This window comes from Sceloporus occidentalis, unplaced genomic scaffold (genome assembly GCF_023333645.1).
Source record: "Sceloporus occidentalis isolate IW3139 unplaced genomic scaffold, rSceOcc1.0.p SCAF_7, whole genome shotgun sequence".
Taxonomy (NCBI): Eukaryota; Metazoa; Chordata; class Lepidosauria; order Squamata; family Phrynosomatidae; genus Sceloporus; species Sceloporus occidentalis.
In genome coordinates this window covers 4687382-4831560 of record NW_028316987.1, presented here as the reverse complement: position 1 = coordinate 4831560, position 144179 = coordinate 4687382, and the positions used below count along the sequence as shown (strand labels likewise).

Here is a 144179-nt window from a genome sequence, read left to right as displayed (position 1 = left end):
ACATAGTATGTATGCAAATGTAACTAATAAATAAATAATTTAAAAGGACAGAAAGGGAGAGAGGAAGCTATTCAAATTGGTTCTGATAAGCGAACGAAGAAACGGTGATGCTGATGGCAAGTGATGTCAGATGCTCATCCAGTAAGCACCTTGTTCCAATGCACACAGACAAACTCCAACCATACGGAAAAACCCATGTGATGGTCATATTTGCTGGGGAATAATTACTGCTTCCCAGAAACCGCTGTTAGTAGTTAGAGTGCTGGGAAACAGTTATCTACCGAGAAGGGTTGGCTGATCAAGTGACATCATTTAGGCAGATTATTGGTGGCTGTACAGGCCACCAGGGAGATGACATAAAGAAGGTTTCCCATTCACAATTATTGCCCACCCCCAGCCAGACTTTATCAATTGTTGGTTTAAAATTATATTCCAATATATTCCAAATATATTCCCAAAATCAGTGTTGATTTTGCACCTATAGACAGAGGCAGGAGCTGTTTACACCCTTAATTCCAGCTGATATGAAATATGTTAGACCCTTAAAAAGAGGTAAGTTTTTGAAATCTGCATATTAGGCTAACAGATCTGCTGTGTTGTGTTGTGTTGTCAGATGTCACATACAAAACAAGCTATTCTTCCCCAAAAGTCAAAACTAAATGCTTCTTCTGAAGGTGCAAATAGGAAATCTCCAGTAAGACCTTTCTCATTTTGAGAACTGAGCAGACAATTTCAATGATGAAAATTAAAACAAAACAAAACAATGTACCGATCCTCCCCCTTTCATGAATCAAATGCAAGTCAAGAAGGTTTGAGGCCTTCAGAAGTTATTAAAGTACCTTAATTAATTTTAATATGTAAAATTCATACACAAAGAAGCTGTACATGTATAGGTACAGTCAGCCATCCATATCCACAGATTCTTTATCCATGGATTCAAGCATCCACAGCTTGAAAATATTTTTAAAATATGTAAGTTACACAAAACAAACCTTGATTTTCCCATTTTATATAAGGGACATGATTTTACTATCCGCTGTATTTAGTGATATTTGAACATTCATGGATTTTGGTATCCACGGGAAGTCCTGTAACCAAACCCCAGTGGATACCAAGGGCCCTCTATATATGTACATGTATAATGTGTGTGTTTTTCTGCTTTTATTCATATAAATAAAGACTGAAAAAACCACATTCTACATACAACTGTGAAAAGCAATCTATACACAAACTTAAATTTTCAAAAAGGATATCCATATAGAGATGATGTCTAGAGGACACCCACTCAAATCTTAAAAGGCAGTAAAGTCCTTAGTTCACAGAATAATGGGAGGTGGGCATTTGTCTTTCCAGTGTTGTGATACAAGTCTTCTTAGCCACAATAAGGGCAACATCCACATCTGCTGACCAGTAGTTAATTTCCAAGAAACAGGTAGATCATGTAAACCTACAATCTGCAAAACTCAAAGACTGAGCCAAAGAAAAGTAACATGAGTAATAACATCCCCCCAAACCCCCCCCCAAAAAAAAACCTATGGCTGCATATAACCATATCATATGTTTACAAGATGCACCAGGTGAATTATAATACTTGGAACTAGCCACCTTATATAAACCGAAACTGGACATCACAATACCTTTGCTGAAAAGGCACTGCACCTCCAGTATGCCTGCAACATAATTTTTGACTGAATGAGTTTCAGCTGAAGATCTGTAGCTAAACTGGGTAGAGAAGCCAAAGGTGTACTCCACTGATTTGGCAATACAAGGCAATCCAATTCTCCATTCCATTAATTACTGAAAATCTGTACCTCATATTTATGTACTGGCAGCAAATATTAAGAAACTAATATTTCTGGATTTTAAAAAATGATTCAGTAACAATTTCCAAAAGCAGAAGAGATACTGAAGGGCTAAAAGCTGCAGGTTTATGTTTTGATCCCCCCAAAAGTTGCAACTGTAGATATCACCATTGAACAGAATCTGGCAAATAAGATCTAAGTGTCAGCCTAAAAGTTTAAAACATGAAGACAGTTAAAACATTGATTAAAAGAGAATTAAATATCGGTATTATTAAAAACATGGTTAAAACAGTTAAAACATTTTTACAACTTAGTTTCAGTGTATATATACATTACCCAGAATCTCCTGTGGAATCAATGATCAAGGATCAACCAAAATATTCAAAGTGAAAATCACTCTATTAGTCCATATCTCCCACTCAAAAAAGACTCATCCCAGTTTTTCAGATTGGGTTAATTTAACGTAAGAAAATGAATGAAATTGGCATGATAGTATATTGCAAAATTCTTCCACTACAAAAACTGTAAACAACATAAAACCTATTCTGCATTTGCAGACTCAAACACTGTCTGCGTAGAAAGGAGTATCAGACACAAAGATTCCAAAACAGCATAAGATGGAGAACTTGACAAGAAACATTCTTAGTACCTATCAACAAATAACCCCAGTGATATAAGTTTAGATCAGAAAACCCAAATATAGCTTCACTGGATTAAATCAAATCCATCGTGGTATTAAATGTCTGAAAATATTTGCAAAATATATAGAACAAGAAATCCCACAAAGAATATAACATATTCTTATATAACATAATATTCATTCTACAGTATGTGTATTGAAAATACTTACAAAATATACAGAGAATTTAAAATATCTAAATTATAATATTCACTTTGAGTAGATTGACTTTATCCTAAACAGCAAAATTTAAAGATGCTCTTCTCTCCAAATCTAAAGACATTTCAGCAATCAATGGTTGGAAAAATGGAGGATCATTACTGAAGCAAATGTGATAAAAAGATATCACATCATTTCACAGTTATTCTCTACAATCTCTTCTTCTGTTATGCAGGTAATAAAAGTAACTTTTTTTGTCAGGGCCAATGTCCAAATTCTATCTAACCATCTGAAAAATGAAAGGCCATGAGGATTCCTCTAGGCTTTTGCAATTTCAATTCTTGCTGTACTGAGAAGGCATTAACTTTTCATTTCTCCCTTCAGAAATTGAGAGTATCAGTAAACATTTATTAGATCATGTTGTTTGCTTTGTCATTTTGTTAATCGTTAAATCATTTCTTTCCAAAATACAGTAACTTTAGGACAAAATAACCACAAGTAATCATGCGTTCCTACGATCTCAATCCAGCATTTTGGGGATTTCTTAAATTGATCTTTTGCAACTTATATAAGATTCTCCAATTCCTTCATTAATGCTAGAAGAAACGCCTGAGGTTTCTGAAATCAACAATAGATGATCATCTGTATTTTTAAAAAACCATTGAAACTTCTCCACTCGTGCAACTTGCTATTCTGTCCAATGGGGCAAAGTTTCAAGCATAAGTGAAATATGAACGGCGAGAGTAATATGTTTTTTGTGCCTGAGATAAATAGCCACTACTTGCACACTCTGTTCCAGCTGACATTAAATATTCAAAACCCTTAAGGAGAGGCCATCTTTCTGAATCTGAACTTTCTGAACAGTTTTGTTTTGTTCCATTGTGCTTTGCTCTCAGACATCACACACCGAACAAGAGCTTCCTCGGATAAGAAGAGCGTAAGGCTCTCCCTTCCAAAAGGTCAAGAGCAAACATTAATAGTTCACACACTTCTGAAGGTACTAACAGGAAATGTCAGGCCAGACTTTTTACAGAGCCCTGAATGCAAGTAGAGAGGATTTGATGGCTTCAGAGCTAGTAATTAAAGTACCTTATAAATGTGGTGGTTTTTCTTCTGAACGTTCTTTCCACTCTGCGGGTTCAGGTTTGCTGTGGAATAAACAGCGCCTGAAGGGTTGCATTCATGGATTCATCCATTTCAACTACAGCGTCGAGGGGATTGATATCTTTTTTTGTCTTTTAAAAGGTCTTCTATAGAATTTTTGTAGGGTTGTTTCCAAATGGCAAGCTGAGCAACAATATATAACCCAGCCCCCAAGCACCCTTATCATAAAGCCCACTGTCTGTTATGAATGGACTTCTGCATAAAAGGAGTGTATTATTTGAAAGGGAGAAAAAGGTGAAATTACTGTATTGATGTAACTGTGAGTTAGGCCTTTGCCATGAGGCAGATGAGTTTAGCAGATCTTTTGTTAGCATCATGGCCAAACAGTAAAAACTGTCCATTGGTACAGAATGAGGTCATTTCTATTTGGGGCTTTTCTGTTATGCACTGAATAGTTTCAGTAAAAAAAAAATCAAATTAACTTGACATTGGACGTTATCAGACAAGGGAAATTGGAGGTATACTCCAATGGCAATCCGAGCGCAATCATGGGGTTTCACGTTATTGCGTGATAGACTACCACACGCAAATTCAGGCAATGGCATGCTATTTTCAGGCAATGGGAAGCCAGTTTGAACGCAATTCGCATTCACGTAAATTTGCTGAACTAGCCAATTCACGTAAATGTGTTCTGGCCCCACTTTCTTTTCATTCAAAATTAAGAGAAATTCCTCACATGTGATAAAGTCCCTTCTGAGGCTGGGAAAAGATATGAAGGCTGAGAACATGGGGAGGCAGTGTGTTTCCCTTTGTTACACACTTGTCTGTGTAGTTCTCATAGAAAAGGGAGGTGGGTCACACTTACGCACTTTTATTTTCTTTGTTTGCTTCTGCACCTTGGGATGCAAAGGGATCTTGGGGCACCTTTGAGATTAACTGATAGAAAGAAAGAATTTGGTAGCATAAACTTTTGTAGACTTAAGTCTACTTGCTCAGATACAAGTCTACGAAAGCTTATGCTACCAATGTCTTTCTTTCTGCCACACTTGCAGAATTAATGCAGTTTGGCACCAGAGATTTGTAGTTTGTTGTGGCACCAGACCTCTTGTGACAGAGAAGGCTAAATATCTCACAAAACTACAAATTCTAGAATTCCATACCATTGAGCCATGGCAGTTAAAGTAGTATCACACTGCATTCATTTTGCATTGCAGATGCAGCCTCAGTTAGTCTCAAAGGTGCTACAAGATTCTTACAAGTTCCAGACTAAAACAGCTATGTCTTTGAATTTTATAGCCCTTGGCAGCTCATCATCTATTGCCCTCATCCTGAAGGGGGTGCAACCCTGTCCAGGAGCCCCATTTAGCCAGAAATGAAGAATTTGCACACCAGCCATGGATAATCTGGCTAGAACTAATTGTTTAAGGCCAGTTCTACCGTTGGCCATGAAGGGATGTGGGACCCCATCAATGAAAGGGTTGGAATTCTTCTCTGCTGTAGATGGTCTGCTACTACATCTACCCCTAATGAAGCTATGCTATAGCTGTTGTGTGTGCCAGAGTTCAGCATCAAATAATCTCTTGTAGAGACCTGGGATTATAACCAATTCCAGAAGAGAAGGATGACAGAAGAAATTGAGATTTCATGGGGCATTGCTTGCAGGGAACATCAAGGTGGATGCAGTGCCTTTCACTCCCCCTGAAACACATTTTTAATCCCCTACCCCACGGTCCCCACCCAATATTGATTGACATAGCAGCAACATCATAAAAGATCTGAAGGAAGCTGGCATCATAGTCTAGTAGCTTTGTAGGGCCTATAAAAGTCACCAACGACACTCCAGCCCACTCAGATGAATCTGGTCGGGATATGTATGGGCCCTCCTAAAAGAACAAACCAAACAAACCCAGAATCCTCAGCCAGCATAATCAGTGGCCATGCTGGCTGGAGGATTCTGGGAGATGTAGCCTAAGCAATGTTTCCAGCCTGTGCTTTTCTTATTATTATTTAAAAAGTACCCATGGGGCCCAAACAGACAGGCCAAATTAAAGCTACTTTGGGTCACTTTGAGGGTATGCTGTTCAAATGACACATGCATCTTAAGAGGCCAGAAGCTGCACCAAAGCTGTGCTCCAGTCTTTAGGACTGGAGCATGGCTTTGGCACGGCTTCTGGCCTCTTAGGATGCATGCATCATTAGGATGCATACTTCCAAAGTGACCCAAATCAGCTTTATTTTGGCCTGTCTGTTTGGGCCCATGGTTTCCTATCAAGCTAACCAGTCCTCTCTATTTCCCTCCCTGTGTGCAACTTTCAGAGTAGGCTAGCAAGTTTTGAGTAACAGTTGACCAGTGAATTCATAGTTTTTCATGATATTTTTCTTCCTTTCCAGGCAGTGGAGCATACTTTGCCCACCCTGTATACACCAACAGCAAATTCATTATATGAGGTGTGGCTTCCCTACACGGCTTCCACCATTTCTATATTATTTCCAAAAGTCTTGAAATGTTACTTTTAGGGACTACAGTTCCCACAATCCCTCTTGATACTAGCCCTGAATTTGCCTCCACACCCTCCCAGACAGACAGGCACATATACACACGAACAGGAGACACATGCGCACAAACTCCTGTGTATACACACATCCTGTTCTTTCCGATTACCTGCGTTCTCGACCTGAGGCCTGGCAACAGAGGAACAATCATACACATGTAGGAAAAATAAATATTTTCACATGCAATGTCTTCGTTGAGGATATTACCCAAAACATTTATCTCCTCTATTACCAAGACATCAAACTCTGAGCACCGATATTGGTTTGTAACATGGAAACACATTCCAATTCTCTCTTCTGTTGACGTTGATGCATGGCACAAGTGGCACAAGGAGGGACTCAACAGAGACACTTTTTGTCAACACATGCAGCAGAAACAAAAGGCACATGGCACACGACTTCACAGCTTGGATGGAGAGTGGGTTGCAACCTCAAATAGGTCGCATATGAAAAACACTTCAGTTATAAAGTGAGAACATTCAAGAGAACTCTTCCTATTGTTAATGCTACCTTTCCATGGACAGGGATCTTTTGGTACAATGAAAAATTAAATTGTGAGGTTTTCCCAACTCCATTGTGATATGGATCAATCCCAGAAGGTCTGTATCATATGCTTCTCATTCTGCAGAGGCGGGATATAAATAAATTAGTAGTAGTAGTAGTAGTAGTAGTAGCAGCAGCAGTATTCTCAATACAGAGGTCCATCCTCAGGCTGAAAGCCTCAATTAGAATAGACCCATTTAGCCACAAATTACATAGTGAGGCAACACATAGGTACAGTTCATTCAATGGCCCTATTCCAGTCAGGACTGTCAATAGGATTTAGGCCATCATGTCTACTCGGAAGAATATCCCAATGAGCTCAGCAGGATTCATTCCCTGGTTAAGTGTGAACAATTCATCATCTTCCAGATGCAACTCCCATCTTTCATAGTGTATATAGTCAATGGAGAAGCATGGTGGGCATTATGTAGCCTTAGATAAGTTGTATTCTTTGTTGTCCTTTCCAAAAATTCAATATGGTTGGGAATAATAATCCTGATCTAGTAGGCAGGTTCTTCCTAAATAATACTGAAATAAAAACACTCTAAACACTGGACCGCACTGGGTAAATGTTAACAGTTATCATTATTAATGATTAAAAATAGAAATAGTGCTGTAGCCCATGTGTAAAATAAAAAAGCAGCATTAGGTTATATTTTTATGAGAACTGATTAAAATGTCATTAAAAAGTTCTCCAGAACTTTCCATGATGTTAGAAAGTATCTACAGTATCTATCTGGAGGGGTGGAGAAGTCATGAAAAAGTCAAACCTCTGGCCAGATGTTAGGGCTATGGTGTCTTCAACGAGACTAACTCTCAGGACACAGAGCGCAGACTGTAGGAAGGTCTCTGTTTACTGCTAACATTGTTTACTGGGATGTACAGTCAATAGCTGCTCCCCATCCTTTCAGACAGAAGGGCTAACTAAAACTCAGAGATTTGTCCATTGACTTGGTGGTCAAGGCACACCAGCTCCTGAACTGGTTTCGAACAGAGGCACAGAGTAACATGGCAGCCTTTACACCTACAACAACACACAACCACACTCCCACCCATATTTAGGATATGAAATCTGTTTCCAGTGATGACTGGCTGCATCTGCACTGCAGAAATAATCCAGTTTGACGCCACTTTAACTGCTATGGCCCAATGCTATGGAATTCGGAGAACTGTAGTTTGTGGTAGTGCCACAAGTGGAGTTTTCAGAATTCCATAGCAATGAGTCACGGCAGTTAAAGTGGCGTCAAGGTGGATTATTTCTGCAGTGCAGATGCACCCAATTCACGAGGCATCAATGTCCAGGTTGAAGCGCCTTGACACCATTAAGGGCAGCAGAATAGGAGAAATACAAACAGAGCCCATGGGACACAGGCGCAAGGGGAGCTGCCCTGTGTGAGTATCGCTGAAATGAAAGAAAGCTACATATTTCAGTTCATAGGAGAACAGATCACAAAAATATGTTGCATGTTTATTAGCAGGGTTAAGGAGTGAATGCCATTTGGATTTTCCATCTCAGACATCAAAATGTCTTGAGACTCTCATCTAGCCAGAATTTCCCTGCCAAGTTCAGAACTTGGAAAGTGATGCTGGCAACTTGGAAAGTTTTGAAAGAGAGCTTAATTCCAAACACACTTCTTGCCCTTTTGAGATTCACTCTCTATATACAGTCTTAGCTTTGGGGATGTTCTTGCTGTCAATTAAGATATGAACAAACAAATATGAAAACATATGAAAAAGCGAGAACCTAAATACCGAATTGTACAATTATACAGATCCCATTTGTATAATTTTTGAACTGCCTTTTAAAAGAAATTCTTGATTTACTCTTTAAATAATAGTACTTGGAAATCTCCTCTCTAAAGCTGCCTTTGATGTATTTTGTTTTCAGAGGACATCCAAAACGATAGAATTTTAAAGCGAGCTCAAAGGTATAAAATTAACAACATGAGTTTTTTCTGCTTTTTGAAGCCAAGGGGAAAAGAAGAAAAAGAAACCTCAGATACAAGGCCAACAGAAGGAAGCCACATGAGTGTTTTGAGGGTCCACAAACTTTTTAAAAATCCCAAAAAGTCTGGTCCTATAATACCCAGAAGCAAGACCCACTGATTTCAACGACATTCAAGTTTGAAAATATGCAACCCCTGCAAAACTACAACTGAAAATCTGAAGTGTTAAACAATGTGCAACAATGGGAGAATGAATACTCCAAAGACACCAGATCCTGTCTGATCTTGGAAGCTAAGCAGGGTCAATACTGCCAGTGAATACCAGGGAATATTTGCAAGGAAAGAACTGGCTCTGAGGAGCCTAAGAAAACCGTATGAGATTCATAGGGTTGCCATAAGTCAACAGGTGACTTGAAGCTACAGACACAAAGCAGTCATTGACCCACACTTCCAGCATCACTTATTGCAGCCTCTTGTCAAAGGGGGAGAGGGTTATTTAATATTTGGTTTTCATATGTACTATGTATTGTACTGACATTTGTCTGTTTTGTAACTCACCTCGATCCTGTAGGAAGAGGCAGGATATAAATAAACATTATTATTATTATTATTATTATTATTATTATTATTATTATTATTGCTCAGTGAGACTTACTTCTGAGTAGATGTGTCTTGTATTTTTTTCTGCACTTTTAAAGAGTTATTTAAAAACAAAGGATAAGAACCAGGATAAATATGTCTACTCAGAAGCAAAACTTGGGCCTCTAATATTTAATTCCAAGTTAAGTGGCTATAGGGCTGCCAGCCTTATTTCCTCCTTGCCTCTCCAGTATCCAGTCTGTCTTTCTTATAATGAAAGTAACACTAGGCAGAGGGGCTCCTTAAATAAAGGAAGTGCGGTGTAGTGGTTTGAGTGTTCGACTATGACTCTGGAGGCCAGGGTTCAAATCAGGCTCAAAGCCATGTAAACAGACCTTGGCCAAGTCACACTCTCTCAGCCTCAGAGGGTGTGAAAGGCATCCGAATTCTTCCTCTAATGCATCTAAGGAAGTAGAGTGAAGTCTACAAAAGCTCATGCTACCAATTGCTTTCTTTCATTGAGTCTCAAAGGTGCTGCAAAGTCTCTTCTACAGACTAACACTACTATATCTTTGGATTCTACCCTTCTGTATTGTTTTTGTAAATGTTGTAAATGAGTCCCAGTCTTGGATGAAGGACATAAAATAATAATAATAATAATAATAATAATAATAATAATAGGGATGATATAATGGTAAAATGGTTAAGTTTATCAATTAGATGCCAAGGCACAGCGACAATGGTAATAAATGTACTGGTTAAGTGTGCAAAAATCTGTAGAGAGACATATTTACAGAATGGATGAGAATATCTATATCTATATCTATATCTATCTATCTATCTATCTATGGGAAGATATATATACAATATGTAACAGAAATAATAAAGTCAGCTATTTTATTTTATTGTTTCTTTGGTTATAAAAGCTAACAGAGAGGAGAGGTAGATATATATATATATATATATATATATATATATATATGTTTTTCTTGGTTTATGCTTATGTTTATGTTTGTTTAGGTAGACAATTAAGTGTTACGCATTTAAGTGTTTGATGCGTTTTTTTAATTGTTAAAAAAGGAATTTAGAGTATAAGGTATATGTTTATAAAATATTAATTAATTAATTAATTAATTAATTAATAATTCTGAAGAAACATGCCAAGAAAACCCCATGATGGATCGCCATAAATTGGAAACAACCTGAAGGCCCACAACAACAAACTCCTTATGGAAACCTCAGCATTAGGAATTAACACAAAGCACACAACTGGAAACGAACACTGCAATCCTATGTAGGTTTACCTGGAAGTAAACCCAAGCTATATGTATTTTGAGGCTTCCTTTCATAAACTGAGTTTAGCAGCTACAAGTTATTATTACAGCCAGCAGTTACTACCTCCCCTCCTTGCTAGGTGTACGTTGCTTTGCTGCTGCTTTAGAAAGAGTATGATATAGAAGAATATGAGTATTTAGAAAGTAAGGAAGCTCAGTCAAAAAGTTCTCCAAATGAGACAGGTTTGGAAGAGGGAAAAGAGGAGAGTTTGAAGGGATCAAGACATAATCTGGATTGTATCCTGATTCCCGAATTAATCTGAGTCGATAGGCTTTGACCAAGGTAAACTACTCCAACGAAAATATCAATACTTAAACTAATTAATTACTGTAATTAGTGGGTGAAGAACAAAGTCGCATCAGGGAAGTCGCTTCCTCGGGTTCAGAGAGAAGGATCCGAAATGTGTTCAAGTCACCCACATTTTAAAATCAATTGATTCAGTTGATTTCTGGCTTTTGATGCACAGGACTCTGGGATCTGTACACCTGGAGTACAAAGATGCAAGGGGGAAAAGATGCTCAAGCCATGCAGCTAACATACCTCGAAATACGGAAGGTACGTCGGAAGATGTGAGCCTTTTTGCGGTGTTTTTCCTCACCGATCGGAGAGGAATCTGCCTCCCCACTTTCCTTACAGAATCCGTTCAGAATCAAACAAAGGTCCAAAACACATTGCAGAAATAATCCACTTTGAGACCGCTTTAACTGCCCTGGATCAGTGCTAGGGAATTCTGGGAAGTGTCATTTATTGTGGCACCGGAGATCTTTCTGACAGAGAAGGCTAAAAAAGGGTTTCACAAAAGTAGTTTCCAAAATCCTCCAGCATTGAGCCAAAGGCTGTTAAAGCGGTCTCAAACTGAATTGTTTCTGCACCAGAAGTTGGGTATCAGTTGTTCTAAGATCGTTCGTTTCAAAGTTAGCTCCGATACCAAGGAACCACCTGTTCCTCAGTGGCTTCAAGGAGTTGAACGTGGGCTAGTTTTAAACGGCAAATGCCAGAGACTACGAAGCAATAAAGGGGAAAGGGGAGAGATGTCAAATCGATGACAAGAAAGGTTTTATATATATATATATATATATATATATATATGGAAAGAGGAAAGAGGAAAGAACGGGACACAATCTAGAGAGAAGAGGTCTCCTTTCCAAGTCTTCCCAGACTGCTGGATCCACACAAATGTTGGAATGTGTTGCCTTTTTAATTATTAATTTTTTCAATTAAAAAAAGGGGAGGGGTGGAGAGGTCGGTCTGTAATTTGCGGGAAGGGTATTAAAATAAAAAATATTATTTTCATTTGGATTAAAATCTTTCTGTACTGGACTCGTTCCTCTCGCGTCGTAAGTCGCCTTCAGAGACTTGGGAAAGGATGGGAAGAGAGATCAGATAGAACAGACAGACAGACAGACAGACACGATAGAGAGGATAGAGAGAGAAAGAGATTAGATAGAATAGGTGAATAGATAGATAGATGATAGACAGAGAGTTTAGATAATATAGATGAATAGATAGATACATGATAGAGAGAGATTAGATAGACTAAATGAATAAATAAATAGGTAGGTAGGTAGGTAGATGATAGAGAGAGAGAGCTGAGAGACGGAGAGACAAAGAGTAGATAGAATAGATGAACTGATAGATAGATGATAAACAAAAAGCTTAGATGAGATAGATAGATAGATAGATAGATAGATAGATAGATAGATAGATAGCGAGATTAGATAGAATAGATGAACAGATAGATGATAGAGAGAGAGAGAGAGATTAGATGGAATAGATGAATAGATAGATAGACAGACAGACAGATGATAGACAGAGAGAGAGAGATTAGGTAGAATAGATGAATAGATAGATAATAGCAGTAGCAGCCGCAACAGCAGCAGAAACTGTGGTTACAGTTGTGCATTGGAAACAATGCACAACACTTATATAAAATCCGCATAGAATTCTGACAGGCGATGATGACACGATTGCAAACTGATTGCTAACTGTGAACTATGACACTACTTAGGAGAAGCCCCATTCTCCTCTGATACCTCTTGATCTTTGGACCCAATCCTAACCCCTGCCTCCAAAATTCCCGAGACCCTAGCATCTGGTAGACCCCCATGAAGCTGATGATGCCGACATCCAAATCTTAGGAGTCTGCGATGAATATCCTGGGGGCAAATGCATGCCTTTAGTTGGGACAGGCGATTCAGTGCCCAGTGGGTTCTTTCTTCTGCCATTGGATGTGCTTTCGAAATGTTCAGAAATCAAAGGGTCTCCATAAATTGGAAAAGACTTGAAGGCACACAACAACAACAACAACAACAACAACAACAACAGCAAGAAACAACAAAACAGAAAGCTCATGCTGCCAACTTCTTTCTTTCAGTAAGCAAAGAGATCTTGCAGTACCTTTGAGATTCACTGAAAGAAAGAAGTTGGCAGCCTGAGCTTTCCTAGGCTTAAGTCTACTTCTTCAGATGCATTTAGTGGAGTGGAAAGGTCTGTCTCTGAAGGTCTGTCCCTGGCTTTCCACTCCACCAAATGTACCTGAGGAGGTAGAGTTAAGTCTAGGAAAGCTCATGGAAGGGTTTTTTGGGGGCAGAATTTGTTCAGGAGAGGTTTGCCATTGCCTTCCCCTGAGGCTGAGAGAGTGTGACTTGCCCAAGGTTTTCATGGCTGAGCCGTGGCAGTCAAAGCGGTGTCAAAGTGCTTTATTTCTGCAGTGTGGACGCAACCCAGGTGGCTTTGGGTCAGTCCCTTTGTTTGGGCCTGAAGTCACAAAGTGGTGGTTGTTGCTCTTGTGTGCAGCAGCCCTTCTGCCTTATTCCATTGGATGAAATGGGCAGATTTCAACAGGACTGTAGGTTACTTTTAACATTGTATGTTTTAAATTTTGGATGATGCATTTTCCCCCTAAGAAAACAACTTTTTATTGTTTTAATTGGATTATTTTAATTGTTTTTAAAGTGTTGTTTTAATGCCTGTGTGTATTTATTTTAATTTATTTTATTTTTATCCCACCTTTCTCCCAAGTTTGGACCTAAAGTGGATCACTCTCTCTCTCTCTCTCTCTCTCTCTCTCTCTCTATATATATATATATATATATATATAATAAAATATAAATTTTATGATTTTTATAATTGTTTTTAAAGTGTTGTTTTAATGTGTATGTGTGGGTATATATATATATATACACACACACACACATCAACACAAAACTTTAAAAAAACAGTGATTATATATATATATATATATAGAGAGAGAGAGAGAGAGAGAGAGAGATGCTGTTATGGGAATTACTGGGCTTGATATGTTTCCAAAGGCTGGTTAACACTGTCCAGGAGGGTCAGGGAAAACTATGATCATGGCATTGAAAATTTAATAGGAGTAAACCTAGTGTCTGATAAGTGCAGCAAAGTGAGTCTCCTTACTCCCAGATCTTTGCATACAGAAGACTGCAGCCCCCTCTCTAGTATATTAAGATTTATATTAATAATTTATATCAATATTTAATTTTAATTGTATTTAATTTTCATTTATTTGATAACATTTAATTAATATTAATGAAATATAAATTAATATCAATATAAATTAATAACAGTGAAATTCATAGCAAGTTACTATCTTATTCTTACCTAGCTGAGAGCAAGCCCTTTTGAACCACATAAGGCTTACTTAGTAATTTAGGAATAACTTAGGAGTAAACGCACAGCCCTTAGTGGCTGGTGCCTTTTCTAGATAGAAACGGAGTAAGAAGGAAGATACGCACAAAAATCCAGGCAGACCAGAGTTTGTAAAAGTGGTAGTAGCCCCCCCAAGTAACTTTTCCAAGCTCTGAGACAAATACAGGTGTATCTATGTCTACTTCTTGGGAACAACCATAGGGAAGGCCTGGGAAGTAAAACAAATTACATACAGTTTGAAATATTGGAGAACCAATCATCCAAAGAAAATTGACATTTCTTTCCTAAGAGATGCAATTCTTCACTCACTTCCATAGCAGTGAGAGGCCCATTTAATTTAATGGGAGTGAATAATGTCTGACAAAACACCTCTGAGTATTCCTTGCCTAAGAAAACCCTATGAAATTCATGGGGTAAGTCATAAGTCACAGGTGACTTTGAGGCACATAGAGAGAGAGAGAGAGAGAGAGGACTGATTCATCAATTGTATCAGGATATTCATTTGGTACAGTCATTCCAAATGTATTAACTATTCAGAATATAGTTCATGGCAATACATATAGTACTGGTATGAGTAAATTCATTTTCTTTTTTTCTTCTTTTTTCTTTTTTTAAATTTAATTTCTTTATCAACAAAGACAAATAAACACAAATAGACAAAACAAAACAACCAAACAAATACAAAAACAGCTTAGACACAAAAATTAAAATTTGACTTCCTGCTTCCCTCTATCTACTTTCTAAATTAATATACTCTCTCTAATCTGCATGTACATTTCATTTTTAACTTCTAATTATAATAACAAGAACTATTAACTCTTCTTTGATAATCACATTCATTTTCTAAAAGAGACGGAAATATTCAGAATATAGTTCATGGCAATACATATAGTACTAGTATGAGTAAATTCATTTTCTAAAAGGGAAGGGGCCTAGAATTTAAAACGCATTCCAGCTGATGTGATTTGTTAAATCTTATCCATTTGAACGAGAAAATTAAGTAAGAGTTTCAATCCATTAACAGATATAGTGTTTAACATGCACTTAGTCTTGTTCATTCTCCTAGGCATCTGGCAATTTCTTGGCCTACTATATTTGTGCTGCAAGTAAATGGGAGCAAATTTATCCTTGAAGTTATATAACCAGGCCAGGCGTGCTCATAGTTCAGTATATATACTGTAATTTATTTTTAATACTACTGTCATAAGTAAAATTATTTTGCAGTATATCTATGTGCAAGTAGCATGTGAGTTTACCTCATGGTGACAATACAGCATACAACAGTGATATTTTCCACTAAACCCAGAAACCTTTAATATTAGGGAGTTGTTTTTGAATGGGTTTCAAGATCGTATCTAGCATCATGTAAAATATCATTTATGGATTAACGATCCTCAAAGCGTTACTGGACTTGGCAAAACAGAACAACATCTAGAGACACTGAGTGAAAACATATTTCTGTATTAAGAAACATATAGATCATTTCTTGCATTTTGATCCCATGAAACTCACCTTGGCTGTTATACACCTGGAAGCCAGGCCATAAATGAGAAAGTGGCAAATTGCTTTCTCCAAATGCAGCAAACTTTTCAAACAGCGGGACGTGGAGGAATAAAGTCCTCCAAGGACACTTTGATAAGATGTGAGAAATATTAACTATGGGTAAAATCTCACACCAATAAAGCGCATAGCTAATCTTTAAATTTAATGATCCTTTTATAGGAAAAAAATGGTGCTTGCTTCTAAATATAATTGACTGGGTTAACTGGCAATATAAAAGGCCTCTAGGATTTTTTCTTTAAATAGTGGCTTAATGGTTGAAGAAGACAAAAGTGATATATTAGTTATTAGATTATTTTGTGCATATATCTACTGTATGCAAAGCTTTTTTCCTGTTACACATTGGTCTGATTTCTTGCCTTGATCTTTGTTAATTACTTCATATACTCTTGGTTTGGATTTAGACCACTTAGCTCCAAATCCCTCTTATTCTAAATTGTGTTTCAGTCATTTATTAACTTTTATTTATTGATCTGATTTCTATCCCGCCTTTCTCCCTGAAAGTAAAGGCGGAGGTTGTTCATCGGTTTTTCGAATGTACTGAAATTTTTCTAGAGGGTTTTTCTTTTTAAGAATGCAGAAGATATTCAAAGATAATTTGAAGGCCCAAAATAACAATAAGCCAGGGAAATGCCCAAAGCAACTCTCTATGGTACTATTAATGGATTGAAAACTCTTTTAATCGTAATATATTTAATTCTATTTTAAGGGGGGGGGGTGTAATTTTATGTACACTATTGCATATGGATGTTTTAGTTGGTAGCCACTTTGGTTGTCTTGCCACAGAAAAGCAGGATAGAAATAAAAGTTTTATTATTTATTACTTACTATGCCAAACCTTAACTGAGTATCTCAATTTCTTGGTTCATTTGGGTTCCTCATAAATAGACAGTGTCCCATACATTATCTGAGAGACAGCAGTACCATTAGAACAGGATACAGCGACAAAAGTCCAGGGCCCCATTGAACAGAATGATCAAGAATACGCAGCTGTCTTCCCACATTTTGAAGTACGCAAGTAATACACAACACCATCTCAAGAGAGATACACAGTGCAGGCTAATGTTATCTAACTCAGCTGCCCAAGGAAATCAGTGAGGCTTTTCCTCCTTCTTTACAGGACCTTCAAGTAACCAGGGCTGGATTAAGATACGCCGAGGTCCTAAATTATGTCAAATTTAAGATGCTCCATAACATTACCACTAAAAATGTTACTCAAACAATAATATCAAATTTGAAGATTCACCATCAGTTTGCATTTAGAGGCCCTTCGAAACCGGAGGCCCTAAACTGCAACTTACTTTGATTATATGAAAATCTGGCACTGCAAGAGGTTCAAAGTTAGGCTCAAAGCACAAAGCATAGTTTAGTGGCTTTTAAATAATAATAATAATAATAATAATAATAATAATAATAATGTTTATTTCTATCCTGCCTCTTCAATAAGACTGAGGCAGCTTACATCAATAAAAACCATAACACGCTAAAATAAACCCCAATATCCCCTCCCTCCTTAAAACAAGTCCACAATATAACAAGGATTATTTTGTTACATCGTATGTAAAATAGGCTCCCAATTGGTTGGTGAAAACTGATATGTGTATAATATGACCTTGAATTTGTATCTGAAATTGTTTTAAACAATTATTGATAATTGTATTTTGCAATTATTATTTTATCACATTATTTTGTATAATGGTCAACAACCAAATAAATCTTGCTACTACTACTACTACTACAAGGACTATAATAAGATATGGTTAAAATCATTAAAACAGAAGAGATAGATCCACAACAGGCAGCATTGCAAATGATCTGCTGGACTCAAAGGTCCCGCATGATCCCCTTTTTCGGTTTGTTTTTCTGCTGCAACAAATGCCCCTAGCCTTGTTTTTTTTAACAAGGCAAAGCTGAAAAATAATAATGTTTTAGAAGCACTTTCTCTTAACTTTAAAAAAAACAACACCTGACACAAATGCCCAGATCTGAGTAAATGTCTCAGAAACAACTCAAAGGGATTTTGGTTTATTTGCAGGGCTCTTTAAAAGGGTGGCGGAGGATATGTCAACAGAGCAGGTGTATGTATAGCACCGGCAGCCAGCCAAGCAAAGACTTTTAAAAGGTCAAAGGTAGAAGGTTTCAGTCCCTTGAAGGCACACACCCATCACAGAGCGCCTTGTTTGCTTGGAAATAGGGGGGATTCAGAGGCGTATGTGTGAGAGAGAGGCAGACAGACATTGTGTGAAAAAGAGGGAGAAGGGGGGCAGGCAATGATTCAGAGAGACAAAGGCAGAAGTTACCACTTTTTCCCATGGACACCTCTTGGAGTAAAAAAAATAGCCTGGGCTCAGATTCTGGATCTGTTTCAAAAGCACAGATGAGTCCTCACATATGTGTCATGCCTTTGAGGGTGTGTATTTCGCCCTTACCACGGAGTAATCCTAGCCTGATCTAAGAAACATATTCAGGGGTAGCCATGCTGGCTGTGCAGCGAAATACGACAAAACCCACAAAAGAGCAATCCTGTTATTAGCCCAACTAAAATGCAGTGCATTTCAATTTATGATGCATTCTGTATTTTGCATGATGTATTGTGTGCATTTTAGTTGGCCCAATAAAAGGATTGCTGGATTTGGGATTTTGTTGTAGCCTGAGCTAAGGAATTCTAAAAGGAGAGAACATGATCTCAGGGCATGCATCTCAGAGCCATAGGTCTAAAGCTAAGCAGCTTAAGTCTAGTGAGAGTTCTGGGTGGAAGACTATCCAAGGGCCTGAACAGACAGGCCAAAATAAAGCTGCTTCGGGTCACTTTGGAGGTATGCTGTTTAAATGATGCATGCGTCCTAAGAGGCTGGAAGCCACACCAAAGTCCTAAGGACTAGAGTGTGGCTTTGGCGCAGCTTCTGGCCTCTTAAAATTTGTGTGTCATTTTATTTATTATTATTATTATTATTATTATGCTTTCCTCCGAAGGAATCAAAGTGGATTCCAACATTATAAATAAAACATCAAACAATTAAAAATTACAATTTAAAAAACCCAAGGCCCCAACCCTCCTCCCAATCATAAAAACAGTGATCAACTCATAAAAAAAGATTAAACATCAAAGAATTAAAAACTATCCAATAAGAATACATTAAAATTTCGGGCAGATTAGTGGAAGAAACTAATCTTCCTCTAGAGGAGGGGGGGATGAGGGTGATACTATGAAACAATTTTGGTATCAGTAGCAATAGAGGTGTCAATAGAGAGGGAGGCAAGTCTGATGGAGCTAATGGATCTAAGCTAGTCTGGGAAGGCCTGCCGGAAGAGATCCATCTGAATAGCCTTTTTAAAGGCTTCCAAGGTGGTAATATGGCGGATCTCATCCGGAGGTCATTCCAGAGCCTGGAAGCGGCTGATGAGAAGGTCCTCTGGGTCACCGCAGAGAGTCTGGTCTTCTTAGGTTGTAGCAGATTCTTCCCAGAGGACCGAAGTGTGCGGGGAGGATTGTATGGAAGTAGGCGCTCCTGCAAGTAGTCAGGACTCAAGCCATGTAGGGCTTTAAAGGTTAGAACCAACACTTTGTACCTTACCCAGCATACCTCTAAAGTAACCCAAAGCAGCTTTATTTGGGCCTGTCTGTTCGGGCCCTAAGAGTCCTCTCTGTGTGTGTTTGTATATGTGTGCTCACCATCTCAATATCCTAGGAGAAAAGGTAAATGGAATAAATTGGGAAAGTGCTTTTTAAAAAATAACACCCTGGCCCACAGATGGGAAATGTTTAGTCTTTCAACTTTGAACTACATCTCTCACCATCCAGCAGTCTGACTAGGACTTATTGGAACTGGAATATAACAACCTCTGGAGGACCACAAGTGGTCTATTTCTATTCTAGAAAAACAAACGATTGAAGAATCCCATGGTTTAAGGCAGGTGTGGGAAACCTCAGGCTGTAGGGTTTAACAGATCCTGATGCTGCTAGATTTGACTGCTCCTGCTCCTGCTCCTTCTTACCACAGGGATGAGGAGGGAGAGAGAAGGTGATTCAGACCATGAGGATCCAGCTGCTCTGGGCTCTCACAGGAAGGAAAAGAGGGATACACTCCATTGAAGAATGTTCCCTCATTTCTCTCCCATGAGTGAGCTGAGACCAGCTGCATCTCCATGATCTGAATTGTCTCCCAAATCCCTCCCTTCCCCACCAGTAAACAACAACAGAAGGGGCCTTTCTTAGGGCTTGACAGCTGCCAGGTGTTGGGGGAAGACACATAACAGTGTGTGCAGAGCTACATGTATACAAGTAGCATCTCAGTCATGGACAACCTGAAAAGTATCATAATAACATGTTCGCATAGTCATCATGATGACCCTATTATCAAACAAGGTCTTTCTCTTTCAATATATGCCTGTATTGTTGTGAGATGAAGAAATGAACTGTTGAAGGCAAAGCAAAACATGGACAGGCCTTTTACTGTTCCATTTTATATGGATTTGTAACAGGTCTAGATTAAATCAGAAGCCAGCTCAAGGTTAATGGGAAAGAGGAGGGTCCACTGTAACTTAGAGGGATTTATGTTCCTATGCATGTAAACTGACTTGATTGATGGAGTGGCTGAAAGATAAAAATCATTTTCTCGTACATGCTCTCCAAATGGAGCAGCATTTCTATAATATCTTACTAAGGGCTTGTGCCAAAACAGTGACACACTTTCACCTCTCATCTTGGAAACTCTGTTCAGTTTATGGCACCATGGAGGGTAAATATTGGTACTGCAAAGCAGTGAAAGTCAGGTTGGAAATGCGACCAAGGTCCGAAAAACACTGGGAAACAGTCACTGAAATACTGCCATAAAAATATGAGGATTTTATGTATTGTGCAACCCCTGTGATATATTTACTAAATCAAGGATGAGGGATGTCTGGCCTTTCAGATACTGCTAGACTTCATCCCCCATGATTCCTCACCATTAGTTATGTTGGCTAAAAGTGGGGAGAACAGTAATCCAAACACATCTGGAAAGTCGCACTTTCCCCAGCCTGTACTAAATAATATAAAGATGTAATAGTTGTAATGTGGGGCTAAAATAGATCCCACCAAACCCAGTCTATTGACTGACAGCTTCGAACCAACCCAGTAGAACTGGCTAGAGATTATGGGAGCTGTAGTCCAAAACTTCTGACCTGACATTACTGTAATTGTTGTAAAGCACCATGTAGCCAGAGGTCTCTAAATACACACATGCAAGTGAGGAAAAACCATTTTGTGTACATCTTCAGGTAAAATAAGTTTCTAAATGGGGGGCGTTAGTGCTAGTTTTCTGATTGCAAGGAGGGCTTGGGTGAGTCAGACCAATATGGTATAGCTTATTCCACTATCTCAGGACTCTATGTCCTCCTTTTACAACATGTCCAGCTCTAGCATGAGTTCCATTTTACATGTTTTGTGGAACAAAGGAATTAACTGGAGAAGAAAAATTATGAACTGCACTTCTTCAGACTGGAAGTATATACACCTGGCCACTGAAATACTTCATTGCGGGGAATGAAACACCATCCCCGCAAGTAGACAATTAACACATCAAGAAGAACCTATGTCCTTTTTGGACTTCAAATTTCTTTTTTGGAAAACCGTTACCAGAAACCAGCATGGCCAATCCTGACTGGAGGATCTAGGAACTACAGTCCACAATGAAAACCTTTCAAGCGCCAAATCTATCCCTGAACTGCTACTTTATATTCATGAAGGGGAGGTGAATATTGTACCGTATGTGTTTTTAGCAGAACAGGGGCAGCCTGAGGTCATGCTGTCCACACAGTTCTCCTACCTCATCTCACCTTCTCCTCCTGCTATATGATTTTATCTCTCTTTATAGGAGAATAAAATGGCAGATAAGTGCTATCGTACCGCTTCATACTTCAGCAGACATCATAGTTTGCAATGCTTTCCTGTTAGAGAAATAAAGTTTACTGGGAGGGAAACCCCTACCGGCCTGGTTTATTTCTTCAAGAAAAAAGACCAGTCAACTTCCTGTTGTATTAGTTTGCTTCTTGCAGTAATTGTGACTTTTCTTTGTTATCTCAGCGGTGGGAACCATGCAGCCCTCCAGATTAAGATTGCCAGGTGTCTCATATTATGAGGGGTGCCCCTTATTTGAGATCTGGAAAGCTTGCCTTTTATAGGACTAGCAGATGTCCTTTATGATAGAGAATGTCCCTTATTTGAGGTTTGGAAAGATTTTTCCTTTTATACAGCCTGAACAAGATGCCAAAAATTCCTGTATTTTTACTGAGGCCCTTCAAGAAGATGCATCATGTAATTTATGAATGTGGACGATTTCTGTTAGCTTTATAGAGAAATGCATGGCTAAGTGAACTGAACACAGTACTTTTATTTGGTATTTAGGTAGATACAAACATGTTAATAGCTAGTTCCTGACTGTAGGCCCCACATATCAAGAATCTGGACTGTCCCTTATTGCTGTTTTGAAAACCTAGCAACACTATTCCAGATGTTGTTAAATTCCAACTACAAGCATCCCTCACCATTGGCTGTACTGGCAAGGGCTGCTGAAACTTGCACTGCAAAAACACATTTGGAGGGCTACACAATCCCTACTCCAGTTTATATGTTTATTTGAGTGGTGTGTGCCAGTGTGCCCTACATCCACTAGTGTTGTCTGACACAGGACCCAAACAGACAGGCCAAAATAAAGCTGCTTCAGTTCACTTTAGAGGTATGCTATTTAAATGATGCATGTGTCCTAAGAGGCCGGAAGCTGCGCCAAAGCCATGCTCCAATTCTAAGATGTGTGTGTCATTTAAACAGCATACCTCCAAAGTGACCCAAAGCAGCTTTATTTTGGCCTGTCTGTTCGGGCCCACAGTCTATCCTGTCCTCTCAGGTGCCGCATGGAGAAATCAGGCCGCTATATTTTTCACTTACATTCCCCTCCCTGGTGAATTCATCATTGGTCTCCATTCAATATAGTTAGTTCACAGCTATTTAGACCAAACTGTCCCAGATGCTCAGGGTGATATTATTATTATAACTTTGCCTGGCTGCATGAGTAGTCTTTATGGCATGTACAAATCATGCTATTATATCCAGGGCTTATAAATGTCTTCTGAACAGAGGAGACGAAATTACCTAACTGAAATGTTGTCAGATGAGTGTTGTTGTTTTTAATTAAATGCCTTGCAAGCAAATAATCTTAACTATGGCTGCAGATTGACTTACAACCCACTGCTCCCTGAAGAGTCTTTTTTAACAGCTTTAACTAGAGTTTCACACACATTGTGCTTCATTTCCTAGGTGTGTGTGTGGAATCTCTAAACTTTGTGTAATAGAGGTTATGTCTCTATTGATTCAGGAAACATAGAGAGGGAGATGAGATTTGCATGATCATTTCATACAGGTCAGTGGGGAAAACCCAAACATATCCTGAGGACAAAACTGAATCAAGGTGTTTTGCTGTCCAAAATGAAAGATAAGGTGGCACACTATATTCCACATAGAGAACTTATTGACAGATGGATTTTACATGGGTAAAAGGGCAGCTTCCTCCATTGCAACTGGGGCAATTCGGTAGTTAAAGAAGTGCAAGATGTTCTCTGTCCTCCAATACCTCTCCAATACTCAGTAGCCCTGGTATCGGCCATTTTAGGTGGCTGCCATATTAAGCCTCACAGTAGGGCCAGCTCTTGCTAGGTTTTTTTTTAACTTAATAACAAGTAGAAATTTAGCCAGTACATAAATATATAGCATAGAGATACGGTGAAAGGAATAAATTTTCTAGCTGAATTATTCCCCGTTACACATGATGATGATGATGATGATGTACCACCTGCATTTATGTCAATCTGTTAGATCATAATATAATTCTAGGAAAAGCTGGACGGCACTGTAGAAATACTGTTGCCACTTCCCCAGTTCTCCAGCATGACTTTTTTTACCCCTTCACAACAAACAAAATTTATCTGCTGATTTGACATTGAGTCAGGGTTGCCATTTGGGAACAGGAAGGTTTCGCTCTTTTTGTCAGCAAACAAGAGGTATCTAAGCAGCATTTTGGATTCCCAGACAGACAATTGCTTGGCTGGGCACAACGGAGCCCAATTTTTTAGGTGGTAGTAAAACTTCTGCATGAATTGTACCCACTGGGACTGTATGTGAAGTATCACATGGCTGAATACTCCTCAAAATGTTGTGTGTTTTCAAGTTGTTTTTTACTTATGGAGACCCTAAGGTGAACCGATCACAGGGTTTCCTGGGACTGAGAGTGTGTGACTCACCAAAGGTCACTCGAACCCTGGTCCCCAGAGTTGTAGTCCAACACCCAAACCACTACACCACCCCTCCAAATACTAAATTAATAAAAAATACATTCTTGAATATGGAGAATGAATATATCTTGGAGAAACATGACAGAATCCTTCTTCTTAACCTGGTAAATTTTTAAATGGAAGGAATGTCAGCCACCTATTTAGGAGCAATATTAATTTTATTAAACCTATTATGACTGATTCAACTCAGATATCGTCTTATGGATTCAGCTAAAACTTGGCCTAAATATCAGCCCTAGATATGTATACAAAAGATGTTGATCCCTTCATGTAAACGTGAAGGGTTTATCTCATGCTGATCATTTTACTGTAGTTATGAAGAAACAGGAAACAAATAACAGTGTAGAGAAGTTACATCTAGGATTATAACTCCCAGTCTTGCTGGTTGAGGCTTTCTGGAAGCTGTAGTGCAAAAAAGTAACTTTTTCATGGCCTGCTATGAATGCTGTTTAAATACACTGGCACTGGGGTTGAGATTTTCTTTTCCAGTCTTGAAAGTTCCCCAAAATGGGTGTTTGAACTGCTCTATGGATCCAATCTGGAGTATTCCAATTGGTGGGTTCTATGAGTACTTCAGGCACATCAAATTATATTTCAACATACAGTATAATAATTCCAATGTAGAACTGTAAACATATACCACGTAACATCATATACATATCTAATTATGTAACAATTATTAATACAGGCACAATTTTATTTCAACAAACAAATGCTTGTCAAGCTGTCTATGGAATGACTAAACCATAGTCATTTAACACATCAAATAACACATCAAGAAGAACCTTTGAGCTTTTTGGACTAAACAAAATATTCCCTGCTACATTTTGAAATAGCTGAGGCTAGCATAGGACCTTTCCAATCTTCAAACATCTTTGATTTCTTGAGAAAACCTTATCAAAACATGCTTTATATAATACAGTCAATCAAAAACACGCACTGATCCGAATTCTCTTGCTATTCATAATAGAGTAGACATACTGAATCAACTGGATATTCCTATAGGGTTGGTTGAGTGGTTGTACTCTCCTTGGGACTCACCAACAGGATTCCAGCTATTGAGAGAGAGAGAGAGAGAGAGAGAGAGAGAGAGAGAGAGAGAGAGATTCTTACCATGCCAGCAGTCAAAAACAAGTCTATCTAGCTCCAGTTTCTCCTCTAGAGTTTCTGCAATCCAAGATCAGAGTGTGTGAGGCTGCAAAAACGAGTGAATTTATATCAGCTGAAGTTACATGTCACAAGATGCAGAACTAATGGTCTTATAGACAATTACAGACAAACAACTTTTTTAAAATGCATAGATTGGACTATTCATTAAATCTGCCTGGAGCAACTGCATTGTAAGATAAAAGTCCAAAAGGCTTCTCATTGACCTAATGTCAAAAGAGGATTCTGACTAGAAGGATCGTGTGTGCTAACTTCATCCAAGGCTAGAAAGCAGACAATATTTTCAATACCTTGGGGTTAGTCATTAATTGCAATGGAGGCTGAAGTTAAGAAATCAGAAGACTAGGACTTTGGGAGGACAGCCATGAAGGGACTAGACAAGTTCCTGAAGTGTGAAGATACATCATGGAAGACGTTTCTATGAATGGTTGTGAAAGCGGGAAAGTGAAGAAAGCGGATAGGAAGAAAATCCACACATTTGAAATGTGGTGCTGGAAAAGAGTTCTAGGAATACCTTGGACTGCTAAAAAGACAAATGAATGGGCCTTAGAGCAAGAGCAGAGTCTGTGGGGAAGTTCTCTTCTGCAAGTCCTGCTGCCCACTGACAGCGTTGTTGTTGTTGTTGTTGTTGTTGTTGTTGACCTTCAAGTCATTTCCAACTTTTATGGTGACCCTATCACAGGGTTTTCTTGGCAGGTTTCTTCAGAGGGGTTTGCTATTGCCATCCTCTGCGGCTGAGAGAGTGTGAATTGCCCAAGGTCACCCAGTGGGTTTTTATGCTGCCTTATAGGGGAGCAGGGGAGCCTGGTGGGCAGCAGCATTTTAGGTTGCATCAATAGAAGTCTAGTATCTAGATCAAGGGAAGTAATAGTGCCACTCTATTCTGCTTTGGTTAGGCCAAATACTGTGTCCAGTTCTGGGAACCACAATTCAAAAAAGATGTTGACAAATTGAGGCATGCCCAAAGGAGGACCACCAAAATGGTGAAAGGTCTGGAAACCATGCCCTATAAGGAAAGACTTGGGGAGCTGGTGATGTTTAGCCTGGAGAAGAAAAGGTTAAGAGGTGACATGATATCCCTGTTTAAATAAGCTTGTTTTCTGACGCTCCAGAGACTAGGACATGGAGCAATGGATACAAGATCCAGGAAAAGAGATTCCACCTCAACATTAGGAGGACCTTCCTGGCAGTAAGGGCTGTTTGACAGTGGAACATACTCCTTCCTCGGAGAGTGGTGGAGCCTCCTTTAAAGAGAGGCTGGATGGCCATCTTTGACTGAGAGTTCCTGCATGGCAGAGGGTTGGACTGGATGGCCCTTGCGGTCTCTTCCAACGCTAGGATTCTATGAAAAGGACAAGGCTGTCTCGAGATCTGGTTACACCGAGATGCGACTTTATTTCTTCATGATTCTTAGCGTTCCTGTGCAATTCGCATTAAATGTCATGAAATGGGAGCAGAATACTTTCTCTCCAGGTTTCCCCCACAGCTCTTTATATTGAGGGAGAAAAGAGGTAGGGAAGGGATTCTTAGCTTGGGGCGGGGAGGGGAGGGGAGGGAGACTAGAAGAACACAACTTGCTAAAATCTGTGTTTAATTCCAAGTAGCTGCAGTAAGAGGTTTGAGGCGTTGAGTCTGCAGAGCTGGCTGGGCCATGGAAACACAAAGGGGGACCAAGTCTCAAGTCCCAATCAGATTTTTATTAAAAAGTAATACCTTTCAAAGTTTGTTTGCACTCAGGCTTGTCCTTGTTTGCTTTATTAATGTTGCAAAAAGATAGTAAGAAGGCTTTTTTTTTGGGGGGGGGGGGGAGGGAGAAGTATGCTACTACTTACTGGGACAAGCGGTGCCAAAATAATGCTGAATAAAGAAAGGAAACAAGAAAGGAAAGTTATCTTTAAAATGCATTTAGGATACACCATATCTCTCTGAAGAACTGGTCGATGTTATTTGTCTTTGCAGCATGAAGGTGGGATGTAACGTATTTTAAAGCTAAAGCCGCATTTTCAGAAATGGGGCAAGTTCCTCGGTCTTGTCTTCTTGTAAACCGTGTGGATCGGGGCTAAAACGAGATGATCCACATTTCAAACCCTCCTGACTATAGGCGAGAAAGAATCATGACTTTACTACTTTCTGGGACGACTTTCAATGGCAACACCGCAGTTGTTGCGTTTTTAAAATGTCTCCTTTCAAGGTGCAATTAATCTTGCAACAAATGGATACCAATGATGTCAAAATAATCTATTGTAACGCTTTCTTCCTTTTTTCCCCAGCCCCAGCAATTGTTAGAGAACACGACAAACACCTTTTTTCCCTTTGTGAATGGTTTTTTACTAACAAGCTAAGGTCCTGTTTTATATATCTTTTCCTGTCGCTTCGGATGAACAGAGTTTGGAAGAAAAGAAAGGCAGGTTGATCCGATCCTTTCCCAGATATTTTTAAAAACGATTTGCCTGAGATCTGCGATCCCTCTGGACTTTGGAAACCTGACAACAGAGATCCTGATTCAACAAGAAGGTTTTCTTTTTTGCGATTTCAAAGCCACACTTTTTAGACTTTCCTTTATGCAGGAATACATTGTGCCCCTAACTTCCTTCAAACATCTTATCCTATTCTGCATTTGTAATAAATCCGAATATGTTTTCAGTCACTGTCCTGCCCTTTTAATTTAACATCTCCCTTGATCCAACCCTTGTTGAATTTCTGTGTATTGTTCTGTTTATACTAATGTCGCAATCTTCTTTTTTTGTTCCTATATATATATATATATATAGGATATATATATATATATATATATATATATATATATACACACACACACATATATATACATATATATCCTGCTTCCCAGGGATCCTCCAACTCTACCATTTCTCAAGCCAGCTGCTTTGGAGTAATACTGGAAACCTTTTGGATGTTATTCTTTTGCAATCTCCATTTCAAGCGCCACCCGACTTTGGTGTTTAATGAGACACAAGTTTTAAAAGTCAAGGGACGAACTGATGCTTAAGACCCTGCCTTCCAGAGGGTTTTTAAAATCCCTCTTCAGCCTACATATTTTGGAAAACATGCCGTTTACAAATAAACAAATAAATAAAATTACCCAGTCTGTATTTTTATTCTAAGCGCTCAGATCGCAAACTTTTAAATTGCACTTGATCCTTTGCTCGGAATGAGAGAAATTTCTTTCTAATAGGATCTCGTGCAAAAGGATTGCTCTTCAATCCTTTAAACGGAAACGTTCCGACCTAAAACGGAGATGAAATCCCATCCTTTTTGCTCCAGTTTATCTCCCAGAGTTCAGAATCCGAGTGTAAACTACACATATTTTAATTTTAAACTACACATTTTAAATTTCATTCTAAGCTATGTTTTTTGCTATGCTAAAAAAATATCCTTCATTTCGCCTGGAATGTGGCAGCCTTTTGCTTAATGGAGGTGATTTTAAAACATTTTAAAGCATTTTTCAAGCAAAGAACAGAGATCGGAATAAGGAACCGTTTTGGTTTGGGGCTGAATGTGTGTGTGTGTGTGAGAGAGAGAGAGAGAGAGAGAGAGAGAGAGAGAGAGAGAGGGAGACTCTCTAACAACTCCATTTAGAAATATATATCCTCTCTAACACACACATTACTCTCTGTGTGTGTATATATACACACACACACACACACACACACAATAATCGTTGTGTTGTTGCGTACCCTCAAGTCGTTTCCGACTTAGGAGGACCCTAAGAGCATGGGATTTTCTTGGCCAGATTTGTCCAGAGGAGGTTTGCCATTGCCTCCCCCTAATACAACATAATATAAAATAATATATAATATATATTTAAGGGAGAGAGAGAGTTGCAGATGTGTGTTTGTGTGCGTGTGTATAGGCAAATCCCTTCTGAAGAAACGTGCTAAGAAAAACCCTGTGAAGGTTCACTTTAGAGTTGTCATGAATTGGAAACTATTTGAAGACACACAAAAACAAACTATATATATATATATATATATATATATATATATATATATATATATTAGAGAGAAGTTATATATGTCTTTGTGTGTGTATATGTGTGTGTGTACCGTACACACACACATAGTGTACACACATACATACAAACACACACACACACACACATATGCATTCAGTGTGCATGCATACACACACACACACACACACACACACACACACACACACCCCTCTGTCTCTAGCACTATTCTAAACCTAAGTCTGCCATTCTGGCTGGGAAACTAGAGCAACCATTGGCCAAATTAATCACAAACCATAACATTGAATCACAAGTGATAAAACTTTATCCTTCCGAATTGTTTTATTGATGAAATCAATGCTCATTGGAGCTAGAAATCCCTAGAAATCAGTGGCACCTACTATGCTCAAAAACACACTGCCGAAATAATCCAGTTTGAGATGACGTTAACTGCCCTGGCTCAGTGCTAAGGAATCCTGGGAATTGTAGTTTATTGTGGCAACAGAGGCTTAATGTCTCACAGTTCCCAGAATTCCCTAGCACTGAGCCAGGGCAGTTAAAGCCGCCTCAAACTGGATTATTTCCTATTTGTACTGAGGACGGGATACCAAGTAGATGGATTTCTTGAAGAGGAACATCAAACTTCAGTGGTCTTCTTAGCTATGATCAGAATAGACAGGAGGCTAAAATGTAGGGCATATGCTGGGAAAAGAGGACATCTGGCCACCCCTTTTAGTCCTAACCAGAGTCAACCCAATCAATCAAGTGCTGAATTAAGTCAACATATAGGTAAATCCCATTAACCTAATGGGTCTACTCTAGTTGGGGCTAACAACAGGTTGGGGCTATTTTATTATTGTTGCTATTATTTGTACATAGTCTTTCCAACCTGGGTTTTTTTTTTTTTTTTTGAGATGATGACTGGAACCCACCTTGATTCTTCGTGAAAAGATGGGCTATAAATAAATCATTGTTATTATTATTATTATTATTTTATTAGATTATTATTATAATATAAAGCATAATATAGTAGATTTCAGCATAATAATATTGTAAGTTTTCCTACTATCGCTGATTAATGGGGTCTGAAACTCGAAAAACATCAAATCTAGTCTGGGATAAGTGGCCTCATGACAATGCAGGGGAAATTCATGTATGTTTTTGCCAATGCAAGTTTTACCTTCATGTTGCAGATTTTGAGTCTGGTATGGCAAATGCCTGGAAAATCCTACCTTGTGGCTCTATTGTTAAAGTGAAACAACTGAGATTGAATTCATACTTGGGATTAGAACAGATTCATTGAAACCAGCAAAACTCAATCTGATCATGATTTACTCAATCTGATTATGATTTACCCATCCCACTTCAATGGATCTGTTCAAAGAATGACCTTTTTGGGATTCAGTTCTTCCAGTTTAACTTTTGTTTTTGCACTTCGTGTCTGATTACCAGAAAATGGGTGATTGTTGCAAATGGATTATGAGGCTGTCTCTTTTCCTTTGCTGGCCCAAAACCTTTTGCTGCCTGAGGAAGAGCAGCAAATGGCAACCATCCCAAGAGCTTGGGAACATTACTTGACAGACTGCAACTCTAGACCTCAGCCAGTGGCTATCAGCTGGGTAATTCTGGGAGTCAATCAAATATAAATGATATATCAAATCTCAAGCCTGAAACAGCTGCCTCACCCGACCTAATGCTTGGTCCAGCCCTTCATGATTTCTTTAGTCAACTAAAAACAGCTATATAGGTCAGTAAGGCTGGGTAGATGAGTGCATGAACCTAACTAAACTGCGGACTCAGTAGGCCTGTGAAGTTGAACTTTCAGTGTTTACTATTCACTGCGAAGTAAATAATCAGTATTTACTACTACTGCAAATCTCGGTTGGTTAGAAATCACTCCCAGCTATTACAATTGAGTTTTCCTTCAAGTTAGACACACTGTTAGGCAAAGACTAAGCTAGTTTGCAACTGGAGACAAGTTCCACCAAAATCAATTAAGTTGATGGCACTAAACATGCAGCGCTACCTTTTAGGACTACAAAACGCATTACTTTTCAGGACTAGGATATGGGGAGATGTTGTCCGAAAAACTATAAAGTATTGACCAGAAGAGGACTATTATATGAACTGTACTGTATTCCTCTCTTCCTGCTAGCTTTACCATCTAACAACATTCCCTTCTTCAATCTATTATTATTCATTTTAAAAGGACAGGGTAGAAATTAAATTAAATTAAAATGATCAATCTTATAAATGAGAGGCAAACATTGCAATGAGGTTTCTTGTACAGTATGTGCCAAGAAAATCACAAGCCATGTTTAAAGCGGAATGATATAGTAGGCCTGTGAATGTCAGGCTACACTTTTATTTTATTTAGAGAATGTGAACTCAGTTGGATCAGTTGGGCTTATCTCCCCAATAAGGACAGGGGTCCCAATCGGTATTAACTGATTCTTATACAAGGCTATATAATGAAAAACCACTCCATTTGAACTACTGTCCTTTGAGCTGCCCATGAGGCTGCCTCTGGAAAGGCTTCAGAAACTTCAGCAGGTCCAGAATGCTGCATCCAATTCCAGACTATTGAATGGAGCAAAGTACGGGGAACACACATCTTCCTTGTTGTTTGTGTATTTCAGAAATAACTACAAAGCCAGTAGAAAACTTTCCTTTATTCCTTGTGTGACCAGACAAGACATAAATAGGTGGTCAATTCTCCTGGCTAAGCCCCATGGATAATGCAGGGAGATTCAGAAAAGCATAGGTATGCTCCTCTTTCTTTTCTAACTCCATCTTCTGCCTTTCTTTCTGTCCTGCCTCCCATAAAGGGAACTCAGGATGGCCTTTTCAGATGAAAAACACAGTGAAAACATTTTTTTTAAAAACCTGATCAAATGCACAATTAAAAACACATGAATAAGGAGAAACAATACCCAGTCAATTTAAGTCCCCTTCACAGCAACACAGTTTAGATGATAAAGGCATGCCTGAATAAAATGACTTTTGACTGGAAGGACAGAAATGAAGGGGTGAGCCGAGCCTTTCCTTGCTGGGAGCACCTGAGTCCAGGGATGGATACAGGAAAGAGCTTTATCATATCCTCACCAGCCATGTCTTTGAGGATGGAAATATTTTTTTATTAATAGGCCCATTATCCACATGGCCTGAGGAGGGTCACAGCGGATTGGGTATACCGTATAGGTCCAGTTCTACATGAGATACAATGGAGGGGGTCTTTCCTGAGACAGAAAGGTTGGGTCACTTCTCGTCTGTAGCCACTGAGTAGATTGTTTTCCTGATGGAAAATGTCCCACTGCTTCTTCTGACTTTAAGCTATGATGTCTTAATGAAGCAGGTGACAATATTTTATGTGCATGACCTCACGAGGGCAACAATTCTGTAATAACACCTTGAATTGTGGGTCCTGTCATCTGGAATATAAATAATAACATAACGTAACAAGTTATAATAGCATAAAGACCTACCTCCCAAGGAAAGTCAGCCTAGCTAACATTTGCCAGGTGAAGACTATCTCAAAGCCTGAGATTTCAGGGCCAAAACCTGAGATTTCGGGACCAAAACTTGAGATCTAGGCACGACCGCTTATGATGTCAAAGGAGGCCTGATATTCCAAGGGTGATGCCATTGGGAAAGGCCCTGATGAGGCCATGATATATCAGTTACATTAAACATCAGTCACAGTTGCACAGAGTATTTTGCAATGTTGCATACCATTTAAAATTAAAAAAACCCACCAAATCTAACAAACAAGGGGAACTATATACATAGATAAAGAGATACTTTTTCAAGACAGTGCTCTTGCCCTGAAATTCTTCCCCATCACTCTGAGAAATGGAGCAGTGAATCCAGGCCCTGAGATCTGGGAAATGTAGCTTGGATTGATGGAATATATTTTATTATAGGTGGCTCTGGGGCCCCTGGAAGACACCAAAAGTGGTTAATAAATAACAGCTGCTACTGCTCTTTCTATTTCTGCTATCACTACTGAATAATGATGCTCTGTAACTCTTGCGATCTGGAGTCTTATGAAAGAGCAGCAAACATTGGATTATTTACAGTGGGCTACTTTCGATTATGAATTAAATAATGTTGGATTATCTACACTAGGATGGGTGCCACCTCAGTGCTGTCAACCCCAGCCAGGCCAATGGTCTGTTAGGAGTAGATTGGGCCACTGTGGAAGAGAAAGGCTCCCATCTATGTGTTGCCAACAGCTGGTGGACAGGGCACCTCTAGGGTCCATCTGTGTCCCAGGATGTTCCAGTCTACCTGCCTTGTTTGCAGCTCCAAAAGGGATCCAGGCACTATTCGGTGAAGGGAGTGTCCTCCAGGTCTTGACTGCGACATGCCATGGTTCAGGTTCTCCCTAGGATCTCCAGTCTCTGAGAGTCCTGGTCTACCCATGGACAGGAGCAACAGTACACATCAGAAAGCAGTCCCTTCCCACAAGCACACCAGGAGACACTCCCCAAGGTGTCACCCAATGTGATTCGCACCCCTCCCTCCCCGAAACACCACTGATTATTTATCACATTTATTGTATTTTTAATGCTAGGTAAGAGAAGAAGGGTTTGTGGTATTTTCTGACTCAGATACCAAAATAACATGACTGCTCTTGGCTACTATGTACTTTGACTGGGAGTAGAGACAGAAGCTATTTGCTGTGCTAATCTACAGTGATATATAAAGAAAACATAATAATAATAATAATAATAATAATAATAATAATAATAATAATGGTATGACTCAGACAGCAACATTGGCTCTGTAAATTGGCTCATGGCTCATCAGTGAGAGGATATGAAGGCATGAATAATGAAAAACCTGCTCCAGTAGCTACTATGAACAGCACGCCTGCTTGTCCATTTGCCCTTCATACCACTGCATCTACTGGATTATTATAGCCTATTTCTCAGCACCAACCACATTCAGTTCTAGAAAGGTAGGGGGCCAAAGGAAATTATCCACACAATGCAGGGTGACCAGACGTCCTCCTTTTCCAGGATGCACCCTACATTTCAACCTTCTGTCCAGGAGGAATTCCAAAATGTCCTCCATTTTGAGCATGACTAAGAAGTATGAATTTACAGTGTTTTTAGCTTTTACTTGGTAATGTACATTTTTCTTGAATGTCTTACATGTTGCAGTGCCTTGTCCTCCTTTGCAGCTAGGACATCTGGTCACCCTGACACAATGTCATCTCATAACCTATAGGGGAATGGGCAATTTTATACTGTTACATACCTTCCATCTCTCCTGATTTGGAAGGCACAGTCCTGATTAATCCTCACTTTTTCAGCTTCTTTTACAATATTCCAATTTAACTTCCTCCTCCCATTTTTCCCTTCATACTCAGCTTAATGCAAACTTAGTTCAAACTGCAAAAGTAGTTTGCACTCAACTCAGCAGGTGGAAAGGAGAGGAGCAGGTAGAATATTTCCCGTCCCAGTAGGTCTAGGCAAAAGCAAACTGCTGCAGCCTCTCCTAGCTCTTCATTATTAGTACTTTTTGACCACACTCCGGTGTTGTTGGCTACATGTAGCATGGGTTTCATCTCTTAAATGTTAGACAGCATTGTGTTGGGGTGTATACTAGACCTCCACACAATGCTTTGGAAGGCATTCTATGCTGCTTGAGTTACTGCCATTGAAATTTAGCTTCAACCACAGTGGTTCTGTGATGCAGATGAGTACCAGGAGTATCCTCTAACAATATACTGCACTGTGAGACTACAGGAGGCTGGCTCCCAGATTCCAGCACTAAATGAAGCATTAGGAAGGGCAAAGGTAGTGGAAAATATTTCTTTCAATGCAAGTTAGGTAATACAACCAGAGTGGGCTAGGACACAAAAGCATTCAAAAGCCACATACAGCCTATGACACATGTGTAACCCAACCAGCCTGTATGAGTTGCCACTGCAGCAAAACAGTCAGGTAGAAGTACTGGATCAGAAGGTCCCAAACATGGTACAAAGGCTGGGCAAAAGGCCTCCCAGGTCTTTCTGGGCCTACAGTTTTATGATAGCAACAAGGATGAATCCACACATAAACATGACCATCAAATCACTCTGTTTCCTCCATTAGTGTATGGTTGATTCACCCCAGGTAAAATCCTACAAAACGTATTTGAAACAACATCACGGAAGCCAAACAACAAACTAATAGAAAGAAAGGCCAGTAAAACCTTTATCTATAGGCAGGATGAGACAAGAGTCATATGAGGTAAGCCCTCAAGGCAGAGAACTTTATAGGAAAGGCTTCGAAAATACACACATCAAAGACAGATGGACAGTGGTGCTTTGGTTTATCTCAGCAGGGACTCTTTTTTATACAAGGAGGAGGAGGAGGAAAAAAGATCCTAGACAATACTTGGATTTTATCTGCTTCAAAACTTGGGAAGGTAGGCCATCCTAAGCATTCCCTCTCGACTCCATCTTGCGGCTCAGTGGCGCCAGAGGACGAAAGCAGATTTCTCTGGCCTTTAAAGATGCAACAGCAGCCTTCTTTTCCTGGAACACACACTTCCTTGGCATGTTGTTCATTATTGGTTTCCCAGCCCCCATGGTCTTCGCTGACTCAGAGCTAGCTAGAGATTATTCAGGCTGGAAGTCATGTCTGTTTTTCTGGCTCCATCATTAAAACTTAATCACTGAGAAGAGAGCTAACTATTTTATTCAACCTTCGGGATGTACTGTAAGCTGTGGCCCATCAGTCCAACACTAAAGTTCTCTTGCATCAACCAATAAACCAACAAGTTTATGCACAACAACCACACAGTATCACAGCATCACCCTTTCACCCAAGCTTGAATCATGGGACAGATCCTCAAAATCACACGGCTACAGAGGAAAGGCCTATTTATACAACATACTAGCCTACAATAACTATTCTTGAACTCACTCTAACCTCTTGATTTGAAAGCATGAAATGCCAATGCAGCCAATAACTCCTGGCAAGATTGAAGATTCCTGCTTACCTTTCTATCATCCTGGGATCAGCAAGCAAGTAATATAGTGATAACTCTAATATTCAAAACATCACTCTCAGTTGTTCCATTGTGCTAAATAGAGTCCACTGGCCAGTGGTGTCACTTTGGTGGGCATCATCTGGTGCGGTAACTCATGGCATCACCTCACATTGACCTCCTCCCATACCACACCATACAGAATCCTTAGTGGAAGTTTTTTTGTACTAATGTTAACTCATAAATTATATTTCCCATATTTCACTGAATGGAACAGTAACAGTTGTGACATAAACAACTAGCAAAATTAAAATTATTCCTTAAAATTAGAATAGTATACATACAGACTAAATGTATTTATACATACATAGTTTCATGTGGTTAAAATGAAAATTTGATAAATTGTAATGTTTTTAAAATAAAAATTCAATTTTAAACTTTGATTAAAAACAACAACTGGGGCCTCTCCATTCTCCTCCCACAGAACCTGAACCCACTCACACTATCTCTTCAATGTTTTAAAAGGCTGCAGGCAAATACCACAGCCAAGGCAGATGTTTGGGAAGTAGTAGTGTCACACACACCCCTTTGGTAGCAGGCCACACACCCACTCCCTTCTAGTGACACCCCTGCCATCAGCTGTGCACTGTGGCCTATTATTACACGCACTTTTACAACCTCCATCAAGCAGCAACAACAAGCTGTTTGAGCCTTAGGTGGACTGCAATCCACGGGTGCATGTGCATACCCCCAAATGTGCATTTCATCTGCTTGATCAAAAACCAGAGTGTGCAGACACAACAGAGAGAACAGAGTCTGGGTCTTGTGAACAGAGACCATGGGGGTAAAAAAAGGAAGAGGGGGATATACTCTCTAACTTTTCACAGATGAAAGTGGGACACCTGTGGCTAAACAACATCAGAGTGTGGTTAAGATGGCAAAAGTTATTCATGAAGAACACAAGAGAAGAGGTTGCAGCCGTTTGCTTTTTGCATGCTGGGAAGGGCAAGATTCTGTCCTCTCCCCTCTTCTCCCTCCTGCTGCGTCAACTGAGTGCAAAGTACTTTTGCACTTTGAACTCAAAGCAGTTTAAGTAAGATGAAGATGAAGGGAGGAAATGGAAGGAGAAAAGAAAAATTGGGATATTTTTAACCAACTGAAGAAATGGAATGGCAGAGGATTAATTAAGATTTTTTTCTGCCAATTCAGGACAGTTGGAAGGTATTGGAGAAGGGGAGGTGATGAGACTGAGTGGGGGGGTGAGGGGACAGAAAGAGATAAGAAGAGAGGAAATTTAAATGGGGTGTGAATGGGGGAAACATGTGTAGACGCTTGTATATGGTTGGAAAAGGTTTGGATGAACATGTGTCCGGGGGGGGTATGTATGTGGTACATGTACACCTTCACTGACTTTTGGCACCATTCATCACAGGGATGCAGCCCCTGTAAGGTTCAACATGGAGGAAAATGGCCTTTGGGCCAGAAAGTATGCCTCATCACTTTCTCAGGATAAGTAACACCTAAAACATCTGCATGTGTATGAAAAAGGCCTACACCAGTGCTATTAAAACCGGGATCATACCATTATAATAATAATTTTGGTGTTACACAAAGCTATTCTACGGCGTGTTACAGACCGCCCAGAAGGGGCAGTCTCGCGCCGCTGCTGGTTGCTGCGTCCAGGAACCACAGCATCCAAACCGCGTGGTTCCCAGACGCAGCAAAGAAGAAGCGCCGAAATGGCACTTCTTGGCGGGTTACAAACCGCCACTAACGACGCACTCCGTGCGTGTTAGGGTTAGGAAGGGGCGTATTAGGGTTAGGAAGAGTCGCCCTTTCCTAACCCGCCCCGGCCCCAACACGCGCAGAGCACGTTGTAAATGGCGGCGCCCATCCACATGGGCGCCGCCATTTTGACGTCTTGGACACTGTGTGTCCAGACGTGTCGCGGCAGAAGTGATGCCGCGAGGGCACACTCTGCCCCTCGCGGCGCCACTTCCGCGTTCCAAAAAGGAGCGCCATTTCGGCGCTCCTTTTTCGCTGCGCGGGGAAGCCTCGCGGTCTGGCCACTGGGGCTTCCCTACGCAGCGAATGGCAGCAGCGGGAAAACAGCCCCTTGAGGGCCGTTTGTAACCCGCCCTTCCGCCCCTGTTGAGACGCTGCGAGGCGCTACTCGCACACTCACGGCGTCACATCTGGTGTGCGACGTGCAGATGCTATGCATCCAGCACGTAAAGATGGCGGCGCCCATGTGTATAGGGCGCCGCCATCTTTACGCCCTCGCCACGTGCTAGGGGTGAGGTCGGTGTGGACGCTAGGTCCTCGGCCAACCCCTAGCACGTGACGAGGGCGCCGGAAGAGCCCGTCTGTAACGGGCCTACAATTCATAAATAAATACGGGGGTGTTATTGGGAGAACCAAGATGAAATCTCTGATTCATAATTCTGATATTCCAGCAATCATGGAATTTGCTATACAGTGGTGCCTCGGGTTACGAAATTAATTCGTTCCGCGGCGCCGTTCGTAACCCAATACATTTCGCAACCCGAAAAGGCTTTCCGTTAGCGCTGGAAGCCTATAGCATTTGAATTTCGCGCCGAAATTAATTTCATAACCCGAAAAATATTTCGTAACCCAGAACAGTTTTTTCCAATCCAACTTTTTCGTATCCCGGAAATTTCGTAACGCGGTCATTTCGTATCCCGAGGCACCAGTGTATTCTGTTCAAACCTAATACAGGCATTCCTCAATTAACAAAGCCTCTGACAAAGAAGCTCCTTTTTGCAAAGTCTTTTTATTCCTTCTCAGCTTGTGCTTTATCTCCTGGTCTCCTGTCTAGCTGGAAGTTCTTTTTAGCAGCATGGGAGGATTGTGAAAGAGGGTTGGAGAAACACAAGTATATGTTGTTGAATTGCAGCAGATGTTTGCAGTAAACACTGCAATAAAACTTGAGCTGGAAAAGACTGGGCTTCTTTTCTAGTTGATCCTACTGTAGCTGTGTATGCCTGCCTACAGAAGGCAAAGCTGCCTCTAGAATCCTTTACTGAGAGAAGGGGAGGGCAGGTAATCTGGCCTCACCAGTTCCCTCAGCATGTTAAAAAGCTCATAGATCTGAATGTTTGGCCACCAAGACAGAAATCACAGGGGAAATGTAGAGTGATGAAGGGGGGGGGGGGGAATCATCCCTGAATGCATTTTGAAAGGTTTCAAATTGTTTCTAAAAAGTTCACAAGTCTGCTTAGATAACTCAAAACATTTCTGGAAGCCCTCCTTCACATGTCCTTAACAACTAAGACTGGGATGAGGAATGTATGGTTCTCCAAATGTTGTTAGACTGAATTGCCATGATTTCTAGTGGTTATGCTAGCTAAGATTGGTTGGAGCTGCAACTCAACACATCTAGAGGCCCTTATGTTCTCCTCCCCCATAAGATGAGACAGGTATCAGTCAGAGAGGGGATCCTTTTTCTGATGTGGTGGCCCATTTACAGAATTCTCTGTCCAGGGATACTCACTTGGTACCAACTTTGACTTCTTGGTGATGTCAAGTGAAGACCTTTTAATTCCCCCAAGGCGTCAGTTCTCAAGAATTGACTTGGCATTGTTTGCAGTGGCTGCTCTATCCCTACATATTTATTTCAAATCCTTTTTTGTATATATAATTTAAAGCATTATTACTGTCCTGGATTTTTTTTTTACATTGAAAGGTGAGATATATATTAATTATCACAAAAATTGTAGGCAGCTGTGTTGCTCCATTATGGGGGAAAGCCCAAAGACCACAGTAACTGTCATCCCGGACCATTTACCATGCTGATGCAAGTTAAAGGACACCTGCAAGGCAGCAGCTTCCCCATTCCTTCAGCAGGGTAATCCTCTCATTATGAGCAATTAGAACATCAAATTATTTCAATAGTCCTAAACAAAATCATCACAATCAACTGATATTATCTCTGTATTACAGATGTAGCAGGTGGGTGGCCAGTGACTTTATAGATGGGGTGGGATTTGAATAGTAAACTTCTAATTCACAGCTCATGCTCTTTGAAATAATCCAATATACATCTACTCAGGACTAAATTCCTTGAACTAAAACCAGGTAAAGTGCTGAATCGCTGGAACATCTCAGCTCTCACAGAAATGTGGTGTATGTAATTATATTTTTATTTTCCCCCATATAAACAAATGGCTGCAATTCAGTACTTGGAATAAAGTAAAGCACTATAGTCAGGGGACACCACTGCAATGGAGGCAAAACCTGAATAAATTAGTCCCCCCTGAAGAAGATTTGGTCTGAGTACAGATACACAACCTGCCTTAATCATTTTTGTTTATATGATGGACACTTTACAAGTTAACAATAAGGCAGCAAAGGGTAATTTTTTTCAATAACCTTCTGCAAGGGTAGAAACTTGATTTTAAGATGAGGGTTTCAGAATGTCTTGTGCTGTCTACATTTCAATAGAACCCCATAAATACAAGGCGGGCATAGATTGGCACTGGCATCGCTTTACAAGTAAGATGGTTTGCCTTGTTATGATTGTCAGGCTAGTAATCGAAGTGCCTCTTATTACATCTGCAGCTGGTTCCTGTTCCTACCAGATGTATGATTATATATTGGGGGGAAAAACATAGCCTTCTAAAATAAGTGTCATTGTATAAGCCACAAATGTTTACACTTCTGCGGCGAGAAAAGGCAAATGCTGCAATCTGAAAACCTCCAATTTTGCAGCCAAAATAAATTATGGCAATCAAATGAAACTTGCATATATATTTTATTCACATACTGAATAATATTTTATTCCCACAGGATTCATTTTGGATTTAGACGGGTTGTGATCGGATGGAAGGGTAGTAAGCAATAGGACACAAGCCATGGCAAACAATAACTGAAGCATGATAGTTAGACAAAGGGCAAATATGGCAGAATTAAACAAGTCCAGAAATCTCATCCTCTGCATAAAGGGAATTACTGTATATAAAGCCGTCTCTTGAGAATACACACATAAGAATAGGTGGGACCTGGGCAACATTATTGCTACAATGAGGAGTGCTTCCTACAGTTGAAACGCATTGCACAATCATTACCATAAAAATCAACACGTTTGTCAGCATATGTTAGGGTGTGCCACATTTACACAGATATGTCAGCATCAGCTGGTGTAAGATGTAAAAAGGTAGAATCAATTCCCTGGTTATTGCATGGAAAAGCAAGCATTTATTGTTGCCATGCTTGCTTCTGCTCTGAATATTACAGGCTCAATCACACTTTTGCACTGCCAGGAAGATTCAGTCCTGCCAGGAAGCCCCAGTCCCTTGACTCCTAGTAATCATGACTATAAACTTTCATTAAAGTTACATAAACAAGCAATTGCAGGGACTTTGCCCCAAATACCAAAGTCTATGCTGTGCAATCAACATCCTCATCCCCAGGTTTTTTCCCCCTGAGTAACCTATATTTCATGCTGAGAATTTGACAGCCCACTTTTGCCTATGGATAGTTTAAGTGCAGTCCACCATCCCATCCTCCTGGCAAAAGCACTGTGAACATGGAAACAGGGCAGGGTAAGAAGGGGAGGTAAACTGCAGCAACAATATTTAGGGCTGTTGCAATAAATATGGCAAGAAAAATACAGGATCTTGAGCAAATGTTTTGCAACTATAGACAACTGCATACATAATCCAAAGCTGTACAGGGCTGTTTTATTCCAGGAAGGAAAGCCAATTTCCCTCATACTCAAATCTTTGCCATTTTCAGAATCTTTGAACTGCTCGTTCTTTACAACTTCTCACCAGATTTATTAACATGAATTGCTTTGAAAAATGTACGAAGTCTAGAGCTAATAAGGGATGACAAGCAATCCAGTCATTGAATCTTTATCCTGTTTCCTTAAACCAAAAGCAGCCTTTGGAACTGCCAGAGGAAACAGAGATATGAGAAGCAGGACTGCATAATTCCAGATGTTTGTCCACTCAGAATTGCTCCTCCTGAGCTGCTGTTTTCATCTCAGAGAAACATAATATATAGATCCTGTACATTTCCCCCCACAAGTACAAAAACAGCATGGAAAAACTTTTGAATTGACAAAACAGCTTAAGGGAGGGTTAAGAGGCCCTCCTCCCCCACAACTTTGATCCCTATTGTAACCTTCTAGGGAAAAAAAGATGAGACATACAGACATGTGTCACATCACATTTGGTCCTTATGATTCCATTTGCAAAGTTCAGTGGCACGACTCCATCCATGTCTGCAGATCTAGAGGACCATACAGTTGGGACATTGCAGAAAATTATCTAGTATCTGAAATGCACTGAATGCAGCATGCATCTTCATAGAAATCCATGGACGATGGTGTTTTCATTTGCAGTATACCAGCCACATCATTCTGTAGGGAACAGAAAACCAGGTGCTTCCAATACTTCATGACCCATTTACCTTAAAAAGACACATTTTTCATACAAGTCAAAGTTCTTTGCTGCAGGCAAAGGATTGTACCGAATAGTACAGTACATAGGATATAGCTGAACAATTCAGATAATTCAGTACTGTATGTTTGTGTTTGTGGAGGACTGGATCAGACCCTAGAAGAAAAGAGAAGGAGATGATATACCAAGAAAACAGATGTGGTATGTAAAGTCAGTGGTCCTGAATATTTTACTCAAAGAATTCCCCAACAACATATTTATTTACAAAATAATTTCAACATGATAACCTTATAAAAAGGTCTACAATTTTAAAAAGTAAAGTGACAAAATCTTAATTGAACTCTGGCATTTGTAACTTTAGTCAGTTGGGAAGATTCCTGAGCAAACTGAGGCCATGTTACTCTAACCTGGAGTTAGAGTACCTGGAGACATTTCAATCTGATTTCAGAGATGGTTTGGGTATAGAAATTGCCTTGGTTACTTGAGCAGATAGTCCAGGCTGGAAGAACACTGAGGGTAAGCTAATTCTACTTGACCTCTCAATGTGTTTCAGTACCATCAATTGTATTATATTTTTTTGATAGACTGTCTAGGCTGGAGGTACAGTTTTTCAGTCATTCTATTCCAACATTAAGGGCTGGTTTCATGCTGACTTTACTGCTCTTATGTTATGGGTTCTTGTGAGGTTCTATCCTGTTCTACAAATTTCAACATCTGCAAGAAGTTGCTGTGATGTTATTTTGGGACTGGAGAGAGGTATCTGGATGATACCCAACTCTACTTCTCTTTTACATCTGGGTCAATAAAAGCAATGGAACTGCTGAATTGGTATTTCTGGTGACTAATTTCTCTTTCTCACTAGAAAAGTAATATCCCTGTTTTCACTGTCCTTTCCTGATCTGGACACAATTGCAGCCATGATCATCTCAGTGAATTGTAGGGACCACAGTAGTGCCTGTTTACCATACTGACAATAAGACCCTCATTTTCAACAATACTTTGTATGCAATGCATGACTCCACTAGACCATGTTCCATATACTGGTTTCCTTTAAACTAAGGACTATAGCACTGGTGAGCCATTGCTTTTCTACAATAAGTTACAAGTAGAACCGAAACAGTGATAACTACAGGGCACTTAATAGTGCTATGTCCTCCATTAAAATTCTGCAGTCACTGGTCCCGCCCAGCTAATCCACTTCTTTTTCTCAACTGCAGAAAACATGACATCCACCCTTGCCTGTTACTTGTTCACAGCACTATCTCCCAATGATGGATTGTTGGTTCTTTGGGGCTGATTTTTCATGTGGGAGATTATCAGAAGGTCCTGCAAACTGTGGTGTTCAACCATCTTCCGTTCAGCAGGGACATGGGCACGGTAGACCCTTTGGGGTTTCCTGCAAGAAGCACTCCCGCTGCCTAGGATTCGTCTTGAAAGAGAAGCACTTTCTATATAACAAAAAACAAACAAAACAATATATGTGTGTGATGCTTCAACACATCCTGCAATATAACAGACTTTTTCTTTTATTTTGATCTTAAAGCAAGAGAATTAACTGGTAACTGGTGGTGGCATGCTATTGCAAAGCTATGGAGTTTATCACATGGGGGAAATTGGAAGTTTAAACTGGACAGAACCCAGGGTTATTAGGCAGAATTTTGCAATTGGTTTTCAGACGATGATGTGTGCAAACCACTTTAGAATCCAAACAGAAAGTGACACGAATCAGGGACCCCATTCTCACTTACATTTAAACTGGTTTGCAATTTGCCTTTGTTCCTTATCGGTGAATTGATTCCAAAAGGTCCATCATTCCCACTATGAAAGTTGACCTTTTTATTATCCCATTGTTATCGTTTCTTTTTTGGCACGATTGTCATCCCTAGTTTGTGCCGCTTCAAAATGCATGTCAATCATCTGCATGTCATCAGCGACATAAGCGGAAACCTGGCTTGTAAACTATTTTTTATTTTAAAAATTGATAGACAATTTGATTCATTGGTTTTGCAACTACTTGCCTCACTCAGCTGATGTCGGCCCAATTGCCCAGCTTGCAGCCTGAGTAATTGCAAGTAGTTGCAAAATCAATGAATCTTCTATCGATTTTTTAAAAAACCATGTGTCCATAAGCCACACCGCAAGCACAAAGGCAGTGCTGGTGGGGGGGATGGTGGATCTACCAAAAACTGAAGAGCTATTGTAAACACCTCTCTGCCATTAGTCCCTCCCCTCCAGAATGATGTGATTCAGATCCATTGTTCCCACTTGTTGAACATATTTCGGAATTTGTGCGCATCTGTCTGAAAACCAAATGTATTTTTTACTCATTTTCTCGTATTAGTAATGTGCTTTTAATGCTTGGTTGTTCTCTGCGTATGATAATCAATTGCACATTTGTGTGCTTTTCCAGGATGTGGACACTTTAATCATTTTCAGGATTGAAGCACATAGGTTCCTGTGTGATAAAGTTGTATGTTAGGAGCCCCTATGCTGATATAGTCTCCTTATCTTCATTCCAGCTCACCCCCTTTCGCCCCAAAAATCATCTGAAGAGCCAACTCCAGTTTTTGTGGAGCCACAGATGTCTCCACCTCAGTTTCAGCTTCACTAAAAAGTCAAAGGGAGAACATTTATTCCAGCAAAGAATAGGCTAATTAATGGGATACAAGTCCTTAAAGTGAAATATTTATGCAAAGGGATCTTGTAGGAACATTGAGACTAACTGAAAGAGACACGGTAGCATGAGCTTTCATCTCAGGCTTTCAGTAGCTCCTTATTTCAAGTCTCAGATCTCTAACTGGAGATAAAGACAAACACACACACACACAAAACAAAATTATGAATCGAAACTTGTTATTAATTATGTTAAAAGTTTAACAAATATGGAGCTCTTTAATTTAAAAACAAAATATGAAGTCATTTCCTCATCTTTTTGAAATAACCACAGTGAATTAACATAACATGTTATTATTAACACATATTAGTGAGATTAGTAGCAAACTATAGTTTAGAATTAATTGGGACAAGCTACAATGAGCTTGGGCTGACATTTCCCTCCATACTAACCCCATCTAATGTTTCCCAGCACAACAGTGCAGGAAGGCATTGGAAGTTTCTACTTCTGTTTTTATATTAACCACAGTTTACTATGTAAAGCGAACCATAGCTAATCTTAACTATCATTAGCTGAAACAAATCAGTTTCATAAACTATGCTTAAGATTTGACTTGTTTCAACAAACCAGAGTCAAGATGACCCGCAGCTTGTCTGAGTCTGATGATAAAAAAAGCTGTGGTGTATCTTAAATGGAAACTGGAGCTTCCAAATTCCTTGTGGTCACACTGAAGGATCAGGGTAAAGTCCATGAACAGATTTGTAATGCTACACCAGTATTTAGCATTAGAAACAAATAAGGCCATTGAGAAACTGATTCTCTGCCAAACACACTCAGTGTTTCAAGCTGTGGAGATTTTTCAAGAGGTTTCCTATGCAGAAGTAATCTGGAAATCCTTTCACTCAGAAACATTTAAGATAGGTAAACTATAGCACTGTACCACTGTACATCTACTCCTTCTCCTACCAATCTGCCTGGGAATAACCTATCAGGTACTCAGAATTATAATGAAAACAGATCTAGGTGGTTTATGGATGCCAGTAACCATGGAACAATTCAGATCCTAGGGCAAATGGACACTTAGGAGGCAGAAGAAGCTTTCTTGTTCCCTCAAACCCCAGACAGTACATTCTCTTTCAAAAGTATATCAGGACCGTGAACCTTCTACTAGTTTCTATTTTTCAAAAAACAATTTTAATTATGGTGAACTCCTCTTATATCCTTGTATATCCAATAAACTTATGTATCAGATTTAAGAAATAACTTTCCTTCTAATAATATGTGATAGCTTTTATTAGTTCAAGTGTACGTTACTGGGCCAGAAATTCAAGATCCTGGAATTACAAATTCATGGCCATTTTATAGATCAAATTAATATATAAATCCACTGAAATGCAACTGATTGACTAATTACTTGAAAGTGGGATGAGTGAAAAACTCAGGTCAAATGTAACCTTAAATTAGAATTTGATATTATGCACACAGATCTGAGCCTGACACACTCTCCCATGCCATCTCATCCTTCAGTATAGTGTAACAAAATCAAAACCATTCACTTTAAGTTTTAAAATCATTATATAATTCTCCATTACATAAAATGTGGATGAATTCTGGTGGATTTAAACAAGCCAGGAATTACAATTTGATTGGTTTAAACTGTGCTAAATAAGATAGGATCAAAAAAACAGAAAAACAGTGTTAAAAAGAAAGCAAATTCCTCTGCCTTCTTCCACCTGGAGGCATAGCAAAGGCATGTCCTGATTCATACATGCAACCATAAACCATACTTTTATCTCATGTTCAAAAAGATCCTGAAAACAACCTCTTGACAGCCCTAGACAGTATCCTACAGATAGCTTGTGAATTGATAACTATTCTTAGGTCCCTGAAAGACATTGCAAGACAGCAATCCTTTCCTTTGAGCTATGCCATCATATTTAAATAACCTATATTGGTTGTGAACCAGTCTGTCTCAACCAGAAGACTGGGGGTAACACGGCTGAAATTCTCCATGGGGGCATTCACACTCAGTTTTTGGTCCTGAAGAGATGCGGATTGCAGGGCTGATGCATATCAGGATCATTGTTCCCATTGTGTTTTGTGTTTCCGAATCTCTCATTTTAAACCTTGTGTTATTCACACATGCCATCATTCTGGGATAAAATGGAGCCACTTCCATTCCCTTGAATGATATAGAGTGACCCGAATCGATTCAGTAGCATATTCACACTGCTGAAGATGCTGATCGATGTGGATCTTTCAGGAAAACTTTTTTTAAAAATGGCATCGAATATCCTGGGCTAAGTGAGGGTAGCCCCCATCACCAAGATGCACTGAATGCATTCAGGGTGAGTGTGAACACCACAAAAATAACCTGGATTCATCCCAGATTATTTTTGTAGTGTGAATGGGGCCATGTCTCGATGGTATGGGCTGAGAGTGCTGAATCAGCTGTACCAGTCTCCCAAACTCAAGAAAGAACCTGTGGAAATCCAAAGTCTGCAACATTCTAAATAAATCAAGTATCTCTAGCCAAAGTCTTACATACTGTTGGATCAACTTAGCTACAATGGTTCTGATCAACTCTTTGCATTCAAAAGACACATGAACCCCTCAGGTGCCAGGACACCAAGAAAATGGCACTCACGTGCTCGGTTGGTGAAGTGATGAGATGGCTGTTGCAAGAGAAGCCGAAGGTTTCTTTCCACTGGTGTGCAATTCATCTTGCTGAAGAATTCTGAGACTGATCTTTTATCTTGTTCTTTTTCAGGTAATTTAATTCTCATTGTCTGTGCAGCAGAGCATGGCAAGTCTGCATAACCTCCAAGATGAGACCGGAAGGGCTCTTCTTCAAACGGACGAAAGTTTTTAATAGGTAGACCATCCCGGCAAGCCATGCTTGTTGCTGTCACACTCTTTGCACGAGGCTGGGCCATTGCTGAGAAATGTTTATGAGGACATGGGCGTTGTTTACCATGTGCTTTTGTAAACTCGCCTGGTTGCTGGAGCTGGTAAGGGAGTGAAGGAAGATCTGTAATAGCATCCCTGCTCCAGATGCCTGACAACCTCATTGATAATGATAACCCAGCTGGCAGAAAACTAAGGGTTCTTGTTTACTTCTTACATTCAGACCAAATACTGCAGAGACTTAAAGAATTAATGGGATGAATGTCATGTTGCTGCTTAATCCAGGATGCCTACACACATTTTGGTTTTGTTGTGCCTTCAACTAGTTTTTGACTTATGGTGACCCTAGGGTGGACCTATCATGGGGTTTTCTTGGCAAGTTTCTTCAGAGAAGGTTTGCCACTGCCATCCTCTGAGGCTTAGAGAATGTGACTTGCCTAAAAATACCTGGTGGGTTTACATGGTCAAGCCAGAATTTGAACCCTGGTCTCCAGAGTCATAGTCCAATGCTCAAACCACAACACCACACTGGCTCTAACACTCTAACACATGTCTATATCCAGACAGGTAGAAAGCTGGTAAAATTGGCAGCATCTGCAACCAATGTGAAGACCACAAAACTAAGATATTAAATCTAGATGGGCTTTCAACTTTAGTGCCCCTTGCTATTTACTGTGTTTTACTGTTTCTGTTGTTGCATTCACCCTAGAATGGTTATGAATGATCTAGAAAAAAATAAAAGCGGCCAAATAACATAGTACTAAGCTGGGACACGAACAGTCAAATTTTTGAACAACCTAGGACCAAAGGCCTGCTCTGTATTCACTTCCTGGGACGGCAAAGGGACTGGAGATCCAATACAACAGTTTACAGCATAGCCAGAGCTTGGGTAGCATACTTACTATGTTGGATTCCCAATGTCTAGAATCCCACCCACTCCACCACCCAGCAAACTTGGCTGTGGGATTCTGGCAGTTGTTTTCCCCAAGCTCTGAACATAGTTCTGTTACTTACTCTTGATCTTACACTCATATCTGGTGCAGAGTGGTGGCTGCTAATAGTATCTCTCAGTTCTGGAGTGGAATTGTATTGTTCAGAGGTATTGGATGAGTTTCTTCTGGAAAGGTCAGGCACAGAGCTGTATGGTCTCACAGGAAGTTTTTCCAGGATTTCTGAGCAGTTGTTAGACCCATGGTCCAGTTTTTTCTCATGTTGTTGCACATCTGAAAAATGTTCAGGCAGGAAGGTAGGCACAGGTACAGACTCTGAACAAACCTGAGGCTGAATAGAGACAAAAGGAAACAAAACAATCTGAAATTTAAGCAGGAGGGTCCAGGGAAATGAGAAGCTTCTGTGTGCAGCAGCATTTGAAATAGTCACCATCTCAACTTCAGCTCCCAGAATTCCCAGCAAGCAACCATCCCAAAACATTTTGTAACAGCCAGGATATAATCTTAATAGGAAACTAAAACAGAAAAATATTTTTTGTTTTGATGTATCATGGAGAAAAAAAGTAAACATCTGCCATATTATTTAATCTCTCCTTATCCTTCAAGTCATCATTTTTTTAAAAAAATCACACTTGTATCCCAGTCTCCACTCCTCTCCAAGGAATTCAACATGTTATTCAATGGGTAGGTTAAGCTGGGAGACTGAAGTGACTTTCCTAAAGTCATTGAGCAGATATACAAATTCAGATCAGTCCAGTTCCTCCCCTTGTTCAGTAAACATACCATACTGGCTCACATGTATACAATATGTAATCAAGGTCTGCATACCCTCCAGTTATTCCAATTTGGGACATAGCCGAGGGGGGATCCATGGGGTCCCTTCCGTTAGATACAATGAATGGTGTGTGCCACTGCGCGGCTGCACCCAAGCCCCATTATAATGGTGGCATTTAGTCTGGACCCCCCTTCCCAAAATCCTGGCTACGTCCATGCCCCCTGTCCTTGGCTTCCTTCAGCTGCTGCAAAGGGAGTTCAAAGTGCAATAGCTGTTTGCATTCAGTTGACTCAGCAAGTGGGGAGAGCAGAAGAGAGGAAGATGTGGAATCCTGCCCTTCCCTCTAGACTCAGGCGAAAATTGCTGCAGCATAGCCTAGCTCATGTTCTTCCACATTAATTACCTTTGCTATCCTGACCACACAATACCCTCCAACATTTCACAGAGGAAAACTAGGACATGTGGGGCCAATCAGCAGCAGCAACTGGTCAGGATGGCAAAAATTATTGAGGAGGAAGAACACATGAGCTAGGAGAGCTCGCAGTAGTTTGTTTTTGCCTGATCAAAAGATTCATTTGCAAGATTGCATCCACTCTTCTCTTCTGCCTCTACTGAGTTAATGGAGTGCAAATACTTTTGGACATTGAACTCAGTTTGCATCAATAGAAGTAAGCCAAGGAGAAAGGGGGTAAATGACAGGAGGAAAGAGAAACTGTAAGATTACAAAAGCAGCTTAAAAAGTAGAGTGACAGGTGTTTAATTGGAACTGTCACTGCCAAATCAGGACAGTTGTAAGGTATGCCACACTCTGATGTTGGCTAGCCGCACATGTCCCGGTTTTCAACTGTGAAATATTGGAAGGCATGGGTCTACATGTTGGCTTTCTTGCAGTTTTAAAAGTATAGTTTGAAACTGAGAAGTGCGAAGGAAAGCTCTTACGTTCTGATATCAGCCTCTAGCTGCAACTTACTTTATCACTTCTTTACTTTCAGGCTACTCCCAGACAGCTTTCGGGGGTAAAATACCCACAACCCTGTTTATTCATCAGGATGTGGGCATAAAACCACAGCATACCTCAACCTTTCTGACATATAATGAGCTCCAGTCTCATTCAGACCAGGCACCCAGGGACTGGAATGCATGCAAAATGGAGAGGCCACATGAAGCATCTAGGCTTCTTAAAGATTTACATAATCCCTATCCAACTGTAGACTGAAATATTACTATTCTTACTAACTAGTAGTAGTAGTAGGAATATAACAGTAATTTTTATTGTTTTTGTGCATTTGGTCCATTTTAGCTGTAAGATGTCTAGAGTCTTTTTTTCCCCTTAAAAAAGGTGTACAAGAAAATAACTGTTGCTCCTACTCCTCCAAATTGACATCTATAAGGCATCAATACGTAAATACACACTGCAGAAATGACATAATTCCAGAACAGAGAGCTTACAAACTACATTAAATGGCCAAAATCTGTCCCCCAAATCTTCCTCTGCAGTGACATTTTTGGCTTAATGTATCAGTCCTCATCCCAAACTGAAAATAAATAAATACAGTACTTAAACAATAAAAAGCTCATCCAAAGACTCCTAGGAATTATAGTTTGGGGAGAAGCTAATAATTATTTGCTGAATTCCCAAGCTTCCTTCACAGAGCTACTAATACAATGTCTGATTCTGAAGAATACCTGCTCAAATAGTTTACATTTGCAGTATCAGCAGAATATAATAATTCATTAATAATAATAATTTGTTTTATTTACATACCGCTATTCCAAAGATCATAGAGGTGAACAGCAAGTAAGCTAATTAGCAAGTAAGCTAATTTGCCCCCAACAGTCTGGGTACTCATTTTAGCGACCTCGGAAGGATGCAAGCCTGAGTCGAGCTTGGGCCCTTTTGCTGGTCTTGAACTCGCAACCTTGTGGTTTTGAGTTAATGGCTGCAGTACAGGCATTTAACCACTGCGCCACCAGGGCCTAACTTGAAATTTTAATTTTGTTTGCATGTTTGCATAGCTTGACCTGATTTGTCCACATAATATGCAACTCAGATCATGGTTATACTTTGAATAACACACTTCTTGTAATGTAATTATTGGTTTAAAATAAAAGTGTGTGTGTGTGTGTACACACATATATTTTTAAGATAGTTTTACAAAAATTCATTTTAGAGAAAAATTTAATTGTGAATTTATGTACATTTCAATAATAAATCACATAACAAAAATACAAAGAGAGATGAAGAAATGGCACAGAGTAGATTTATAAGTGAACCTATACGGAACTTATGAGGAATTAAATTACAGCACTGTTTTGTCCCTACCCCAAATGTATTTACTTGCATTTGTTCTTGTTCCTCCCTCTCCTCCTTACCTCCCCAGTTTTTCTCCTGTCTGGTCTTTGTTACCTTTAAGTCTTCCTTTCCTACTCACTCCATAAAACCAAATATGAACTGTAAGCTAGTATGCAAGATTGACTGCTATCTCCGGGAAATCATTCTACATCCCACTTGCAAAGTCAGTGCACAAAGGGTGGTTTGCATATACACAAATACATTAAACAAACTGAAGCAGAAAGAACCCCTGAAGACAATCTAGAAATATTAGAAATATATTTCCATGATTAATTCATGGGGCTTTTCAAGCTGTTTTCCTACTCTCCCCGAAGAACCAATGAGGTGAAAATATGAGCAGATATGTTTCTCCACCTTTCTTACCTGGGCAGAAACTCGCACCATTCTTGTTCTGCCTACCACCTTGTGCCTGGCAGTCTTTATCTTTTCTCCACTAGACTCTCCCTGCAGCTCAGCCTTCTTTTCTCTCAACAGAGTTGCTTTTTGCTCCTGCTTCAGACGTAGTTCCTGGATCAGTTGCCTATTGATTAATTGATGTTCAATTTTTAGAATTTATTAAAATGTTTGTTTTAATCTTTCAGCCTGCTAGATCCTCTGTAGTGACATAGCTTAAAAAGCCTAACTATTAATTAAAAATCAATTAAAATATTAAGAGCATACACACAACAATACCAATAGCTAACCCTAGTTTTAAGAACCAAATGCCACACAAACAGCACAATCTTGTCTCCTCTCCAGAAGGACAAACCAGATGAAGCCAATCTGACTTCACTTAGGAAGAAGCTCCACAACCAGGTGTCACTGCAGAGAAACCCCTGACCAGGGTTTATGGAACATGTAATATGGCTTCCACTGAAGATCTCAAATTCTGGGCAGACTTATATGGGAGGAGATGGTCTTTCAGACATTTTGGATCCAAGCCATTTAGGGCTTTGTAGATCAAACCCAGCATCTTGAACTGAACCTGGAAGCAACCTGGAAGCCAATGCAGTTGGTACACTACTAAAGATGTGTAGTTTCTAAAATACATATCAGACTATAGTATGGCATCTTGCACTAGCTGTAGTTTCTGGTTGCTTTTCAAGGACAGCCACAGACAGAGAGTGCATTACATTACTCTAATTAGAAAGTTATTAAGCCATGAACCACTGTGACCAGATCTATCCTCCATATGATGAGGTGCAGCTGGTGCACAAAGTGGAGCTGGACAAAGTCAATCTTGGCCACAGCAGCCACATCGCTTTCCAAAAGCAATGTTCTGTCCAAGAACATCCCCTGGTCTTTCAGAAAGAGCACAACCCCATCCAAACCAGGTTGTAATTCAAGTCCATATTGACCAATAGAATTTTTGTCGGGATATGGCCTCAATGTGTTCACCACATCGAATCCTTCACTGCATCCAGACAATTATTCAAAACTTCTACAGCTTATTTTGTATCAGTTGCAAAAGAAAGAATGAGCTGGCTATCATCAACATATTGATGACACCCTCAAATCATGTTGCTGATAAAAAGCACTATGGATAGTACTGTGCCTTGTAGATCCTCTCGGGGTAATGGCCATGAAGCAAAAGAGCAATACCCCCACATCAGATTGTGGAAATATTCAGTAAGAAAGGACCATATTGGACAGAGTGCCCAAGTCACATATCAGCCAAATGGTCTGGAGGGATATCATGAACAATGTTATAGAAGGTTGCTGAATAGTCCAGCATAACCACAAGGGACACATTTCCCCTTTCCAGGTCTTGGCATAGGTCATCCACCCAGGCAACCAAAGCCATTTCTGTCCTGTCGGGGATGTTTTGACTGAGAGCAGGGGGTTGGACTGGATGGCCCTTGTGGTCTCTTCCAACTCTATGATTCTATGATTCTATAACCAGGTCTGAACCCATACTGAAATGAATCCTGATTATTTAATCCAAGAAAGCCTGGAGTTGCACTGTTCCCACTCGCTCTAAGACCTTTAAAAAGGAAGATTAGGAACTACTCAATAATTTATCAAAGGTGGTGGGGTTTAGTCAAAGTCTCTTCAGAAAATCAACTGTTTTTTTAAAGAGAAGCTGGAATACAACCACATTTCAAAGGAGAATTTACAACCTCCACCACCCACTTGGCGAGCCTCCTCTGGCAGTCTTAATCAGTCAGGATGCTCATGGGTCTAGTGAACATGTGTTTGGCCTTACTTCTCCAAACAACTTGTCCACATCTTGAAACTGAACAGATTGAAACTCAGCCATCAAAACTGGACAAGTACACATTTCAGTTACCACACTACAACCTACCCTCATGTGGAATTCAAGTTGGAATGGATATGAGTGATTTTTCTCTACAAAACATTTTGCAAATTCATCACAATATGTATGAATTCATGAATCAGAATTGATCCAGATGGGGAAGAAGTGGCAAGCCAAATGCTATTTACTGTTAAAAAGCTACACTGAATTTGTCAAACCCTTAATTCCCTGGGGTTTCCAACTCTCCTCAAAAAGATACACAGGTCTCCATCATAGGCAAAAACATGCTAGCCTTGCCCCTAAACCAAAACACGATAGATTAGTTCAGCACAGTTATTGCAACAGCAACACACACACACACACCCATGCAACACTGAAGCATTTGCTTCAATTATTCAAATTACAATAATCCTTTTTGAACTATAGCTCCTGGAATCCTCTACTTTGCATAACTGCATCAGCCACAATATTGATATTTGTTGCTTGGGGGATTCTGGAAGCTGAAGTCCAAAAAAATCTTACTAGGCTCTTAACAATCCCAACAGACAGCAGCAAAGGCAGAAAGAAGGTAAATTGACCTTTGTGTGGCTTATTTAGAGCCAGGGAACAACAAGGAAACAAAACTAGTACCCTTGTTGAAAAGTTATTCTATACTCATGATAGGTACCCCAAGTCCAGGCAGGGAAATTTGTCATCCTGTCCTGGACAGAGTCAGGCTCCCTCTAAAGGACAAAGTGCGCAGTCTGGGAGTACTCTTGGATCCATCTTTACAACTGTCATCCCAGGTGGATGCGATGGCCAAGAGTGCTTGGTACCAGCTTCAGCTGATATGCCAGCTGCGCCCCTGTTTGGACCAAAGGGACCTTGAAATGGTAGTACATGCACTGGTAACCTCTCGGTTAGATTTCTGTAATGCGCTCTACATGGGGCTACCTTTGTACCAAGTCCGGAAGCTTCAGTTAGTGCAAAATGCAGCAGCCAGATTGGTCGCTGGAACATCTAGGGCAGACCATATAACACCGGTATTAAAATCTCTTCACTGGCTGCCCATTAGCTTCCGGGCCCAATACAAAGTGTCGGTTATTACCTATAAAGCCCTACATGGCTTGGGCCCGAACTACTTGAAGGAGCGCCTTCTCCCACACAATCTGCCCCGCACTCTCAGGTCATCAGGGAAATTCTTATTAGAATGTCCAAAAGTGAGATTGACAACAACTCACAAGAAGTCATTTTCAGTGACAGCACCTACCCTTTGGAATAATCTTCCTGATGAAATCCGAGCCTGTTCCACTTTGGACACTTTTAAAAAGGCTCTGAAGACACACTTATTCCAACTGGCATATCCGTCTGTCTCTTTGTAATAATTATTTCTAATAGATTTGCATGTCATTGACCAAAAGATTCCTGGCTGTATGTTTTTTATGTGTTTTTTACATGCTTTATGCATTTTTATGTAATTTGAGATTTGCGGTTTTTATCTTAACTCGTATGTATTAACATTTTTGCTGTACACCGCTTTGATCACCGGAAAAGCGGTATAGAAATAAAGTATTATTATTATTATTATTCAGCTACTCTCCTATCAGTTTTACAGTGTTACCAAATTGAGTTTATAGTATATACATTCATATATACTGTATAGCATGCGTTTATAGTATTCTAGTTCTTAAAGTGCTTGGTAATGTTACCTCAAAGTAAAGCCCTATTAATAATAATAATAATAATAATTTGTTTTATTTATATACCGCTATTCCAAAGATCATAGAGGTGAACAGCAAGTAAGCTAATTAGCAAGTAAGCTAATTTGCCCCCAACAGTCTGGGTACTCATTTTAGCGACCTCGGAAGGATGCAAGCCTGAGTCAAGCTTGGGCCCTTTTGCTGGTCTTGAACTTGCAACCTTGTGGTTTTGAGTGAATGGCTGCAGTACAGGCATTTAACCACTGCGCCACCAGGGCCTATTACTTTGGCTTCTTTCTACAAGTGTGAAAGGACACCGCTGAAAGTGATAATGCAAACATACTCCAAAGCTAACCATTTTTATCATTCATAACCAAGCAACCTTTAGGACTTTAGGGGGAATGGTTAAAGATATTTAGGCCTGGTTTGTGTGCTTGTTTGCCCTAGCTTACTTTACTTGAGCTGCCACAATGCCTAGGGCTACTGAAATTGAATTATACATTGTTTTCCAAGGTGATGGAGTTTCAAGCAGCTTTGTTAGATTCTTTGCTGCCTAGGATGTACTTCAATTTTTCCTTCCAATTTTCTCAAGCTTTCTAGGCATTCAGCATACACCAAGGGCCCAGTCACACTCACATTTTTGCACTGAAGATGTTTGAATGGCATTATTGATTCAACACTGAATAGAAGTTCCGACTATGTTTGCTACAACTGAAGGTGTCCATTGGAATTTAACCCACTTCATATTCACATTTAGCTTTGGACCAGGGACGTAGCCAAGGGGGGGTCGTTGGGGTCCGGACCACCCTTCCATTAGAAAAATGAATGGTGCGTGCTGCTGTGCCGCCACACCTAAGCCCCATGATAATGGTGGCACTTAGTCTGGACCCCCCCCTTCCTAAAATCCTGGCTACGTCCCTGTTTGGACCAATTCAAAATGGATTCTCCATCACAGATAAGTTCGATCGGTACCGGCATTTTTTAAAAAACTGTCAATCAAGTGACGTGCATCTGCATTGCTGTGATGTTTTGCAGGTCAAGTCCTACAATAAACTGCATCCCCTGCTATATGGAGGAATTTTTTTTAAGTGTGCAAACAGCAGGGAACTTTAAAGTATTTTGATGCATTCTTTGATATGTATGAAAAGTAATCACACCGTTTTTATTTTTATTTTTTTGATGCATTGTCACGCAATAGCATGACTATAAAAGTTATGCTATAGCGTGACAGTTCTTTTTTGGGTACCATACCCTGAATAAATCCTTGGCGCGAAACTCCCATGAATGGTCCCCCTTGGACAGAAGAACACCATCTCAGCCTAAGAGGCCAATGCCAGGAACAACCCACCTGCCAGCAACATGCCTCCAATGCCAGCCATGCAAACCCCAATGCCAACAACAGAACCCCCAGGGAAACCACACAAATGTAACAGTGCACAGAAACTGTCAAACATTTTTTTAAAAAGCCACACTATGTTCCCAAAAGAACCCCCTTGCTGACTTTGGTGACCTCTGGATATCAGGCATTGGTACAGATAAGGGGACTAATTCACCAGCAGCAGAAGAAAACAGCTGCACAGTGGTTTAAAGAGACCACTTGACAGCGTAGGAAATTTGAATACATTGGATTTAAAGAGCTGGTATCCTCACTCACGCAACCATGAGTGCTAAGAGGGGAAAAACACAGACAAGACCTGCAGAATGGGATGGGTATGTTCCACCCCTCTACCCACCCTTTCCCCATTACTCTTCCCTCCTGGGTGCCCCAAATGGGATCGGCAGCACATTCCCATTGGCGGTTCCCTAAAAAAACCTGGTGCTTTTGAAAAGATGTTGTAAATGGTGCAGTTTCAAAAGCACCATGTTATGGGGGATTTGCACCACCCACCCATACGAAATACAAGCCGAGAGAAACCAGCGCAAGTATGAACGACACCCTTTTAAACTAGTTTCCAAACTGGTTTATAACATAGAGTGAATGGGGCCCAAACAAGAGAGGTTCAAACAAGTTCTTACTGTCTCACATAAACACTCCCATAAAGGAGGAAAGAGGCTCCAGGGGATCATCTATTACCACTATTCATTCTAATATAATATTCTATGCCAACCTATCTAAACCTGGTTCCCTCCAGAAGTGTTGGACTACAACTATTATCATTTCTATTCTTTATGACCACTGGAGAGCATTATCTTGAAAACGTTGTCCTGTACCCAGAGCATCTTCACAGATAGTGTCCAGCTTTTAAAACAATTCTAAAAGCAGGCCCCAGAATATATGTCTGAAGCAGCTTCACTTATTGTTTAAAAGAAGGTGGAGGTTCCGTATATTTTCAAAATTCAATATTAACCTGAATTAACTTTTGCAACAAAAAATCCGTTAGAATCTACCCTGTCCTCAGCTGAGAATCTGAACAACTGTTCCCTTCTATGGAATCCTCATTCATACATATACACAAATTGTCAGCATGTTCTTTCTACAAACTACCAAGTTATCTTTTTATCTCTAAAGAAGCAGTTCCCTCTTTTCCCTTCCATGAAGTCCAAGAAAACACTACTGGGTTTCAGCAGCACTAAGTAAACTTAATCTACTAATTTTAAATGATTCTTTTTAATTTAAAATAAACTATTGTAATTTTTAAAATGATTAAATTTAATAATATAGTTAGCACAAATTACTACAAAAAATGATGGCAGAAAAGACAGGTTTGTGATTCCCCCCCCCCCAAGGTTTTATTTTTCAAAAGCTTTTTTTCCTGAGTTTTTAAACATTTTCTAAAATCATCAACCAATCCATCATGGTTAGACGCATGTTGAAGGATACAGGATGGTGACTCAGAGTCTATGCTAGTTCTGCAAAGTATCCTGGTTTTGTACCCATTTTCCTGAAGAGGGTCAAGAGGGATTTCATAACATTGCAGTATACTCCATTGTTGTTATCCAGTTTGCTTGTGCTAATGTATTGTAGGGAATGTGGGTGAAATCTGCAGTTATAGTAATATTGTATATTGGAGGTATTTAAACAGAGGTTGGATGGGCATCTTTCAGGAATGCTACAGTTGTGTATTCCTACATAGCTGGAGAGGCTGGATTAGATGGCCCTTGCACTTCCTTCCAACTGTATGATTGTATGATTCTAAGGGTCAATGAATGCTCTGAAATGATGCCTTGTGTGTGTGAGAGAGTGCAGGTCTGAGGCTATTAATATTAATGTGCTACTAATACCATTAAATTACATATAATGCCATGTAGTAACATTGATCATTTCAGTGGGGGGGAAATCATAAAACTGTTAGTAACATGTAAGTTATAGCTTTTTTAAAAAAAACTAACTTTATTTATTTATTTATTTATTTCACTTATATCCCATTTTTATCCCCAAATTACTAAAACATCCCACAACTCACCTCCTAAAAGTAATGAATTAAGGTTCTGTAAAATATAATTGGTACTCAACCCAACAATATCATTGCCGGTATAATGAATAAAATACGGACTGTAAAAACCATTGGTAAGAAAATTAATAACAAATAACAAATTAATTTTTAACAAATTACTTCTGTGTGTGTGTATGTTTGTGGAGTCTGGTATGTTTCCTTAATGGGAAAGTGAACATCACTGCTAATTCAATATGAGAAAACAGGATGGATGACAACTTTTGGCCAATATGGTATCCATTTATTCGGTATGTAAATGCAAATACAGAAAAAATAGGACCACAAGGTCAAGTTATTCATCTACAGTGAGATTTGTAAATAGATACATCTATCTGTATTGAGAACATGATTTAGAGAAGATACAAGATTCGATGAAGAAAATTGCTAAACTATCATGAATTACACGCGGAATATCACAATATATTTGTTGTTTTGCTATGTTTTTTGTTTTGGTTTGGTTGAAATACAATGTTGTTTTTGTTGTTTATTCTTTGTTTGATTAGTATAAAATAAAATTAAAACAAGTTTAAAAAGCACTAATGTGAAATTGTAAAGCAATGTAGTAACATAATGAAAAATCATAAAACTTTTAGCAACAGTTTAGTTTTTAAAAAAGCTACCTGAAATTACTAAAACTTCCCACAAATCACTTTCCAAGATTAATGAACTAAGGTACTGTGAAATAATATTGTTATTCAACCTATAAATATCATATCCATTATAATGAATAAAATAAATTCTTTAAAAATAATTGGTAAGAAAATTAATCATTTACATGCAACAAATTAATTTTTAACAAATTCGTTCCATGTGTGTGTGTGTGTAGCTTGGCATGATGCCTTAATAGAAAACATAACATTTTCTGTTAAATCAATAAGAGAAAGCAGGAAAAAAAAGAGAAAATGTGTGGCAAGAATTAGGGTTGCAGGTTTTACATTTTCTTTCTTCCTAAAAGCTTAAGCAGAGCTTTTTCTTTCTCTCTTGCAGTTCTTGGAGCTGGGGCAATGTTTCATGCAGGTTTATGGATACTGGTATATTCTCATGTACTGCTGTAATAAAGAACTCCCCTCCTAAATTGACTTCTGTTGGTTTTTAAGAAATCCTAGTTCACCAATTAAAATTATCTGTAGCTTTGCTGATATAAAAATTGTATAGGTGCGTAATAGTTCTATTTTTACCTACCAAGGAACCTGTGTGATTCACCTTAGGGTAAAGACAGGTCCAAGCAACTGCTGAATTGTGTGGTTTGATCAACCATTGTTTGTTTTTTGCTCAAAGGTTCTGGGGCAATCCCAAGTGTAACTTAAAACCATGACACTACCTGTTTACCTTTAATTTGAATATCTGCACCCATCTCTTTTCTTATTTAATCTTTGGCGCGGTACACACTGCGCTAAAGCGCCATGCTTGCACCATGCTAGGGTTATGGGACCATGAGGCAACCACATGGTCCCTAACCCTAGCACATTATGATGTAATGGATGCATAGCATCCGCATGTCGCGCCTTGCCAGTTACATCACGAGTGAGCCATTGGTTTTTTATGGATTCTTTTTCCTCCACAGGGAAGCCACACGGTTTGGCGGCTGCGGCTTCCCTGCAGAGGAAAAAAAGCTGCTGCTGCTCCAGACCATTTTACAGGTATGTACCAGACCTGATTCAACATATTAAGGGTGAAACCCATTGTTAATCATTCCTAGAAAAAACCCACTGAAATTAACAAATCCTAACATTAGTTGTGACTGATAAATCCCATACTTCTCAATGATCTGTTCTAGGTAGGACTAACTCGGGATTCATACACAAGTTAACATTTTGACTTCCTCCCAACTTTTCTGCCTCTCATTTTGTAATGCCTTTTTTTGATGAAGACAGCTGTTGTTATGTGCCTTCAAGTCAACTCTGACTTATGGTGACAATACCATAAGACTTTCTTGGTAAGATTTCTTCAAAGGCAGTTTGCTCTTGCTTCCTCTTAGACTGAGAGAATGTGACCTGCCCAAGGTGGATTTCCATGATTGATCAGCAATTTGAACCTCAGTCTCCTGGGGTCCTCCTTCAACACTCCAACCACTACACCACAATGGCTCATGTATCTTCTTGATGAAGTTATATGGACTTAAATCCAAGTGCTACACTCAACCAGAATAGGCCTATTGAACATGTAAAATTTATATGGATGTTGACATACTACTCAGTGATAGATACTCTAGCAGAGACTGGCAATTAGGCTAAGAGATCCCATTCTTGAAAAGCTACGGGATAAGCCCAGGCTGCATATGGGCTGCATACAGGCTGCCTATGGCCCAACCACAGGAGAGTGCAGTAAGATCCATCACTGATGGTTAAACATGCATCTAACCCATCAGGGATATTAGTGTGAGAGAATTTCCTATGTGACACCAACCCTAGTGATGCCAGAGTGGATGACTAAACTTTTAAACTCCACTACGTCTGTGTGTGTCCCAATACTGGTCAATTTTATTTCTGAAGGAAGTGCAATGACTGTCCCATTTGCAATGTTCATGCTCATGTAGTTATGTCACTTAACCCCAAACCTTTTTGGACCTATCTCATAGTAAAAGCTTGGATCTGAAATTTTTCAAATAACCAATCATGCAATACAAAACAGCTATGGAGATTAGCATCCATCATTGTTGGTTTCTCCCTTCTGCTTTGGTTTCATTTATGTATCTGTTATTCAACAACTTTCTCTCAACTGATGCTGGTGCCTCTTTCACAGGTCCAAATTGCCGCACTCCCTCAGGTTCTATAATGAGTATGGACTGTAAACAATATGGCACATGAAAACAGTCAATCAGAGAGAGAAATAAAGCACAGCAATGCACAATGTCATTCATGCTGCATCACAATATACTACACAATACTCCCAATACACATTTTCTTGATGTGCATGCACTTCAGTTTGTTTATACACAACAAAATATAGACAGAAGAAAGAACTTTCATCCAAGTACTAACCAAGAAAACTAACTTGATGAGCAAGTTCAACCATTCCTAATCAGAAGAGTGCAAGACAAGATGAAGAGGATGCTTATTCACTCTGATCTTTTATATGTATGTCTACAAGTGAAGTGAATAGACAAGGATAGGAAGAAGGAGGTGCAGCAGGGTCAGCAGACTCTAGTAGTCACTAGTGGGTCCCCTGCAGCGTTGTGGGCCTTGGCAGGTGACCAACAATGCCAACCTCTGGCGCCAGCCCTGCCTCAGTATGTCTGGCTTTAGAAGGCCACCTGGAAGTTACACACACAGACTCAGAGCCTTAGGCATTTGCCTTGAAGGACTGGGGTGAGGGAAATGTTAAAAATGTTGGAGTCAGGGCTCGATGGCATTTGTTGATGATGTGCTGCTTGGGATTAGAAATGTTGCTGTTCTCATTCAACAACTGACTATACAAGTAAAGAAATTTGTGCAAGACAAAGTGAGCCTCTCTCAAATGCTCTGAACACCACTGGAAAGTTAAACCCAGAAAAGATGTTTTAAGATCAAGAAAAGGAGAGGATGAATTGCTATTTAACAGTACTATTATGGAATAACCAAAACAATAATGTGAACGTGGCAGTAATTTCTTTTCTTTCTTAAATATTCCTCACTTAAAAAAATATTTTAATAAAAATAGGCCACAAAAGACTCTTTCCTACCTGGCATACTCTTCACGTGCTCTGGAAGCTGCTGTTTCCTGGAAGAGTGAATTGTTGTGTTGGAAAAACTTATCGTATCTGTCTGAATCAGAACTGGGATAAATTCGGCGATACCCTCCTGTGTTGTTCTCTTCGTACTTCTCAGATTGCTGGAGCCAAGCAGCTTGGCAGTTCTTGTTTTCCTCAGCCCTGATAAAAATCACCCATGTAAAACTGTTAACATTCCCAGAGGAAATGTCCATAGTGAGAGAGTTTCCCATTTGGGATTCACACTCCTATTTCAGTTCTTAAAGCATGTCTCCACAATGCTACATGCTGAGGCAAGATTTCCTCATACAAATTTTACACAAAGTTCTGAGATATAGATACCCACACTAACAACATCATTTTATTTATGTGTGTGTGTGCACGTGTGCTTATTTACTTCGTACAGATACAGAAAGCTCTGTAGCAAACAGGAATATGTACAACTTAAGAGTTTATTACATGGAGGGCAAATTGGTAAAATACTATGCAGAAACGGGATTTTAAAATCCGGGTGTTGTTTCTCAGATACGCTGGCATGAAAGAGAAATAAGACAAAAATAACCCAAAAGGAAAGCTCCTTTGTCCTTTCGGAATTTAGCGAAAGTAAAAAGGAGCTGGTTTTGACGACTTTGCATTCAGGTTATTTTCGTGTTGTTACTCTTTCATGCAAATATTGTCTGAAAAACTTCCCACAAATGCAATTTTTTTCAACTTTCTGTTCAGGTTAACCCCAAACACCATCTGAAAAACAACTATTTTCAGTTTAAATTCGGTTTCTGCACGGGATTCGTCCCGTGTGATAAACTCCTAGTCCTGCTCCTGGTTGCCTTCCCTTGGGGAAGACTCAATCAAGAAAAGTAAAAGCCTATCTAAACAAGTTGCTCTGCAAGATGGAACTCAGGCTTCTTGTCCTTTCTTATTTCCTTCAGAGGATCAAATAATGTGGATAGAAAGACAACAGAATGTTGCCAAAATCCACAGTAGGAACTTGCACTCTGGCTTGCTTTTTTTTCCACCCTAAGCACGCTCCATATGGGAGTGAAAACTAGAGCACATAAACAGCATTTGGAAAACAGTGAGCAGAACACACATATACTTATATACATTTCAGGGTATATATTAATGGTTTCTTTATACTTCCCACCTTCCCAACAACTTAGGGAACATAGACTGAACTATGGAGCAGATGTACCTTTTTAAAAAAGTTCTATACTTTTAAAATCTATACTGAGGTATGCTCAAATGTTTGAATACAAGATTCAATGTGTACATGTTTTTGTACCAACCGTTCTGTACTGAGCCCACACACTGGTGAGTTTCCTCTTGCTGCACTCCCTAGCTTTGCTGAAGGCTGTGAAGCTTTCTTACATTCCCTAGAAAATTAGGATAGTAGAGACAAAAACAAAGTGACATTCTGGTCCTGAAATTATGTTCTGAATGACTAAACTAACTGGGCCTTATCATACAGCTATTCATATTGGCAACTAAAACACTTTGGACTGCTACTTCATCTTCAGTTTCTAATTGAACACTTTCAGCTTTAACATGTAACTTCTTCTTATCAGATGAGAAAGTACAATTAAATTATTTATTTACTACTTCATTATCACCACTTTCTTCTTTGATCTAGTATATTCTATAAGTTTTAGGTTGAGGGATTGCACACATCTACCACCAGTTTAGATGGAAAAATAAATACCGGTAAATACAAGACACAAGCCAGCCCTTCTGAAATGAAAAACCTCCCATGTCTGATGTAACAAATCCCAGTATATACCAGTATCAATAAAGAAAAGGACAACACTAAAACAAAATAAAATTCAACAAGACTTGCCTGGTCACATCTGTCATATTTCTAGACGATGGATGTACATATTTCACCAGATAGGCATATTAACAGATTTTCATGCATTCCCTTCTAAAAAAAAAAACCACGCACACACATATGTGGCTGTTATGAGATTCCATGTGTTTTCCTTTATCTTAGCTACTGTTGTTATATAATAATCTGCTTGGTAAGTCTAGGAACTTGATGCTACAGTATATGTTGAACTTCCTCCAACAAAGCAAAACTCAGTGGTGATGTACAATGGTGTGACATGATGCAAAGGGCAAGCTGCATCAGATATTATGGAGGGGAAGAGGGACGTAAATCTCCTGCTCCCATTTCAGCAGTAGCCATGTATATATGATAGTAACCAATTCTGGTCTAAATTGCTAGATAAGGGGTAGGTTCAACATAAGCTTTACTGATTTCATTCTATGAATTTCTATCATAAGCCATTTTTGTGACTCAAACATAATGAGGGCTACTAAATTAATTCAAATTTGCATTTAAAATATAGTAATTTGTTTTTCTGCATTCTTCATAAAGCCACAGATGTAAATCCACTGCATTTAGAGATATTTTGCCAGTGGTTTAAAAAACTCTCATCTACACAAATCCCAGGAAATGGTAGAAGGACAGAAAACCTCGTACCTGGTTTCTCGATTACGGCACTGCTTAAGAAGCCTCTCCTTTCCCCGACGTTTCTCTTCTTCTAAGACTTTCCGCTTATCACATGCCCCCAAGTTGATCAGAACTAGAGTGTCATACAAGAGCTGGTCTTTGACTTCTCTGTCCAGCCACGAATCAGTACTAAAGCTTGGAGAATGATTCACCTAGAATTAGAAGAATCACAAACTCGCCTATCTGCATTTGCTCCAGTTTGAGATATAAAGCAAAGCATCCCTGGGAGAAGAGCACTAAACGATCAACGATGCAGACAGATTTTTAGGGGTAGTAAGCAAAAGCCAAGATTTAATTCTTCCAGTGAAAGCTGTGCACTGTTTTCAAGGCATTCAGATCTTCACAATTATCAACCACTATTGCTAAAATGTACAAGAGGTACACACAGATAGACACATTTAGTGCTACCTTCCCAAATACAACAGTTCATTCTAGAGACTTGCATTCAAGTATGAACATCTTCCTAAGGTATGGTACTCACTGACTGATTATATTTTTGATATCTTAAGGCATCACCCAAGGACAGCTTCAATGCAGAATCTTTCTATCTGGACTTTTCATGGCTTGGATTAAACCAACATTGACAGTTGCTGGGCCTAACTAAGAGTTCTGTGGCATCTTAAAGAGTCTTTAAAGGCCAATGAATTTATTTATTTTTTTAATAGAAGAGGCTCGTGCTATAATAAAAGAGCTAGCCTTTAACACAGTTACCCTTTAGAAATTGTTAGTGGAAACAGTAAACTTTTAAGTATGTTTTATGTTTTAAATTTTACATTGTTTAATTGTATTTTAAGGGAGTGGGTTGAGGGTTCGCAGTGTATATTTTAATCTTGTAAACCGCCTCGATTGCATTTTTAGAGAGGCGGGATATAAATAAATTTTATTATTATTATTATTATTATTATTATTATTAAACTTGCTAGATTCTAGTGAGATATTTATTTTTATATATAAGTTTTATATATAAGTTTTTACTAGTGGTATAGTAGTAACTAGTTATGCTGGCCGTATACCGAAATAAAAAATTCCATTCAGTAGTAACTACTAACTAGATTGCATAATTTAGATTTAGAGGGCAGTATTATTCAAGGGTGGATTAATTCAAATTCGATATAGAAGACCAAATATATTTCCATCAAATAGTTAGGCCTAAATTCAATTACCAAATACCTACTAGAGTAGATTCACTGAATCACTGCCATTTATATAAGTGTTGGTTTACCATGTTCCCATTATTTCAGTGGATTTTCTGGGACTAGCCATTCAGTTTAGACCTTTGAAACAAATCATTACAAAACTGCAGTTTATTTAGCTGAAAAATGAGTTTTTGAATGGTTAATGGCTCAAAATACTACACAAACATAATTAGGTAAGAAACATTGTCTAATTATGGATTTGTTTTTTATTTACTGAAAAGAAGAGCTTTTCAAATTGCACTAAAATACACTTTTGGTAATCTAGTAATATATATATATATATATATATATTTGTTGAAGAATAAATATTTAGTAAAAACATTTACTGTTAAATCACAATAAAAATTTTCATCTAAGGAAGAGGGAATTTGTACTCATGGCTAGAGGAGCAAGTAGTGTTCTAACATTTCGGCACAGATACTCTTTTGATTAAATTTGCATTTCTATCTATAATAGAAATATATTTTATTGTCTTTTATACAGTCTTCTGTATGCTTAATCACTTTAATCCCATTAATAACAACAGATTCAGTATAATGTTGTTAATATTTTAATGGATAATTTTATTTTGTTGGGTTTATTCTATTGCTTCATGGGAAAGGCTAGAAATTTATATATACAAAAACCAATCAATTCAAGGGTTTGTATTATAATAATTAAATAACAGGTTGAGGTAAGGAAAGGAAATGTTTTTATTAATGAGATGTTACCAACTACCATAGGACATTATGTGGACAGTTAGCTTAAATTCTGTGAATTCAATGGCTATATGAAAGTGAGGCATGACTGTCAAAAGGAATGCCTTGGATTACCAGATCTTGAACATTAACAACAGAGACTCCCTATCTGTGAACATCTCTGTGATATCTGACTGAGGGTGCAGTCATACTCAGTTTTTTGTCCTGAGGAGCTGCAGATTGCAACACTGAAGCATATTGGGATTGTTGTTCCCATTACGTTTTGGGTTCATGAATCTCTTCAAATCATTTTAACCCTTGTGTTATTCACACATGACATCGTTTCGGGATAAAATGGTGCCGCCTCCATTCCCATGAACGATAGAGAGAGATCAGAATCCATTTGGAAGTGTATTCATACTGCCAAAGATGCAGATCAGTGAGGATCTTTCAGGAAAACTCAGGGGGGAAAACAATATCGAATACCTCGGGTTAAGTAGGGTTTTTGGAAGCCCTCCCCCAAAGTGCACCACATGTATTTGGGGTGAGTGTGAACACCAAGGAAATAACGTGGATTCATCCCGGATTATTTTAGTAGTGTAAATGGGGCCTGGCACTGCCAGAAGACAGTGAAGATCAAGTATCCTGGGGAGCTATTGCTGGGACCCAACTTGTCAGACTTTTATGTTTTAAGTTAAGATTTGCTTGTGTGCAACCAACTTGACTGTTGTCCCGATTGGGAACTCCATTATGCCACAATATACATGACCCTTTTTTCAAAAACAAAAACATTTCCTGTAGTCTACCTCCCTCTTGTGGACACCCATGTGACTGGAAGACTTGCCAGAAGGCACACCTCAGCAGACAACACAGTGAAAGAAGGAAAGGATTATTTTTCAGATGGAGAAAATAATCCCGGTAGAATGTGGTCAAATCTTTGTTGTTCACAGGTGCATTGAGTAAGTTGGGGTGGGGGGTAACAAAAAACCACTTAACCTGAGATAATCGATCTTAGGTTTGGTTTGGTTTTCCTAAAAAAATTCGCATTGTCAGCTGTGTGAAAAACCAATGCAAATAGACCCAGGATAAAACTCTGTATGCCTTGAATGTGTTCCAAATATATCTACATCATCAACTCCATCTTTACTCGCAGTGCTGACATGTGAGCAGTAGAACACACATAGATGTGCATAGTGGTTTCGATTTTAAAAATAGTGTGGACAACAAAACAGGATATGTGAGTGAAGTTATTCATTTATACATATTCATGCTAAAAAAAACAATGTCTGAATAAACTGTAGGACAGCAACTATCTTTTTACACACACACACACAAAGGAAGCAATGAGAAAATAAGAATGTACCTCAAGCAACCACGGTTTTAGTTTTCGATCCAATAAAATATCAAATCCCAGGATCTCAAAGCAAGCACTCCACATGGTATGGTTGGGGAAGCAAGTGAGATAGTTATGCTTGATGATAGGATGAGCTGATATCAGTGTTTTAATAACAACGTCTTCAATGTCCTTCCATATCTTCTCCGTTTCATACCCATTTTGTTCCATGTATTTATTAAAGGTGGACAGCTTCCTTTAAAAGGGAGATCAGAAGAAAGTAAGATATGTGTGGCAGTGTTACTACCCACACACACACACACACACACACACACACACACACGCTCTGCTTTAAGACATTTTTTGAATAAGAAGCAAATGCCTCAAGTGGTGGTGACATTTTGTTGCTGTTATGTCCCTTTTTAAAAAATGAGGTTGATGTTTATTCAATCATACAATGTTTCAAACTGTTTCCCCTCTTTTGCCACAGTATTCTGTATTCCATTCCTGACTGAAATCAGAGGGTTTTTTTAAAAGCAATACATTTGACTGTCAAATGACATATGACCATCAAAGAAAGTGTGTCTGATCCTCACTCACTCCCTATTTTCTGAATGTTTCCACCATCTTCCCTATCTTCCTTCTTCCCCCACCATGCTACCATGTCAATGTTTGTTTAACACTTGTTAGAGCCTCAGTAACATCAGGAGACTCCCATGATTGGAAAGTGTATGCATATATGTGCCTTCAAGTCGCCTGTCAACTTATGGCAACTTCATTAATTTCATAGGGTTTTCTTAGGCAAGGAATACTCAGAGGTGAGTTTGCCAATTCCTTGCTCTGAAATATAGCCTACAACACCTGGTATTTGTTGGAGGTCTTCCATCCAAGTACTAACCAGGGCTGGCCCTACTTAGCTACCAAGATTAGATGGGATCTGGTACCTTTAGAGTATTTGGGACATAAAGAGTACTCAACACAAGTCAATTTCAACTTGCGTCAAAGCTGCAAGACCAAGAAAGAAAGGTAGGGGGCATTAATGGAAGCTTTCCTCTAAATGGGGGATGATCTTTCCAAGCACAGGAAACTATTGCTTTTGTGTTAAGCTGCTAGAGATTTTTTTCATTCTAGCATTACACAGTATAATAGTGGTTAACAGTAATGATGCTGATCCTATGTTTACTAACTTGGAGCAAGATCATCCACACACACACACACAGACATACACACCAGGGTGTATTCTAAGCCTTCCCCCTCCCCAGCATTCCCACTGCACAGGCCTTTCCCCTATCAGCCTGGCACTACATGTTGTTTTCTATGGCCATGCTCAATGTCCCATGCTGTAGCCTCACTCCCAGAAGCAAGTGAAACTGAGGTTTCTCTAGCTGTAGTATATGTAAGGGGCAGGAGCGTCACTGGGGAGGTGCGGGGGTACAGACTGCACCAGGTGACACCCCAGAAGGAAGTGACGCTGAAGAAGAAGGGGTGACACCTGGTCAGCTGTTTCGCCCCACACCGTCACTTCTAAGTCCTGCCTGGGTGCTCTGGGGGCCGCACCAGCACTGCTTTGGCCTTGCCTGGGTATTCTGAGGACCGCGCCAACTCACCCTGGCCCTGCTTGGGTGCTGCTTGGGGCCACAGCCCCCCCCCCCGGAAACTTCACTGGAAGTTCGGGGCCAGAAGCCCCACCGAAAGTCCAGGGTCAGAAGCCCGGTCCCCTGGAAGCCTTATCCCCCACACCGGGTTTCACTAGAATCACTAGTGTCAGTAGCAAGCATAGATAAGTAATTCTGATGGTCAGCACTAATGCTTCCAAGGTATGATTCCAAACTTGGCCAGCTTGGCCAAGAGTCAGGAATTCAGGGAGCTGGAGTCCCAAATATTTGGAGGATTAAAGTTTGGGAATCACTGGGCTAGAGCATGACTGCATTGTGCACAGTAACACAAAATAACATATTGTGCTAGACTGAAGGGAGAAAGAATCCTTCAACGAAACCCGAGTGCTAGCATAAAATCCTCAATCTTGTGAGCACCTCCTGAATGTTTTTTATTAGCAAAAAATGAGGGAAAAGAAAAAACTGTGAGGGGCCAAGGGAAGAAATTAAAATGAATAAAGACATTAAAAGACTTCCAGGAAGAAGGGAAGGAGAAAGCCATAACAAAATGTGACTATTTATTTATTTATTTATTTAAATATTTATTTATTGCTTCTTGATTCGCCAGGGCCCTTGAGATGATATACAATGGTAAAACACTTTTAAAAGTAACACAATGCAGTGCTGTCTAGGTCCCGGCAAACATTGCTTTCATGGTGCAAAAAGAGGAGTGGATGCAATTGATAATGCCTGCAACAGCATAGTTGGATCGAAAGGTGCTAGACATATCTTCATGTCATCCTGTTTGGTCACAATACAACCATCAAGACAGTTGGTCCCCATAATATGGTAATAACGTAAGATTACGAACACTGAATGGCAAAAGTACAAAAGAAACAGCCAGCTAGTAAACTGATCTATTTCATTTCTGAAACTACTAGGTTAAAATGTACTGACCTGAGGAGTGGAACAAAAAGTCTCTGGTAATGCCAGAATCTGACAGGAAATACTTTGGGATGAACAAAACATCATTGGGAACTCCCAAATAAAATCAGAAAGCAGAAGAGCAAAACAAGGATCTGCAAGAGGCTTTTTATTCATTTGGAGGCAGCTGTAGTAATTTTAATTTCCCACTTCTTTGTTCCTCATCTATTGGTTTTAATAAGTACTGTAAATCTGCTTCTTATTAAAGCCCATGTTGCTTAATTCTTACTGCACATTTTATTTTCCTACTGTACCAAATGTGTCTATAGCTGCATATTAGAATAATGCCTAAGACACACATTTGAAGAGAATGGCTACGGAAGGACTGTGTGTGTGGGAGAAGTAATCTTGTTTTAAGGAAATAGACATCGCAATTCACAACAGTACCATACAGAAAAATATTAAGGAAGCACTAGGGAAGAAATAGAAGGAGACAGTGTGAGGATTACAACAATCTGGAATCACCCACATCTAAAGTCATAAACCAAGGGCCCGAACAGACAGGCCAAAATAAAGCTGATTCAGGTCACTTTGGAGGTATGCTATTTAAATGACACACACATCTTAAGAGGCCAGAAGCTGCAGCAAAGCTGTGTTCTAATCCTTAGGACTTCAGTGTGGCTTTAGCGTGGCTTCCAGCCTTTTAGAACGCATGCAACATTTAAACAGCATACCTCCAAACTGACCCAAAGCAGCTTTATTTTGGCCTGTCTGTTCGGGCCTCAAGTCAGCAGCAAAACACCTACAAATAATCCAAAATGTGCCACCTTTTTGTTTAAGGTTTTTGTTTTGATAAACCCTAAAGAGCATTTGGATGGGAAAGCTTCAAAAATGGTATGATATATGAGTACCAGTAAATCACCATTCTGGATGAGCCCTAACACATGGAGCCTGACACCACATCCTCATTTTTCTAATTCATATGAAGTAATGTAAAATAACTAACAGTCCAAAATTCTGCATTTGTAGTCACTAAAACAGAAGGATCTAAAACCTAAAACCAAATCTAAACTGAAGATATTGGAAGCAGGGAGAAACCTATGTTTCTGCTGGTCTTTTATCATCCAGAATAAAACTAGTAGATTCCAATGGACAGGAGGCTCAAGTGACATTAGCTGCATGCCCAATGCAGAAATAATCCAGTCTGACACCACATTAAGTGCCATGCTCAGTGCTAGGGAATTCTGGGAAGTGTAGTTTTGTGAGACATTTAGCCTTCTCTGTCAAAGAGCCCTGGTGCCACAATAAACTACAATTCCCAGAATTCCAAGCATTGAGCCATGGCAGTTAAAGTGGTGTCAAGATTATTTGGATATGGATAAAGCCATTGAGGAGAACTAACATCTTGTGATCTTGAGTGTGGGTCTTGCAGGAGTTTCCAAAGGAAAAAATAACAGCCACACAGTGAGATAAAACAGATGCCAAGCCCACAAAGCCAGTTTTAATAAAGGAAATTAATCAGGCACAGCAGAGATGAACTCAGTGGTATGGCTAGTACTTAGGGGAATGGAGGCACACCTTATAAAGCTATGGGAGGAATTTTCCATTTCTTCTCAGCTTTGGCAGAGACCAGCAGTGAAAGCTGTAGGGTAGGAATGAACTCCTATTCCTAAAAAAGGTAAAGATAGTCCCTTGGCATGAATGTCTAGTTGTAACTCACTGTAGGGGGTGGTGCTCATCTCCGTTTCTAAGCCAGCGTTGCCCGAGGACTGCTCTGAGGGTCATGACTGCAGCACACGTGGTATCCATCTACTTGCATTTGCATGCTTTTGAACTGTTAGGTTGGCAGAAGCTGGGACTAGTGATAGGAGCTCACCTCATCATGCGGCACTCGGGCCTTGAATTGCCAACCTTCCTATTTTCTGATCATCAGAACTGGCATCTTAACCACTAAGCCACTGCATCCCAGGTGGCTATTTCTAAAACCTCATCTTAAAGAAACATAAAACCTTTGTGATTGTCTGAGCCTGCTGGAGCACTACAAAGGAGTTTTGTGGAACGCAAATACTGTAGAAACCAGCGTAAAAGAAACCATATTTTCCTTTGAAACAGAATATAGTACCTACAAGCTTTGAATGTTGAACCTTTCGAGCCATCTTTCTCCAAGGTCAGGGAGAAATCTGAATACTATAAAGGACAGGGAACGAGTAAAGAGTGGACTGAGAGAAAAATCAACACATCAACAGTGTCCGTTTGGCCTTGGAGTTCCAGGAAAATCTGCTCTAGAAACTCCTCCCACTCATTTATTGATCTGCCACATTGCAGAGCTTGCTTTTTGGATAGCACCACTGCACTGACCCTTTTACTGGGAATGCACAATAATACTATGGAAAACTACCCAAAGAAACCAAGCTTTTGCCGCAGTGGGCAGAACACTGCAGAAAAGCAACAGAAGTCAGACAAATGCAGTGTTAGTGATCAACAGAAAGCTAGAGGGGGGAAAAGATGAGGCGACAATAATTAGATCGAACTGACCATTCTTTGCAAGATTTAGAGAGGTGGCTAATTACACCCACCGAAAACAATAAAACAGAGGGCAGCAATCCAGCAATTCCATTTGCAACAAATTCATTTGTATTTCCTTTAGGGGGGGATAAATCCAGGCTCTTCTCGCCTGCTCCAGGCCCCCTGCTGTTCCTCATCTGAGCTTTTAAAATGATTTATTTCACCTAACGATGGAGAATGTGCCACGTGCCAGCTGAATTTAGAGAAATGTTTCCTAAACACGTATGAAAATGGCTGTAAAGATTCATGAGAGCAGACACACCAGCATCCCCCCAGCTGTGATTATTTTGGAAAACATTCTGTACCTCTTGCTACCAGAGTCTTCGTCTCGTACAAAATTAGCACTGTGCTTGTTAATTGAATAATTAGTCAGGTGCATACAGACGTCATCCTGTAAATAATTAAACAAACAAGCAGGTTATGAGGCTAGAGAGATTTCAACTTCCCTGATGCTCCTTCTTCAAAATGGAAATGGAAAGGGCAGGAGAAGCACCTATACCTTATGAAAACCCAGTCTAGTTTAGACAGCCTTCATCTGTTTCAGAACTGATCCCACTAATATAACATTACTTTCCTCACATCATTATTCTGACTGTGGGATTTTCAGTGCTTTTTTTAAAAAAAATTATATCTCCAAGGTGTGGAGGCAAGGGAGAGATGAGAATCTGCATGCTATATTACGTAACAAGAATAAATTATATAGGGAAAGTAATATCTGAAATACTGAACCACAAACTGAAAAATATAAGGTAATGACACTTTCTTATTCATGGAATTTTACAGAAGAACTAGAAGATTCTCTCTTCAGATTGGATCCCTAGTGTTTTATCAGCATTTTTTCCTTTTTTAACCAAAAAAATAAATAAATTGTGGTGTTAGGAAAGGGGGGGAATAGATAGGCTTACTGACAGCCCAGCTAGAAACCCTCCATCTGGAAGTGCCTTCTGTTAAAGACATGCAGCAAAACTAAGACAAATAACAAAAATATTTTCAAACCTTTGATGGATATCTGCCACATGTTATGTGTTGAAAATAATGAAAGTAAGCAGCCTATTTTAATTGAATACTTGGACTTTACTTGGTTGAAGGCTAAGATTTCTTTACAGCCTAAATTCTATTCTTAGATATTACTAAAACAGACCCAATGGTAAATTAATCTATTAAAACCTATGTAATTTATACTCATTCAGTGGGTTTATTCTAGTTGAGCCTAACCACAAGATTCAGAGCTGTACATTTTAAACAAACATTTGAAACAGAACACAAAAACATACTGGAAATTGTGGAAGGGCAAAAGCAGCTGGAAGAGATGATTTGGACTTGAGAACTCCCCAGTATGAGGTGTCTCTCCATACTGTTTGGTCTTTTTAAAAAGCTTTGAAAAACATAATAATAAACCAAGTAAAGCTATCTCACTAAACAAAAGTTGCTAAAGAAAAACAAAATAAACTACAACCCCGGTTGATGAAGAAATTTCAAACTATACAACAGTTATCACTCTGTGTTCTCTTTGCTGTGGTGATAGTGTGCCTTCAAATCATTTTTGAGTGAGGGTGGTCCTAAGGCAGGCACCAGATTTTGTCTGATCTTGGAAGCATGGTCATCCTTCGTTAGTACTTGGATGAGAGACCACCAAGGATGGGATGGGAGACCACCAGGCGCTCAGGTTATATTCCAGAGGAAAGAACTGGCAAAATCATCTATAAGAATTCTTGACTAAGAAAACCCTATGAAATTCATGGGGTTGTCATCAGTGGCATCCCTGTGGATGGTGTCACCTGGTGCTGGGGGGCAGACTGCACTGGCATCTTCCTTCCCTTCTGATGCCTTGCTTGCTTGGCTGCCCCCCAACCAGCCTGCTGCAACCTGCAAAGACTGCTTCTGGCAGAGGCGAGTTTTCTGCCTCAATGCACCCCAAATTAAAGCACTGCCCCATCCAACAGCACCCACTGTTTGGGGGTGGGCGCTACTGCAGCCTCCAGAAGACCATTTGGCGTCTCATGGAGCTGCTGAGAAAGCTAGAAAGGGACATGACACTCTTTCCCACTCGCCCAGCAGCTGTATTAGCCCCACCTGGGTATATCACACCCCTGCAGCCCCTAATGATATCACCAGTTGCCATAAGTCAACAGGTGAACCTATCACATGGACACAGAAGTTGAATCTATCATAGCATTTTCTTGGAAATATTTCTTCAGAAGAGGTTTGCTCTTGTCTTCCTCTGTGGCTGAGAGTATGTAACTTGCTCAAGGCAAGTCACATTGGGTTTCCATGGCCAAGTAGGGATTTGGGCCTTGGTCTCAAGAGTGCTAATTCAACACCTAAACTACTGTGCCATGCTGGCTCCCCTGTGTTCCCTAACCTATTACTATTTTCATGCTAATCCTCCTCCTCCTCTTCCTCCTCCTCTTCTCTTTTGTTAGAATCTCATATTTCCCCCCCAAATTAGAATGATCTTTATTCAATAGCAATCCATAGGGTCACATCAGGTGCCACCATCATTCCAACTGGAGGCATACAAGATTATTGAAATTATAAGCCAAAACGTCTGGGTGGTCAAATGATCCCCCTAAAAGTAGATTCCTATTTGCAGGTATTATGTTCGAAACCTCTGGTTTCATCAAACCAAGTCTGTAAGAGAAACATATATGTGAATACATGTGGCAGAAATAGCAATTTATGGCATTGCTGCATTCTCTGGGATAGTCTTTCCTAAGAAACTAAAGTATCACATGATACTTGAGTCAAAAGCCAGCAACATTTTAGAAAGCCAGTTTATGTCTGCAAGATCCTCCTTTTACTCACCAAATTGCTCTGTGATGGGTCTGAATAGGCAGATGTTGCAAAGCGTGCAAGGCCCTCATTATAAACAAATACCCGTAGTGGATCACATGATGTCACCAGTACATAAACCCGGAGATCAAACTTGAACCCATCAATAATAAAAGGCTTGAAAAATTAAGAAAATGTTTGAGTTAAACACAGTCCCAGCAGAAGGCTGTTCAACCCCTGCTTGCAAACCTCCAAGGGGGAAGCAACCATGTTCTTGGCAAATGATTCCATTGTTGAACTGGTTTTACCATAATTTTCCTACTGTTCACCTGAAACCTGCTTTCTTGCAACTTAAGCCTGCCTGTTACATACAGCCCTAGCCTCTGGACAGTAACAGAGAACAAATCTCTTCAGGTATTGAACTGTCATGAACTCTTCCCCCCCCCCCCGCCAACACACATACACACAGCCCCAGTCTTGTCTTCCTCAGTATAAACATGATCACTTTCTTTCAACCGTTTTTCTTAAGTCTTGTTTTCCCTACTTTGTCCATCTTTGTTGCCCTCCTCTGACTCATTCTAAATTATCTATAGGATTCTTATACCAAATTGGGCTCTGCATTCCAGATGAAGATGTAGTCTAGGATAAACCTTTACTTCCTGTATCTTTATTTATTTAGTCATTAAAATATTTATTGTCCCGTCTTTTATGTCCCACCCTTTATCTGAAATTCTCAGGACAGCTTACAATAAAATCAATTTAAAACATTTGTTACAAAAGTTTTAAAAGGTTAAAAATATACACTTTCCCAATTAAAAACAGACAATCTAAAACCAGTTAAAAGAATCTTGTTATGAATAACCATAAAATCTATGCAGCCTGGATAAAATCAGTTTGGCCTGAAGGCTTTAATAAAAAGCCAAGTTTTAACCTGGCACCAAAATTATTCCAACATTGCTTGCAGGTGGAAGAAATTCCATAACTGGTATGTCACTGAAGAAAAGTTGTTTCCTATGTGCTCCCACAATGTGTTTCCCTTACTGATAGGAGATGGAAGAGAACCCATCCAATATATCTCAATTTTTGGACAGGCATATACCTAGAGAGGTACTCCCTCAAGTTCTGAGATCCCAAGCAGTTTAGGGCATTAAATGTTATTGCCAACAACTTGAATTCAGAACAGAAACATATTAGCAGCCAGTGCAATTCCTTCAGAACTAGAATTAAATGGTATCTGAATGGAATTCCAATGAGCAGTCCAGCTGTGCTGCGCCTTTTATACTAACCAATGTTTCTGAGTAATCTTCAAGGGCAGCCCCAAGTTGAGTTATTGTACCGTGGTTAAGTTATCCTTGGACATGAAAAGCTGCAGCTGGTGGACCAATAGAAGCTAGACCCAAGCACTCCAAGACATAAATCTATGTGGGCCTCCAGTGACAAGGATGGAGCTAGTTCTCCCAGACTATGCACCTGCTCCTTCAGGGGGAGTACAACCCCATCCAGGGCAGGTAACTTACTCAATTTCCTTTAAATTATGATTCTATTAATACAGGTTAAAAATGAATTTGCATTTTTTGCAGACATGCCAGCAGCATATGTGTGGGTCTGTTATTGGCATGAATCAAGTATTGTCTTAGTCATGGGGATCAGAATTAAACTGCAGCCCCTGAGATTAAAAAACAAAACAAAAACAACTCCCCTGTGCATGTACACTTCTTTAGGAAATAATTCTATTTATACTGTTATGTGCACATATGTGCAGATTTGAATAGCTTGTCAAATTGTTCAATTGTAGAAGTAAGTCCCATTGACTACAGTGGGACTTACTGCCAAGGAGAAGTCTTGCCAGGCGAAATGGAGCAAAACAGCCCATCAGGAAGATCCCATGTAAAAAGGATGAAGAAAAGTCTGGCTAAAAGGAAAGAATTGACTGAAATGCAACCTTTGTATCCCTAGTTTGACTTGGGAGTCTGCAAATATTATGTGTCGACATAGGGCTAGAAATAAAAATAGATTAGTTGAACCCTGATCTTCAGAAAACATATCCAGAATAATCATGTTGGCCATGTAGCAAAGTACAATAACATCCAGAATCCACAAAACAGTGCTACCTTTATTGGCCAGCCGAAATGCACAAAAAACATGTTGCAAGCTTTCAAAACTCCACTGGCTTTTCCATCAGGCAAAGATGTTAAAAATCATACAGGAGAAAAAGCTCTGGTCTTCACAGCTGTAATCCAGTGCTCAAACCACTACATCTTCCCAATAACAGAGCAGCTTATCTGTATGGAACTTGTCACCAGCATTTTTGTCCTGATTTCTGCTGTTTATTAACAATCTTTTTCTTGTTTACTTATTAATTATATTTATATATTTCTGAAGTGGCTAATGCCCTTGGGATAGTTTAAAAAATTAACTCTCTTTATTCTTAAAAGCACTCCTTCTTCAAATCTCATTATCTCCTTCCCCCAACTACACCAATACCTAAGTACCTTGCATAGTGAGAGCATCCAGTCCCTTCTATATTTTTAATTACTAAACATGGGGTTTCTTTCAGTCCCCTTAGTTATCTCACAATAATTTCATAAACCATCAATGTTCCTCCGCTGACCTCCCATCACTCGCAGAATGATCATGAACATCTGCAAAACTGCACTCATTAATGGCTACAGTGACTCACTGATGACACAAATAGCTCATTTAAGACTAATACAAGAGGTTACCTTTGAGATATAGAGCTGGCAGATCATATCCTCCCCAGGTTTAATATCTTTCACAGTTTTTGTGATAAAAATGCCTCTGCCTTGACAGCCAGAGTCTGGTTTACAGATGTAAGTCTTATGCTTTTTTAATCGGCCAAAGGCTTGCAGTTCTCCATAGCTAACAGCAGGGAGGAGGAAAGCAAAATAAGATTATTGATATTGATATATTATTGAACCCTGATAGAGCAATTGTCCAAGCTGAAGTAGTAATGGCAATAACAATAGACTCAACCCCCAGCACTCAGTTTGTTTTTAAAAAGATATTTTCATGAGACCTTTGCTATACTTCACATAGGTCCTGGCCTACTACATCAACCCCTAAGGCATTTCTGGGTAACTGGTGTTGGTGGGGTTGGGGGAATTCCCCAGGGACCTAATAAACAGCTAGAGAGGTAGTGGCATTTCCTTAGAAAGAACAACTGGCAAATATATTATTGACCCACTGTCTGAAAGACATCTTTTGCTCTAGGTTTGCTTCCCTTTGTACTCAGAGCTCTGTGCCTGCCTGATTTTGTATCTGCATTCTGAAAAGTGTTGCTATATCTGTGTGTTGGTGTGTGGGTATGATTAAATCTTAAGAAGACTCACTCTGCAGGAAGACACCAGGTCCTGGGAAAGAAGTTAAATTCCTTAGGAAAGAGCTTTAACATCCTGCCCATATTTCTAGCCAGAAGGTCCTTCCTACAGATTTCAGACATTCCCGGAAAATGGTTTATTTTCTAGAAAAGGAGGTCAAAGACAAAACCTTAAGTACTGTTTAGGACTTTGGATCTTTTTAAATTAAAAAAAAAGAAAGAAAAATTAGAATCTTTAGCTCAATCTCAGGGTAACAAGAAGTACCTGGTAATTTTTCATTTCCATCACCCGATCTAGTGAGACAGAATAATCTGTCCAATACAGGGTCCAATCATCAACCTCAGTTCCTTCCCGGAGGCCACACATTTTAGCTGCCCGTCGCACTGCAGAGATATGGGATGCAGCAGCATTTACAAAGAAATCTTGGCAAGTGGGGGAGGAGGAGTTTAACTCAAAGGACTCATTAAAGTAGAATTCAGAATATAGCCATATTAGTCTACAATATCAGCACGCAAAGGGATTGTGTAGCACCTTTGAGACTAAAGTTTTTGAGGCGTAAGCTTTCGTAGACTTGGTGTACTTCCACAGATGCATCAAAGATGCATCTGAAACTAAAATGATCTCACTAGCATCTGTATTTTAACTGTATGGAATGAATACAAGAAGTGATAGTTTCCTTGAAATTACTAGCAGGTACCAAGCTATAGTATATTGAAGATGTCACTTTTTCTCTGCAAAATTCTCATCTTCAGACCTTTACTCTTGACAAACATGAGGCAACCTCAGGGGTGAAAAAAGCTGGAATTATGAACAATGAGAATTTAAAATGTAATCAATGACCCTCTCCAGACGGGCCCTTTAGCAAATGTCTGTTTTTTTAAACTTGCACTTTAGTTCCCACACATATTTTCAGCTGCACTCATGAGGTCTAGAATCTTCTTTAAAAAAAAGGGGGGGGATTAGATTTCTCAAAATTCTACTTAGAATCTAAAAATATCAGAAAATGTCTCCCTCAAGCAATTGAGAAATAAAACCTAGCTTTTCTTCCACAAATAGAAGCCAATAAGGTGCTTACCACTCTCATATTTGCAGTTGCTCAGATTTATCACTGGTCATCTGGAAAACATAAAAAGAAGAAGAAAGACAGAGGCAGACAAGCAAAACCAATTCATTTCCCCCCCCCCCCCCCCCCAAAGCACTTCGGGATCGTTTGGATCTGCCTTCTAAGATTTTGGCCTTAGTTCTCTCTGACAGCAGATGGAATATGGAAGCTGCAGAGTGCTGGACATGGGGTCCAAATCCCTTTTCAGCCATGGGCATATTGAAGGATTCTCCAATAGGCCTATACTCTCATTACTCCCTGTTCTGCTTTGCTAACAGCAGTTGGCCAGGCTGCTACTTGTTCTTTTCTTATCCCTGTTAGGTTTGGTCTATGTAAGAACCTCCGACACTGAAATGAGGCACTGAAGATAAATGTTGTTTCCCTACATAGGATTCTTCATCCAGAATGTAATGGGAATAGAAGATAGAGCAATGACTACTGTGCAAGATAAAAATGAAATGTATTTATTTATTGATCTAATGTGAACTCATAATCTCTTGAAGACATGACATTGTCTACACTTTGCAGCCATGAAAACTACAAGACACGGCAATGGCTTTGCTGGCTCATTCCCTCTATATGATCTGAGGGTAGGACCCAGCCAGAATCCAACTACAAATATTGTTCCTGTTGCTGAAAGTCCTAAATAGTGCCACCCAGGGCCTTGCCAATAGGCAAACATGATTATCACACCACACTGTTACACCATCATAGCAACAGTCTGGTCCCACTTTGTCTCAGGCTTATCTCACAATTTTGTGGTTCTCTCAGTGCTGTTGTGCTGTACAGTCGTTGGGAATGTGATTTTCTCATGCTGAAAATAATCCATTAATGATACTCTTTCCTGCTATGATTCAATACTATTGTATATACTTGACTATAAGTCGACTTTATGTATAAACTGAGGGCACATTTGGAGGCCAAAACTATGGATTTTGATATGTCCCATGGATAAGCCGAGGGTAAAATCTAGGGTGTGTTACAAAGGATCTAAAGGATAAAACAAAGGAAAAACAGTGCCAAACTTACAAAATATCAGTAGCCATGACTGTTTGTGCTCACACTAAAAGTTGCATGGATGGGAGAATACACAGAGGTCAGTGCTTCCAGAACATATTACACTCTTGCTTTTCACCAGGGGATGGTCCTTTTTAAATAAGAGCTAAAGTACAGTATTTATGTTGACCCATGGATAAGTCAACTGTTTTGGGGGGTTAAAGTTTTAACTAAAAGTTTTAGAATTATATATGACTATATACAATAATTTTAACACAGCTATCACATTCCACTTGATTGTGAGAACAACTGATTAGTGGGTGCAGTGTTAGTGTGGTCTGGTTGTCCATCCCTTGGAAATGCCCAAATAAATCTTCAGCAGAGAAACCTCAGACTACTTCTGGTGCTTGGGCAGGGACAAGAAAATGCCTGAAGAAAAGAGCTGCATTTTCTGTGGTCTACATTCTTGAAACCCTTTTCATTCATTCATTCATTCATTCATTCATTCATTCATTCATTTCTTGTTATAGCATAATAACACTACAATCCTGACCTGTTAACCATTGAAAATCACTATTCAGATTCCTTCATTACACTGGGGTGGTTTCAAAATAGTTCCCCACTGCTTTCCCATGATGCCACACACCACAATGTTACCACCACAACATTACCTTTTCAAAACTATTTTTATGTTTTAAGGCAATAGTGTAATAATTCTATGATACCATGCCATAAGTGGGGTGTTTTGTTTTGTTTTGTTTTTGACAGAACAACCTGAAACAACAACATTTTATTTTGGAAATCCACATATGTTTTGTTTACCCTAGAATATTTTCTGTCAGCTCCCAATACAATCAGAGATGTTTTATACCTGTGATGGATCACCTATGGCACATATGGCAGAAGTGGCATGCAACCCATTTCACCTAGCACCTGGCAGGGAGGAGGAGGAACAAGTGTGCATGCACCCGTTGCTCCACTTCTGGGATCTTTCTCAACCTTCAGCTGTCTCTTAGAGACAGCTGGGGGCCGGGAAAAGCGCGGGGGGAGAAGGAGCCACAGACACGCATCTGTGGCTCCTCCTCCCGGACCTTTCCCAGCCTTCAGCTATATCTTCAGTGACAGCTGGAGGCCAGAAAAGGTGTGGGGAGAGAAGTCCCACCCCTGGAGAGCAGAGGTCCCGCCCCCCAAACGCCGGAAGACCTGCCCCCAGCACCGGAAAAATTCTTAGTTGGGGCACATGGCCCCAAAAAGGTTCACCATCGCTGTTTTATACCATCTCCTCGGGTTGGTTTAATTTAACCCTGTATAAAATCAGAAAGAATAGGAACAAAACCTGGATGTGCTAAGTATTGTCAGAGATTAAGCAATTATAACAATGATGGTTTTGGAACTTTAGTGTCCCAGAATGCAGCCCTGAGCTCCTGTCTCTCTCATATTCCTCTCTCAAGCTAAATAGCACAATTGCAATCTCCTGTCAATACCAAAAAAGGTGCTGCAATCAAAAGCAACTTCTTGAACACTGCAGCTTCAGAATAAATGTGTGCATTCACTGCTACAGCCCTAGGTAAGGAGGTATCAAATGAACCACAAACAGTACGGTTCACTTGACAAGAAATCCAGAGAGGCCGCCTTGCTCTAAGACAGACAGGAATGCAACTAGATTGCCAACAGTGAGCCCCAGGAGACTGGGAATTTCTGCCTTATAAAGGTATAGGATGTACATTTGATTTATATACAAAGCAACAATAAAGGATTGTTGGATTTGGATTATGGTACATGTAAGTGTACTAGTCATGATGGCTATATGCCACTTCTAGGAACAAAATCAGCTTGTCACTGCAAACCAGCAGCTGGAAAACAACAGAAGAAAAAGGCTTTTGCATTCATGTCTTTGCTCGCGTGCTTCCCAAAGGTATCTGGTTAATTACTGCATGATCCAGGATCCTGATCCAGACAGATCCTTGGTTGATTCAGCAGGCATCTTTTTAACTAATGTTCTTCAGTTCAAATGGCCCTGAAACTCACAAGGAGACGCTGTCCAGTCAGTGTCATTGCCCTAACGATACCTTGCAAATCTATTACAAGGAAGATCTAGAGGGATAACAAGTGGAAGCGGGGACAAAGATGAGATGATATGCATCCTGAGCCTTTGGGATAGATTGTCGGGGATTGTTAGAAAGAATTTTGAATATATGCTCTTTTTTAGTTCAATCATTTCCTCTCTCTTGGCTATTTCCCATTGCATAAATCTTGCATCACCTCCCCTTTCTTTTAGTATCATAAAGAATTGGCCTGCCTCTCTATAGTCCATCATCTATTTTCAGGAGCACTGGCATTGCCTTCTCCTAGCCCCATCCAGCTATTACACATCCTTTCAATGCTTATTTCTAACCTCCTTTTCTTCCTCTTCTTTTTCACAGCAACACTGGAACATACACTTTTACTGCTTTCCTCTTCACACACTGTTTCCTGGTCAGTGGTTTCCAGGGCATGTTCTTCTCCTCCAAGCTCATTTGGAAAATCATCTAGCTCATCTTTTTCACCCAACTCTTCCAGCAATTGCTTCTTTTTGTGAAAGGAGCTACACCTCCGAGCTTTATCTGGTAACTCCATCCTGCTCCTCCACAAAACAATAAAAACCAATTAGCAAATTGGATCTACACGTAGTTAAAAATATATACCAATTATTTCAAGGTCAAAGCATTTTCTAGATAAAGATCTAAAGAGACACAGTAATCCCCTCCATTCACAATTTTCCTAATACGTCTTTAACTATTTGGCTAAACCTCCATTAATTTCTCCATAGTTTGCTAGGATGGCTTTCTTTTCTTCCTGTCAGAAGATGCCACCAACCATCATCTCTGCTATCCTTAACTATGATATCTGTGTGATTGAACAGTACACAAAGCTCAAATTACTCTGAAATGTTTGTTAGGCTCAATAGATCATGAATTTGCCACTGTAGGCATTAAAGCTACAAATATCCTTCTCACACAGCTAGTTCTTCATTAGTAGCTTACCCCTGCTCATCTCTATGGGTTTGGTCCTTCTTCAATTCTAGATTGCAATGCTATAGCCCAAAAGTACGTCTACTTTACTAGAATGCCACCTCAGTACTGACACCTGAGAAGTACTGTAGAATGAGAGAACTCTGGGTCTATCAAATCTACGGGTTGAAACTTGAATCTAACAGGGTCAAATTCTCCTGCAAGCATGTAGTTCAAAGAGAAGTTAAGGACTTGAAATCTTTATATGAGGTCTGTGCATCCCATGAGTAGGCTAATATCTATCATGCATTATCAATCGTGTTGACCCTGCTACCAAGATAAGATTCTCTATTTGTACTAAGACTCAAAATCTCTGATCAGCTGTCAAAGCAAGGGCACTATGCAAAAAAGCAACATTGGTATGTAGTTACTCCAACCTTGGGTGATCTTTTTGTAGAAAATTGGGGGGAATCTGCTTTTAGTTCAGAAACCAATCACAGCTTAACAGGGTTTTAAAATACCCACTCTTCCAGATCTCAGTAACCTATACAGTACTATTTGGATAATTGGATGTCTAGGTAAGAGAATATTTTGTAGAATATTACAGTGATTTGGGGGGAAATGAATGATTCTGATAAACTAGGAGTTTCAAAAATCTTTTATGAACGAAATCTGGGTTATTGGGTTTGTATCCTGGATATGGGTTTGAGAGATACCCAAATATTTTGCCTACCACAGAGAAATATAAATATATAGGTTACTAACGTGATGATGCAGAAACTCCTGAAAAATACTAGCCCTCATTCCATATGTTTCCTCACATCCCCCCCCCAGGGGAGAGCGGACTCAGAGCGCTTGCTTCTTTTCTTCCCCATTAAACAATCAAGATTTTATCCTGATATATCCCTCTCCAAGACTACAAGACTGTCATTTAGCCTCCCTTCTGTTTCCTACACTGAAGAAGACAAGACGGGCAGAACGTACGATTTGGGCTCAAGTCCTCAATACAACTCTACATTCTTGTTCCAAGCGATCTACTCCCGTGTTCTCTCCGTTTATGAGTAGTGCTCTGTGTTCACCACAATATCAACTACACAATTGAAGTTTTAAGTAGAGATGTTAAATCTCACAAATATGAATGGATGGGCAAATCTGTCATGCTCACACTCATTAGGGTTCACTGCTTTATACCTTCAAGTTCATACAGACAAGTCTGTATTGGATTGCAAGCTTCAAACCTCCCATATTTTGTAAACGTTTCATACAATTTTTTCAAAATGAACCCCTTTCTATGTGCAATTTTTAAAAGTACACTTTTTTTACATAACCTATCATAATCTGGACAGCCAACGTGGTGTAGCACTTTGAGTGTTGGACTATGGTTCTGGATACCAGGGTTTGAATCCCTGTTAGACCATGGGAGACCTTGAGCAAGATGCATTCTCTCAGTTTCAGAGAGAGGCAAAGGCAAACCCTCTCGGAACAAATCTTGCCAATTAAACTGAATGATAGGTTTGCTTTATGGTCTCCATAAGTCAGAAACAACTTGAAGGTATACAACAACAACATAAACTAAAGTGTTTATGTCTTTTTAAAATATATAAGCCATTCTTGCTCTGTATATTTTAATGCTTCTCTCTCTCTCACTCTCTCCCTCTCTCTCTCCCTCTCTCTCTGTGGTGGGCCTCATCACAAGACTGGAAACAGAAGGAGGTATAAACTCTGTAAGCTTGATTTATTGAATTTTTCACTCTCATACTCAGATATTGGTTGAATGAATTATTATGTGTTTAACCTTCAAGTAACTATAGCAGTCCATCCCGAACAAAGAAATGAGGAAGTGGGGAAAAGTGTAAGAGAAGCTATTCGCTGAACTAATGCCTTGTTATTAAAGTGCACTCTGTTAGATACCCAGTATAAAGGTGAGAAGGTATAACATTAGCCGTAGTTGCAACAATCTCATCAATTTTTCATTTCTACATGCCATTTCTTATAGTAAGTATATCAAATAGTAGAACAGATACAAATAGTTTCTGGAAAACTTACCATTTTCATTTTATAGAATTCAATTTTAAAAACCATTCTCTTTAACTGTACACCATTCTTAATTTTTTTAAGCAATTACTCTTAAAATGGGGCATACCTGTGCTAGCAACAAACAAAACTTCACAATACTCAGAAATGCAACTGTTATTTTCTGTTAATACTGCAAAGCAAAACAAAATACATAAGCATAAAGCATAGTTTTTTAAATAATGCACTGTAATAATGCACTCACGTGTGTTTAGTTAAAAGTGTTTAATACACAGAGAGATCCTAGTGCTATTAGTTAAAAGATAATGTGGAGTTACTCCATCTTCTCCTTTTTAACTGTTATTTTGTTAAAGAAAGAAAAAACCAGAAGACCATGAGAGGCTTAAAAGTAAACGAAGATGATATCTGATTCCATGTAAGATACAGGATATTTCTGTGTTGATATGCACCCTAAGTAATCATGATTTTTCAATGGCATTTACTCCATGATAAGTTGTTTAGGACAGGAGCATCGCATTGCAATCCTATATACGTCTAGCCAGAGGAAAATCCCACTGAATGCACTGGAACTTACCTCTGAGTAGATATGAACAGGATTGTTCTAATAGGCAGTAATTCTGTGTACACTTACATGAGATGAAGTCCTAGTGAACTCAAAAGACAATTACATCTGAGCATATGTGCATAGAATTAACATGATTTCATAGCAGTCCTGAACATAATTACTCAAAAGTAAGGTCTACTGAAATCAGAGCAACTGACTTCAAAGCAAATATTGCTGGGATTAGGAAAGCAATTAAAAATATATAACATTGGAAGAAAAAATGTATACTTTTAATATATTAAATTTTCCTTAATGAGTATTCAACTGAAGTCTTATTCAGGTTGAGTATCTCTTATCCAGAAATCTAAAAACCAAAATGCTCCAAAATCCAAAAAGGTTTTGAGCATCAATATGACACTTCAAAGTTTCAATTTTGGAATATTTCAGATTTTGGAATATATAAATAGCATAATATGCACTGCACTTGCACAGATGAAGAGAAACACAAGGCTGGAGAGAGATGTGAGAGACACAAGAATCTGTGACATGGCGGGAGGCATGGTTCTGTTTGTGCCAAGTACTCCGCTTGGATTCCTACTATTTCACATTATTATTATTAACCTTTATTTATAAGGCGCTGTAAATTTACACAGCGCTGTACATTTCACATCTTTCACATCTCTCTCCAACCTTGCAAATACAGTACAGTAATATACTACACCATTTGTATTCCAAAATTAAATTTTAAAATCCCAACTCTGAAACACTTCTGTTTCCAAGCAATTTGGATAAGGGATACTCCATTTATATTACTTTTGAAGTCACTGTATCTTGAAAACCATCAGAAAAATAAACATCAGATGTGATAAATTGGCCTATATAATTTTATATAAATTTATCTTAAAATTTGCTCTTTACAGTCTTGGAGCTATTTCTCATGTTTACTGAAACTTACCTTATCCGGCAGCTCCATTCCTTTGAGTGGCTTTTAGGTTCTTCCCAGACCTGTTCATAAGGGAAAGAGTAGGTTGTGGCAGTTGTCATCCTGACGACTCTAAGCAGAGTAAAAAAATTAAACACAATGTAACTGTGAAGCCTCAAAAAATGAATAGGTAAATTACACTGTGTCTGTAACACAGACCTGGAGTCACACCAGAAACTAAAGCAAATCAGGTATTGTTTGAAATAATTATCTGTGGACACAGAAAAACCTGCTAAGGTAACAGAATCAGTCCCACCGTCACCAAGGAAATGCTTGTTTGTTTCATTCACAGTTGTCTGAACATGTCTTTTCAGTACAGTCCATTGTGATTATCCAAACATCGAGGGTACAGGCATGTGTACACAGTTTGAAGTGATAGATATGGAAGCGGGTTAAGTGTCTTATTCATTATGTTTTTTAAAAAGCAAACAGTAGAAGCATGTTTTTAATTCAAATGGTGCTCACAAGTGGAAGCCTTTCCTGTAATGTGTATGCATAGGACAAACTACTGGAAAATTAGCATGGATGTGAGCAAGGACCTGTAGAGATTTGATGCTTTGTAGCATCACATAACACACCAAACCTGACCTGGTCAAAGGAGTTTATCACACAGGAGAGAATTGGAAGTATAAATGGTGATTAACCCGTGATAATCCTACAATTGTGCTAATTGTTTTCACATGACGTCGAGGTGAAATGTGATTAAAGTGTCATTAACTCGTGAATAACCAGGTAAGAAGCAGCAGCAAATCATTCATGGGCTATTCCCGTGAATGACGTTTTGCTGGTTATTGTCTGGTTATTCACTGGTTATTCACACAATAATGGATCTTCTGTTAATCTCATTTTGATTGTGTTTTAATGTCAATTACGCGATTTCTTGGGTTAATCACTCTTTAATGTCCCAATTCCACCCCCACCGGGTGTGATAAACCCAACAGAGTAACAATGGTATGGGAGCAATCAGCTGCCCTGATCCAGAAATCTCCTGCAGCAGCAAAATTCTAATGCACACAAAACTACAGTTCCCAGAATTCCTTAGCATTGAGACAAGGTAGTCATTGACAGTGTTGCCAACAAGCCTTGAATATATTCCCCAGAATGTTTTACCAAAATCCCCGGAATTCCCCAGTATTTGACAGACTATTCAGTCAAAATCCCTGGAAATAAATTAATTAAATTCCCCGGAAATTGGCAACGCTGGTCATTGAGTGACCAGACTTCCCTCACTATAAACATATGTGCTCACCGTGTGATCTTGGGCAAGCCACATGCTCTCAGCCCAGAAGAAGGCAATGGCAAACCTCCTCTGAACAAATCCCCAAGAAAACCCCATGAGAGGGTCACAAAAAGTTGGAAACGACTTGAAGGCACACACAGGCGATAATAAACCCTGATTTGAGTGAGCCCTTGGAAGGGCAACAGATTGTATTGATCAATAGACTGTATTGGTCATCCCTGGAGAGTTATTCTGACTACAGTACATAGACCTTTTGAGTAAACATGCATCCTATTGCACTGCAGCTGCTTTATATTATCTTATTTATGTGTTTTGTTCTCGTTGTTGTGTGCCTTCAAGTCGTTTCCGACTTATGGCAAAAACTTATGAGGTTTTCTTCACAAGATTTGTTCAGAGGTTTGCCATGGTCTTCATGCTTTGTGTTTACTGACCTCTTCAACAGCCTCTTAAGTTGGTTTTTTTTTTTTTTCCTTTTAAAAAGCAAAGTAGAAATGAAATACAAATGAAATACAAAAGTTGCACTGGCGGACCTAGATGTTCCTAGAGAGGTGTCCTCTCAGGTAAAAATTATGTTTTTGTTATTTGCAGGTTTTCTATATTCACAGGGATCTTGTGCCCCTAACCCTAGCGAATATGGAGGGACAAGTGCACTGTATTTTATTTTTCCAGTGAACTTATCTTCATTAAAATGCCCTGTTGGCTTGCAATATCTAGAACTCTGAGCAAGACAAATGCTTAAAATTGTACTCTACTAGCAACAAAGCCATGATTGAATCTACATTTAAATTATTCCTTTTATTTGCCCATTGTGTTAAAATTAAGGGAGAAAACCCTTCCAACATTTGCAGCCCATTGCCTAACATGTTTGTTGTCCTCCTTTTCCTTTCCAAGAATCCAGAGGTTTGGAAGCAAGTCTTATAATATGCTGCTAATCCTAAAGGGGGGGAAACAACTTTAGGTCCAAGACACACTGCAGAAATAATCCAGTGTGAGACCGTTGCCCACTGCCCTAGCTCAATGCTAGGGGATTCTGGGAACTGTATTTTTGGGAAGCATTTATCCTCCTCTGTCAGAAAGAGGTCTGGTGCCACAATACCCAGGATTCCCTAGCAATGAGCCAAGGCAGTTAAAGCGTTCTCAAACTGGAATATTTCTGCAGTATGTTTTGGACCTAAGACTAAGATGGGTCCATCCTGTCCCCTTTATTTACAGCAAGGTCAGGCTGACAAGTAGATTAATTTTCTTGAAAGGGAACAGGAAACATGGTATTAGTCAAAGTGCTTCTCAAAATGGAGGGCATTTTGGACTTCCTCCTGGACAGAAGGTTGAAATTGTAGGGAATGTCCTGGAAAAGGAGGATGTCTGGTCACCCTGTACACACACACACACACACACACACACTTTTTTTTTTATATATATATATATATATATATATATACACACACACACACACACACACATACATACACACATACATACATACATACATACACACACACACACACACTTAATTTGGTAAGATTAATAGAGAAAGTCTCCCTAAACTACAACTCCCAGAATTCCATTCCCCTCAAAGTGTGTGAGAGGAGAGCGCTGCTGAGGAAAAGAGCCAAAGGCTAAATGGGCGTGACCTAACCACGTGGGGCGTGGCCTTTCCCCTTTGCGTATCTCTCAACCATAGCCCCGCCCACCGCCAACGTCACCCTCTCCGCCCCCTTTTCCAAGGCCCCGCCCTCCCCACCCCATTCGACCAAAAACAACCCCTACCACAAAATATCCTGCTTTCCTATTGGTCCAAATATGAATCCTTAGTCGCCTCGCCTTTTTTTTTAACAGTCCATCAAACTCTGAAATGTAGATGTGGAACAAAAGGGAGGAGGGGATACGGTCGCCACGGAGACGGCGAGGCTCCTGAGGGGGGGTTACAGCCAGTGCGCCTGCGCCTTGCCCTTCGCTTGCCTTCCCCACCTCTCCATCTCCGTCAAGCCTTCCTCCCCCCTCCCTTCCTCCCCTATTTCTGCACATGCGTACTTCTGGCTCCAAACGAATCTTCTTCTCCCAGATTTCTTTCCCATCCCCCACGCGGCACAGAGGCTCAGCGCGAGCCAAACGGTCGTCGTCACTCTCCTGCCAGCCGCGGTTGGCGCTCTGGCCAATCAGGGCCGCGAGAGAACTGCTCATTTGAATATTCATATACTGTATTCTCCGCTCCCTCCTCAGGAGAAGATTTGAATAAAGAGACTCAGTCAGACTCAGATATAATCCAGTTTGACGCCACAGTATGTCCAAAACACACTGCAGAAATAATCCTGACTGAGGTCACTTTGGTTCAAAACACACTTCAGAAATAGTCCAATCTGACACCACTTTTATGCCCAAAGCACACTGCAGATATAACCCAGTTTGAGACCGCTTTAACTGCCCTGGCTCAATGCTAGGGGATTCTGGGAACTGTAGTTCTGTGAGACATTTAGCCTTCAGAGTTCTGGTGTCACAATAAACTACATTTCCCAGAATTCCACAGCATTGAGCCATGGCAGTTAGTGGTGTAAGACTGGATTATTTTTGCAATGTGGATACAGCCATTGTCTTATTTTGGTGTTTTTCAGGACTGGTAGCCAAAGGAATTAAACAGACACCCTGAGGCCTTGCCATCCAACAATAGACAATACACAAATTAACATGTAAATCACTTCTTCTCAATCAAGGGTCACACAGTGTGTGTGTGTGTGTGTGTGTGTGTGTGTATCCCACTCACTTCCATGCCAGTTCTCTGAAGATGTCAGCCACAGATGCTGGCAAAACGTCAGCAATAACTTCTTCCAGACTATGGCCTCATAGCCCGAAAAACCCACAAAAAACTATGGATACCAGCCATGAAAGCCTTTTTGACCTCACAAATAATAATTTAATCACCAAAGTCCAATTTATGTTTCCTTCACTAGCTCAACAGAGGAGATCAGTAAATGCGTTCCCAAATATTCAATATTCAAGCTCTCTTGAATATTTAAATATAAAAGGTCATGCCATCTGTTAGTGACCGTATTTGCGGATCTCCTCTGTTCAACTAAGGAAGTGTGAGATGGGTTTTGGTCATTAAATTATTGTTTTTAGAAGAAAAGGCCACACTGTATAATTTAGTTTTTAGTCTGCATTACAGTGATATAATGGAACATAAAAAAATTCCAGCAATGTTGGAGCAACTCTGTTACATCATTTTTATTTTTATTTTTGCAAAATTAGATTAAATGCACTTTGCTTTAGGGAAAATATTCTAACCAGAGTATTCATATCAAAGTGTGCGCTGGTGAAAGCTTTGTATTATTTTTGCATATTTGATGTCAGATTTTTCTGTGTGATAATTAGCCCCCAGGCAGGCAGGCTCTTATACTGAAACCAATGGGATCCCCCCCCCCACCCCGTCTTCAGTTTTTGATTGTACTCTTGGGTTGTAGGCTGTTGTCATGGGTGATAGCTTAGAAGAAATAAGCTTTGTAAAAATAATATATGTTCTGGCTAGTGTGCTTACTTCTGAAATCCATATGCCATATTGCTAGCTCGGCAGCCTCTTGAAAGAGAGCATCCATGCAATGTGGGTCTAAGGCAGAATTGCACAGATTTACAGTGTTCCCAGGGCTTCCATTACAATTCTTGACAACTTTTAATTGATGAGAAAGCCCTAGTTCTTGGAATGATCCCATGACAGTATCTTTGGACACAGAACAAAAATAGGGATAGATGGAGTTAAGTGGCTAAACTGCTAGCAAAATGTGAAGAATAGAAACTTGACCTAGCATCCCAGACAAACTTCTTTATGCAAATTATGTTTCTTTTATTAATATAAGTATTACTTTTAACAATAAAATTTTTGTTTTAAAAACTGTAATCTAGACTTGACTAAATAATAACAGACATTAATACAGAGTTCCCACAAGATGGTTCTCTGTCCATAACTCAGCTGTTGTTATGTCAAAACCTCCTGTGTCAGAGAGCTAGACGGCAAAACCTCCAACGTGTAAGCAGCCAGCAAGACAGTAAGGGAATTTCCAAACCACACCTCCCAGAGGTGAGCCAATGAAACAGAAACCAACTGGCTATAAAAATGAAAAGTGTGTTCATCTGTGCTTATACAGTCGCTGTGTCTGGACGAGAACAGACCGTGAGCCATGGGGCTTTTACTCAGCCGGATTCATGATGCTTTACGCAGTTTCTATGGGATGGAGGCTCGCATCCTTCTGCTAGGTCTAGATGCAGCTGGCAAAACTACCCTCCTTTACAAGCTGAAGATGAATGAAACCGTAACAACCATTCCCACCGTGGGCTTCAACGTGGAGAAGATCCAACCGGTCAACAACGTCACGTTTACAATGTGGGATGTTGGTGGCCAAGACCGGATCAGGGTCCTGTGGAAACATTACTATACCAACACAGATGGGCTGGTCTTTATGGTAGACAGCGTGGACTGTGAGCGCTTTGAAGAAGCCAGGCTTGAGTTGGAGGCGCTAGTGAATGCCAGAGACATGGAGGGGGTGCCTGTGGTGCTGCTGGCCAACAAGCAAGATTTGCCTGGAGCTTGGCCTCCCATGGAAGTGGCAGAAAAGATGGGACTGAGGAAGATGCCAGGGAAGTGGTGGCATGTGCAAGGTTGCTGCGCTGTGAGTGGAGAAGGAATCCCTGAGGCGATGGAGAAGCTGTCTGAGATGGTGAAGCTTTATCGGAAAACCCGGGGTATACCATAAATTTGGAAAACACAAGGTATTCTGCGACTCAGTTATCTGTTCTGTCCCAGATGTTTCTGTCCAGGCTAATCTGCAGAAAGACTCTCCTGTATCCTGTTTATCCTATCTGGTGAATTATAAGAAGATGCCCAGAGCTTTAGTGTTGCGAGGACTGCTTCTTGAACCCAGAGCAAGGTATAGACTTAATCTGTTTCCAAGGGATTCTTTATTCAAGACGGAATCAGAAGCAAAGGTACCGAAGGACTAATGGACTTCAAAGGTTGAACCATCACATCTACAGCCATAAAATTTGACCCTTGGTTATGAAACCCTTTTTCTAGCTTTGCATTTGTGAGATTTATTATTTTCTCCTTTGTGCAACGGATAATCTCAACAGGGTGCTTCAGGGGTTAGGTTCCTGCTTTGTTTCTATCTACTGTAAAGATGAGAATAATGATTCTTTATAATGGTATCTCTTTCTCAGTTGTACTATTGTACTATTATGATTGTAACATAGAGAAACAATATATGTTATTTTGTGATACAAATAATTATTTAAATTAATTTGATAGTTATGGGGGATGGTTTTACCCATTTAGTTGTGTTTTGTACCACAGCCCAGCAGCTTGTAACATTTAATTTTAAATAAAAATAACTAAAATCAATAAAAATAACTAAAATGACCAATTACTTTCAAATAATTAAATAGCTGAAGTTACCTTTTAAAAGATCTAACTGTAATGGTAAGTAGCCACTTTTGGTCTCTAAAATAGTAAAAGCAACATAGTACTCTAATCTTCCAAAGTTTACTTTTTAATTTGGATGGATGAGGTGGGTTAGACTGCTCCCACAAGTCTCGAATACAGGTCAAGGATCTCTGCATTGAGTTCAATAAATACCTGTTGGGATTTACTACAACAGGAAAAGATAACACCATCGAAAGTAGTGGATAAATCCAGTCAGGGCTGACAAAAGAGTTTTTGTTTTAGGAGTATATCACACGGAGCTTTTGGGTGGTTTTCTGAGTCAGTTCAGGGTCGCTTCCGAAGTGACTGCACTTCCAACGATGCGGTTTCAGGTCATAAAATGACTGTGTTATCAGACACCATTGATTTCTATGGGAGCCCATTACGAGGTGCTTCAGCAGTAATTCCAAAGTGACACCTGATTTTGGTAAAACCAGTAAAAAAGTGACTTCACAGAATTCGCTTCCAGGATCCCTTCGATTGCACTGTGGATTGGTCTGGTCTGGAATGCAGCTTTGCTACTGCTCTGGTACTCTACTGCAAGCGCCCCAGGAGGAGGAGGAGGAGGAGGCAGCCCCCCAGTCCCTTCCTTCCCAGGGATGATGCTCATCATCCCCGGGAAGGGAGGGATCCGGAGGAGGCAGCCCCCCTAGTCCCTTCCTTCCAGGGGTCCCTGTCACCCGCAGGAAAGGAGGGGGCGATTCGAATAGTTGAACCCTCCGGTGTGGTAATACAACGTGCACTCACTCCCCCTTGCTTGAATTGTCAAGACGAACTGATTTATATTTTTGCATGAACATTTGTGGGTATCAATCCATTTCCCCAGTATTTGCAGATATCAATACACTGGTTTCAGAATTGGGCTCTCTTCCTACTTCCACTAACCAAGGTCATCCCATTAGCAGCTAGCTCTTCTCCAGGATCCTTTGCCAAATGAGGTGAGATGAGCAATGACTGAGGAAGTGGACTGATATCTGCAAAAGCTCATACTAAGATATAAACCAATAGTTTCAAATGAACTGTAGATTCTTATATCACCCCTTCCCCCCCCCTCTGCATTTGTTCCAAATTTGAGTTACAATTTTCCTTCTTCAGCACTTTTTCTTCTCTGTAGAATGGTGAGAGTGAGCCAGCATGGTATAGTGGTTCAAACGTTAAACTATGATTCTGGAGATCAGGATTCAAATTCTCTGAGTGACCTTGGGCAAGTGCCATTCTCTCAGCCTCAGACGAAGATAAAGCCAACCTCCTTCTGAACAAATTATGCCAAGAACCACCTATGATAGATTCACCTTTGGGTTGCCATGAATTAGAAAAAAACTTAAAGGTACACAAAAACAACTGTCAGCTTCTGGATGTGGAATGGGGGAGGGTGTCATCTTGCCCTTTGTCTAAGCAAAATGTTTTGATCCAGCTTTGGACTGGAGAAATAAATGCTGTAATGTACAACATTTAGAAAATTCACCACATATCTATACATGTCTCCATCCTTATACAATTCTTTTACATTAGTTCAGTTAAAAACAAATCAAAAGAAAGGCCTTAGTAAAGAACTCTTGTTAGCAGCAACCACTTCAAATAAAAGGACCACTTGAGTCAATTTATTTAAAATTAAGTGTAGACAGTCAGTAAATACAACTTTTAGATTTTCACGAGTAGGAGATTTTAACAGACCATCTGTTTAAAAGGTAATATCAAATATAATTAAAAACAGGATGCCATTATACCTAAAATAGATGCCTCCACCTGCAGCATTGGGTATTTGTCAGTAATTAAGACAGAGTTAAAATACCTGTAGGTAGCTGACCATTATTACAGCATTTGGTCTTGCATAGGAGAACATATGCTATTACATCAAATAAAAACTTTTTAAAACAGTATTTTTCAAGAAGCAGTGCAAGAATTCTATACACCTGTTCGGTTCTTACCATCATGAAGATCTGCTGAATCAAAGCTTGAATTTAGCCTTGCCACTTCCAAAGCAGCATTAAAAGCTCACAGGGTATATAAAGATATCCATTCATTATGTGATTACTTTGATTCCTGAGTTATCTATCAGCATTCAGCGGCAGTGAATACAATAAAAGGAGCAAATATTTTTGGTTTCGTTTTAACAAAACTGGTTCTAAGACCTGAGTTTTCTATCTCATGAGCTGCTTAAATGAGAAATTTCTAAGTAGCTAAGGAAATTGCTGTTGCCTTACAGTGTGGCAAAAGCATACAACTGGAAGCAATTTATGCTGCATCTGAACTGCAGAAATAATCCAAGTTGACACCACTTTAACTGCCATGGATCAATGCCATGGAATTCTGAGCACTGTAGTTTGTTGTAGCATCAGACCTCTCTGACAGAGAAGGGCAAGTGTCTCACAAAACTACAAATCCCAGAATTCCATAGCATTTAGCCATGGCAGCTTTGGTCTCAACATCACCTATTTTTCCCTTTTCAGAATGGCCTTACTGGAAAACCGTTGTTGACCAGAGCAATAGACCATGCCACTTAAAGACCAATCACAGGGAGATCCTGAACATACCATTTATGCCAAGATCACCTCTCCATAACCACCTGCTTTCTAGAACAACAAGTTCCCAACTTTTGGTCTTCCATTTGTTTTGGACTTCAGATCTTAGAGGCTCCAGCCAACTTGGCCAACGGTCAGGAATTTGGGGAACTGAAGTTCAAAACATCGGGAGGATGAAAGGTTGGGAACCACTGCAGTCTAGAAGTATCAGACTGCAACACATGTTGCATGGAGATGATGGGCGTTGTAGCCCATAAGGTGCCAGGTTAGAGAAGGCTGAGAACTGCAAGCAAAATCAAGTCCATTACTCCCCTGTTCTTTAACATATGATGCAACACAGGTGGACACACAGACATTCTTACATCCATACAGAAAATAATCGAGGTGCCACCACACCTGTAGTTTGTTTCATTATTATTCCCTTTCTTAGCTTGAATTAGGCTTCTATTATTTACACAACTAGACAAACTATATTACAGAACAAATAGATTATGCTTGAGAGATTCTACGTGTGAAAAACATGGAGGAAAACATGTATTAGTACAATGCACAAGGGGAAAGCACCACCTCTCTTCAAAATAACCTGTACCAAGATTTAACCTGTTGAAGGGCATCATAAGATAAAAAAAATCGGTATGCCTTCCCAAGACAAGCAAAGTGCATATTTAATTGAATATGTTATATAACACAAGGGAGGAATTTATTAATGCTACAAGTCCAACAACAAGTTTCACCCTGGCAAATTAAGTCTAACAGCAACATATCCATCCTACTCCCAGATCATACAAAGAGAAAAGGGAAAACATTGATATAACACCTTACAGCTTAAAGACACTTGTCTAAGCCATGGCAGTAGACATGGTCATCATAAACTTGCTTGTTGGATTTGTCAAAGGTCTCGCAACAATATGGGCAGTCCAGGAGGTGGCTCCGTACATGATCAGCATACTGCTGCTCTTCGTCTTCATTAGGGAAGACTTCATTGCACACAGGGCATTCTTTCACAGAGACCTGAACAGGGAAGAAAGTGGAAGCGAAAAGAGAATATATGTTTTTAAAACTGCATGAGGCGGACATTCAACAGAAATATAAAATAACTCAGGCTGTATCTGCACTGCAGTAATAATCCAGTTTGACACCACTTTAACTGCCATGGCTTATTACTCTGGAATTCTGGGAATTGTCGTTTTTGAGACATTTAGTCTTTTCGGTCAGAGAGCTCTAGTGCCACAACAAAATACACTTCCCAGAATTCCATAGCACTGAGCTATGGCAGTTAAAGTGGTGTCGAACTGGATTATTTCTGCAGTGAGAATACAGCCTGAGTTTGGTTTTTGTGGAGTTTTGGCCAATGGCAGAATGAAAGCATGGCTAGTAGTATAAGTAATGGTGACACTCAAAGGCAGCATCCTGATAGTGACATGTTGCTCACAAATGTGGCTTATGTGCATATACGTCCCTTTTTTGGATGAAGTGCAACAATGACTATGCTCTTGTCTTTGTGCTTTATCTCAAAACCTTACTCAAAACCTGTCAAGCCCTGGGAGGGGTTGCTACTGCTGCTTATTACCAGTAAGAAAGGAAAGGAAAGGGGAGGCAATTCAAACCATGAAGATACAACTGCTCTGGGCTTCTGGGGGAAGGAAACAAGAGGATGCATTCCATCCATCTGTGCATCTTTGTCCCTCTCCCAGTAAGACAAATCTAGCTGCTAGTTCATTGTCTGAGTCAGCTCCTCACCAGTAAACAATAGAACACTCCCCTGGACTTTGACAGCTGCTGTGGAGAGGGAAAGGCCATGGAACTGCATGGGTGAAGCTATGTTCCACCATATGGTCTCATAGTATATCTACATGGTCTATATAGGCCAGCTTACCAAAAAAAAAATAAAAAAAAAATGTGCCAGACTGGTCACATATAGGCTAATTGCAAACAGAATCCAAAGTCTGCCCAAATTGTGTTAGCAGCAGAGCCAGATGCCTCCAAAGAGACGTATGTCTCCCCAGACCCCTCTTCTGGGTCCTATTACATTCTATCCACACCCACAAGTGTATACATATGTTTTATGTCTGAGGTCTTAAAACCACTCGGTACCCCATCCAAAAAGTGGGTTTATATCCATAACGGGTAAATACAGAATTTACAAATCCTGTTCCACTCCAAAGTTGTGTTCAATTCGAATTTGGCAGGTATGGAATGCATGTCTCAGTAGCCCTTGGACTGCCTTCGAATCAGACTACAATTCCCAAGCTCCTTTGCTGGCTGCAATTTTTCCCTCCGTCCCTCCGTCCCTCCGGGTGTGGGTTTTTTCCCTCTCATCAGGGGTCCTGGAGCTGTTTTGGGGATGAAGCAGCCTTCTCCACAAAGAAACACACACACTGCCTTCCTCTCTCCTCCTCTCAGACCTTTCCGTCTCTTTCCCTTTGCAAACTCATCCTCTCCAACTGGAGGGAAGGGATTGGCCAGGGCTCTCTCTTTCTCTCTCGCAACCCTGTCACAGGGTTTTCTTGGCAGGTTTATTCAGATGGGGTTTGACAATGCCATTTTCTGAGGAGGCTGACAGAGTGTGACTTGCACCAAGTCACCAAGTGGGATTCAATCCCTGCCTTCTAGAGTCATAGTCCAATGCTCAAACCAAATACAAGGTTGCTTTGGACTGATTTTGAATTGGTGAATGGCCAAAATAACGTGAAATAAAGGCTAATGAATTAACAAATAACGTGAAACAAGGCAAAACCATGGGAACCGGAAGCAAGCCTCACAGGAAGTGCAAAAAGGTCACAATCCGTTTCTGCCCTCACTGCACATGTGCAGGGATGCTAATTCGAATTCTAGACTATGAAGGGTACGTACTCATGTGATAATTTCTTTTGCATTTGCACTACTCTGGCTTTGGGATGGGCACTGTGTTCTTCTGTGGTGTGATAACCATCCACGTAATTGTGTTAAATTCCGAATTGGCCCTACTTTCTTTTCTTTTGAAATTGAGAGTCAGTCCTCCCATGTGATAACGTCTTAAGAATGACACCAGGTTCCACATTCTTCTGCAATTGCTCCCATTTTTAAGTTTCCAAGCTTCAGTTCTACACTTGGCAACTCTTTAACAGAGTCTATGCTATATAATTCCCATATTAAATTTAAAACAACTCTGGCCTGAAGACTCAACTCTGGTTGGAGGCAGAAAGATGTAAAGGCTACTCTAATGAAACCAAAGCATGTGGCACTGTCAGTACAATCCCTGTTTATTTATCTCTACCTGTCCTCATCATTATGTCATTTTTATAGGCCTGTAATACCAGAAGGGCAGGGACTTGCCTTCTTCACTTCTTGGTATAGATGGTGCTTCAGAAGGTAATAATGGGATAGAACAGAACACATTCCAACAATGAAATTGAAATCGTTTCCCAATAACCTATGAAAGCACACCAAAAAACCCAACTCCCACTTACCAAGTCTGCATCAGGAATCTCTGGGCATGCTGCAAAACAAAGGAGAATACTTTTAGCCCCAGCAAGAAGAGGTGGGAACAAATAAATAACAGGGAAGACAACTGTAAAGAAAATGGTGACAACTTAAGATTAACACAGCCTTTTCAGGCCGGAGCCTGTTTTAAGATCTACTCTATGGTTATGATGGTAGGATCATGTTCCTAAATCTCAACCTTGTTATTTCATTAATTATTCTATTTCTTGAATATCTTTTTCTTATAGATAAAATACACACAGCTTAATCCCAGGATGCAAAATACAACTCTGCCTCCCCCTAACTACAAGGCCAGTAAACTGGCTTAAGGCTGATATTCAAAAATTAGCTAATCACATCCCATTAATTACTTGGGAGCAGAAAGATACCTTAACCTGGCACCAAAATACAATGTTAAGGCCAGGCAGGTATCACTATGGAGACCCTTAGATATTGAGGTAATATTAATAAATATGGATCTGTATAAGTGTGGTTGCATCTGTTCGTGTGGTTGCATTCTATCTTCCAGGTACTCTTAATGAAAACTGACTTGGACCCATCTCAACCTGGATTTAGTTCTTGTTTTGGCCAGGAGAAGATATGCTTCACTAATCTTAGCTGGCATTTCTGAGAGTCCTGCCTGAGACCAGTTCACACCGCCATGCTGTTCCCCATCCTGGGAAGGGGGCAGAGAAAGGAAGGCTGAAATGGTGGTTAGAAAAGCTCCACTTGGTGCTTCAGGCTTAATCCAGGATGACATCCAGGACATGAACCTGGCCTTGATGTTATCCAGTCCAAGAAGAGCTGCAGGTTGGTAAATGGTTCTCCAAGTCTGCTTTAGAGACTGCTTGCTCTAATATATCCCTGGCCAAGAAGATAAGGTTCAGTGTCACAGGCTTGCCATTTTGGGAAATATGACATGTAGCACATTTCCACAACTCTGGAAAGTTTTCCCAACAAGTGCTTATCGCAACAAGCTTTTAATGTTTTACTGATGCCAATTTTAGTGCATCACATCTTTCCGTGTAGCTGCCAGTGCCATTAAGTTTGGTTTTAAAATGTGGGCTACATTTTTCTTTCAAGTAGGCTGTTGTATTTGCATTTTTATTCAACATATTCTACAGTTTTGCAATTCTGCTGTTAAACACTCTGGATACTTTACATACATGAATAGGGCATAAATGTATTAGTATTGTTGTTGGAGATGTTTATGTTAAATGTTTCAAGGAATATAGGACAGATGCTAACTAAAAACAGAATCATATACAACATTTTGGTACATACAGGGAACCACAGGGTGGCACCATTGTCTTTCCCCAGAAGCATCAAACCTTTAATTAATTAAACCCAAATTACTGTAGCCTTTTCCAACTAGATGCTCTTCAGGTGTTGGTTTACAACTCCCTAACAAATTGGCTCATTAGTTCATTCCTAGCCCACAGGCCTTGGTGTTTCCAAATGGAGAAAACAATCTAAGATGATTACTGCAACTTTTAAATTGCAATTACATTTAGAAAAGAAGCACCTTTGGCAATACTTATTACACTATGATGCCTTTCACCAATAGCTGTTGCAACGTCCAACCACAATTAAGGTGTCCCTTTTCTCTGATGGGGGAAACCCATCAAGGACTTCTCAATAGCACAAGTCCCAGGTATGAAACATTGCTCCCAGGGCAATCACATTATTGTGAGTCACGCAGTGTCAGTGTCCCCTCTTCTCCCCCTCCCTCGCTCCCCCTTGCTTTTCCCAAACAGCTCGATTACCATTTTGCCCAACTTTTCTTTTTTTTTTTTTTAATTTTTTTGTTGACCACTATAACAGTGCTCTGGAATTGTGTGAATTAAAATAATAAATAAACAAACAAACAAATAAATAAACCAAAATGAAGCATGAAGAGGGAGGCTGGGCTGGAGGAGGTTCACAAAGTTAGCACAATGATGGCAGCAGCAGACCCTGCCGCATGATTCTGAAGACATGCAATATTGGGGCTTTGAATGCACTATGTTTCCACCCCCCTCCCCCCAATGCAATTGCTGTGAGAACAGAAACAGTACTCAAAAGGTTTTGGAACTACTCTTAGTCCCCTGCAAATAACTGGAGCTCCTGGAACAATGTTCAAAACCATCTACTAATCCTTGCTCAACTGCTGCTTTTCCTCCTACTCACTATATTTAATATGCCATAATTGTATTAATGAGGAATGCTGCACTGGCCCCTATAGAGCAAGAGAATGTTGTGCCTATAGCCTAATACCATATTTTGCTCAGCCAGCCATGAGATGGTCTTGGTTTGACCTCAGAAGTAAGGGAAGTTGGTAATGGCATCTAAGCACTTTACAAAGCATATAGAACTGTTCCTGTAGAGCACATGTTGGTACTGCCAGATAAAACATGCATATAGAAAGCAACCCAAACAGGTAAGACAACTGTCTCATCAAAAGAAGTACAAATGGTTGTAATGTGAAGTATTATTTTCCTTTGTTACGCACAGTGCTATTGAAAATAATCTTCATATATTATATCAGGGGTAGGAATCTCTATGTTTTTACTACAACTCCCAGTATTTCTCAACATCAACTGTGCTGACTAGGGCTGCTAGGAGTTGCAGTCCAACATTTCAGCCACATGATTCCTGCAACCTGTTCAGACAGTAAAATATATACTCTATATAAAATATATACAATCTATGCAAGGCATTTCTTGATATCAACTGGATACTCACCAAAATATGGATTCCCATATAAAAGACCTGTATTTTCTGGTGACTGGGTTAGGAGCCCAGCAGATGCATCATCTATCATTTCAGGAAGATGTGCCATCAGTCTTTCATTCTCCCGCCTTAAACACTGCAAAGAAGCAAGAGGTATAATGAGAAGTCTGAACTTTCTGAATTTACAGCTTGTCAGTTGTTAGACCTGAAGTGGCTGCTTGCATCTAAAATATAGAAAATGAAGCACTTGCAAAACACTTTATTCCAGGTTTGGAGGACCTGTGATCTTCCAGACATTATTGGTGTGAAAGTCCCATCAGCCCTCAGCAAACCTAGCCAACAGTGAAGTATGAAGGGCACAGTAGATTGTCAACATCTGGAGGCCTACAGTTTTTTTTCATTCTTCTCTTTAGTCACTACAGAAAATCCATTTATTTTATGCCTGGGTGTATGTGTGTGTGGACAATGAATACATCTATCTGTGGGAGTGGATTGGGCCAGAATGCTTTTTGATCAGGCAGTTTAGAGTATGATCTTTTAGCTGAAGCATGAATGAATGAAACTGGGGTGGGAGGCAGGAAATAGCACTGAATGCAGTGGTAGGGGAAGAAATATAGGAATGTTGGCAAAGAAATCAAGACAGGTGCTACTGCCTGCAATCTTTAATGGTAATATTGAGTATTATTATCAGCAGTTTATTGATGGTGTCCTTTAGTGTCCTTCAAGGCATCTTTGGAAATAAGGCCACAAAAGTTACTAGACCATCAAATTGCTCTCTCATTTTATCTTTTTTTAAATTGTCCCCTTGCCCACATATATTTAATATTAATGATTTGTGGCACACCGACACATTTAAGTATACAAAGGCCTGTTACAGACAGGCCAAAATAAAGCTGCTTCGAGTCACTTTGGAGGTATGGTATTTCAATGATGCATGCGTCCTAAGAGTTCAAAAGCCGCACCAAAGTTGCACTCCAGTCCTTAGAACAGAAGGGTGGCTTTGGTGCGGCTTTTGGACTCTTAGGACGCATGCATCATTGAAATACCATACCTCCAAAGTGACATGAAGCAGCTTTATTTTGGCCTGTCTGTAACAGGCCAAAAGCTTCCATTGCTTGGTTGAGTGTCAATTTCTACTTGTTGCCATATGATCAGTTAAACAGCTATCTTCAAGGGCTTTTAAATTACCATTATTTATTATTATATTTATTTATATCCTGCCCTTTCCCAAAAATTGGGACTCAGGGCAGCTAACTACCATGTATTTCATTTCCCCTGAACAATAAAAGTAGTGTTAATATTCTGTAAGAATGACTCTCGGCCATGCTGGCAAGGGATGATGAAAGCTACAGCCTAATACACCCTGAGGCACTGGATCTCTTTTTAGTGGTGCTTTTCCATTGACTGTCAAATTATTTCATAAAAGATATATAAAAAACGCCTCATAAAGACACATGATAATGTATTTTCATCCCCCTTTGAGCATCCCCCCCCACCAGAAGACAAAGATGTGATCTTCCTTCCACTCTCACTTGACAAATCCTGTACCTGATTCTCGTTCTCCTTTTCATTGATTTCCTTCTGCAGGGTCTGAAGTAATAGTGTTTTCTCTTTCAATTCCTCCTCCAAATTTTGCTGCTGACAAAGAAAAGGCAATTTGGAATTAGAAGCTAAATGATGAAAATTGTTAAGAGCATTTGTCTATTATCCTATATCCATCCATAAATCTGTTTTTATCTTTGCACTTCCTTCGCTCTGTCCTGTGGGTTACGTCACACTCTATCAGACTACCCTATATCACAGACTTGTGGCAAAGAATATAACACAGACAACCTGGAATTCCTTGGAAAGATAAAAATGTACAATATACAACAATTCCACAAAAGTGTCCTTGGCTGTGTGGCCTCTATCACATGCTGCTGCCCCCAAAGACTGTTGTTGTGTGCCTTCAAATTGTATCCTATATGGGGTTTTCTTTGTTCAGAGGGAATTTGCCTTTGCCTTCCTGAGGCTGAGAGTGTGTGATTAATCCAAGGTCCAGATTGGGTTTCCATGGCTGAGCAGGGATTTGAACCTGGTATCCAGAATTGTAGTCCAGTGCTCAAACCAGTACACTACACTGGCTCTCACCCCCAAATACCCTGTTCTTATAAAATGGAATCCAAAATTTGAAAAGTTATTTTTGGACTACAAATTCCAGAAGTCCCCAGCCAGCAAACCTTAAATCTGTCATTTAGGTGCTTCCCATAGTTTTAGTGTTCTAAATTGTTCAGAAACAAGGGGGTAGAATCACCTGAGCAGTGCTGCTCACCAAGGCTGATATTATTTTTAAAGGGGAAAACACAGCCACTGCTAGACCTGTTCTCCATGGATCTATTAGCCATTATGACTATATAAGCTTCATATTCAAATGCTGGAGAATAGCAGGAAAGAGCTATTCCTTTCTTGTTTATGAACTTTTAATGGGTAAGCCAGGTGGCCAGTGAGGGCAACAGGATACTGATTGGATGCCACTTGCTCAGAAGCATGCAATGGCTAAGGAGATCCATGGCAACAAGTCTTGTTTTTGAGAGTTTTTAGAAAGCACCCAATTGGCCACTCCAAAAAACAGGTTTGTGCTTTCATTCCTCTCTTCAGTCACACATATTTTATTGGGAGGTGTAAAGAATACAATGTTCTGTACTACTTGGACCAGAATTAGCCCTCCAAGCTTTATTTTATTTATTAGGTGCTTGTGTATCTTACCTTTATTCCAATTACCAAAGGCAGTATGGACTGGCTGTCCTGCCAGTCTTCATTTATCCTCTTCACTTTATCTCTCAGCAATCCTATGAGGTATATCAGGCAGAGAGGAAATGACTGGACCACCCAGGCTGCACCACTTTAACTGCCATGGCTCACTGGTATGGAATTCTGGGAATTGTAGTTTTGTGAAATAATTAGCCTTCTCTGTCAGAGAACTGTATTGCCACAGCAAACTACAATTCTCAGAATTACTTAGAATTGAACCACGGCAGTTAAAGTGGTGTCAAACTGCATTATTTCTGCAGTATGGATGCAGCCTCAGTGAGGTTTACAGCTCAGTAAGGACTACAGCTACACCATCCTAAACATGACTGTTCTTGTCTGGACTTGGAATCTATGCAGGGTTGAGCCTGGTTAGTAGTTGGATAGGAGACCACCTACGAATAAGGCTTTTTATAGCCAGCACAGTGTACTGGTTTGAGTGTTGGGTTAGGACTAGGAAACCAGAGTTTGAATCCCAGCTCAGCCATGGAAACCATCAGGTGACCTTGGACAAGATACATATTCTCAACCTCAGAGGAAGTCAATGGCAAACTCCCTCTTAACAAAACTTGATAAGAAAACCCAGTGACAGGTTCCACTTAATTTGGAAATGACTTGAAAGTACACAACAAGAACAACAAAGATCAGAATCTGGATTTTCCCCCAAAGCTCTCTAGCATAGTTTAAACAGAAGATGCTAGGGACTGAATGCGAACGTTTATGCATGAAAAAGCTTTTTGTCCTGTTAAGAAACAGTGGTCTCCACTACCTGGAAAGTCCAGAGGGTCTCTGGAAAACAATGTAAAAGTCACTGATCTGCAGTAAAGGAAGGGTAAGGCCAGCTTACTTCTCTGAAATAGTTGGCATTTAATTGACGATTCTCTTCCTTCAGTTGCTCCAGGTGTCTTGTTTTGTTTTGACCTTTCCGCTGCAGGTCTTCCAATTCCTTCTGTTGACTCTGTACCTGTGACTAAGATAGAACAACATGTATGCATGACTCCCCAAACATAGATCATGAAGGGAAAAAACACTGAACAATTACAGTAGACTCAAAAGACAGTCCCCTGATATTTTGGTAAGATTTCCAAATTTATAATTATTAAATCACTAAAAAGCAAAACAGAAGCCCTTATACAACAATGTTTACTATTTCTCTCCCCCCCCCCCCCCCCCGCCCCATGTTTGAGAAAGGTTAAGAAACTGTGTGCTACTCAATACCATTTCCTGGGGAATAATAGCAGAAGAGTGATGTTCTGCACATAACCTGAATTGTGGGCTTTCCAGAGGCAGCTGGTAGCCACTGTGAGTGCAGAACACTGGATTAGGTAAGCCTTCAATCAGATTCAACAAGGCTGTTTTATGCACTTTTCCAACATGGAACCAAAACTGATCAAATTCTATACCAGCCTCCAATTCTTAGAAGAAAGAACTACACCAGGGTGAGCATCATTTGGACTTCCAGATGTTTTTGGGCTGTAATTCCCATCATCCTTCACCACTGGCCATGTTGGCTAGGGTTGACAGGAGTTGCAGTCCACCAACATCTGGAAGGCTGCAACCCTGATCTACGCATTTTATAGAATTAAGAGGGATCTCACAATGGTTCAGTGGCTCCCTCACTGCTAGAACAATGAAAGCAAGCCCTCAATGGGGTGCTAGAATTTTGAACTGTAAAATATCTGACACAAAGTGATGGAGACATTTTTAAACATAACATTTTAAAAAGACATAACCCCTTTCATGGAAATCCACATACTGCAGGGCAAGTTTACCATAGCTCTTACCTTGATATGATATGACATGAAAGGAGTTTTCTTTTTCTTTTTTTAATGAAAGCAATCATTTTAAAATGTGACACGCACTGACACACCCATGCTTTGCTGTGTATGTCTGGGATTTTCATCTCATTCTGCCTGATGTGTACCACAGTTCAGAGAAATGGCTTTGAAACTCATCACATTACCATCATCATCCCACCCTGCAGTGTAATAATCAGATAGGAAGAATCTGGCATCAAGGTAGTTCCTCATCCCTGACCACAGTGGTAACTATATATCATACATCCATTTGTGGTTGAACGGAATGAGTAGCAGCCTTGGTTCATGAGTGAGATTGGCCACAAGTAAAGAAATTGGCTGTATTTAGCCTTGCCCATTAAAGCACAAATTCCACTTATGGTTCTCCAAATGCCACAGGGGTTTTAAGAAGTCTCAAGAGCATAAATTCCATTCCCTTACTCCCAAGGGCCCTGTGACTTGTAAATGTCAAAGGAAGATTCAGATATGCTTCCTCACCTGGAGCTGATCCATATGATTCAGAGTGGTTTTCAGCTTCTTTTCCAGCTGTTCCTGTTCAGTCAACATATTTTTTCTCTCTTCTTTGACCCTGTTTGGAAAGTGGATCAATCATTTAAATTATTTACTGAGTTTATATACTAGCCAATAGCAGTCGTTTTTAGAACCAAACAGTGAATTTAACCATTTCCGGGAGGATTAGCTTACTGCAGCATAAGTTAGTCATCAAAAAAGACTATGGAGAGGTGAAATTCATGTAGCCCATCAGTTTTGTTGGACTGCAGCTCACAGCATTCTCCATCATTAGCTATGCTAGCTATGGATACTGAGAGTTGCAGGAGTGAAGTCAAAGGCTTTCGTGGCTGGCATCCACAGTTTTTTGTGGGTTTTTTGGGCTATGTGGCCATGTTCTAGGAGAGTTTCTTCCTGATGTTTCGCCAGCATCTGTGGCTGGCATCCTCAGAGAATGCTTGCCTGGAAAGGAGTTGGGTATATATATTGTGTGCAGGAGTACTTCCTCTGTTTAGAACTTCTTGAAATCTCTCCTGCATTGAACGCAGAACCCTTCTCAGGGTTAAGACTTTGTAAAGTCAGTGCATTGTACTGGATATATATATATATATAGGGAAAGTATTCACAAGTCTTTTCCCTGGCTTTGGGAATAGTCTGGGGTAAATTTGACACTGGAACTGTACTATGCAAGACCTTCTAACTGATGAAAGCCACACAGTGGATGTGTTAACACTCTTAATCTTCATTATTAGTGAAACAAGCCACTGTGAAACTACAGGAAGCCCTTGCTTATCTGATGGGTTAAAAATGGAGCATTGTTAGAAAGTGAAATTAGTTGAAAAGTGGAACCCAGGTTTTTTTAGCTTGCAAATGTATTTTGGCCACTGAAAACGTAACACAGTATATATCAAACATAAATAACACAGTATATATCAAACATAAATAACACAGTATATATCTGTGTGTGTGTGTACACACAGACACACAAAAGTGCATGCATACTGAGCCTTGTAAGCAAGAAGAACTGATGAATAAGAGGAACCCCTGTCAAATTAATGGAATTTCTCTGTAATTTGCAAGCCTTGAAAGATCAAGTCATTGGAAAGGGAGTTGTCAAAAAGCAAGGAAGCCCTGGATAGCCTGAAACTGGCTTCCTTCTAATTAACATATGGCCAAAATAGACCAGCAGAAGGGGTGGCTTGGGCTTGCAGCAACCATACGCTACAGCCCCAATCCGTCTCGAAGCCGCCCGAAAAAGCAGCGGCAAAGAACTGCTCCTTTTTCAGGCAGCCAAAAGCCGGCTTTGCACCCGCACCCACACCACAATCAGAAACCGACTTCATAATGCTCCAGCAGTGTGTAAATGGCATGTCGCTGGAACATCATGAAGTCATCCCCATGTAAACAGCTGGGTGGCTTCCAGGCAGCTTGGGAGTGTGCGGCATGTAAATGCTGTACTCCCAAGTTGCCCAGAAGGCAGCTCAACTTGTCGGTCTGTTCTGGCTCATACTTAAGACTTAATTATTGTTTATCCAGATTCAGACAACATGGTGAACTATGGTTAATCAAGAATGGAAACAAAACTTCTGAACTTCTCTTCATGAATGAACTAGAGTTGAAAGAGATAAACTAATGAGCCTGAAGGTTGCCTAAACTTATTCTCCATGAGAAGTTGCGGTTTTAACTTGTGACTGAAACAGCCCATGCCAAAAAATACTCACTGGCACAGTTCCGTCTCTGTAGAGCTGCTCTGTGTTTCCAGAAGAGTAATCTGCTTTTTTAAACGATTAACTTCCACATCAAGTTTCTCGTTACTAATCCTTAAATTACCCATGATTCTTTCAAGATCCTGAAAAGTAAGATTAGCAGATAGAATGGGATAATGGAAACCAACCCATCATAGGAAAGTCAAAACGTATTTGGCATTTGCAAAGATAACAGTAATCAGATTCCCACTATCTACCACCCACCCAAGTAAAAACATTATTCCTTCAATAATATCCACAATCAACGAAATAGCAATACCTCTATTGGGCCATCTAAAAATGCACAAAATACATCATGCAAGCTTTTGAAGCTCTACTGGCTCCTTTTTTGTGGACCCTGGATGTTATTGTAATTTGCACTATGATCAATATGCAGTATGACCCTGATGTTATTTTCCTTCAAGATTCCATATTCATCTACTCTGTTACACTTTCCACTATTAATATCTCCTGTTCAAATTAGTCTCTTTTTGTTTACCTCCTTTTCCTTTTGCAGTTTGATCTTATGTTCCACAACAGCAGCCAGCTCAGCCTGAGCAGAAGTTATCTCTAAAGCCTGTCGATCCTGAGCTCTCTGAAGCTCCATAGTCCCAGTCTGCAGCAAACGCACTTTATTCTCAAATTCCCTTTTCTCTTCCTGGACACACAAAATAGAGGAGAAACACACATTGTTAAGAATAAAGCAAGCATGATACAGGTGGGCAGATATGGTAGCTTTAGTTGGAGTCTACCTCACTTTGACCTCAGCCAGCATAGCTAATGATCACAAATGATGGGAGCTGTACAAACACACTTCATTTATATACTGCTTCATACCACCTAAGCAGTGTCTAAGCAATTTACAACTGAAAGCTAATTTGCCCCAACAATCTGGGTGCTCATTTTAGCAACCTCGGAAGGATGCAAGCCTGAGTCCAGCTTGAGCCCTTTTGCTGGTCTTGAACTCACAACCTTATGGTTTTGAGTAAGTGGCTGCAGTACAGGCATTTAACCTTAACCACTGAGCCACCAGGGCTGTAGCATCTGGAGAGCCACAACTAAAGAGCCCTATCAGGTACAGGTCCTCCAAATGCAGCTTCCAGCATTCTTCACCATTGGTTATGCTGGCTACAATAGGAGTTGCAGGCCAACAGCATCTAGGAAAATATTTGCCCACCCCCGATCAGTTTCAGTTACGTGCCTTCAAATCATTTCCAACTTATGGCGACCCTATCATGGGGTTTTCTTGACAGGTTGCTTCAGAGGAGGATTGCCATTGCCATCCTTTGAGGTTGAGAGAATGTGATTTGCCCAAGATCACCCAGTAGGTTGAAGTGGGATTTGAACCACAGTCTTCAGACTCATAGTCCAACATTCAAACCACTCCATCATACTGGCTCTCAGTACACAGTCTTAATAATTACCATATATATTCATCTATACGTCTAAAAATTTATGCCCCAAAATTGACCTCAAAACCCCAAATCAATGTATTTACAAGTCAATATGGTAATGCATTAGCAACACATTCAGATTTCCCCATGTGGCTGGGAGAGAGTTTCTTTTTCTCTCAAGCCAAGCAGAAAGAGTCCTGGGTGACTGATTGCTGTTACTTGCTGCTGGCTGCTGCTGTCTGGGGAGTCAAGGGTGAAACCCAAAGTTGAAACACTGAAGCAAAAAGCCTCAATTAGAGTCCCTCTTGCTGTGCGCATACACACGCTGAAGGAGCCTCCATGTTTTACCCTCGATTTGTCCATGGTTCATGGCAAAATTTATAATTTTAGCCACAAAAACTGCCCTTAACTTACACATGAGTTCAACTTATAGTCGAGTATATATGGTAAGAACCTTGCTTTTTCTCAAACACTAAGGGCAAACATCACTGGTTGTTAAATGTGCCTTTCCATCCATCCTGCAGATTTCCTAAAATGCAAATGACATCAGCTTGAAACCAAGTTTCAGAACCACAGATCTATGTTTGTTTGATCCATGGAGACACTTTAGAGTCCCCTGTAATTTTATTTTTTTCCAGAATGGACCTACCTCTGCAACCCTGAGTTTTTCCTGCAGATCTTGAGTCTGCTACTGGAGACTCACTTGTTTCTCTTTCAGCTTTTGGTTTTCATGAAATAAAGGGCCTAAACAGACAGGCCAAAATAAAGCTGCTTTCAGTCACTTTGAGGTATGCTGTTTAAATGATGCATGTGTCCTAAGAGGCTGGAAGCCATGCCAAAGCCACGCTCCAGTCCTAGGAACAGGAGCACAGCTTTGCCACAGCTTCAGGCCTCTTAAGATGCATATGTCATTTAAATGGCATACCTCCAAAGTGACCCGAAGCAACTTTATTTTGGCCTGTCTGTTCCTGCTTGGTTGTATTTTGTTGCATAACCTCTTCCATTTCTCTCTGGTATAAAACAATAACTCAATCATAACTTGAAAACTATTGATACACGTTTGCAAAGGACAAAACCAACACTGCCCAGAGGGCAGCTGCCATTAGAGGGCAAAAGCTGAGGCGATTTAGTGTTTTGGATTGCTCCCATCATCCCCACCCAGCATGACCCAGTGCATGCCATTGAAAGCAAACCACTGAAAAAGGCAGTCTAGATTAATATACACATTTATCAAGATATGCTGGTTTTCTTCTAATGGGCAGAAACTGAGGACACTAACTTGTGATTATGAACTCTATCCAAACTTCAGTGGGGGAATTCCCCCAAGCAAATAATTGTATCCAAATGTGCATCTCTAAATGTTGTTGGACTACAACTCCTAGAAGCTTTGTCCACTGGTTATGCTGGCCAGAGTTTCTGGGAATTATAATCCAACAACAATTATAATCCAACAACAACCAGGGAACCACTGGTCTATATTTGTTTGATCCATGCACTTTAGAGTTCCCTTCAATTTTATTTTTATTTGTTTTAGAATGAACCTACCTCTGCAACCCTTAATTTTTCCTGCAGATCTTTATTCTGCTCCTGGAGATTCACTTGTTTCTCTTTCAGTTTTTGGTTTTCATGGAAGTAAGTTGTATTTTGTTGCTTAATCTCCTCCACTTCTCCCTGTATCAATCAATCAATCAATCAATTAATCAACCAATCATAACTTGAAAACAATCAACAGTTTTGCAAAGGAACACACCAGCACTGCCCAAATGTGCATCTAGTTCTTCAGGTGGAGCACCTGCTTCAAGATTTGTGGTCAATGGGCCCTAAATGCCACCACAGGGCAAAAGTTGAGTCAACTTAGTATTTTGGATATGTGTTGTGGAAAACAGCCACCTGTGAGCTTCCCTCACTAGCTCACAGCAAACCTTCGGCTTGACAAAGCAGAAGAATGAGAGGGGACCGAAGTCAGCTGAAAACAGTTTATTTTGCTGGCAATATTCCCAAAAGGAATTAGTATTCCAAAGTTTTGGGACCCCATTCTAAGGAAAAATTCCAAGTTTTATAGGAGTTCAAACAAAGAAGCTTCTTCCATACATTCTATTGGCTGTTTCAAAGTTTAAACATATAGACTTCCTTGCAATCAGAGCAAAGATACATTAATATATGAAAATATACTTAAGGCACATTTGGTTACATTCCCCTCTCTTATCACTTATGTGTTAATTTGCCCTCCCCTTCCTCTGCCAGGGATGCTGCTCTCTTATCTCTTGATGTATTATGGCTCTTTAGAAGAATGCCAGGTGCCAAATGAAGCCTTGGTAGAGCAAAAGGTCATTTTGTTCTGTAATCATTTCTGCATCCTTGATGGGGCCCTAATCTAAATTCCTTTTCTTATATACAGTCAGAGCAAATGCTTTTGTTAATAGCTTCTAAAATTGCTTTTCACATTCTATATTCCACTATAGATTTCTAAGCTACTCATTGATTATTGAAATCCATCCATCTCATATGCCAGGGGTAGGCAACCTGCGGCGCGCGGGCCGGATGCGGCCCAGTGAGGCCTTGGGACCGGCCCCAGCCTGGTCCTGCCGCCGATTGCCGCCGGGACCTTTGGCGTCTCACGCGAGGGGCATGGTGGGGCTATTGTCTATAGAAGCCTCAGAAACATGCATTTATCTTAACATTTTTTAAAAAATCAGCAAATGTTTTCGCGTGACCTCCTATTTTTATTTAAAAAGTGCCCTCCATTTGAAAATTTTGTCCTACATTTGTCCCGGTTTATTTATTTATTTAATTTTTAAAAATTATTTAATTAATTATTTTTTGGCTTCGGCCCCCCAGTTGTCTGAGGGACAGCAACCCGGACCCCGGCTCAAAAGGGTTGCCTACCCCTGTCATATGCAGTACTCCTATCATCTCCACGCAGCATGGCCCAGAACAGGCCACTGAAAGTAAGCCATTGAGAAAAGCAGTCTGCATTAATCATATACATATATATACTGATTTTCTTTTAATGGGCAGAATCTGAGGATACTAACTTGTGATTATGAACTCTGTCCAAACGTCAATGGGAAATTCCTCCAAAGCAAATCACAGTATCCAAATGTGCATCTCTAATTAGTGTTGGACTACAACTCCCACCTTTGTCCACTGGTCATGGTGGTTAAGGCTTTTGGGAATTATAGTCCAACAACAACCAGGGAACCATTTTCAAAACCACTGATCTATATTCATTTGATCCATGCAGATATTTTAGTGTTCCCTGTAATTGAATTGAGTTGTTTCATTTTGTTTTGTTTTAGAATGGACCTACCTCTGCAACCCTGAGTTTTTCCTGCAGATCTTTATTCTGATTCTGGAGGCTGACTTGTTTTTCTTTCAGTTTCTGGTTTTCATGAAGTAAAGCTGTATTTTGTTGCTCAATCTCCTCCACTTCTCCCTGGTATAAAATAAAGAATCACTCAATCATAACTCGAAAACTATCAACAAAGGAACATACCAGCACTGTCCAAAGGCGCAGCTCGTTCTTTAGGTGGAGTACCTGCTACAAGATTTGTGGTCAATGGGCCCTAAGTGCCACCACAAGTCAAAAGCTGGGACAACGTAGTATTTTGAATTACAGTTCTCAAATCTCCACCCAGCATGGCCCAGGGCTGGGTATTTGGGAAACTGCAGTCAAACACATCTGAAGGGTAGACTTACGGCTGGGCTAGAGACTGTTCGAAATTGTATGTAGAGAGGACCTCATATTTAGCACCTTTGTGACTAACTGAAATAAAGAAGTTGGCAGCATGAGCTTTTGTAGACTTCAGTCTACTTCCTCAGATGCATAACTGTTAGAAATTGTGTCAACTTTTCAAAATTCTAACAGCAGACAAGGAGAGGAGATTTCCATCAGAACTAGAGCATAGGGGAGATTTTAACCCTACCCTCTCTGGCTGAGATCTCAATGAAGCCCTATTTTGCCCAATATGGGTGGCTCTAAGACATGGGCAGGGAGCTCCCAACAGTACTGCTCCTGAAGAAAATTTCTCCTCACCTATTCCAATTACTAAATAAAGATGGGGAAAGCCCAATACATTTCTAATGCTTTTTTTCCCTTGTCACATAGAGTTTGATCCTAATTTTTCAGCTGAAAGATAACAGCAAGAACACAAAGAAGAGAACCACAGCCAGGGAACTTTTTGTTTTTTGGAAAGAAAGGACAGATGGAGCCAGCACATGTGCATAGATATGAGTCTTGAGCAAGATACTCACTGACATAAGGAGTACTGAAAAGGACACTCCAGAGACTTTGATTAAGCCAAAGCACTTGACACTGTGAGCAGATGTGCTCCTTCTCAGCTCCTTTTTAAAACTTGGCTGGCTGAAGAGATGTGTCAGCAAAATTTGATCTTTCCACAATTGCATGCAACACTTGCCTTAAATGAAAGATCAGAAACCTTTACACCTCTAATTTTACCACTACAATGCTCCACTGGTCTCTTAAATAGTTCCACCCTGTCCTCCATTCTGTCTGGAATTCCTTCTTTCCCAGAACCTAGGAAAAGGGTCTTGTTCTCCAAACCCCACTCTTTCCATGAAACTCAGAAATGCAGAACCTATACACTGTGGGTTCAGGGTGACCAGAGGTCCTCCATTTCCAGACCATGTCCCACATTTCAGCCTTCTGTCCAGGAGTAATTGCAAAATGTATTCCATTTTGAGCAGGACTAAAAAGCATGAATTGATATTTGTATGAGTGTTTTAGCTTTTCATTGGTCATGTCCTACATTTTGCAGTGCCTTGTCCTCCTTTGTGGTTATGCCATCTGGTCACACTGTGTGGATTGCATGTGATCCTCAATTATGTGTGCTGCAATTCCTATCTACTCTTTTTGCAATCCTATTGATCAACTGGATGACATGAAAAAATAATTGCCACAGCAATGCAACCAGAAATTGCTGGGGATGAGAAAGAGGCTTTCTCAGATGTTAGGAGGGAAACACATTCTTATGTCTAGTCAGTAATATGAACTATTTAAGAGCATTTGATCTGCACATTTTAAAAGTGTAAATGCAAGGAAATAAGCTGTGTTTTGTATGTCTGAAAACGTTTGCAACAGAGCTTACTTCTGAAGATAAACATAAAACTGAGCTGTACTTTATGTGTTTCATAGGCAAGTGTCCAAATGGGCAAAAATGATATTGCTTTTTCTTTAAACATTTCCCAAGACTGGAAAGATTGTGCAACCTTGCCCTGATCCTTTGTTCTCATCTGAAATGAAACCAGAGCAGATGAGACTGCATCCTATTAAAACCCCATTTTGCCTAACCATAGCCTCTTCTTTCCCCTTGTCATCTGACTCCCCCAATGCCTGCTTTATGTTGTAAGCTCTTTGAGACAAAGACCTGTATTTTGCTTATGCTACCATGCAAAATTCCATGTTCATTGGTGCCAGGAGAAAATAAATAAACAAGAATAATCACAAGTGGGAAAATGCAAAGACATTTTTCTGCACTAGTTCTTCTCTGCTGTTTGATTGTCTTTAATGGTCCTGAAAATTGAGTTATCTGGTTTAATTACATGTGTGTTTCAGTTAGTGTGTTGTAGTGGTTTGAGTGTTGGACTACGATTCCGAAGACCAAGGTTCAAATCCTGACTCAGCTATGTAAACCCACTAGGTGATCTTGGGCAAGTCACATTCTCTCAAGCTCAGAAGATGGCAATGGCAAACCCCCTCTGATTAAACTTGCCAAGAAAACTCCATGATAGGTTTGCCTTAGGATTGCCATAAGTTCCAACCACCATTTTAGCTCATTTTTTGAAACACTTGGTGTAGAACTGAAAAGGATCTCACTGTCCACTTTTTCCTCTATGCATGACTTCCACCAAACCAGCCACCTATGTTATGTCATTGTTCACCTGTGAAGTCACTGGCTGCACCACAGTCATGTGACTTATTTGAGCATTCTTAACATTTCTTGGAGGGACATGTTCTTGTCCCTTAGACATAGTGTTCTCAGTAGGTCTGGAAAGCTTGAACAATCCACCCTACAAAATGTGGACAGCACAAACTTTGCAGATACCCTCCAATAAAGGTTTGGCACCTTTCTCTCTACATGTGATAATCCAGGCAACCACTATCTGGGACATAGCTAGATGGTGCAAAAGGCACCATTCTGTAATAGGAAGTTGGTTTTTAAAAAGCCTTTTAAAAGTGCTAATTCCTTTCTCCATCAAATGTAACTACAACTGATAATTGCCATCTTTTTATTTACTTACAATATTTCTATCCCTTCTCATGAAACATTCTCATGAAACATTTTAAAAACAAGCTTACACATGCCAATCCCCAATATTCATTTGACTCACAGTCATGTATTTGTATTTTATGAATGCATGTCATTATTTATTACTGTTAATTGGACAGATATTACTACAAGCACAGAGCTCTCTCTCTCTCTCTCTCTTTCAGCAACATTGCCTCATTCTGGAAACTACAGAATAGTACACCACACCACCTTCAGCCATTACAGCCCTAGGTATAGTTATATGTTCTGCTTAGACAACATTATCAATGGTAGGGAGAAAGCATCTACCACTTTCTCCTAAAATGATTTCACCAGGTTACTTGATATGTGTGATGTGGGGATTTTAGATGTATTTATTAATTATTAGTGTTGCTGCTGCCTTTTATTAAGTATAACTGATTAATGTTCATATCACAGCTGTTCTCCAGGGTGGAGAATCATGTTGTAGCTGTTATTGCCGCCGCTGCTGCTGTCATATCACTTCATATCAACCCCAATTTAACGTATTCTAATTCTGATGGTTTCTTGGCATGATTTATTAAGAGCAAGTTTGAAGGATGAGAGAGTGTGACAAGGTCATTCAGCTGCTTTCCATGGATGAGCAAAGATCTAAAACTCTGGTTTTGTGGAGTTCTAGTCCAGCACTCAAACCACTACACCACACTGGTTCTCAGGGATCATGCAGGCCTCTGAATGCTCCTGGACTGCATGTCACCCCACTCCTAACCACTGGCTATGCAGGCTAAGGTTGTTGGACCCTTCTGTCCAACAAAATCTGGAGACAGGCATGATTCCTATCCCTGCTACAGAATTTGTGAAATTACTGATTTATTGTACTTTTGTATATTCAAAGCCATTTTGTGAGAGTTTCTTCCTGGAATGAGTGACCTAAAACATATATATTTTTAAAAAGTCAGAAAACAACAGATCAAGAGTAATAATGGATGGTTGACTCACAGATGTCTCAAAGGACTATAGCAGAGATGAGAATATCTTGATCTACAACTCCCATCAGTCTTACTCAGCATAGCCAATAACACAGGATTGTGGAAATCAGAGTCCAAAACATCTGTAAGGCCAAAGTTTCCACAGTTCTGCACTACAGGCTACAAGGCAAAAGAAAGGAAACAAACCTGTGTAGTAACCACCAGCATGTCATCCTCAGCCTCTGCGCGGAACTGAAAAGGAACGCTGGCACCACGGACTTGCCCATCCTGGTCAACATAACAAAACTGATAATATTCATCATCCTTGGGGAGGTAGTAAGCTAAAAGGACAAAAACCAATCTCATTTCTAGCATCTCAAGCATGCAAAACCAATGAAAGCTGCACTATACTAGATCAAATTATTCTCAGACAGAATTCTTTTCCATCACTTGCTATCTGGTACTTTTTTTATTTTAAAAAGGAGATGCCTAGGATTGAACTTGGGACCTTCTAGATGCAAGGCATATTCTCTACCCCTGAGCTATAGTTTCTCTTTTTAAAAAACATTCTTACTTTTTGATATGGACTTGCAGAAGCAGAAATGTCAGCTACAAAACCATATTAAGCACTCCAGTTCTGCTAGCACTGGGTGAGACCATGCTTTCGGGCTCTTGCTATGAAAGACAACAAGGAGTGCTAGAGATAGATGGTGTTTGAGAATGTTCAGCATCTTCCCAGAAGCTGATTCTTACGTTTTGCAAACAAAGGAATGACAGCAATAGAATGCACATTAATTTGGTACCAGATTTTTTAGAATGATACTAGTTGAAGCCTATTGGCCTTGGGATCTTATAATGCCATTATGGCTATAACAAACAGGACAAGACTGCATTCCTACTCTATCCAATCCCTCCCATTCCTCCCACTGACCTTTGAAAAGCACCTGTTGAAATTCAGCACCACTGCTGTTGGGGATGCTTGGTAAAGGTGCCCACATGAAGGTGTAATATTCACGAGTTGTCTTCCATCCCACCTGCAATAGTAAAATATTTGTGTCATGCTCTTCAGTTAACTTAGAAAGAGACTGGGACAGGACCAAGGAGAAAAAAATCTCCTATAATAATAATAATAATAATAATAATAATAATAAATTATTTATTTATAACCTGTCCAATCACAAAGAATCTGGGTGGGTTACAGCAATAAAAATATATACAGAGTACAATTCAAAATTCAAAATTAGCCCTTTTCCAATCCCCAATACCCCTCTCTCCCTCCAGGATGGAAGATGGCAGTTGTTGCCATGGAGGGATGGGCTCTGGATATGTTGAGCATCCAAAGGGGAAGGATCTCTCAAGAAAAACATAAAAGCAAAGAGCAAGGACCTGAAAACCAAAACCAAACCTCAAGAACAACTGTGATTTTTTATTTTATAAAATTCAGGTAAAATGTATACAACACATGTAACTATATATACTGTACAAACAATTAACAAAATTAAATTCATCCAATTTAGATCCTGTATTGCAAAATGGTTCTCGTACAGCCCCAAAAGACATCCAACACATATAGTTTTATACAGCAGAACAATTTTTAAAAAGTAAATTGACTGGACCCTTTTAGTCAGCCTCTGGGTAACTACAGTATACTTCCTTCAGCTGCTTTTTATCATTATAATTTTCTCTCCTATGCTTTGAGTAAGGCAAGAGATTCCTACCAGAGAGAATTTTTGGTAGCCCCACCAAATTATACCTTCTGAGACACTATAACGCATAAATCATTAAAACTTATCATATTTTGTAGTGTAGGCGCTGGAAAATGACACCAAACACAACAATTCAAAAGCAACAAAACCCTGTGGCATATTAAAAACTACTGTATTTATTTATAGCATGAGTTCTCATGGACTATAGCTCACTTCACTGAACGCACCTGCTGAAGTGGGCGACAGTTCACAAAAGCTCATGCTATGTAATAAATATATTAGTCTTAAAGGTGCCACAGGAGTCCATTGTTTTTCTGCAACTGTCTAACACATCTAGTCATTTGAAATCATGACAAAGGGAAATACACACTGGTTGTCGTGTGCCTTCAAGTCATTTCCAACTTATGGCAACCCTAAAGCAAACTTATCATGAGGTTTTCTTGGCAAGATTTGTTCAGAGGAGGTTTGTCATTGCATTCCCCTGAGGTTGAGAGAGTGTGAGTTGTCAAAGGCCACCCAGTGGGTTTCATGGTCGAGCTGGGAATTAATCCCTGGTCTCCAGAGTCTTAGTCAAACACTCAGATCACTACACTACACTTGCCCTCACCCAATACACCCTGATACTAACACAACAACAACAACCCAATTTACTCATTAATAGCACTGTAAGACTGGGCTGGGGATAATCATGTTAGCTTTCAAGCTCCATGGTATAAATGCCTTCTTGATATGGATCTCAATTGGAACTTTTAAAAAAATGTTCCAAGGCTCCATTTCTTCTCCCTTACAAATTCCTGAGCTTTCTGGCATTGCTCCATCTCCGAATACAGCCGTTGCTGTGGCTGATACTTCAAGGAAGGCAAAGAGAAGCCTTTATAACCCCGGTTGACCATGATGTTGTAAAACTGGAGTTCATGACTCATCGTAAGTAAATTCCAATGTCTACATTGCACCATACAAGCAGCTGTTTTTATAACATGAACTTACCCTGAATATGCCCACCCAGTCCTTCCTGCGTGGTGTGATCTGCTGGGAAAGGTTATAATGACAAGTTATATCTGCTCCAGGAATGTAGAATTTCTCCACATTTGTAAAGATGACCTGAGAGAAGTGGCAGGTGTCCAAGAGAACAGCAGAAGTTGGAGGTTCATCTGAGTTATTGCAGGACACAGCTTCCATGTTGGAGTTCTGTGAAAAGACAAAAGAGAAAAAGATAAATGTAAAGACAGAGAGAGGAGAAGAAACAAGGACAATTAAAAACAGACATCTGGCTGTATGAATCATATTAATTGCACCTAAAATAAGATCTTCCATAGCACTAGGGGAATTTTGTCTGAAATAACAGTTGCCAATGCTAAACATTACAATGAGGGATAGATTAGCGAAGGGGATGCTAACTCTAGACTAAAATAGAAAATTCATTCAGGGTGAAACAGATGGTCAAAATAAGCAGGTTTCTGGTCGGCTTCAAGGCAGGGCATTTAGACAACGCACGACTTGAAATAAGATGGAAAGCACACCCAAGCTGCACTATGGAAGAAAGCTGGGCTAAAAAGGAGCTGGTTCTTTACAGAAAGTGCGCACCTTCACATGTATGTATAAATGCATCAATGCCAGGGAGGCTCTAAAGGGGCACTCTAGCCAAACCCTAACCCTAATTGTGCATGTATACACCCCATGGCAGGAGCGCATTTAAAAGGGATGGAACTGCCACACCCAAGCGGTGAGGGTGGCAATGCCCAAAAGAGAAAATGTGACATCTCTCATGGAGATGAGTACAACAGACACAAAACAGTCAAAGAGTGGGCATGCGGGGGTATGATTGTACGTTGCCAGCATCTGCATGGGCACACCTCTACTCCAATGCCCTATCCAGGTAAAGTGCTGTACAAGTGAATGTGTGCAGGTTTACAAGGACAACCATCCAATGGGATGGCAATTGCCAGCAGTTCACTCCTGTGAAGGTGTGCAGGGATAGTGTGTGTGGGAAGGGGGAACAGTAAACAAACAAACAAAAAAGTGCCCAGCGGCGTGGCTTGAAGCAGCAATGTGTGTCATTACATGCACATTCCAGCTACCTTGGGAGCAGGCAGTGCAGTTGGTGGGGTTTCAATGCAGCTTCAGAAAAGGCAGCTTCAAGTTGCTTTTTCCTGCCTGTCTGTTTTGCCTCTCAGCCTTCATTTTCCTGCCCTTACTGGGTACCAGCCTGTTTACATGTAAATGTATGTACCAAGAGACCCAGCACCATTTATTTAAGAAAATCACTTGTTGCAGGTGAAAGAATATTGCCATGGAAAAATAGTATGGGGAGAAGGAGATGCTTAACCTTTATCTACCCTCCACGTAACACATCCTTACTTCAACTCACATTCTCATCAATATCCCTCTAGCAGATTCCTAGTGGAATATCACGTGACAGGTGTGTGTCTATGTACACAATGACAGCCAAGGACAAAGTCCTACTCAAGTGGCAATTCCTCTGCCAGGAGAACTCACTACCTGTACTATACCTGAGTTCAGTGTGTCTTCCAGCCTTAATTCACCATCTGGAACATAGAGATGATGGGTATAAAGAATATTGTAAAATTGCCTTCCATGCGGAAAGTTGGTTTGATAAGTCTTGACATCTTACAAGAGTCAGAACATGTTTGAATGCATTTTTGCATTTCCTTTGTGTTTAAAACACAGGATACTTTTTAGCAAAATGTAGTGCATTGTACACAATGTTCTTGAACAAATAACTGTTGTGTTTGTGCAACATGTATTTTTGTATAAAATTAGTGCATTTTTCAGAAAATATGGGAGTGGAGGTTGCCCAATTGAATATTTTATTTTTAAAAGTTTCAAAATATGGGGAGATTATTGAAAATGCATTTTTAAAAAATATATAACAATTTTGCCAGTGGGCAGAAAACTCTTGAAATGTTTCATTTGTCTGAGAAAACAAAATAAGCAAAGATTTACATCCCTAATGAAGATAATCATACTGGCCTCCAGTATAGGGTTGCATGTATATTATATTACAAGATAATATACATAAACTCTTTTAAATTCAACAAGTCTATAGGCCAAAGTACAGTGCTACCTCGGGTTACGAAATTAATTCGTTCCGCGGCGCCGTTCGTAACCCGATACATTTCGCAACCCGAAAAGGCGCTGGAAAGCCGCTAGCCGCGCTTCACATTTGAATTTCGCGCCGAAATTAATTTCGTAACCCGAAAAATCTTTCGTAACCCGGAACAGTTTTTTCCAATCTAACTTTTTCGTACCCCGGAAATTTCGTAACGCGATCAATTCGTATCCCGGGGTACCACTGTACTGCAGATGTGAAAGAAAGAATACTTCAACTCCATCCTTCAAACAGAGGACCAAGGTGTGCTTGGAGGTTGTTCCTCCTACCTCCCATAAGGAACACCACAATACATTTTTGAAAGAAAGAGAGAGAGAGGAAGGAAGGAAGGAAGGAAGGAAGGAAGGAAGGAAGGTAAAAATCCAGACATACAAACAGAACAATAAAACTCAATAGTTGCATGGTTCTTTATGTGGTTCTGGGCAACTTTCCCAATGAAGAAAGGTGGGTTTAGAAGACATGGGTTAGTCTAGCTGACAACTGACCTAATCCACAACTTCACAAACTCCTTCCTCACACACAAGCAGGGTTTATCACAGCAGCTCACTTTTATCAATTAAACTGGGAAGTGTAGGCTGTGTGTGCCTACTTTCCAATATTTCACAAACAAAAACTGGGACACATGTGGACAAGAAACCTGACAATCTGTTCAAGATAGCAAAAGCTATTACTGAGGAAGAACACACAAGGCTGTAGCAGTTTGCTTTTGCTTGACCCTACAACAAAGGGTAAAATTCTGCCCCCTCCTCTCCTCGCTGCTGACTTAATTGAGTCCAAATTAATTTTGCACCTTGTAATCAGTTTGCTGCCACTGAAGTATGTTGAGCACAAAAGGGAAAAGTGGGCAGAAAAGAGAGAAAATTGAACTTTTTAAAACCAGCTGAAAAAGTGGGACAACAGAGAATTAATCAGGACTGCCTCTACCAAATCAAGACAGTTGGAGGTCCTGTGTGTTGGTGCAAAATGCACAGTTGTTGAAAAGGCATGAACATGTTTCATGCCAACACTTGGATGCACCAAGGAAAACAAAATATAAGCTTCTCTCTGAAGCTTTCAGAGGCAACCTGATCAGGCCATGGCTTGTCACCAGAGGAGAGAAGCTCTCTGCCTCCCAGACAACTTTCCTGCCAATTCTGAACTACCCTGATTCCAGGAAACTGGAAGCATGAGTTCCCTGGCTGATCCTCATAACAACAGAACACCAAGTGACACATGACCTCGTCCAGATAATGGAGACACAGGCCATTCAGGGAAAGAGAAAGAGGTCATTAATGGCAATATGAGCAACTGACTAAGTAGGATTTGTTTTGGATATTCTGCTCCCTTAAACCATATTCATGCCAAGTGGGTCTCAACAGCACCGACTCTGGAGTGTTTAGAATGAAAAGGAGTGGAAACCATACACAGTTCTTCAATTGCACATGCACAAACACTATTTCCATTTCTTTAAAAGAAGAAAATAAGCAGGAGACACCAATAGTTAGGGTTGGGAGAAAGATTTCTGCCTTAGATGTGACCAAGATCCCCTTTGCCACTTTCTCCCCAGACAACACAACTCCACCAAACATGTGTTCCAGACCAAGCAAATTTACCAGGGCTTGCCAGAAATCCACCCAATGGCCTCTTCCTTGAGTATCTAGTAGCAGGATTTGAAGTTATTTATAGCAGAAAGCTTTAATATCCTGACCTGTTTGACTTGTGCTATCTGGAATCCATGGAAAGCCCCCTGCTGAATTCAGCTTGGTGATGCTAGTCCTTACCCTGCACATTCAGGGGGAAACCCCCTTGTAACAGTCAGAGGCAGGTGGGGACAGAAATGGTCCTGTGAGGACATATAAGTCTTCTCAAAAGAGCAGCTTATGGGTACGTATATCTCTTTTTGGACTGAGCAAAGGCTGCTCTTTGGTAACCCTTTGAGCAATGTGAAGAGCTGTCAAACCCCATGAGAAGCTGCTGCTGTGGGGAAGAAGGAAAGTTGGAAACAGCTCAGACAATGTAGCTCTAAGAGGAAGAGATAGGAGAGTGCACACACATCATCTGTGAACATGTTCCCATTATCCTCTTCCTCTGAGCCAATGCCAGACAGTTCTCCACTATTCAACTTGTCTTCCCACTCCTTATGGGATTTGACAACCATGGGTGGGGGGCAAAGGCATAGAGGACAGTCCCTTGTCCCCATCCTAAAAAAATTATATACATGGGATAAGACACAGAACTGCATAAACAAAGCATTACACTCTGCTTACTTCATGTAGAATCTGAGCCTTGAAAGGGAAAATTAGGGAAGACTTGCAATAGTGCTTTTGTGCTATTTCCTTTTATTGCAACTGAATTGGTACAGAGGAATTTCCAATTAGGTGGCATCTTCAAGCTTACTTGAATGAATTACCATCTGGACTTACTTTTCTCAAGTACCATAATTCATGGAGCTGGTCCCTGGGGATGGTGGGAGACTAACTTGATACATATTTTTTCACAGCCTAAACACTTCTGCTTCCTTACTTAAAGGCTGATACGCACAAAATGTTAAAAACATAAATTTGCAGCCTTGGTTTTTTTAAAAAAATCTTGCACTAGTACAGGGTTTCCAATCCAGGATTAGGTTTACAGAAAGAAAGGGAGGCTTTAACCTCTTGCCCAGTGAGTGTCAGGATCCCGTATAGCTCAAAGCTTCTGTACTTGCAATTTTAATAATAATAACAAAACCACATCAGGGATCAAAGGATAAAAACACCCCTATCCCTACTTTAGACTTCCTTACAGAAAGAAAGAAAGAAAGAAAGAAAGAAAGAAAGAAAGACGTGGCCACTAGGTATGCCTTCAATGTTTCATCTAGTATGTGTGTAAAGCAGATGTGAGAATCATGTATCCCTCCAAATGACATTAGAGTGTAACTTCCAGCAGTCCAAGGCAGCATGATCAATGGTGAGGAATACTGGGAACTGCAGTACAGCACCATCTGGAGAACTAATTGACCTCCAATATTCTCATAGAATCATAGAGTTGGAAGAGACCGCAAAGGCCATCCAGTCGAACCCCCTGCCATGCAGGAAATCTAAATCAAAGCATCCCTGACAGATGGCCATCCAGCCTCTGTTTAAAGACCTCGAAGGAAGGAGACTCCACTACACGCCAAGAGAGTTTGTTCCACTGTCCTTTAAGTCCTCAATAGAAGTGCTAGTAAAAAATCTGTAGCACAAAGCACATGTAAGCCTGTTTCCTCCCTATTTCCAGTCTTTTCGCAGAAAGCACCTGTAAGATAAAAGACTACAAGGCTAACTACCAGCCATCTTTGATTTCCTGTTGTTAAGAAAGGCTTGTAGGGCTTCCTGCTTAGCATAAACTATAGAAGTCATGGCTTTCCCTTTCCATGGTGTTACAGAAAAGCCCACACCCCTTTCAATTCCGGGAATTGTCTCTACTGCACAGTGTTGAAAGCACATCAGCTGAATGGCAGACTATAGTTGGGAGACAAACAGTATTTACCAGCCCTAGGCTTGCATGCATCAACAGCAGCCAGAACTGCAGAAATTAAATAGGCAAAGCATTTCCTATATGTGCCAGGAAAAACTTTAACTCCTAGTTTCCAAATAGTGACAGTGAACCTTTGGCGAAAGCATTTAAGCTACACTGCCAGACAGAGTGGTGTAGTGGTTTGTGTACTGGACTAGGACACTGAAGGCCAGAGTTCAATTCTTCACTCAGCCACAGAAACCCACTAGTGGCCTTAGGCAAGTCACACACTCTCAGCCCCAGAACACCCCATGATAGGTCCACCTTGGGGTTGCCATAAATTGGATATGGCTTGAAGACACACAACAACAGCAAGCTCAATAATCCTTACAAAAGCCTTGTAAGGTAGGTCTGTAGCCTCCCAGATAGTGATGTACTCCAATTCCCATCATCCATTGACAGCTTGGAACAATCGCTGTAGTAAATCATCAACATGTGGATGGACACTGGTTTCCCATCCTTGAAGTGAATGTTATTGCCCTCATATTTGCAAAGGAAAGGCTAAAAAGAAATAACTTGCCAAAGGTGACCTGCTTAATTCATGGCAGAAGAACAATATGAACTAGTATCCTCCTATTTCAGAGTCAGGTTTCTAAGTCACCCTACAGCCACTAGGATATGGTCAACAGACACTTTTATATCCCATTTTTCCTCTAAGTTTCTCAGAGCACTACAGACATTGCTGTCTCTTTGGCATCATCACAACAAACATTTATTGAGGTAGGATTGAAAGATACTCATGCCCAAGACTCACAGAAGCTTCAAGGCTGAGTGAGGATTTGAATTTATGGATGATGGAAGTAGTAGTCCATCAGCTCCAAGGAACACCATTCTGGGTGAGACCAACCTAACCAACTACAGTAACATTATACAGTGCGCTCCTGCTTCCCCTATTTCTTGTGCTGCCTTTGAAGACACTGGATATGGCCAGTAAAAGGTGCTAGACAGCTTCCTGAGTGATTGAGAAGTAGCCTTCATTCATTTAGATCAGCTTTTTGAAGGAAAAAAATTATAAAAGGAGGAACACTTGACATAATTTACAGGTCTAAGGAAGCCCCTGTATAAAAATTTTTGTATCTACAGTTCAAAACAAACAGTTCATTTTTGTTCTATCACAACCTGTCATGGAACCACTAACAATCTATTGTAGAATCCTAGGCTGTAGGGAACTCTGGTTGAGAAACTCTGATCTAGACAGCAATGGAGAGGGATAAATCCAGAAAGAGTTTAGAGACACAGAAACATGAGTTGCACATATTTGCAGCAATACAAGAAATTCCAGTCATGAGGTGATCATTTGCAGTTGTGGTTAGAGGGCTCAGTTAGTTCACAAAACTGAACTTGGAAAGCATTTTATCTTTTTCCTCCTCCTGTAACCCTTCCTAGGTTTTCTATCACCTACCTTAGTATATACGTAGCTTGACAAAGTTACTTTTTGACTACAATGCACAGAATCCCCCAGTGACCTGGAAATTATGGGCGCAGTAAGCCACAATTTTAATTCTCCCAAGCTCTGTCTCTGCTGATTCCACAGTCCAGGTATTCATCTAAATCTACTTCGGATGCTTACCTATAGAAATGGTAGGACAAACAATAGCAGTTCAGTCAAATCAGAAAGCGGACGGACCGACTTCCCTCTGGGCCTCTGAAATAAAACCCACTGTGAGATAGATAGATAGAATGAGTTTCATTTCAGAGGCCCAGAGTGAAGTCAGAGCATGTGTGTGTCAATAGGAGGTCATTGCCAATGCAAACCAACAATGAAGGCAGATGAAAGTGGCAAAGTAAACAAGAAATACTGGAAAGTAGGCTAAGGGTTACAAGGGAAACCATCACACTATTACAACAAACAAGATAAAAAGACTGCATTTTAGATACATCTATCCTTTTGCATGGGAGGAAGCATAAACCAAAAAGAAGGGTTGACCCAAGACATTCTGCTTCCCATTCCAAGGCAACAAATGGCATCTTCCCTTGAAACAATTCAAGATGCAGAACACCCAAAGACAGTGAAGTTGGTTTGGGATCAAAAACAGAAAAGTCTGGCTCCTTACAAACAGACACGCACCCGGCAGTACAGCCAAGAAATAGAAGCCAGGGTAAGGCTACGCAGATAGGAAACTCAGCCCTCCGAAGCTGGAGTCACTGGGGAGTTACTTATTACATTTAGAACTTGCCTTTCTGCCAAAAAAAGGCACTCAAGGCACGTAGCAGAAGATTCAAATAAAAACAAATACAATTACAGCAGTTTAAAAACCATAGCTAAAACCACATTAAGAAACAACCACTCCCGGTAGGTATAACTCAGATATATATATCTCACATTGATATAGATAAAAAAGCTGCATTATACCTAAAGGTTGTATTCTGTGCGTATATATGTTTGTTGATGTTGCTGTTGTGTGCCTTCAAGTCATTTCTTATGTATGGCAACCCTAAGGAGAACCTATCATGGTGTTTTCTTGGCATGTTTCTTCAGAGGAGGTTGGCCATTGACACTGCCATCCTCAGAGGCTGAGAGTGCATGACTTGCCCAAGTTCACCCAGTGGGTTTCATGGCTCTGTAGGGATTCAAACCCTGGTCTCCAGAGCTGTAGTCCAACACTCAAGCCACTATGCCAGGCTCAGGGTGACCAGATGTCCTCACTTCAAAGGAGGACAGGGCACCGTAAAATGGAGGAAAGTGTAAGGAATGATAAACAATAGGCTAAAAACACTAATATAAATGTCAAATCATGCTTCTTAGTCGTGCTCAAAATGGAAGACATTTCTGAATCTCTCCTGGATAGGTTGAAATGGAGGACATGTCCTGGAAAAGGAGGACTTTTGGTCAACCTGACTCTCACAAAACAGACTAACATAAGCCTTGGTTGTAGCCACACTGCAGCTTCAATCCAGTTTGACACCTCTCAGGGCTCCAGCTTTTGAAATCCTGGGATGTGTACTTTATTGTAGCACTACAGCTCTCTGACAGAGAAAGCTAAACGTCTCACAAAACTGAAAATCCCAAAACTCCATAGCTATTGAACCAGGGCAGTTCAAGCGGCGTCGATCCGCATCAAATCTGCTGTGTATATGCAGCCAGAAAAGAAGAAAGCACAATCTTTCATCCCTGCCTCAACTCTCCTGGTTTACAGCTTGCTTTCCGGTTGAAACACACTGCAGAAATAATCCAGTTTAAGACTGCTTAAACTGCCCTGGCTCTGTGCTAGAGAATTCTGGGAACTGTAGTTTTGTGAGGCATTGAGCCTTATCTGTCAGAAAGCCCTCTGCTGCCACAACAAACTACAACTCCCAGGATTTCTTAGCACCAAGCCAGGGCTGTTAAAGCGGTCTCAAACTGGATTATTTCTGCAGTGTGTTTTCGACCTGCGACACAGTTGTTTAAAAAGTTGTTCTCCACCCAATTTAGGTCCAAAACACACCGCAGAAATAATCCACTTTGAGATGACTTTAACTGCCTTGGCTCAGTACTAAGGAATCCTGGGAACTGTAGTTTGTTCTGGCACCAGAGAGGGCTAAATGTCTCACAAATCTACAATTCCCTGCATTCCTTAGCACTGAGCCCGGGCAGTCAAAGCGGTCCCGAACTGGATTATTCCTGCAGTGTGGACAGGACCTTAATTGAGGAAGGAGACTGCATCCGCACTGCAGAAATAATTCGGTTCGATACCGCTTTAAGTGTCATGGTTCCCTGCTCTGGAATTCTGGAAATTGTAGTTTGTTGTGACAGGGAACCATGACACTTAAAGCGCTATAGAACCAGGTTATTTATGCAGTGCCGATGCATCCTCACTCTGCTTCCCGGCTCCCTACTCACCTCTTTGGCTTCCTGGGGATGGAAAAGGCCCCTCAGAGCCCCGTTGAAGGCAGTCTCTCTGTAGGAAGAAAGCCTCAGCTGCTTATCTCTCTCTCTCTCTCTGCGCCAAGAGAAGAAGAGAGGAACCCGGCTCTCTTTCTCTTTCTCTCTTCTTAAGGCCAGCCCTGGAAAGTCCCAGTGAGAGGACCACACCCTAAAAATGGCGCTGGCTCTGGTTTAGTTTGGGTGAATAGGGGCAGTCAAGATGCTAGCAGAATCAGATGAGTTGGTATTTAGAAAGATGTTACCATATAAGGTAATAAGGTTCTTTGGCTTCTGCGATTGGCTTGCATTACATGAGGTGATGTTACCATATAAGGTAACAAGGTTCTTTGGCTTCTGCGATTGGCTTGCATTACATGAGGTGATGTTACCATATAAGGTAACAAGGTTCTTTGGCTTCTGTGATTGGCTTGCATTACATGGGGTGATGTAGGGAGAAGGTATAAAAGATAGATAAGCCCGATAGGGGGCGCTGCAGTCTTGGTAACACTCTCTGAGTGTGCTGCAGCCCTGCAGTAATAAATGGTGTTTTGTTTCTCTTGATTTTCGGTTTCCTGACTCCTTCTTCCAGCGGCGGGCCACCAGCCTTAGGGCTTGTGGGTTTCGGCGACCCCTCAGTTTGCTACATATTTCTGGGGGCTCGTCCGGGATCGCCGCTGCCGTTTTGGAGGACGGATCGGGATAGGGCCATTGTCCCCACTTCGTTGACATTTCCTGGCCGGACGGCGCAACCGACGTGCGACGAGAGGGGCCCCTACTAAAGACCGTTGGCGTGGCTTCTGTCGTTCGGACAGGACATTGCGACGCAAGTGCCGAAACCCTACGGGGACGAGAGAAACAACCACCTCGGGGGGACCGGTGCACCGGAGGAGGAGGAGGCAAGTATTGATTGGGATTCTTGGGAGAAAACTGTGGGTGGCTTTTGTGTGTATTGTGTGAATCGGTTCCAGAGGTTTTGCCGCCTCAAAACCCAACAATCACTTCCCCCATCCTCTACAAGTGATTGTTTCCCTGTTATCCCTGAATGAATGTTGTGATGTTGTGTGGGTTGGAATACAGTCTAGACGAAGAATAAGAAACATAGAAGGTACCTAAAGGGAATATAAAAGAGGTAGACAATTGTCAGGAAGTCGGACTAGTGAGGGTGCCCCAAGACCTAGATCCGCAATGGGACAGGGCCAGTCAAGTCAGGCAACGCCCTTAGATTGCATGTTAGGAAACTGGAAGGAATTCAAAAAATACATAAAAGGAGGGACTAAGAAATCAAGTACCCTTAGGACCTTGTGTCAAACAGCTTGGCCTACATACCCAGTACCAAACCCATGGCCAGCAATAGGGTCTTTAGATCTACATGTGGTTGCCGGAATAGGAGAATTTGTGGCTAGACACAAACCGAATGAATGGTATTACATTTCGGCATGGTATGATATAGTTTTGGATCAACCAGAATGGCTCAAAAAATGTGAGTGTTCCAAATTATGCATGATGAAATCAAATACGTTAAAGGCAAAAGAGGAAAGGGAAAATGCAGGAAAGTTAGAGGCACCCAAAGAGGAAGGGAAGATACAGGAACTCAAAGTTCTACCCGACTCAGGGGAAGATGGCCTGGTGCAACCACCTCCATATGTGCCATTATATCCTGAAGTTCCAAAACCCCAATTGGTGCCTCAGCCATTAGAACAAAGGACCAATGAAACAACTGGAGTTATGAATCCAATAGGATTGCCAGTGACCAGTCCAGTAAAGACATTGCCTTTACGGCAAGTTCCCCAAATTGTGCCAACAGAAGACCCCGCTACAGGACGACCCGCTTATGCAACAGTTACAGCATATCAACATGTTCCCTTCACCAGTAGCGATTTGCTGAATTGGAAGGCTAGCAAGTCCACCTGGTCGGAGGACCCTAGGTCTATGACCTTATTGATAGAGGGAGTTTTCGGAACCCATCTGCCTACCTGGCAAGATGTACAACAACTCATGGACACACTCCTGTCTCCCGAAGAAAAAAACATGGTTCTCAATCAGGCACGAGAGGAGGCAGGGAGAGACTATATGGACACAGGAGGACAGGAGGCACAGAGATTGGCAGAAACAGAGTTAAAAGTGCCCACACAAACCCCTAACTGGGACTATACGACATCAGAAGGTAGAACTCAGTTACAACAGTATCATCAGTACATAATCAAGGGATTGAAGAAAGGACCCCCTAAGGCAATAAACCTGAAGAAGATTGCAGATATTGTTCAAGAAAGAGATGAGCCACCGGCGAAGTTTCTGGAAAGACTGAGGGAAGGTTACAGGAAATATTCCCCTTATAACATGGACGATGAGGCAGAGGACGGACAGAGCCAAACACTTTTGAAAAATAACTTCATTGCCCAATGTGCTCCAGACATTAGGCGAAGGCTACAGAAGGATACAGGGTTACCTGGAATGACAATGGGAAGGGTTTTGGAGATAGCGACACGAGTATATGTGGGAAGAGAAAGTGAAGCGCAGAAGAAAGAGGAAGAAAAGTTTAATAAGAGGACCCATTTGGTGGCAGCTGTGTTCCAGGGAAACACAGCCAGACGAGGACGCGGAGCATCAAGGGGTCGAGGTAGAGGAGGTCCCTCCTTGGGACGTAACCAGTGCGCCATCTGTAGAGAAGAAGGTCATTGGAAGCGGGAGTGTCCTAAGAAAGGGACCAACCAGAAGGGTGAAGGAAGTAGAAGACAAGGACGTGGACAAGGAGGATTGAATCCGCGAGCAGAACCATGGATGGGAGCGGCGGTAGGACAGGCCTTGGGACAAGACCTATATGGGATGGCTGCCATGGATGGAAATGAAGACTGAGACAGACCGGCTCCACAAGGATGTAGGGTGATTGTAAATGGCCACCAGGAGCCATTGGTCAAGATGAAAATTGGTGGCCAGGAAGCAACATTTTTAATCGATTCGGGAGCAACTAAATCTGTAGTAAATAAACAATATGCCCCTCTTAGTAAGGAATCAACTGCCATAATAGGAGCCATGGGCAGAAGACAAATACGCCCTATTCTGACCGACAGAAGTTGTAATTTATCCACCTATGAGGTTAAACACAAATTCATTTATATCCCTGAATGTCCAGTTTCTTTGATGGGAAGAGACCTACTTTGCAAAATGAGAGCACAATTAATGTTTGAGGATGATGGAAAATTAGAAGTAACTTTTAGAGGCCCGAAGGAGAAATCTGAGAATAGATTGATGTTGATTCTACCCCAAGAAGAGGAGTGGAGGTTGTTTGCTGCCTTGACAGAGAGAGTAGATTGGATGTCCTTTAATATACCTGGTATTTGGGCAGAGGACAATCCTCCGGGGATGGCCAAAGATGTACCACCGGTAATCATTCAACTTTGGGCATCAACAACTCCTGTTATAGTACCACAGTACCCTTTGTCTAGACAGGCTGTAAACGGCATACACATTCACCTTAAGAGACTAGAAAATCATGGAATAATTAGGCCATGCCAGTCGGCCTGGAACACCCCCTTATTGCCAGTAGAAAAAGAGGATGGAAGTTACAGGCCTGTGCAAGACTTAAGAGCAGTTAATAAAAGAGTTGAACCCCTGCACCCTGTGGTACCTAACCCTTACACCCTACTTAGTTTGGTATCTCCGGAGGCAAAGTGGTTTTCAGTATTAGATTTAAAGGATGCCTTTTTCTGCATTCGATTACACCCCCAGAGTATTCCCATTTTTGCATTTCAATGGGAACAGCCGGATACAGGCCAGAAACTGCATGTCAGTTGGACTCGTTTGCCACAAGGGTTTTGCAATTCCCCGACTATTTTTGGACAGGCACTCGCCCAGGATTTAGTTCCACTCACCCAAGCAGGAAACCCATATGGCATCCTCCAATACGTAGATGACATCTTGATAGCAACGACAACCCGAGAGTCATGTATAGAGGCCACAGAAAAGGTTCTGTTACACCTAGAATACAAAGGATATAAGGTTTCTAAGAAGAAAGCACAATTGATACAACAAGACGTCAGATACTTGGGCTTCATTATCAAGGATGGTATGAGAAGGCTGGGAGTCGAGCGGAAGGAGGCTGTGTGTTCTATTCCAAGTCCAAGGACGCGGAAACAGGTGCGAGAGTTTCTGGGAGCAGCTGGATTCTGCCGGCTCTGGATTCCTAATTTTGCCGTCATGTCAAGGCCATTACATGAAGCCACCAGAGGAGGTAAAGAAGACCCCTTCGAATGGACAGAAGAAAGAGAACAGGCCTTTGTGAAATTAAAAAGGGCCCTTATGGAAGCTCCTGCCTTGGGACTACCCGATCTGACTAAGCCCTTTACTCTATATGTAGGAGAAAGGGAAGGTATTGCAGTTGGAGTTCTTACACAAGTCATTGGCAATTGGCCTAGACCAGTGGCATACTTTTCAAAACAAATGGGACCAGTAATAAAAGGATGGCCTCCGTGCCTGCGAGCAGTAGCGGCCGCAGCCACTATGGCCGAAGAGGCTAATAAATTGACATTGGGACAACCAACAACCTTGAAAACACCCCATGCTGTTGTGACTCTGATGGAACATAGAGGACACCATTGGATGACAAATGCAAAATTACTAAAGTATGAAAGCATTTTGGTAGACAACCCAAGTATCAGTTTGGCTACATGCAACACTTTAAATCCTGCTACCTTGCTACCTATAGAGACAAAGGAAGAACAGGAACATGATTGCTTACAGGTGATGGAAGAAGTTTACTCAAGTAGACCAGACTTACGTGATACACCGAGGTCCAAAGTAGACGCAACCCTCTTCACAGATGGAAGCAGCTTTGTAGAAAATGGGATCCGATATGCAGGCTACGCTGTGGTCACTGAAGAAGGAGAAGTTTGGGAAGCTGAACCTCTACCAGCAGGGACTTCAGCCCAGAAGGCAGAATTGATTGCGTTATATCGAGCCCTAGAACTGTCAAAGGGAAAGAAGGTGAACATTTACACAGATTCAAAATATGCCTTCCTCACTTTACAAGCCCATGGAGCATTGTACAAGGAAAGAGGACTTTTAAATTCCGCAGGACAAATGATTAGAAATCGGGAAGAAATTTTAAGGCTATTGGAAGCAGTGTGGAAGCCTAAGACGGTATCTGTGATGCATTGCAGAGGTCATCAAACAGGAGATGGACTAATTGAAAAAGGAAACCGCTTAGCTGATCAAACAGCAAAAGAGGCAGCCAGGAATGGAAATACACAGATTCTTACTTTGAATACAGTCACTGAATTACCGAAAGAAATTATTTACACCCCAGAAGAAAAACAATGGGCTAGAATAGAGGGAGCAAAAAGATTAAATGGGCTTTTCATATTTCCAGGAAATAGAGTCTTTATACCTAGTTTCCTAGCTGAGGCTTTCATACAGAGGGTACACGAACAGACACACAGTGGTGCCATAGCTATGTTAGAATTATTAAATAGACAGTTTTACATAAATGGGGTTACAGCTATAGTTAGGAGAGTAACTATGAAGTGTCAGGTATGTGCCATGAACAACCCCCGTACTGGACCCCTCTTACCCCCAGGAGTACAATATGTGGGAAGGAGCCCTTGGGAAAACATTGTGGTGGATTTCACTGAAATGCCAAGGGTGGGAAAGTTTAAATACATGCTGGTGTCTGTATGCACTTATTCTGGTTGGGTCGATGCATGGCCCACAGCAAATGAAAAAGCTGAACAAGTATCTAAAATTCTGATGAGGGATGTTATCCCTAGAGGAGGGATACCCTTTACAATTGGAAGTGATAATGGGCCGGCCTTTGTACACAAAGTGATTCAAACACTGGCTGACCTTTTGGGAATAAAATGGAAATTGCACTGTGCATACCGCCCCCAATCATCAGGAGTTACTGAAAGGATGAATAGAACTCTGAAAGACATTTTGGGAAAATTGCATCAAGAAACGGAAATGAATTGGGTCCAATTGTTACCTATGGCTTTGTTAAAGATAAGATGTACACCCATTAAACATTTAAAATTGTCTCCATACGAGTTGGTGTTTGGACGACCACCTATGGTCAGTCCAATCACTACCTACAATTCCCAAAATCCAGGAGCTTTGGGAACAAAAGGATTGGCCAAAGAAGTTATAGCTCTTGGCTCAGTATTGGACAAACTGCACAAATATGTGAGCATTGTGAGGTATCCGTTCCCCTTTACTGCTCTACATTCTTTCTCTCCAGGGGATTCGGTGTGGCTAAAAGATTGGAAAATAACACCATTGGGACCAAAGTGGAAAGGACCGTACATTGTATTGTTGACAACGCCAACAGCAGTGAAATTGGCAGGTGTGAAGTCCTGGATCCACTACACACGCATAAAGAAAGACCACACCAGCTCCCCTGACAAGTGGATAGCACAACCAAACAAGGATAATCCGCTTAAGGTAAAACTTACCAGGAAAAGGGTTCCAGATGGAGGAGAGGGCAGCGTCGCAACAGGAGCCCCCTCTCCAGGGTCAGGAGACCAAGCTCCACCCTGAAGAACAGGAGGGACTGCTACCCGAGAGCAGTTCTGAAAGAAAGAAGGGACATTTGGTTAATAAAAACACAGAGACATTTGAAAGGGATTGTTTGGAAATAGAGATCCCTGACAACCCCTTTTCCTTAGACCCTTCAATTTGCCCTCTTAGCTCGCATTTGCGAGGTGTTACATTGAACCTTATGAGATACATGTCATTGTTAGGATGTATAGTGGTAATAGGATTGGTTCTATGTATGTGTTTACCTTGTATAATGCAATGCTTGCAGAGAATGATGCATAAAATGATAGATGGAATGTTGGGTGAAAAAGTTATGATGCTCCAAGCATATCAGAAAATTTCCTTAGAGGATTGTGAGAAGTATGATGATGTCACTGCAAAATAGATATTTGCAGTAACAAGAAAAAGGGGGGAAATGAGAGGACCACACCCTAAAAATGGCGCTGGCTCTGGTTTAGTTTGGGTGAATAGGGGCAGTCAAGATGCTAGCAGAATCAGATGAGTTGGTATTTAGAAAGATGTTACCATATAAGGTAATAAGGTTCTTTGGCTTCTGCGATTGGCTTGCATTACATGAGGTGATGTTACCATATAAGGTAACAAGGTTCTTTGGCTTCTGCGATTGGCTTGCATTACATGAGGTGATGTTACCATATAAGGTAACAAGGTTCTTTGGCTTCTGTGATTGGCTTGCATTACATGGGGTGATGTAGGGAGAAGGTATAAAAGATAGATAAGCCCGATAGGGGGCGCTGCAGTCTTGGTAACACTCTCTGAGTGTGCTGCAGCCCTGCAGTAATAAATGGTGTTTTGTTTCTCTTGATTTTCGGTTTCCTGACTCCTTCTTCCAGCGGCGGGCCACCAGCCTTAGGGCTTGTGGGTTTCGGCGACCCCTCAGTTTGCTACACCAGCCCTTTTGGCCAGGCGCCTCCTGGGAAATGTAGTCCCTGAATGGGATGGAAAGAATAAAGACAAAAACATACAACAACCTCCTCAGAGCCTCCATCAGTCTGGCCCTCCTTTTCCAGGACAAGGCCTACATTCCAGGCTTCAACTGTCCAAGAGGAATCCCAAAATGTCCCCCATGTATTTTGGCTTTTCTTGGGTCAAAGGCCTCCATTTTTCCTCAGTCTCCTCCATTTTGTGGTGCTTGGCATCAAAGTTAAGACTTTCTTAGGCAGGGTGACCAGACGTCCTCCTTTTCCAGGACAAGCCCTACATTATTCCAGGCTTCTCCTCTCCAGGAGGAATCCCAAAACGTCCGCCGTTTTGAGCATGAGTTTACATTTATATATGAGTGGATTTTGGATTTTCTTTGGTCAAGGCTTACATTTTTCCTCAATGTCCTCCATTTTGTGGTGCCTTGTCCTCCTTAGGACATCTGGTCACCCTGGCATCAAAGTTATGACTTTCTCAGTCAGGGTGACCAGACGTCCTCTTTTTCCAGGACAAGGCCTACACTTCAGGCTTGTCCAGGAGGACAATGTCCCCCATTTTCAGCATAACTTCAGTCCAAAACGCACAGTAGAGATCATCCACTTTGAGACCATTTTAACTGCTTTGGCTCGGTGCTAAGAAATCCTGGGAATTGTAGTTTGTTGTGGCAGCAGAGGGCTTTCTGACAGATAAGGCTAAATGCCTCACAAAACTACAGTTCCCAGGATTCCCTAGCACAGAGCCAGGGCAGTTTACGCAGTCTCAAACTGGATTATTTCTGCAGTGTGTTTTGGACCTTCAAAGCATGGGTTTATATATGAGTACAGGGTGTCCTCCATTTTGGGGTGTCTTGTCCTCCTTAGGACATCTGGTCACCCTGCAATCAAAGTTAAGGCTTTCTTAGGCAGGGTGACCAGACGTCCTCCTTTTCCAGGACAAGCCCTACATTATTCTAGGCTTCTCCTCTCCAGGAGGAATCCCAAAACGTCCGCCATTTTGAGCATGAGTTTACATTTATATATGAGTGGATTTTGGATTTTCTTTGGTCAAGGCTTACATTTTTCCTCAATGTCCTCCATTTTGTGGTGCCTTGTCCTCCTTAGGACATCTGGTCACCCTGCAATCAAAGTTAAGGCTTTCTTAGGCAGGGTGACCAGATGTCCTCCTTTTCCAGGACAAGCCCTACATTATTCTAGGCTTCTCCTCTCCAGGAGGAATTTCAAAATGTCTTCCATTTTAAGCCTGATTAAGAAGCATGAATATATGAGTGTTTTTAGCTTTTAGTTTGTAACGCCCTACAATTTTCTCAAATGACCTTGTCCTCCTTTGCGGTGAGGACCTTTGGTCACCCTGTTCCTTAGCCTGCATCTGCACGGCACAAATAATCCAGCTTGACACCACTTTAACTGACATGGTTCAGTGCTATGGGATTCTGGGAACTTTCGTGAGATACTGTATTTAGCCTTCTCTGTTGAGAGAGTTCTGGCCTCACCACAAACTACAATTCCCAAAATTCAATAGCATGAAGCCAAGGGAGATAAAGTGGTGTCAAAACTGATTACTTCTGTTGTGTGGATGCAGGGTTAGAACAATATGCAAAGAGATCTTGTTGTAACACAACTTGGAGCAACAGAAAGAAACTGGTAGTATGCATCTGAGGAAGTAGGCTCTAGTCTATGAAAGTGCACACTACCGCCTTTCTTTCTTTCTTTCTTTCTTTCTTTCTTTCTTTCAGTTAGTCTCAAAGGTGCATTGTTGAAGTGTGCCTTTCATTCCCAATTTATGGCAACCCTAACATGACACATCATGGTGTTTTCTTGGCATGTTTCTTGAGAGAGGCTTTGCCATTTCCATCCCCAGAGGCTTAGAAAGTGTGACTTGCTCAAGGTCACCCATTGGGTTTCATGGCCATGCTGGGACTTGAACCCTGGTATCCAGAATCGTGGTCCAACGCTCAAACCACTACAGGAGGCGCCTGGCCCAAAGGGCTGGGACTTTCCAGGAGAGACTCCCTTCAACGGGGCTCTGAGGGGCCTTTTCCATCCCAGGGAGCCGGGAAACCGAGGGAGGATGCAGCCACACGCATAAATGTCTATCTGTAAACAAAACGTCTTTATTTATTAATTGACTTTGAAAAGCCTCCCTCCATAAAAGATTGAGGGAGTGTCCGCTGTGGCCCTGAGACTCCCAAGCTCGACTCCCAGCCGAAACCAAGAATCGAACCCAGGCTTAACAGGACGCACGTCGACGCTTATACCATTGCGCCACGGACTCTCCCATGCCTGGCTCCGCCTCCGCTGGCTATTTAGCCCTCCCAAGCCAGCCACCGGCACCAATCAGCGCAGTGGAGCCCTCTGACGTCACGCGGCCGAGCTAAGCCCCGCCCCCAAACGCTTCCGGATTCTCCCTCGCAGTACAACGTCTCCGTAGCTGCAGCACGTGACTCCTCCTCTGTGACCTGTCTCCCCTTTGGAATCATGCTATATGGAACATTCCCAGGAATCTGGCCAATCGGAGAGCAGGAAGTCGCTCTGGACCTAACCAAGTTTCAGTCAGGAGGGGGATTAGAGTGAGAGGGGAAAGGACGGAGGAAGAGAGAAAGTGCTATTGCCAGGAGGCATGCAGCCAGTCCTGGAGGGACCAGAGCTCTGCTTCCTTCCAGATCAGATCCTCCAGAGAAAGAGCCTATTATATCCAGGAGGCTTCTTTTTCAGCCAGCTCACAGATGCTCCCTCTCTGTCTCCCAATCCATACCTCTCAGGCTGCAAGCCTATTCTTGGCTCCCCAAAGTAGATCACATTGAACTCAATAGGGATTACTTAAGGAGTGATAAGCTTCCTATTAAGCAGCCAATGGACGGAGTATTGGACTAGGACTCTAGGAGAGTACATGTGAAAGGGATCTGGGAGTCCAAGGAGGCCACAAGTTGAACATGAGCCAACAGTGGGATGCAGCAGCTAAGAAGGCCAATGTGATTCTAGGCTGCATCAATAGAAGGATAGTGTCCAGATCAAGGGAAGTAATAGTGCCACTCTATTCTGCTTTGGTCAGGCCAAATACTGTGTCCAGTTCTGGGCCCCACAATTCAAAAAGGGCATTGAGAAACTGGAGCTATGTGTCCAAAGGAGGGCGACCAAAATGGTGAAGGGTCTGGAAACCATGAAGCCCAATGTGGAATGCCTTAAGGAGCAGGGAAGGTTTAGCCTGGAGAAGAGACGGTTAAGGGGTGATATTGATAGCCCTGTTTAAATACTTGAAGGGGTGTCATATTGAGGAGGGAGCAAGCTTCTTTTCTGCTGATCCAGAGACTAGGACCTAGAGCGATGAATGCAAGCTCCAGGAAAAGAGATTCCACCTCAACATTAGGAGGTCCTTCCTGACATTAAGGGCTGTTTGACAGTGGAACACACTCCTTCCTCGGAGAGTGGTGGAGTCTCCTTTGGAGGTCTTTAAACAGAGGCTGGATGGCCATCTTTGACTGAGAGTTCCTGCATGGCAGAGGGTTGGACTGGATGGCCCTTGCGGTCTCTTCCAACTCTAGGAGTCTATTGGAGCCAAAAAGTAAAATAAAACCATGATAGGGCATCTGTAGGTCTGAGTTGACTTGAAGGCACAGAACAACAGTCCTATCTATCTTATCTTATCTTATCTTATACAGTATATAAATAAAAATGTGTTTCTTTGTTCTAAATCTAAAATCTCTGAAGGTTCTGCACCGATTGCTTTGAAATTCTGACACAACGTTCCATTCAAATACACAGTTTTATATACACATGCCTACTATTGTTTAAATGTCACACCTGTGACAGGTAAAAGTATGGTTTTTTAACAGCACCATCTGCTGGACGTAACAGCAACACACGCTATATTAAATACAGTGGTCCCTCTCCTTATGCGGGGGATCCATAAAGGAAAATCCGCCTATGCTCGAGCCCCATAGGAAATAATGGGGCTCGTAAATGTGGTGGAGTGGCATGCGTAATCCACAGGCGCATGCGCCATTGTTTCCCTCCCTAAGCGGCTTCTGCTTAAGGAGGAAGCCGCGTAACATGCATCTGCAAATGGCGTGGGCGCACTGTATTCGATTGCCGTTTACAGTCACCATCCACAAAGCTCAGGGCCAATCTTTGGAACTGTGCGGTTTAGATCTAGACACAGATTGCTTCTCACATGGAAAATTATATCTTTTGTGTTCCTGAGTCAGCAAACCAGACAAGCTCTATATTTACACAGACAAAAAATACTGTATATCCGCAAGCATTGTGAAATTAAATATTTCAGAAACGTGCACTTTCTCTTTTCTTTCTTCTCCATTTAACCAGACTGAGCCACAGCAATACATGGCTGAGGTGTGTATATGTGTGTGTGCACATGTGTGTGCATGCCCTCAAGTCACCTGCAGACTTATGGTAAGCATGCACTGATTTTAAAATTGCCCATCAGGTAAAATACATGTGTTTATACTATCATATTTGCAGTCCTAACCAGGAAATAAGACCCACTTCATATTGTTTTTCCCCCAAGTGTATAGGCCCGTGATGGCGAACCTATGGCACACATGCCAGAGGTGGCACTCAGATCCCTCTCTGTGGGCACCCATGCTGTCGTCCTAGCACAGAGTTTGCCAGAGTTTCTTACTAAAAAGCCAGAGGGCATTTGGCAATAAGTAGGGTCTGGG

The 144179-nt window shown here is 40.6% G+C and overlaps 3 protein-coding genes across 9 annotated transcripts; 1 reads left to right on the top strand and 2 right to left on the bottom strand.

Annotated features, from left to right (window-relative positions):
• Positions 1-41109: 41109 nt before the first annotated feature.
• On the bottom strand, positions 41110-84889 carry LOC149309063 (tubulin polyglutamylase TTLL6-like). 6 transcript variants are annotated; one of them, XM_089531726.1, is made up of 16 exons: positions 84842-84889; positions 81424-81464; positions 80613-80731; positions 80361-80491; positions 79734-79890; positions 77044-77187; positions 74544-74629; positions 69185-69410; positions 65919-66100; positions 64726-64812; positions 63413-63601; positions 52766-52922; positions 49339-49605; positions 48065-48425; positions 44043-44251; positions 41111-42959 (listed from the first exon to the last, which is right to left on the bottom strand). In XM_089531726.1, exons 3-15 carry the CDS (start codon positions 80712-80714, stop codon positions 44046-44048), a joined length of 2295 nt encoding a protein of 764 aa, XP_089387852.1. In that variant the 5' UTR covers positions 80715-80731; positions 81424-81464; positions 84842-84889; the 3' UTR covers positions 41111-42959; positions 44043-44045. The 6 variants fall into 6 exon arrangements, with proteins under 6 accessions (XP_089387851.1, XP_089387852.1, XP_089387854.1 ...); XM_089531728.1 differs by lacking the exon at positions 84842-84889 and adding an exon at positions 82480-84755; XM_089531725.1 differs by lacking the exon at positions 84842-84889 and having other exon boundaries at positions 41110-42959; positions 44037-44251.
• A 7600-nt stretch (positions 84890-92489) lies between these two features.
• LOC149309062 (ADP-ribosylation factor 6-like) lies at positions 92490-95627 on the top strand. The gene is made up of 2 exons (XM_089531724.1): positions 92490-92515; positions 94370-95627. Exon 2 carries the CDS (start codon positions 94403-94405, stop codon positions 94973-94975), a length of 573 nt encoding a protein of 190 aa, XP_089387850.1. The 5' UTR covers positions 92490-92515; positions 94370-94402; the 3' UTR covers positions 94976-95627.
• A 1646-nt stretch (positions 95628-97273) lies between these two features.
• CALCOCO2 (calcium binding and coiled-coil domain 2) lies at positions 97274-132102 on the bottom strand. 2 transcript variants are annotated; one of them, XM_089531723.1, is made up of 15 exons: positions 132014-132102; positions 129596-129763; positions 122538-122738; positions 120776-120878; positions 120052-120185; positions 115939-116064; positions 114174-114299; positions 111734-111892; positions 111211-111338; positions 109478-109568; positions 108031-108153; positions 105945-106031; positions 104409-104532; positions 101672-101700; positions 97274-99233 (listed from the first exon to the last, which is right to left on the bottom strand). In XM_089531723.1, exons 3-15 carry the CDS (start codon positions 122727-122729, stop codon positions 99048-99050), a joined length of 1608 nt encoding a protein of 535 aa, XP_089387849.1. In that variant the 5' UTR covers positions 122730-122738; positions 129596-129763; positions 132014-132102; the 3' UTR covers positions 97274-99047. The 2 variants fall into 2 exon arrangements, with proteins under 2 accessions (XP_089387849.1, XP_089387847.1); XM_089531721.1 differs by lacking the exon at positions 129596-129763 and having other exon boundaries at positions 132014-132098.
• Positions 132103-144179: the final 12077 nt, after the last annotated feature.

What these genes read in the sequence shown, in the direction of transcription:
- LOC149309063 (XM_089531726.1), bottom strand. Translation starts at nt 80,714, where the DNA reads ATGTGTGGCCTCCGGGAAGGAACTGAGGTTGATGATTGGACCCTGTAT. An exon ending in GCACGTGAAGAGTATGCCAG is followed by an intron (nt 52,923 to 63,412) that starts GTAGGAAAGAGT and finishes ATTAATCAATAG; the next exon opens with GCAACTGATCCAGGAACTAC. An exon ending in TCACTTCACCAACCGAGCAC is followed by an intron (nt 44,252 to 48,064) that starts GTGAGTGCCATT and finishes TTTGTTATATAG; the next exon opens with AAAGTGCTTCTCTTTCAAGA.
- LOC149309062 (XM_089531724.1), top strand. Translation starts at nt 94,403, where the DNA reads ATGGGGCTTTTACTCAGCCGGATTCATGATGCTTTACGCAGTTTCTAT.
- CALCOCO2 (XM_089531723.1), bottom strand. Translation starts at nt 122,729, where the DNA reads ATGGAAGCTGTGTCCTGCAATAACTCAGATGAACCTCCAACTTCTGCT. An exon ending in AACTGCAAAAGGAAAAGGAG is followed by an intron (nt 111,339 to 111,733) that starts GTAAACAAAAAG and finishes CTTACTTTTCAG; the next exon opens with GATCTTGAAAGAATCATGGG. An exon ending in ATATGGGAATCCATATTTTG is followed by an intron (nt 101,701 to 104,408) that starts GTGAGTATCCAG and finishes TTTGTTTTGCAG; the next exon opens with CATGCCCAGAGATTCCTGAT.